Source organism: Salmo salar, chromosome ssa05, assembly GCF_905237065.1.
Source record: "Salmo salar chromosome ssa05, Ssal_v3.1, whole genome shotgun sequence".
In the NCBI taxonomy this organism is placed as follows: Eukaryota; Metazoa; Chordata; class Actinopteri; order Salmoniformes; family Salmonidae; genus Salmo; species Salmo salar.
In genome coordinates, this window is record NC_059446.1 from 62135704 (window position 1) to 62246073 (window position 110370).

General features: G+C 41.9%; 6 protein-coding genes and 2 long non-coding RNA genes across 15 annotated transcripts in view; 6 read left to right on the forward strand and 2 right to left on the reverse strand.

The window, feature by feature from the left end:
* The window catches only part of adam15 (ADAM metallopeptidase domain 15), a 39460-nt gene extending 5237 nt beyond the window's left edge, over positions 1-34223 (forward strand). Inside the window, exons 2-23 of one of the 6 annotated variants that reach the window (XR_006769932.1) lie at positions 3126-3229; positions 8745-8821; positions 9070-9148; positions 9300-9376; positions 10342-10555; positions 10701-10766; positions 10918-10989; positions 12266-12435; positions 12594-12678; positions 12800-12948; positions 13153-13330; positions 13909-14001; positions 14369-14564; positions 16584-16692; positions 16876-17071; positions 17242-17319; positions 17444-17555; positions 19580-19739; positions 20772-20886; positions 26638-26704; positions 29107-29175; positions 30973-31013. Coding sequence is in view for 5 of the 6 variants with exons in the window: in XM_014201097.2 (XP_014056572.2) it covers positions 3126-3229; positions 8745-8821; positions 9070-9148; positions 9300-9376; positions 10342-10555; positions 10701-10766; positions 10918-10989; positions 12266-12435; positions 12594-12678; positions 12800-12948; positions 13153-13330; positions 13909-14001; positions 14369-14564; positions 16584-16692; positions 16876-17071; positions 17242-17319; positions 17444-17555; positions 19580-19739; positions 20772-20886; positions 29107-29175; positions 30973-31142; positions 31301-31367 (2636 nt within the window). In the remaining variant the exon portion in view is untranslated. Of the gene's footprint in view, positions 1-3125; positions 3230-8744; positions 8822-9069; positions 9149-9299; positions 9377-10341; positions 10556-10700; positions 10767-10917; positions 10990-12265; positions 12436-12593; positions 12679-12799; positions 12949-13152; positions 13331-13908; positions 14002-14368; positions 14565-16583; positions 16693-16875; positions 17072-17241; positions 17320-17443; positions 17556-19579; positions 19740-20021; positions 20743-20771; positions 20887-26637; positions 26705-26913; positions 28041-29106; positions 29176-30972; positions 31143-31300 lie in introns of those variants that run through there. The other 5 variants (XM_014201097.2, XM_014201099.2, XM_045718504.1 and 2 more) reach the window with 5 other exon arrangements.
* Positions 34224-41419: 7196 nt separating this feature from the next.
* LOC106605438 (semaphorin-4A) lies at positions 41420-59136 on the forward strand. Its single transcript, XM_045718506.1, is given in 15 exon segments — positions 41420-41705; positions 45300-45460; positions 45568-45630; positions 45739-45837; positions 46045-46147; positions 46313-46432; positions 51757-51884; positions 55491-55672; positions 55882-56017; positions 56803-56992; positions 57167-57282; positions 57402-57476; positions 57478-57566; positions 57829-57899; positions 58039-59136. Coding segments are annotated over 15 exon segments (2391 nt in total). The 5' UTR covers positions 41420-41605; the 3' UTR covers positions 58797-59136.
* Positions 59137-65246: 6110 nt separating this feature from the next.
* Positions 65247-69047, forward strand: LOC106605437 (membrane-spanning 4-domains subfamily A member 4A). Its single transcript, XM_014201091.2, has 7 exons — positions 65247-65545; positions 66079-66320; positions 66526-66627; positions 66982-67038; positions 67311-67496; positions 67981-68118; positions 68561-69047. The coding sequence occupies exons 2-7, from the start codon at positions 66120-66122 to the stop codon at positions 68681-68683; spliced, it is 807 nt and encodes a 268-aa protein (XP_014056566.2). The 5' UTR covers positions 65247-65545; positions 66079-66119; the 3' UTR covers positions 68684-69047.
* Positions 69048-73528: 4481 nt separating this feature from the next.
* LOC106605435 (nucleoside diphosphate-linked moiety X motif 17) lies at positions 73529-79385 on the forward strand. The gene is made up of 8 exons (XM_014201089.2): positions 73529-74029; positions 77118-77234; positions 77391-77574; positions 77706-77731; positions 77896-77988; positions 78160-78258; positions 78400-78536; positions 78694-79385. The coding sequence occupies exons 1-8, from the start codon at positions 73955-73957 to the stop codon at positions 78863-78865; spliced, it is 903 nt and encodes a 300-aa protein (XP_014056564.1). The 5' UTR covers positions 73529-73954; the 3' UTR covers positions 78866-79385.
* A 2192-nt stretch (positions 79386-81577) lies between these two features.
* Positions 81578-89731, reverse strand: LOC106605436 (uncharacterized). The gene is made up of 8 exons (XR_001328848.2): positions 89597-89731; positions 87299-87495; positions 85966-86033; positions 85711-85779; positions 84830-85566; positions 84534-84659; positions 83004-83070; positions 81578-82647 (listed from the first exon to the last, which is right to left on the reverse strand). It is a non-coding gene; the product is annotated as an uncharacterized lncRNA (long non-coding RNA).
* A 359-nt stretch (positions 89732-90090) lies between these two features.
* Positions 90091-92113, forward strand: LOC106605434 (uncharacterized). 2 transcript variants are annotated; one of them, XM_014201086.2, is made up of 6 exons: positions 90098-90361; positions 90483-90779; positions 90893-91198; positions 91310-91429; positions 91553-91599; positions 91727-92113. In XM_014201086.2, the coding sequence occupies exons 1-6, from the start codon at positions 90310-90312 to the stop codon at positions 91820-91822; spliced, it is 918 nt and encodes a 305-aa protein (XP_014056561.2). In that variant the 5' UTR covers positions 90098-90309; the 3' UTR covers positions 91823-92113. The 2 variants fall into 2 exon arrangements, with proteins under 2 accessions (XP_045574464.1, XP_014056561.2); XM_045718508.1 differs by lacking the exon at positions 91310-91429 and having other exon boundaries at positions 90091-90361.
* A 74-nt stretch (positions 92114-92187) lies between these two features.
* Positions 92188-94817, reverse strand: LOC106605433 (uncharacterized). The gene is made up of 2 exons (XR_001328847.2): positions 94779-94817; positions 92188-93484 (listed from the first exon to the last, which is right to left on the reverse strand). It is a non-coding gene; the product is annotated as an uncharacterized lncRNA (long non-coding RNA).
* Positions 94208-109767, forward strand: LOC100195036 (Metaxin-1). Of its 2 annotated transcripts, none has more exons than XM_014200933.2 (8): positions 94208-94333; positions 102959-103028; positions 103492-103571; positions 104422-104514; positions 105121-105303; positions 107494-107570; positions 107688-107845; positions 107967-109749. In XM_014200933.2, exons 1-8 carry the CDS (start codon positions 94238-94240, stop codon positions 108203-108205), a joined length of 996 nt encoding a protein of 331 aa, XP_014056408.1. In that variant the 5' UTR covers positions 94208-94237; the 3' UTR covers positions 108206-109749.
* The last annotated feature ends 603 nt before the right edge of the window (positions 109768-110370 follow it).

Genomic DNA, 110370 nt, shown 5'->3' on the forward strand with positions numbered 1-110370 from the left:
CCGCTGTGTCAGATTTCATAAAAGCTTTACCGAAAAAGCACACCATGCAATAATCTGAGTATGGCGCTCAGACACAAAAACATGCCATACAATATATCCGCCATGTTGGAGTCAACAATAGTCAGAAATAGCATTATAAATATTCACTTACCTTTGATGATCTTCATCAGAATGCACTCCCAGGAATCCCAGTTCCACAATAAATATTTGTTTTGTTCGATAAAGTCCATCCTTTATGTCCAAATACCTCCTTTTTGTTCGCGCCTTCAGTTCACAAATCCAAATTCACGACGCGCAGGTCAGACGAAAACTCAAAAAATTCCATTACAGTTCGTAGAAACATGTCAAACGATGTATAGAATCAATCTTTAGGATGTTTTTATCATAAATCTGCAATAAAGTTTCAACCGGAGAAATCCTTTGTCTTCAGAAATGCAATGGAACTGAGCTACCTCTCACGTGAGCACGCATGGCTGAGGCTCATGCCCTGCTGGCAGTCCTCTCAATCAATGAGCTCTTATTCTCCCCCACTTCACAGTAGAAGCCTCAAACAAGGTTCCAAAGACTGTTGACATCTAGTGGAAGCCTTAGGAAGTGCAAAATGACCCCACAGACACTGTAGTTTGGATAGGCAATCACTTGAAAAACTACAAACCACTTCCTGTTTGGATTTTTTCTCAGGTTTTTGCCTGCCATATGAGTTCTGGTATACTCACAGACATAATTCAAACAGTTTTAGAAACTTCACAGTGTTTTCTATCCAAATGCATATTATTAGTAGATATCTTAGCTTCTGGGCGTGAGTAGCAGGCAGTTTACTCTGGGCACGTCAGTCATCCAAGCTACTCAATACTGCCACCATCCATAAGAAGTTAACAAACTACAGTTTGGGCAAGTCGGTTAGGACATCTACTTTGTGCAAGACACAAGTATTTTTTCAAACAATTGTTTACAGACAGATTATTTCATTTATATTTCACTCTATCACAATTCCAGTGGGTCAGAAGTTTACATACATTAAGTTGGCTGTGCCTTTAAACTGCTTGGAAAATTCCAGAAAATGATCTCATGGCTTTAGAAGCTTCTGATGTGCTAATTGACATCATTTGAGTCAGTTGAAGGTGTACCTGTGGATGTATTTCAAGGCCTACCTTCAAACTCATTGCCTCTGTGCTTGACATCAGGTGAAAATCAAAAGATATCAGCCAAGACCTCAGAAAAGAAATTGTAGACCTCCACAAGTCTGTTTCATCCTTGGGAGCAATTTCCAAATGCCTGAAGGTACCATGTTCATCTGTGCAACCAATAGTACACAAATATAAACACCATGGGACCACGCAGCCGTCATACCGCTCAGGCAGGAAACACGTTCTGTCTCCTAGAGATGAACGTACTTTGGTGCGAAAAGTGCAAATCAATCCCAGAACAACAGCAAAGGACCTTGTGAAGATGCTGGAGGACACAGGTACAAAAGTATCTATATCCACAGTAAAACGAATCCTATATTGACATAACCTGAAAGGCCGCTCAGCAAGGAGGAAGCCACTGTCCCAAAACCACCATAAAAAAGCCAGACTACGGTTTGTAACTGCACATGGGGACAAAGATCGTACTTTTTGGAGAAATGTCCCCTGGTCTGATGAAACAAAAATATAACTGTCTGGCCATAATGGCCATTGTTATGTTTGGAGGAAAAAGGGGGAGGCTTGCAAGCCGAAGAACACCATCCCAACTGTGAAGCATGGGGGTGGCAGCATCATGTTGTGGGGGTGTTTTGCTGAAGGAGGTACTGGTGCACTTCACAAAATAGATCGCATCATGAGGAAAGAAAATTATGTGGATATATTGAAGCAACATCTCAAGACATCAGTCAGGAAGTTAAAGCTTGGTCGCAAATGGGTCTTCCAAATGGACAAGGACCCCAAGCATACTTCCAAAGTTGTGGCAAAATGGCTTAAGACAACAAAGTCAAGGTATTGGAGTGGCCATCACAAAGCCCTGACCTCAATCCCATAGAAAATGTGTGGACAGAACTGAAAAAGCGTGTGCGAGCACGGAGGCCTACAAACCTGACTCAGTTACACCAGCTCTGTCAGGAGGCATGGGCCAAAATTCACCCAACTTATTGTGGAAAGCTTGTGGAAGGCTACCCAACACGTTTGACCAAAGTTAAATAATTTAAAGGCAATGCTACCAAATACTAATTGAGTGTATGTAAACTTCTGAGCCACTGGGAATGTGATGAATGAAATAAAAGCTGAAATAAATCATTCTCTCTACTATTATTCTGACATTTCACATTCTTAAAATAAAGTGGTGATCCTAATTGACCTAAGACAGGACATTTTTACTAGGATTAAATGTCAGGACTTGTGAAAAACTGAGTTTAAATGTATTTGGCTAAGGTGTATGTAAACTTCCGACTTCAACTGTACATGGGTAGGCTATTGTAAAATGGGCACTGGGAGGTGGTCTGCTTCTTTTTAGTCCTCGAGACACCTGCCAGCCAGCCAGTCATCTATAACTAGCCTAATACAGGCTCTGGACAACAGCTGTACTAGGAACGGACAGGGGACACAGAGCCTCTTGTACTGAATTTAAATCAGCTGTGTCTGTTTTTATGTGTGTGTGAAGAAAGGAGTCAGAAGATATGCCTGCTAAGAAACAGAGAGCATGAGCTGTTATAAGCACATCTGGCATCACTGATTGGTTTGTGCAATTAGCTTGAATTGTACATGCTTAGTTAAGATTGTGATGCTGAGCTTTTTTCCTGGCATATTGAAACCATTTAATGAAAATTGTAGGTTTCCTGCATTTCCTACCCTAAGCCTGTTTACCACATTCGTTTTCCCTTACTACTAAGGGATATCCATCTGGGATATTGCTGACTTTATCTTAGCATTAGCATTGCCCCATGGGGAAGGGGGTTCACTGACTACTAGGGCTGGGTAATAGGTTGCCATTAGCTGAGAATTTAGATTTTATGGTCACTACTAGCTTTAACAAAATAGTTTCTCCATCCCTTGATGTTATAGCATCAAACTGATATTTATTATTCTGAATATAGCGCCTTAAGGGACATAAGACAATATTTTCCTATGAATCCCATCTCTCCCTGTCCCCAGGTCCAGAGCACCACCATGGTAGTAGGCACGGCAAGCCACTGGAGAGGACCAGGCCCTTTGTGGTAGTCGACGGACACACGAGAAGTCTGAGTGAGGCCTTGCAGGTGAGACTACAGACATCAAGAGAATGTGTGTGTGAGAGTATCGTTCTACACAGGGCCATACACATACATACTATTACTCTGGTCCTACTTCCATTACCTGCTGTCTATTTCCATGCTTACATGTTACCATTCTTCATTCAGTGATCCCAGAGCACTTTTATAAAGTGGCCTTTATTTTTTTAAATAGTGTCAGAGGTTAATAACCATTCTATTTTTACAGGTCCCATAGGAACTCCTAATTTTAAACTGCAGTTTTACATCTCAAACTAACATCAAACCCACACCTGGTTATTCCAATTCCAATGTGCGGTTCACATTTTTTTCTATTCGAAGGTCGTCAGTGTTATGATGTTCTCCTCTCTGGGTGGAGTGAGTGATATGGGGGAATTCTTCAGGATATGATTTCAGACCTCCTGTCAGCTGCACAGGAAGTGTCTGTCCTCTTAAAGTGCCCCAGTCCCCCCCACCTTCTTCAGATCATAGTTTTTATTCAGGAAGCTCCATGTGAAATATGTCAAGGCGCCTACTTCCTTCCTCTGTTATATTAGCACAAAAAAGGAAGTCAGACAGCAGACCCCCCCCCCCTCCTTTCCACACACACACATAGAGGAAAGTAGAGAATAAGAGCATGACAGGGCTACATTTTTGCACATCACTTTTTAAGCCAGCTACTGGATCAGAATGTTGACTTTCAAAAGGTTGAACCCCATTGGCAAAGCAGTCTCCATCAGGCACCCAGATGTTTGTTTACTGGTTTCAAAACACACCAGGGCACTGCACTGTCATTCAAATAACACAGTTGAGTGGGCCTCATTGGCTAAGATTCAGCGGAGAGTCACTCCTAATTCCTACATTATTGTGTGGTTTATCCTCTGAATCATGGCAGTCATTGATGAATGAGTAGCCGTTTTTCACTTGTCATGAGGTTACTGCACCCACAGCCTACTGCTCATACTGACGAACATAACACCAGTGATTCTCATACTCACTCAAAATACATGCAATGTGTAACCATGGAAACCAGGATCTGTTTTTAGATTGTTTGTCAGAAATGAGAGGAAAGGTGGGGGATGGTGCCGTATGGGAGGGGTGTGACTGTGTGTGTCTGTTATACAAACTTTGTCCGTCCACCCTCATCAACGCCCACCCATCCCTTGAACAATGTAATTCCTGTAACGCTCCATTTCCCAGTCTAGGGTATTCAAGTGATAAAGATCACTCCAACCCGAGCCAAGTGTGACATTAGAAGTTAGAGCCACCACTTGTGCTCTAAATAACACTCATTAAAAGTATTTAAATTCACCACTCAAACTGAGTGCACTTACTTGAATGTAATCACCATGATAGTGTGCAACTTCATCACATTAAATGTAGATCTTTTATTTGTTTAGCAAAGCATGATTAGCTATAGATAAGACGATCCTAAATGTTCTCTCAAGGCAAAAATATCTGAGTGTATATTCTTTGCAAATCACTACCATGCTACAAATACAGATTATTATTTTAGTTAGTTCAAAAGAACTACGAGTTCCTTTTTGATTAAATGCGTGTAACTCCCAGCCCAATTAGGATCTCAGATTGATTATACGTGAGTGAGATGTTAAAGAAGAAAACATGCTAGTGACCACAGTGTTAGTTTCATTTCTTATGGTGGAGCAGGTGACTTGTGTCCTCTTGGGAGACTTGACTTGACCTGAATAGCTTCTGTCAACGTTGAACCATGAATGGATCTACTTTGTCAAACAAACTTTCAGACAGTTGCCACATTGATGTTGGAAATAAATGTTTTAAGAAAAAAATACAGACATGTATGACATGTTATCAGTTTGCAGATAACCCTTTTTTTCCCCTGCTGCTCAGTGCTCACCTCTCTGGTGCCTGCTATTATTAGCCTCCACATGAATGGATTTGTGACACCACACACACACACACACACACACACACACACACACACACACACACACACACACACACACACACAGGGAACTCTGATGTGTAAGGCATGCAGCAGGGAGCTTCACCTTAATACAGCTTAAGGAGGGGATCTCAGCTAATTCAGAGCCTGATCGCTCTGTGTTGACAGTGAGCATTTCTGCCACCCCAACAATTTACCCTACCATTAAGACGGGGGGGGGGGGCTCTTATCTACTTAAGAAAGTGTCTGTAGGGAAAGTGTTTCACTAGGGTGTGTGGTGTATTGAGCCGGGTAAAGAATGTTCTTGAGTTAATCCGCACCCGGGGTCGTGTTTATATAACCAGATCATTCATTATACCCCAAAAGTAATTCAAATCACTGAGTACTTCTCTGAGCCCAAGTGAAGGTAATGCAAGTAGGCAGGCTACTAGTTAAATGGGAATGAATCACTTGTTTCCTATTGGTGAGGTTAGTTCTGGATATCCATGCACAGCTGTAAAGAAACAGTCAGAAGCAGACATGGGTTCCAGTGAAATGGTTTTCACTCTTGCCTTCACACCACCATCTGTTGAACATTTATAAACCAGGACGTGTTGACTCTCTGGTTCATTGATATGAATCAGTCAAGTGCTAGGGAAGAGGAGAAGAGCCAGCAAACACCACATTCCCTTTGGGGCTGGATTTGAATGCGACACTCCTCTACCTCATGTTGCCCATTGTACATTTATTGACTTGGCTGTTATTGTAATGCAAAGGGGTACACAAGTCATGAACTAACCCAGAGATTTCCCCCAGATAGTGGACAGGCACACTCCATTGACATGTCCAGACTTGATCCATAAACAGAATCCAGGGCTGCTCTGGGTCAGACTAAATAACAGAGAAGCACTACAGGGACTGAGGAAGACAGACATCCCAGGAGCTGACTGATTGTATTTCCCTCCCTCACACTCTTCCATTGAGCTGAAAGAGCTGGAGAGGATTCACGCCTCGCCCTGTCCCTCCCTCTCTCCCTTCCTCCGTTACACCCCCTCCACCCCTTTTCCCCTCTCCTCCTCCCTGGTTTATTTCTTCTGCTGTGGGTCACAAGCAGCTCTGGGTCTGAATGGACCCCACCCAGCATTCATGTGGCGGTGAGCTCATCTTGTTACTAGCAGGAGGTCACGGCCTGGGACATTTACCTCACTGAGAAGGAGAGGGGGGAAATAAGAGGAGGAGAGGGTGAAGGTAGAGAGAGTGGGGGAAGGAGAGGTAATGGCAGCAGGGATGGAGTGGACATGGTTGCCGATTGGATAAAGAATGACAGAGAGGTGAAAGTGAAACGCCAATGAGAGTGAAACGAGAGACCAGTTGCGAGTGTGAGAGACGAGGATAGAAATGTAAGAGAAATTGTAATGCTCAAAGAAGAGGGAGAGGGTGAGAAAGGGAGAAGTGAGAAGTGAGGCAATGACAAACAAAGTGTGGAGAGGGTGGGTGTTTCTTGGCTGAGCTCCACATATTTGGGTGTGATCCTCCACTAGAGCCCTGAACAGATGTAGCTCTGCTCTGCTCTGGAAGGAGCCCTGTTTCTACTCTGACCTCTCACCCCAAAACGACAATCCAAGGCAGCTTGCCAAGAGATGCAGATGTTTGAGAGAGTGTGTACATGTGCTGTATGTCTTCCTATCTCTTTCTCTCCCTATCTCGTTCTCACCCTTAATCTTTCTTCTCTTTGGACGCATAACTGACATTACTGTAGTTTGTTTTTTGCCTTGTAGTTTTTAGCCAGATCTCCACCATTGTGCTTGCAGTCTTTGTTGGTTACCCATTGGACTCTTGCCCTGGCAGTACAAAAACACAGACCCACCCAACATAACTCAGTCACACTCACCTTACATACTGTGGTGAATGACCTCACCAAAGCCCTCTGATTATAATAAAGACTATTAAAAACTAGAAATAGACCAGAGTTATGTTTTCATTCAAATGTATTGGAAATCCCCCTCAATTATCAGCATCTACTTCTGGGGTTCTTCTTGGATTATGATATTCTTGGATGTGGAACCAGTTATATTTTGTACATATCCAATGACTTGGTTCCAGTGTGAATAGATATGTTATTACTAATAGCCTCTTAGAGCCTATGGTACAGGGACACAGTTGTATGTGTCATATGAACCATGATGTTGTTAAAGTATTTCTGGGACTGTGGACAGTAGAATACTTCTGAGTGAATTGGGTGTAAGTTGTTCTTGGACTTGGGTAGCCGGCAATGACATTATCCAGCATGATTTCGCCGGTCAACAGAAAATGTAGACTCTCTGGTTCCTCATAGTCACTAACCGCTACTTGGAACTGAACAGACGTCTCTGGCATACTGTCACCACCATTACCTTACTGCCTGTACTCCTAGTTCTAGTCCCATTTCCAAGCCTGATCCTTTGCCAATTCCTGTCAGTTAGCTGGAGAGGAGAAAGCGAGGAAGCAGCACTCTGCGGTGGGGAAGGATGGAAGCGCCAACAGGAAGGGTTTCACTTACTCACTGTCTTCATAGGTGGAGCCGTTAAATGCGCTAGAAAATGACTGAATGGCAGGAAGAGAGACGGTGTTAGTTCCCGCTGGGGGGAATGACTGTAATGAGATGGAAGTGCAGGGGAAACGGACATGAAAAGAGGGAGAGGACGTAATTTACCCACCGCCGCCTCTGCGTTTGATGAGAGAAATATGCAGCAGGCAAAGGAAGTCCATTTATAGCCTGATCCTTAGTGCCTACGAGGGGTAACCCTGGCTGACAGTCTGATTCAGCTCATTTGGGCTCTAGTATTGTGCTTAGGTGCCAGTGCCAATCAAGGACTGGGTGCTGCACGCATTTAGAGCCTGGGTTTATTTTAGAGAGCATGCAGGTGTAAGCGTTGATGGGTGATGCTCAGGGGCGGCTGCAGCCATAGACAAAGTATAACTTTAATCGCACCATCTCATTTCATGTCCGCTGACTGGTTTGATGGGATGAGTATTGATTGGCTGAAGGGATTCAAAGTATATAGTATTATCCAATTTGAGCGTTGCGTAATAATGGGACTTTAGTGCGGAGAAAGGATGAGCGCTCCATAGCTGTCTACTACATCTGAAATGTTGTCCATCAGCCTCTAAAGGATATAGGTCATTGTTTACATAACATGCTCTTTATGAACTATGCAGGACTTCCTAAGCCTCAATCCTTTAAACTTTGCAGGGTTAATAAGAAAGACCACATGGTGGTACTGGATATTACTGCTGTTTCACTAAGAAGATTGTCCCTTTGCCCCGTTTGCCACTTCAAGCTGCTCTTGGCTGCATTCGCTCATTAAGACACTCATCAGGTGCTAATCGTGAATACACCATGTCGAAACATTGAGTGATTACAATAACAACAACAGCAAACAAAGTAATTGCTGGAAAGATTTTGTTGGACAATGAGTTAATTTGGTCACACAAGGTCCTTATTCCCCTTTAGCACAACAGTTGTTAGGGGGAAGTGTCCAGACAAATGTTGGTAATCTAGTTAGTTCAGTTATCCACTGACTTATGAGGATAAAAATCACAGTACACATTACCAGGTGTATGTTTCTTTTCCTTTCACAGAACGGTCATCCAGACAAGCTACAGTGTGGTCTTCACTTTGGAGGCAGCATCTATCTTTTGGACCTGGAGAAAAACCAGTAAGCTCACTAACAAAATATACTCCATTTTAAAATATCAGAAGACTAAAATATATGTAATCATAAGCTTTAGCTATCTGAATGGGGAGTTGTGATGCAGAAATGCCCCAACCTTTGCCATCGTTGAGTTAAGACTTCAAAGTTTCATAAAGGGATTTATCATCAACAATAAAACATTCGGACTTCAAACAAATCTTCAGAGGAAGTAGTCTGAATGAATGTACAGTAACCCTGTCCTCTCCCTGCAGTGATCTCCTGCCCAAGCCCCCCAATGTCTTCTACTACCTCCCTAATGGCACTGGGGTTTCTTTAGAGGAGGGCACAGTGGTAAGTAATGTGTTGTAAATGTTCTGATTTGTTATAGGTAGAATTGTTAAAGGGGTTGTTATGAAAATGGCAAGTTAGTTCATATGAGCTTGGATAATAATGTTGTCATTATATTATGTTGACTACTCTCTCCCTGGTTGTTATTTCCTAGACTCACTGCTACTACCACGGCTCAGTGAGGGGCTTCCCACAGTCCAGGGTGGCTCTCAGTACCTGCTCTGGACTCAGGTAATAATATCAACTTTAACTCTCTGTCAAAACTACAAGATGGTATGCAGCCTGTCAAAATTAGGATAATTTCCCCTCTGTCACTATCCAAAGGAATGTATATTTTCACGGAACTTCACAAGCAAAGCAACAGCATGCGAACAATGTTCCCTGTAGATGAACCCAGTCAACATTCTTGATTTGAGAATGGTGTCCATGGAAGTGAGTTCATACAAATTCATACTATGTAATCATGCCTTTTAGGTTTTCCATTAAGAAATAGAGTCTAACGGCTCAATAAGTTTACCCGCATTACCTTCTGACCTTAAGCATATGCAATTCATTATCTGTTATGTAATGGTTCATGCATTTAAAACCAGTAAAGTAATATAAACAGGGGTCAGCCTTATCCCACTTAATCGCCCTCCTCAGTTACTCCCTTTGTGGTGCACTATATGGTGAAACTATTATTATCGAAAGGGGAAGTCTTTACTAAGGGCACTTCACCTTTGCCTGCAGTACGGACAACGTCATGGTTATGTGAGCGTCATGGTTCTATGAGTGGGGCAAAGTGATCGACCGTGAGGTGGCTTTAATCCAATTCAGATTAATCAGAAAGAACTCTGACCTCCTCAAGCATACTAATCAACCGATTTGAGAAAGTGCCAGTTTTAATCTGGGGTCCCTTCCGCTGACTTGGATACTTTAGGGATATCCAAATAAACTTGGTGGAAATCCATGGAAAATCCTCTTGACCTTTATTTCGAGTTGGAGTTATTTAGAGCTCTTTACTCATGTGGGCAGACCGTGTGGCCATATACTCGGTTTAGGGTCATGTTTATGTAGCAAAGGTAATCTGGTTTCTAGCAGAGCCTTGAACAATGTCCTCACCTGAAGTAACTGTATTTACTCGGAACTTGGACACCATTTTGTGCCCCTGTTGACTCCCTGTTGAGTGAGTCCCTGTTTATTCCCCTCTCCCTCAGGGGCGTGGTGGCTATCAACTCCACCCTGAGCTTTGAGCTGCAGCCTGAGGAAGACCACGAGGATGAGGAGGGGGCAGAGGAGAGTGGAGGGGAGGAGGAGGGGATGCACCTGCTTTACTCCACCAGACCTCTGGAGAGGGGTAGTGTTGGGGGCTGTGGGGTGTCCCATACACCTGTACCCCCCATCCACATCCCACCACAAGTCCCACATAGGGTGAGAGGGGCTGGAAGCACAATCAAATGTTTATCTAGGGATTGGAACTACTAATGTTTTCGCCACTGCTGGAAATACCATACTGACTTCCCTGAATTGTACATTGGCCCGAATGACTTTTGTTTACACTTTGCTTTTTTTGTAGAGTAAGAGGGACATTCTCTCAGAGACCAAGTACATAGAGCTTGTGCTTGTAGCTGATCACGAAGAGGTAATGTACGATAAGGCTAATGTACGACAATGCCCCTTAGTGTAGGCAAAGCACTGACATAGCTGCACTTTGAAGAGACCCCAGTACATTTAGACCAATCCCATCATGTTCTGTCTCTATTGTCCTAATCAATAACTGTTCTTTTTTACAGTACGTTAACTACCAGAAAATCAACAAGACTATCATCTATCGAATGCTGGATGTGGCCAACCAAGTAGACTGGGTATGTAACGTAATATTAAAGTGGTCTCCTTTTCACCTCATTTAACACCTGATTTACTTAACAAAAGCCACATCTCAATAAGTGGTCCAGGTAATTCGTGACATGGCACAAGTGGGGGGGTGGGCCTTACTTTTTCTGTCATCTACTGCTTCTCTATTGTTCCTCAAGCAAGCGGGAGGCTGACGATATCACGTATTCCCAACAAGACCAACTCCTTGAATGCCCTACTCCTTGAAGTTTGCAGGTGTCTAAAAAACATTTATTTTGCTAAAAACAACATTTTCACCGTTTAGTGTATGTACTTTACTGTATTTATACTTGGGATATTGCTTTTGAAAAGTAAAATAAATCGCTGGAGGATGTCTTTAAGTATTAACCATATACACACAGTTTTTTAGGTACAGCATCCCATTCACGAAAATGGTTTGCTCCTACAGACAGTGTGTCATGTGGCTTGCTGTATATAGCAGGCAGACTGGCATCAAGGCATTCAGTTACTGTTCGATTGAATGTTAAAATGGGCAAAACGAGTGACCTAAGCGACTTTAAGCGTGGTATGATTGTTGGTGGCAGGCGCGCTGGATCCAGTATCTCAGAACGGCTGGCCTCCTCGGCTTTTCACGCACGACAGTGTGTAAGATTTACAGAGAATAGTGCGACAAAGAAAAAAACATCCAGTCAGCGGCAGTCCTGTGGGCGAAAACAGCTCGATGAGCGGTCAAAGGAGAAGGACAAGAACCGTGCAAGCAAACAGGCAGGCCACAAACAGGCAAATAATGGCGCAGGACGGCATCTCACACAACTCGTCAGTCCTTTTTATGGATGTGCTATTACAGCAGAGGACAACACCGGGTTCCACTCCTAAAAAGCAAGAAGAAGCGTCTCCAGTGGGCACGCTATCACCAACACTGGACAATTGAGGAGTGGAAAAACATTGCCTGGTCCAACTTAACCCGATTCCTGTTGCGCCTTGCTGATGGCAGAGTCAGTATTTGGCGTAGGCAGCATGAATCCATGGCACCGTCCTGCCTGATGTCAACAGTACAGGCTGGTGGCAGTGGTGTAATGGTGTGGGGAATGTTTTCCTGGCACACATTAGATCCCTTGATACCAATTGAGCAATGTTTCCATGCCCCAAAGAATTCAGGCTGTTCTGGAGCCAAAGGGAGATCCGACCCGGTACTAGATGGGTGTACCTAATAAACTGGCCAAATGATGTATATTGTATTATATTTTCTTTGGTTTATCATGGTGGTTCTCATCTACCCCTCTCTAGTTCTACCGGCCGCTGAGTGTGCGTGTGGCTCTAACTGGGCTGGAGATCTGGAGTGACCAGGATAAGATCCAGGTTGACAAGAGTCCCTCAAACACCCTCAACCGCTTCCTGGAGTGGCGCACCAGAGAGCTGCTGCCCCGCCTGCGCCACGACAATGCTCAGCTCATTATGTGAGTAGTCAAATGGACTTGGTTGAAGGTAATCGGTGCCTTTCTCACACCTGTACATTATGGAAGCAGATCCATCCCAAATACATGAATATATCAGTGGATGACCTCTTTGTGAAAATAGACTAACTATTACTGTATGTGTTTGTGATCTGTTCCAGGGGGGAGTCATTTGATGGAACTACAGTGGGAATGGCATCTCAGTCTTCCATGTGCTCCAAGGACCGGTCAGGAGGGGTCAATGTGGTGAGTTAGTTAGCTTCAGTTAGGTTTATCAGTGGAGTAGAGGGGTAACTGCCCCACAATGACAGTATGAGTCTGGTAGTTCACTGACTCAGTGTGTCTCCTTCTCCCTCTCTGTGTGCAGGATCACCTGGTCAGTGTACTGGGGGTGGCATCCACCATTGCCCATGAGCTCGGGCACAATCTGGGCATGAATCACGACACGGCCGACCGGCACTGCCAGTGTCAGAACGAGCCACGCCTGGGAGGCTGCATCATGGAGCCGTCTACTGGGTGAGGGGCTAGGGGGCTATGGTGGGCTAGGTTTGACATGCATTACAAAAGCACTAGGCCATGCAAAGTCAATGATGCAAAACAGAAAGGGTCAGTTATGTGCAGCTCAGTTGCCTTGTATTATGTTAATTTTAATGCACTTGTAAGAAGCTCTGGATAAGAGCATCCACTAAATGGCTTGTTCTGTTTGCCCCTCTGACCCAGGTTCATGCCAGGCCAGCTGTTCAGCAGCTGCAGTGCCAGAGACCTGTCCCTCAGCCTGCTCCACGGTGGGGGGATGTGCCTCTTCAACATGCCCCAGCCTGAGAAACTGCTGGGGGGGCCACGCTGTGGAAACCTCTACGTGGAGAAGGGAGAGGAGTGTGACTGCGGCTTGCTGGATGTATGTTTTAGGGAGGACAGCATAGCTCACCATAGATGCAGGTTAACATTTATTTTGATGAATCTTGCCCTGGAGGCAGCACTGAGCGGTTTCCTCTAGATGGGCCAGCTGTTAGGTCAAAATTGGCTGTATCATACAAAATGTATGGAAACAAAAATGTGCATTTTGGTCTTAATTTAAGGTTCGGCGTAAGGTTAGCAGTGTGGTCAGGGTTAAGGTTCGGTTTAGGTTTAAAATCTGATTTTATGACCTTGTGGGTGTGCCAGCTACTGACCACCCTGCAGAGCTGCCTCCAGGACAAGATTCATCACAATGAACACCAACCTGCCACCATAGATGATAATTCAATGAACAGACTTTATGATTTAGGTCAGGGGTATTCAATCAGGGGGCCCGTGAAAATATATATAAATTACACATTTTATTTTGTTATTTCAATGTTTATATTACTAACGTATGATGGGGGTCCCTGGGTTGCAGTTTGCCTGGGAGGGGATCCCTGGGAAAGAAAAGGTTGAAGAGCCCTAACTTTCTTGTTTAGGATTAATTATTAAGTGTCTGTCTCTCTGGATGTCCAGGAGTGTAACGATCCTTGCTGCAATGCCACCACCTGTAAACTGGTTCCTGGGGCCCAGTGTTCCTCCGATGGCATCTGTTGTGACAACTGCAAGGTAGGCAAGTCTCCTTCACTGGAACCTTACTGACACACACTCACACACTCATTCAACCTCATCACTGAACACAATACTGAACACCTACATTTAAAATCAGCTCAGATTGTTAGTATCATATTTATTATAACTATAATTATATATGTTATAACTCAGATTTGTATGTTCTTGTCTAGTACTGTTCTGTATTTTGTCATGTATTTGTATGTTTTATGTGGACACCAGGAAGAGTAGCTTCTGCATGTGCAATAGCTAATAGTGATCCTAATAAACTAAACTGTTACATGATCTATCACAAGAAGCTGAACAAAGGTCCAAATCATAAACCCCTTTACTGATCTACTGTCTATTTTCTCTGTCTGACCAGCTGCGTACAGGTGGATGGATGTGTCGGCAGCCCCTGGGGGAGTGTGACCTCCCAGAGCACTGCACCGGTACCTCTCCCTACTGCCCCCCCAACGTGTTCCTGCAGAACGGCGAGCCCTGTGAGGAAGGCTCCTCCAACTGCTACAGCGGTGTCTGCGCCAGCTTCAACACACAGTGCCAGATGTTGTGGGGACCTAGTGAGTTGTTCTGGACCCGATAACCATTATGATTGATACCACTGTGGGGAGCTAGTGGCGAGTTATTTGGACTTGTTTCAGTACTTTGACCAAGTACTGTAGAACCTCGCGATCTGAACCCCAGAGTTCTGGACTGACTGGTCAGCGGAACTGGAACTTTTTAAAAGCAACAGAGAATTCTTGCCTGGACAAAGGATTCCTACAGTTTAAGTCAGAAGTTTACATACACTTAGGTTGGAGTCATTAAAACTTGTTTTTCAACCACTCCACAAATTTCTTGTTAACAAACTGTAGTTTTGGCAAGTCGGTTAGGACATCTACTTTGTGCATGATACAAGTAATTTTTCCAACAATTGTTTACAGACAGATTATTTCACTTATAATTCACTGTATCACAATTCCAGTGGGTCAGAAGTTTACATACACTCAGTTGACTGTGCCTTTAACCAGCTTGGAAAATTCCAGAAAATTCCATCATGGATTTAGAAGCTTCTGATAGGCTAATTGACATCATTTGAGTCAATTGGAGGTGTACCTGTGGATGTATTTCAAGGCCTACCTTCAAACTCAGTGCCTCTTTGCTTGACATCATGGGAAAATCAAAAGAAATCAGCAAGACCTCAGAAAAAAAATGGTAGACCTCCACAAGTCTGGTTCATTCTTGGGAGCAATTTCCAAACGCCTGAAGGTACCACGTTCATCTGTACGAACAATATTACGCAAGTATAAACACCATGGAACCATGCAGCCATCATACCGCTCAGGAAGGAGACGCGTTCTGTCTCCTAGAGATGAACGTACTTTGGTGAGAAAAGTGCAAATCAATCCCAGAACAGCAAATGACCTTGTGAAGTTGCTGGAGGACACGGGTACAAAAAAGTATCTATATCCACAGTAAAACGAGTCCTATATCGACATAACCTGAAAGGCCGCTCAGCAAAGGAGAAGCCACTGCTCCAAAACCGCCATAAAATAGCCAGACTATGGTTTGCAACTGCATATGGGGACAAAGATCATACTTTTTGGGGAAATGTCCTCTGGTCTGATGAAAGAAAAATAGAACTGTTTGGCAATAATGACCATCGTTATGTTTGGAAGAAAAAGTGTGAGGCTTGTAAACCGAAGAACACCATCCCAACTGTGAAGCACGGGGGTGGCAGCATCATGTTGTGGGGGTGCTTTGCTGCAGGAGGGACTGGTGCACTTCACAAAATAGATGGCATCATGAGGGAGGATAATGATGTGGATTTATTGAAGCAACATCTCAAGACATCAGTCAGGAAGTTAAAGCTTGGTCGCAAATGGGTTTTCCAAATGGACAATGACCCCAAGCACACTTCCAAAATTGTGGCAAAATGGCTTAAGGATAACAAAGCCAAGGTATTGGAGTGGCCATCACAAAGCCCTGACCTCAATCCTATAGAAGATTTGTGGGCAGAACTGAAAAGGCGTGTGCAAGCAAGAAGGCCTACAAACCTGACTCAGTTACACCAGCTCTGTCAGGAGGAATGGGTCAAAATTCCCCCAACTTATTGTGGGAAGCTTGTGGAAGGCTACCCGAAACAATTTAAAGGCAATGCTACCAAATACTAATTGAGTGTATGTAAACTTCTGACCCACTGGGAATGTGATGAAATAAATAAAAGCTGAAATAAATCATTCTCTCTACTTTTATTCTGACATTTCACATTCTTAAAATAAAGTGGTGATCCTAACTGACCTAAGACAGGGAATCTTTACTTGGATTAAACGTCAGGAATTGTGAAAAACTGAGTTTAAATGTATTTGGCTAAGGTGTGTGTATACTTCCGACTTCAACTGTATATATAATGTCACTACTAGTGATTGAAGAAACTGTTTTGGCGAGTTATAACATCATATTAAATCTTCATATGCCATATGTTGCAGAGTTGGAGAATTGAGATTGGCTCATAAACTCAGGAGGCAGTGTTGTTGAGACACTTTTACTGTAGGATCTTTGAGACAATTATGATTGTTTAAACTCCCTTTTCTTTTCAGATTCCACAAGGGCTCCTCCTGTCTGTTTTTCCTCCGTCAACAAACAGGGCAACAAATACGGCAACTGTGGCCAGATGCCAAACGGAACCTACATCCCCTGCTCTAACAAGTAGGTTCCATGTTCATTAGGGCACATCGTAGCAAAATCTTTTGCAACAGATAACAAAATTAGCATATTGTATTGGACAAGTTAAAATAGTCCTGCCCTGTTTTAGTCCTTATTCTTCAATTTGGTGCCTAATGAACACTTCCATATGTGTGACTGTTGCTCTGACTGTGTCTGACTTTTCAGAGATGTGCATTGTGGGAGGCTCCAGTGCCAGGGAGGCAATGACCGTCCGTTGCTAGGCACCAGCGCTGAGATCCTGACCACCAAAGTAAAATTTAACTACAGCGATTTTGTCTGCCGGGGTACCTACTTCCACCTTGGCGACGACGTCTCCGACCCTGCCATGGTGGCACAGGGCACTGCGTGTGGTCTTGACAAGGTGAGCATCTCCTCAACTATAGAAATACAATGCAAAATACTTTTGTTTTTGTGGAATGGGTAATTTGACCTTTTGGAATAGGGATATAGGAGAGGTTTTCTGTGCTGTTATCTGAGTTTACATAAATATCTTAAATGATGATTGGTATTACTGACCATGTTGTGGTTCAGGCCTGTTGGAACCAGCGGTGTCAGGATGTGTCTTTGTTCGGCGTCGACGATTGTCAGAGCAAATGCAATGGACACGGGGTGAGCAAACCAGCTGCCTGTCTCTCCTTATAGGAGTTATATTGTATAGCTCACAATGGACTGGCCCATACTGTTGATGTTAAATGAATAATATGGCTCAATATCCACTCTCTGACATTGCCAGGTGTGCAACAGCAATAAGAACTGCCACTGTGACGTGGGTTGGGCTCCTCCAGACTGTAGGTACACGGGCCATGGAGGCAGTGTGGACAGTGGCCCTGCAAGAGCACCTAGAGGTACCTCACCATTCCTCTGTTAAACCACAACTTGACTGCACTCATAGATATACACTCAAATCAAATAAAATGTATTTATAAAGCCCTTCATACATCAGCTGATATCTCAAGTGCTGTACAGAAACCCAGCCTAAAACCCAAACAGAAAGCAATGCAGGTGTAGAAGCACGGTGGCTAGGAAAAACTCCCTAGAAAGGCCAGAACCTAGGAAGAAACCTAGAGAGGAACCAGGCTATGAGGGGTGGCCAGTCCTATTCTGGCTGTGCTGGGTGGAGATTATAACAGAACATGACCAAGATGTTCAAATGTTCATAGATGACCAGCAGGGTCAAATAATAATAATCACAGTGGTTGTCGAGGGTGCAACATGTCAGTACCTAAGGAGTAAATGTCAGTTGGCTTTTCATAGCCGATCATTGAGCGTATCTCTACCGCTCCTGCTGTCTCTAGAGAGTTGAAAACAGCAGGTCTGGGACAGGTAGCACGTCCGGTGAACAGGTCAGGGTTCCATAGCTGCTGGCAGAACAGTTGAAACTGGAGCAGCAGCACGGCCTGGTGGACTGGGGACAGCAAGGAGTCATCAGGCCAGGTAGTCCTAGGGGAGGGAGAGAGTGAGACTGTGGCCCCATTCGACGATCCCCCAGACAGGGACAAACAGAGGGATATCTTCAACCACCAACTTACCATCCTGAGACAAGGCTGAGTATAGCCCACAAAGATCTCCGCCACGGCACAACCCAAGGGGGGTGCCAACCCAGACAGGAAGATCACGTCAGTGACTCAACACACTCAAGTGACGCACCCCTCCTAGGGATGGCATGGAAGAGCACCAGTAAGCCAGTGACTCAGCCCCTGTAATAGGGTTTGAGGCAAAGAATCCCAGTGGAGAGAGGGGAACCGGCCAGGCAGAGACAGCAAGGGCGGTTCGTTGCTCCAGTGCCTTTCTGTTCACTTTCACACTCCTGGGCCAGACTACACTCAATCATAAGACCTACTGAAGAGATTAGTCTTCAATAAAGACCTAAAGGTTGAGACCGAGTCTGCATCTCTCACATGGGTAGGCAGACCATTCCCTAAAAATGGAGCTCTCTAGGAGAAAACCCTGCCTCCAGCTGTTTGCTTAGAAATTTTAGGGACAGTTAGGAGGCCTGCGCCTTGTGACCGTAGCGTACGTGTAGGTATGTACTGCAGGACCAAATCGGAAAGATAGGTAGGAGCAAGCCCATGTAATGCTTTGTAGGTTAGCAGCAAAACCTTAAAATCAGCCCTTGCCTTAACAGGAAGCCAGTGTAGAGAGGCTAGCATTGGAGTAATATGATCACATTTTTTTGGTTCTAGTCAAGATTCTAGCAGCCGTGTTTAGCACTAACTGAAGTTTATTTAGTGCTTTATCCAGGTAGCCGGAAAGTAGAGCATTGCAGTAGTCTAACCTAGAAGTGACAAAAGCATGGATAAATTTTTCCGCATAATTTTTGGACAGAAGGTTTCTGATTTTCTTCAATGTTACGTAGATGGAAAAAAGCTGTCCTTGAAACAGTCTTGATATGTTCGTCAAAAGAGAGATCAGGGTCCAGAGTAACGACAAGGTCCTTCACAGTTTTATTTGAGACGACTGTACAACCATCAAGATTGATTGTCAGGTTCAACAGAATATCTCTTTGTTTCTTGGGACCTAGAACAAGCATCTCTGTTTTGTCCGAGTTTAAAAGTGGAACATTTGCAGCCATCCACTTCCTTATGTCTGAAACACAGGCTTCCGTTGAGGGCAATTTTGTGGCTTCACCATGTTTCATCGAAATGTACAGCTGTGTGTCATCCGCATAGCAGTGAAAGTTAACATTATGTTTCCGAATGACATCACCAAGAGGTAAAATATACAGTGAAAACACTCCTTATCTTAATCAAATCCTGGAGAAATTGGGACACCGTATCAATAAAACTAGGAAGAAATAAGTAACATGCACCCAGCTTTAATTCTATGTCTGCCATGATAACCAAGAACACACTGTTTTCTGTATCTCCAGGATCTGACCCGGCACGTGTGGCCTTGCTGGTCATCTTCCTCTTCGTCCTGCCAGTGGTTCTCCTCTTCCTCGCCCTGCGTTTCCCCCAGTGTCACCGCAACCTGCCCTGCCTGGGCACTACCAGCCTCTTCCACAAGGGCACCGGACGCCAACAGAGCCGGTGAGAGCCCTGACCCAGGGGACACCAGCTATGTGTTCACATATTAGTTACAGTGTTTATATAGTATGTATATGTTTGCGCAGTGCAGAAAACCGCTATCAGTATGGACAGAATTTCGGCCATAGTTTTTTTTAATAGCTATAATGGAATGAAAGGGGCTATAGCCAGCTAGAGTATGTGCAAGTTTGAATTGGACATGCACAAGGTTTATCTTGCACTTTATCAGTCAATGAAGGTCAGAGTTAACTGTGTTTTTCCCTACCCATGATTCAATGAGGTCAGTGTGGCCCATAGTGAGAATTGGGGCTTGGTGTTTGCCGCGGAACAGGCTAAAAGGTACTAAATGTTAAGGGTAGATTAAAGCCATGGAATTAGTTCTGGGCTGTGTCTTTATGACGAATTGTTACTGAAGTGCAACGTTAATACTTAGTGTTCCATATAACACCCAAGAGTCTCTCTAGTTTGCAAAAATATCTGAACTTTGGTCCATATTAAAATAACTCACTATAATCTAAAGAGAGTGACTAAATTTGATTGATCAGTTTTAGTTCAACAGGTGTTTTTTGAGGAAACAGCTCAGATACTAGCGATGCACTTTAAGTAGGATATAACGACAAACTAAATGCTACGAAGGCTTTGGGAAACTCACCCCAGTTTAGTTCCCCATTTCTTCAATGTTTTAGATAAGACTCCTTTAGAGCCGGTTTCGTGGATAGTGATGGTGACCATTCTTGAGAGTCTCAGTTCTATAAGCTTATTTTGAGCGTTACTTCTGTCAACCTCATTTTTACTTATACTGTAACACTACAATGACCTCTGACTCTTCAGAACGGATTATTCCCCTAGGTTGTAATACCAGTGTATTGTAATCAAACACCCATTCTTTGAGGGCTAGACCAGTGTTATAGATAAACATCATTTTTATCTCTTATGACAGTGCTCAGCTTACTATTTGTAACGCTTCAGCACCCCCATTATTGAAAATGAACTTTATGGTAATGTGTTAATGTGTGAGTGTGTGCTGTCTACCAGGACCCCGGCCACAGAGCGAGTGGATGCTCGTAACGGGGAGCAGGTCCAACCACTGAGGTACCACTGGAGCCGCCAGAGTGACATCCAAATGACCCCGTCTCCGCCTGCTAACAAGGTACCACGATGACCCAGCCTGGCCTTCCCTGGCTGTCACTCAAATCGTTTTTCCACCTACACTGTTCCTATGTGCCCCTTTTTACAGGTGCATGGAATCGATAACACTGACTTCGTTGTAATAATATTAGTCATTTAGCAAACGTCAATCTCTCTGTGTTGACCCACATAAAAAAATACTACCGTTTACTATAGAATACTATAATACTTACTGAAGAATTCTGTAGTAAACTGTAGGATAGGGATTAACATGGGTAACCGAGATCCCTTGACTGACCCAGGAACACACATTTCCCGAAAATATGAAATGACAAGACCCATAAAATTACAAAAATGTTCCCCAATGTCGGCACTAATGCAATTCCACAAAATACTCAACATGCGCAGCAAAATATTTAATGGCACATTATCCAAACAGGTTGTCGCATGGTAGCCTTTAGTCTAGCGTATTTACTTCACACGAAGTTGCCATAAATTCAAAGTAAATGCATAATTGCCACTACTGGACTGCACACATGACCCGAATGCAGTAAATGAACCCTACAGGAAACCCCTACAGTATAGCCTATAAAAGAACGTGTGCCTCTTTGAGCTGTCATTGTGACTCTTCAGACATTCACAAATTTGATAGGCCTATGCACAATTTATTACATAGTCATCTCTGTCACAGACATGAAGTCTGTGGGTAGGCATGAGGGAAAATTATATCTTCTCCTGTCTGAATGCCTAGGCTATTTTCTTATCCAAAATCCTGACTCCTGTCTTGCATGAAAATTCCTAACTTTATTCTGTAATCCATAGGTTGCATTATCAAAGCACGTCTCTGGCCTATGCATGTCAAAATACCGCTATAACATTTCCCCTGCTTCTCTGCTCTGTCTGACTTTCTGCCCATAGATCTCAGTAGAGAATGTGTGCTCAACTAACAATATGGGAGTAGATATGGATATTTTGAAAACAGGTGTTCTTTGTTAAGATACTTTGATATTTAAACTATTTCCACTCTTCATCTCCCTATTATTCATGAGCTGATCTGCTATCAGTATAATCATCAACTCGATTTTTGCCAAATATAGGAGATTTTCTATCATTCGTTGAAGGTTATCTAGCAAGATTAGCCACTTTAGTCATTTGACTTTTGTTTGACTGCCATTAAAGTTTGTATGATTATACATCTCAATGCTTTGGGTGCGCTCTGTGCGACCTGAGCACACTATGGGTCGAGATGGCTTACTGCTGAAATTTGCTGAATTGATTGAGGAACATAAGGCTCAGAATTTATGAATGGCCTGTTTCGCAATTCACAACAATGTCATTGGCGATCAAAGATCAAAGACCGACTCTATAATTACTAAATATCAGTTTCATTTTCTCTGAAATCTTTGCTCTCTTATTTGGGGAGAACCCTGACATAGTGACCATATCTTAGTTTAAACTCTTTAAATGGGCAAGTCAGGGCTCTCCGTTCTGCAGGAACACGTTGGGGGGGGGGTATTGAAACTTGTCTTGAAAATATTAATCCTTACTGCTGAATAGTATACTACACACTAGTATTCCCCTCGATCGTGTAGTGCTTACTATAGAATTCTGTAGTGTACTGTAGATTACTATACTACACACTGTAGTATACCTTAATCATGTGTAGTAGTTACTATAGAATTTCTACCTACTGGTTATGGAAATGTTTTAGTAGGAGAAAAGAGAAAGCAGCCAATTCTATGTCAAAGATAATAAAACAAAAATACTACTTTACTTTTTAAGTAAAGTACCTGCAGTCAACTTGTGAAATACGTTAGGAGATAAGGAAGATTGCGTTCTTCATTTCACCTGTCACATTATTTTTCATTATGAAGTTTAACGGTAGTCCCTAATCACATGGTGTTTGTCTACAAGCACACAATGACTAGAGACCGGAGCCTTGTGAGTCACTCACTGTTGCGCAGCACACGCCAGGTGATCTAGTTACAGTATGGAATTCATCACTAAATGTTTGACAGCTAGATATCTTCTAACTATTAAGTTAACTGTCTAAAATGTGCTCAATACTCTGTAGTTGTGCATTTGGTTTGCTAATTTAGTAGCTAGTTATCTAGTAGCCATCAGACCTGTGTAGATTAAAATGTACCTCAATCCAGGGATGAGAAATGTGTTGTACTCCGAATTGTCCCATTATCTTCACAGTGTAACAGTTGGGATAATGGGACCATTCAGAGTACAACGCATTTCTCATCCCTGGATTGAGGTACGTTTTCTGAGCCATATCTTGCACTGACTCCGTGGTGTATTAATATTCACAGGAATGCTGTCTGAACCTAGTGCAGCTGTAAGTCAGCAGGTAGAATTTTCTGGCTAGTTATCTAGCTTTGTGGTCAGCTTCTTGCAAAATCAGCATTGCTAACCTTTGGGTTACAGAGGCTGAATGGGGTTTGAAAATAGCACCCCTTGTGTTCAGTGCCAGTATTACAGAATATCCCAGGATGGCACAAGGTCGGTATGACAATCCGAATACCGCAAAAGCCTATAGTATACACTATAATCTTTTAACTATAGTAATACTACTGCATTTATACTATAGTAAACTGTAAATACTACAGTCATGTCCACAAAAACACTACAGTGTACAGTAAAGTCCACAAAAACACTACAGTAAATACTATAGTATATAATTATAGTAATACTACAGCATTTACAATGCCTTCGGAAAGTATTCAAACCCCTTGACCTTTTCCTCATTTTGTTAGGTTAGAGCCTTATTCTAAAATTGATTTAAATCGTTTTTTTCCCCTCATCAACCTACACACAATACCCCATAAAGACATGTTTGCTCATTTATAAAATAAACTGAAATATCATATTTACATAAGTATTCAGACCCTTTACTCAGTACTTTGTTGAAGCACATTTGGCAGCGATTACAGCCTCGAGTCTTCTTTGGTATGACGCTACAAGCTTGGCACACCTGTAATTGGGGAGTTTCTCCCATTCCTCTCTGTAGATCCTCACAAGCTCTGTCAGGTTGGATGGGGAGCGTTGCTGCACAGCTATTTTCAGGTCCCTCCAGAGATGTTTGATCAGGTTCAAGTCCGAGCTCTGGCTGGACCACTCAAGGAAATTCAGAGACTTGTCCTGAAGCCACTCCTGTATTGTCTTGGATGTGTGATTAGGGTCATTGTCCTGTTGGAAGGTGAACCTTCGCCCCAGTCTGAGGTCCTGAGCGCTCTGGAACAGGTTTTCATCAAGGATCTCTGTACTTTGTTCCATTCATCTTAGCCTCGATTCTGACTAGTCTCCCAGTCCCTACCGCTGAAAAACATCCCCACAGCATGATGCTGCCACCACCATGCTACACCATAGGGATGGTGCCAGGTTTCCTCCAGACGTGACGCTTGGCATTCAGGCCAAAGAGTTACATCTTGGTTTCATCAGACCAGAGAATCTTGTTTCTCATGGTCTGAGAGTCTTTAGGTGCTTTTTGGCAAACTCCAAGCGGGCTGTCATGTGCCTTTTTCTGCGGAGGGCTTCCGTCTGGCCACTCTACCATAAAGGCCTGATTGGTGGAGGGCTGCAGAGATGGTTGTCCTTCTGGAAGGTTCTCCCATCTCCACAGAGGAACTCTAGAGCTCTGTCAGAGTGACCATCGGGTTCTTGGTCAACCACCTGAGTCTTGGTGGTTCTAAACTTCTTCCATTTAAGAATGATGGAGGCCACTGTGTTCTTGGGGACCTTCAATGCTGCAGAAATTTTTTGGTACTCTTCCCCAGATCTGTGCCTCGACACAGTCCTGTCTCGGAGCTCTACGGACAATTCCTTCGACCTCAGGCTTGGTTTTTGCTCTGACATGCACGGTCAACTGTGGGTCCAATCAATTGAATTTACCACAGGTGGACTACAATCAAGTTGTAGAAACATCTCAAGGATGATCAATGGAAACAGGATGCACCTGAGCTCAATTTTGAGTCTCATGGCAACGGGTCTGAATACTTATGTAAATGAGGTATTTCTGTTTTTTGATGTAATAAATGTGCTAATATAAAAAATTTAAAAATTAATTGCTTTGTCATTATGGAGTATTGTGTGTAGATTGCTGAGGATTTTTTTTCTTAATACATTTTAGAATAAGGCTAATGTAACAAAATATGTAAAAAGTCAGTGGGTCTGAATACTTTTCGAAGGCACTGTATACTATAGTCTTTTTTTAAATGTGGGGAGCTATTTCTGAAAAAGCATCTAACACATTAACAAGGTCTACAGTAACTACACTGAACAAAAATATAAACGCAACATGCAACAATTTCAAAGATTTTACTGAGTTACAGTTTATAAAAAAACATATGGAAATCAGTAAATTCAAATACATTCATTAGGCCCTAATCTATGGATTTCATATGATGGTCACAGATACCTTAAAAAAAAGGTAGGGGCGTGGTTCAGAAAATCAGTCAGTATCTGGTGTGACCACCATTTGCCTCATGCTGAGCATCACATCTCCTTCGCATAGAGTTGATCAGGCTATTGATTGTGGCCTGTTGTTCCACTCCTCTTCAATGGCTGTGCGATGTTTCTGGATATTGGCTGGAACACACTGTCGTACACGTCGATCCAGAGCAACCCAAACGTGCTCAATGGGTGACATGTCTGGTGAGTATGCAGGCCATGGAAGAACTGGGACATTTTCAGCTTCCAGGAATTGTGTACAGATCCTTGTGACATTGGGCCGTGCATTATCATGCTGAAACATGAGGTGATGGCGGCGGATGAATGGCATGACAATGGGCCTCAAGATCTCGTCACGGTATCTCTGTGCATTCAAATAGCCATTGATAAAATGCAATTGTGTTCGTTATCCGTAGCTTATGCCTGCCCATACCATAACCCCACCGCCACCATGGGGCACTCTGTTCACAACGTTGACGTCAGCAAACTGCTCTCCCATGCGACGCCATACATGCTGTCTGCCATCTGCCTAGTACAGTTGAAACTCGGGATTCATCCATGAAGAGCACACTTCTCCAGTGTGCCAGTGGCCATCAAAGGTGAGCATTCGTCTACTGAAGTTAGTTACGACTCCAAACTACTGTAAGCTTCCCTGATACAGTTTGTGCAGAAATTCTTCAGTTGTGCAAACCCACAGTTTCCTCAGCTGTCTGGGTGGCTGGTCTCAGACAATTCCGCAGGTGAAGAAGTCGGATGTGGAGGTCATGTGCTGGCGTGGTTACACGTGGTCTGCGGTTGTGAGAAATGAAAATGTAATTCTCTGGCAACAGCTCTGGTGGACATTCCTGCAGTCAGCATGCAAATTGTACGCTCCCTCAACTTGAGACATCTGTGGCGTTGTGTGACAAAACTGCACATTTTAGAGGGGCCTTTTATTGTCCGCAGCACTAGGTGCACCTGTGTAATGATAATGCTTTTTAATCAGCTTCTTGATATGCCACACTTTTCAGGTGGATGATTTATTTGAGCAAAGGAGAAATGCTCACTAACAGGGATGTAAACAAATTTGTACACAACATTTTAGAGAAACAAGCTTTTTGTGTGTGTTGAACATTTCTGGGATCTTTTATTTCGGCTCATGAAACACGGGACCAACACTTAACCTGAACGAAAATATGTAATGTAATGTTCTCAAGTGACCAATTCATATTTTCTCAATCTGAGAGTTGAATGTGTAATGCTTAATTCTAATAACTAACTTACCCTCCAATGCATGTTTCCATTGGCTGTCAAAACCCTTTGACTCCTGTTTTCTCAGGTTCAGGACAGACCTGCTCCGCCTACTAAGCCACTCCCCCCCTGACCCTGTCTTAAAACAAGCCCAGGTAACCTGGCCTAGGCCTGTGAGGTGATGGGTAGCTTGAAAAATGCTTGTGTGTGCAATGCAATGAGATGAAATCTCTACATAATAATTAGTAATCTATAGGAATCCTCATGTTTTCTAGAACTAACATTCTGTCTTATGTATGTGTAGTTGCAGTATTATAGCGAAGTCCTGTTTGTTCCTCTACTTTTTCCATATATCCATCATTAGATAAGAAAGAAACGGCCAGCCCCCACCAAGCCCCTGCCCCCCGACCCCAGCCCCCTTAACAACCAGGTACAGTCAAAGGTTGCCATTTAATGAGGTCTTCGTCCATATGTAGCAGCAGTAGCTGTAGCTGTAGCCGTAGCCGTAGCTGTAGCAGTAGCAGCACCACCAACACAGTTGATTCTCAAGCAATCACCCTTTTTCTATCTATGTTTAGAGGGCCATGCCATCACACTTTCTTTAAAAGGATTCTATGAAGGGGCCTCCCGAGTGGCGCAGCGGTCTAAGGCACTGCATCACTACAGACCCGGGTTCGATCCCAGGCTGTGTCGCGTTGTTAGGGGAGGGTTTGGCCGGCCGGGATGTCCTTGTCCCATCACGCTCTAGCGACTCCTTGTGGCACGCTGACTTCGGTCGCCAGTTGTACTGTGTTTCCTCCGACACAGTGGTGTGGCTGGCTTCCGGGTTAAGCGAGTAGTGTGTCAAGAAGCAGTGCGGCTCGTCAGGGTCGTGTTTCGGAGGACGCATGGCTCTCAACCTTCGCCTCTCCCGAGTCCGTACGGGAGTTGCAGCAATGGGACAAGACTCTAACTACCAATTGGATATCACGAAATTGGGGTAAAAATATTTTTTTAAATAAACATTTTTTAAATATGACATCAAGTCAGTCTGAATGGAAACCTGCATGTACAGGGTGACTTAAATTATGTTGAAAACTAACCACAGCATTACTTTGATTACTTAGCATTATTTACTGGCATGGGGGGGGAGCATGTTCTTCCTTTTAGTGCCAACACTAGCCACAGTGTCTAATGCTTAACAAAGGTTTGGACACGATTAACTCTCCTGTTTAGACATATAAATCTGTCACTTAGCGAAAGAACCCTCCACATGAGCGAACTCTCTATCCCCAGCTTAGATCTGGAAGAGTAGCCTATGTGCTGAGACATAATGATTGAACTAGTTGACAAAGACCATGGCTCCACACACCAGAGTTGTTTATCTCTTTATTTCCAATCACTTTCGTAAATTGTAATACTTGAATATTATGTGATGATGCCTACAAAACACTGTTGGCATTATTACATAACATTCAAATCTAGAGCTACATAGTTAATTAGCTGACGCTCTAGAATCAATGTACACTGAGTGTACAAAACATTAGGAACAACTTCCTAATTTTGAGTTGCAACCCTTTTTGCCCTCAGAACAGCCTTGAATCGTCGAGGCAGGGACTCTCCAAGGTGTCAAGCATTCCACAGGGATGCTGACCCATGTTGACTCCAATGCTTCCAATAGTTGTGTCAAGTTGGCTTGATGTCCTTTGTGTGGTGGACCATTCTTGATACTCTCGGGAAACTGTTGAGCGTGAAAAATCCAGCAGTGTTGCAGTTCTCGACCCACTCAAACCGGTGCGCCTGGCACCTACTACCATACCCTGTTCAAAGGGACTTACATCTTTTGTCTTGCCCATTCACCCTCAGAATGGCACACATACACAGTTAATTTCTCAATCGTCTCAAGGCTTAAAAATTCTTCTTTAACCTGTTGCCTCCCCTTCATTTACTGTACACTGATTGAAGTGGATTTAACAGGTGACATCAATAAGGGATCATAGTTTTCACCTGGTCAGTCTGTCATGGAAAGAGCATGTGTTCCTAATGTTTGTACACTCAGTGTATATTCCATACCACTGTTCCTCAAAAAGTATCTTATGGTCTTTGGTCAAGTTGCTGATTTCTACGTTTTGTTCAGTGTGGGTAAATTCATCTCATCTGTATGGCTTTGAGGAGCACCGGTGTCAATCATCTTTCCCTCTTATCATCTACTTCCATGATTGGAATCTGTCTTGTCAATAGTAGCGTAATGGATTCTATTTCATTACTTTAGAGTGCATTTGTTACCTGCATGGAACTGAGCATGATGGCGAATGGAGGTAGCTGTCTCGTCTGTGGTTTGCTAATATAAATGATTTGTCTTTGATGTCTCATTACATGAGAATTGGTCTGAAGTTTGTTGTTTTCATCGTACAAATAGTGAACATTTTGGAGTATTGTGACACTACTCTGGAGTCTCATTCAGTATTCTGTTAGAATACCTGAATAGTCCCTTTTCTTTGGTTGGTCTCTTCCACCCCTCACTCTCATTCTCTCCATCTATTCCTCCTGTTCTTCTGTTTTCCGTCCATTATTCTAGCCATCGTTGAGTCGGCCGGCTCCTCCCACCAAGCCTCTACCCCCTGACCCTGTGCTAACAGGCAGCCAGGTACCAGAGTAGCATGGAGACATGGCTGCATGTGGGCATTGGGTCTGATTGGTTGATTTATGTGAAGAGTGTGGTTGGTTGGTTAATTGATTGTGGAGGGATTTAATGGTTGATTGGTGGGATTGTGTGGTTAATTGATGTGTATGTAGTTGATTGGTTGATTCAATGGATTGAATGATATGAGACAATTAATCTAATCATACTAATCAAGCTTCAGTTCAGAATTGTATTGTATTGCTGAATTTACAGTTATGTGCAAATGCAGATCAAAGTACTTCATATTCACTCACTTGGAAGTGGCTCTAAAAAGTTGGTTACAAAAGAATGCACCGCTAATCTATGGCTATAGGTAATGGCAATGATGGTAACTAATTGAAAATAAAAAATTATTTAGGTGAAATTAGCATTTTAAAGTTAAAGTACAAACTGCATTGTATTAATGTGTGATACTGCATTTGCATATTAAACCATGCTTAATATATTGGTGTAGTGTAAATACACACACCGGCCATTTTATTAGGTACAGCACCCCGTTCACGAAAATGGATCGCTCCTACAGACAGTGAGTCACGTGGCCGTGTCATCGAGACATTAAGTTACTGTTTGATTGAAGGTTAGAATGGACAAAACAAGTGGCCCAAGCAACTTTGAGCGTGGTATGATTGTCGATACCAGGCGCGCTGGATCCAGTATCTCAGAAACAGATGCCTTCCTGGGCTTTTCACACACGACAGTGTCTAAGATTTACAGAGAATAGTGCGACAAACAAAAAACATCCAGTCAGTGGCAGTCTTGTGGGTGAAAAAGGCACGTTGATGAGAGAGGTCGAAAGAGAGTTGCAAGAATCGTGCAAGCTAACAGGCGGGCCACAAACAGACAAATGGCACAGTACAACAGTGGTGTGTAGAATAGCATCTCGGAATGCACAACTCGTCAGTCCTTGTCACGGATGGGCAGCAGACGACCACACCGGGTTCCACGCCTATCAGCTAAAAATAACAAGAATCGGCTCCAGTGGGCACGGGATCACCAACACTGGACAATCGAGGAGTGGAAAACCATTGCCTGGAGTGGCCTGCACAGTCCCCTGACCTCAACCCAATAGAGCATCTTGGGGACGAGATGGAACGGGCTGTTCACAGCATGGATGTACCGCCGTCCAATCTGCAGCAACTGCATGATGCCATCGAGTCAGCATGGACCAACATCCCTGTGGAACGTTTCTGACACCTTGTAGAATGCCTCAAAGAATTCAGGCTGTTCTAGAGGCAAACGGGGGTGTCCGACCCCGTACTAGGGTGTACCTAATAAACCCCGTATGGGTGTACCTAATAAACTGGCCCGTGAGTAGTTTGCATCGTCCACGTACAAGCAGGCAACCTTCAACACGTCAATATCAGCAAGTTGTATAAATTATTTCTAGTACTATTAGCAGAACAGTTAACTAAACCAAAAGTTGATTAATTAAATCTACGTTTGGTCTAGAGCCCATCCCTGCAACTCCAGTCCTTGGGGCCGTAGTGGTCACACTAGTTCCTTATCCCTAGCAAACACAGCTGATTTTAAACTAATTGCGTTTTTTAACTGAAGATCATTAGTTGATTATTGGAGTCGTGTGTTAGCTGGGGCAAAAGTGACACCAATTAGGCCCCCAAGGATTGGAGTTGGTCTAGAGCCCTCAATTTTCAATTGTCTTGTCACTGTTACCTAAACTCTATGTGACGATCGGCTATAATCAACGAAAATCATTGTATCACACCTGGATTGTATTATATGTTTATTTTGTATTTTCTTCAGGCCCTTGTACCACACAAAAAACCACCAGCACCCAGGAAGTCCTTGCCTTCAGAGCCCCTGTCACATCCCACCCACCCTGGGTACATTGCATCTGGTGCCCCCCTGCAACATGGAGCGAATATAACTTCAGTTCCACCTGTTGGCCCTCCTGTTGCAGCCGTCCCTTCCAGGTACTTCAATGACTGTATTGTTTGGCTAATTTGATGAATGTATAGATGTCAAATGAATGGGCAGGTAGACACATACAGTTGGCGTTGTACAGTATTGTAACAAAAGCTGGAGGTGACCTTCTTTTCTATCTTTCTATATTCCTCTCTATCTCACATAGACGTGCCCCTTTACCTCCAGTACGGACATCACAACCCAGAAAACCCAACTCGACACCTCCGGTTTAACTGCCAAAGATCCACAAAACCTCTAAGATTCTCTTAAACCGGACCTGACAGCATGAATTGCACTGATTCAGCCAAGAGTTTTATTATGGAGAACCTTATAGGAAGGCTCAGAACCCAGAAGTCTCCAAATGAAGGCTGCTTTTCAATCTCCCTGCCCCCCTAAACTATTTCCTGTTGTCTTCTTCCTGAGAGACTGACAGGTGCCTTGGGTGGTTACCTGCCATGTTGGGACAGACTGGGGCTCCGAGCAAAGCAGAGAAGGTCTGGAATGTTCAGTTGGGTTGATGCGTTGGCCGTTAAGAAACTGGATGGATGTAGTTAAGTATCCGTCAAAGATGTAACACTTCATGAAAACTGTGTGGCTTTTGACATTAACTGACAATTACAAAAACGGATGTCTACACAGAGGCTAAGCTCAATTGAGATTAAAGGCCCAGTACTGGTTTTATGGCACTTGCACGTTTGAATGTGCCCTGTGATGCTTCAGAACAACTTATTACTCTTCTACTTATAGGTTGAAGCCCAAGTCATCCTCCTAATCCGACTATGGCCACCACTTTTGCACCATTTTGCAGTATTTTATTTTAAGTGGCTTGGCTAATGCAGGCCTTAGGAAACCAGCCCTGACCACCCCTTGCTCTGTTTCTGGAATAAAGAAGCATGTCAACACTTTCATTCACCGCAATGATTTCTTTGATCTCCATCACAATGGTGTCATTGAGGGGGAGGACCTTGCATGCAACCCTCTCTGACTAACCCTTGAGATTAAATGAGAATAGTGTCACAAACTTTAGTTCTTAATTGCAGAGCTGTACAACTAACTGCACAACTGTAAATACCAGAGAATTCTAACTTGCCTACTAGTTTTAATTCTACAATAAGGACTATTTAAAAGCCAAAGAGATGGATCTCTGGAGAAGTGAGGGGGGAAGTAGATTGAACTTTGTGAAATGATAGGCCACTTCTCGAAGACTGACCTACGCTGTGACAGAAGATCGGTTGCCTTTTTTGTACCTTTGGTGGTCAGTTGTGCCGCAACAGTGTAAGCCAGAATGAGTTAAGTGCACTCTTAGAATGAGGAGCTCTTTTAAATGAGTCTTCACATATTCAGATGAATTAAAACCAAGCCATGGGATTCACTTCTTTAGGATTGGTGGGTCCCCTGCGGGACTGTTGAGCGAACTTAGGCTAATGCGATTAGCATGAGGTTGTAAGTAACAAGAACATTTCCCAGGACATAGACATATCTGATATTGGCAGAATTCTTGTTAATCTAACTCCACTGTCCAATTTACAGTAGATATAATAGTAAAGAATACCATGCTGTTGTTTGAGGAGAGTGCACAGTTTTGAACATGAAAAGTTATTAAATGAACAAATTAGGCACATTTGGGCAGTCTTGATACAACATTTTGAACAGAAATGCAATGGTTCATTGGATCAGGCTAAAACTTTGCACATACACTGCTGCCATCTAGTAGCCAATATCTAAATTGCACCTGGGCTGGAATAATACATTATGGCCTTTCTCTTGCATTTCAAAGATGATGGTACAAAAAAAATTCCCCAAAAAGTTTTTCCTTTATTATATTTTACCAGATCTAATGTGTTATATTCTCCTACATTCCTTTCACATTTCCACAAACTTCAAAGTCTTTCCTTTCAAATGGTACTAAGAAAATGCATATCCTTGCTTCAGGGCCTGAGCTACAGGCAGTTAGATTTGGGTGTCATTTTAGGCGAAAATTGAAAAAGAGGGGCCGATCCTTAAGAGTTAAACTGGGGAAACGCTGACTGAATGTACGAAAAAAGAACTATAGGCTCACACTTTAAATTAAGTCACAGCAATGCCATGTAGTTACACCAAATATAATTTTTATAACTAGATTGGTCATTAATGTAAAACATATTGTCACTTATCCTTTTACTGCAATTCAAGCATTGTTATGTTCCTTCTCTGCAGTGTTAGTTACCAAAGTAGTTTGAGTAACTTCATGTTATAAGGGCAATTTAATATAAAGTGTTATGATGGTCTGGAATAAACCACAATATAAGTATTACTATTCCTGACGTGGTGAGCCACCAGTACAGGGGCTGTACGTCGACAGGCAACAGTATTGACTTTGCCTGCATGTCATGAAAGTGTATTTCATTTCTAGTGAAAGATTGTTTTCCATGTCAAAATGTCTATGTTTGTCTTCTATTTAATATTGTCTAAAGTGATGAATTACCAGCCTTATGAGTTTTAAGTTGAGCACTCCACGGCAACATGGCTAACTGTGTTTATACAGCAAATAGATGATTTTGTGTATCAATGGTGGCTTATTTAGTCAAAGAGAATTTGGCTAGCAGGTATGATAATTGGTAACTGATAAACTGCCAATACTTCTTGGTCATTTGGATAAATGAGTACTGGTATGCAATATGCATTCAAGCATTTCAGATCATTTGACTGTTCATTATTTTGATTAATTACTAAAGTTGTCAACTTTGATTATGACAACCTCTAAATGGCGCAGGCATGCATATGTGATTATGCCTTCCATCGGTCCATTTGATTTAGAATTTGTAAATGTCCTTTTTTTACCTTCTACTGACAATGATCTGTTCCAATGTTCTGAACACACTCTCCCTTTGGATCTATTCATATGTCTTACATTTCTAATACGTCTGATTATCAGTATGAGAACACTCAGATGTAACATGAATTGTTATGAATTTTGCTCAATGTAATTATGGGAGTGTCTTTTCATGAGACTGTTCTACTTTGACCTCTGTCTGTCTACATTTTTCCTACTGTCTCAATTGAGACGTTCACTGCTGCTGAGGGAAATAAAACAGACTGTGGAAAAGTGACTTTCTTTGGCTGCTTAATTTTCCTCTTTTGTATTAACCTTTTGGGCTGACTTACCCTTTCACACAGTGATATCACAGCACTGGGTGTGCAACTAAGTTGAAACAACACTGGGTGCTTGGGAAGGAGGAAGGGGTTAACTAGCTTGCATGCCAATTTGATCAAATACATTCTCATACATGGTGTAAGTGTGCATGCAGCCCGGATTTGCAGTGACTGGTTTCAGGGGATGCAGATGTCGCTCTCACGTTTAACACAGAAGGAAACGTAACATAAATAGAAGGCTTAATTCTGAGAAGTCAGACTTCCTCTGAACATTTGCTATGAATTGTGAAGTTGTCTTATGGGGAAATATTTCTTTGTCTATCTCCAAGTAATGGAAGATGAGTTGGTTTATTTTGTAACATTTCTTGAAATACTTACCTACAGTATTCTTCATCTCCGTTGTTGCTCGTGTCAACCCTTTTGGATCCATAAGAGTAGGTTTTGATGAAATGGCACAACTGCACTACGCACCATTCACTCTTCCTTGCACACAGTTGTAGAACGTGTGTTGTTCAAAATGTTGTATTTCAAAACTTATGCTTGTGTACTTAACACTAGAAAAGAAGGCCAGCATCCCGGAGTCGCCTCTTCACTGGTGACATTGAGACTGGTGTTTTGTGGGTACTATTTAATGAAGCTGCCAGTTGAGGACTTGTGAGGTGTCTGTTTCTCAAACTAGACACACTAATGTACTTGTCCTCTTGCTCAACTGTGCACCGGGGCCTCACACTCCTCTTTCTATTCTGGTTAGAGCTAGCTTGCGCTGTTCTGTGAAGAGAATTTCTCGCATGGAATAACCTTCATTTCTCAGAACAAGAATAGACTGACGAGTTTTAGAAGAAAGTCCTTTGTTTATGGCCATTTTGAGCCTGTAATCGAACCCACAAATGCTGATGCTCCAGATACTCAACTAGTCTAAAGAAGGCCAGTTATATTGGTTCTGTAATCAGCATAACAGTTTTCAGCTGTGCTAACATCATTGCTAGAGGGTTTTCTAATGATCAAATTGCCTTTTAAAATGATAAACTTGGATTAGCTAACACAACGTGCCATTGGAACACAGGAGTGATGGTTGCTGATAATGGGCCTCTACGCCTATGTAGATATTCCATAAAAAATTGTCAGTTTCCAGCTACAATAGTCATTTACAACATTAACGTCTACACTGTATTTCTGATCAATTTGATGTTATTTTAATGGACAAAAAATCAGCTTTTCTTTCAAAAACAAGGACATTTCTAAGTGACCCCAAACTTTTGAACGGTAGTGTAGGTCTGCCAACCTCTGCCCAATGCACTTCCTCCCACAGAGGTGAGGTGATTGGTTGTTTTGGTCCACGTCTCTGCCCACTCCATCCTTCCCCCGTACCCACTCCTACTTCCCAATGACGATGACAGTAACCACAAGTGGGTGATTTGTGTAACTTGGTAAAAAAAAAACGTCATAAAGAGCACATGTTAAGATGGCTCCGAAGAGGATGGCTGACATTTTACATGCTCCTAACCAATTGTGCTATTTTGTTAGTTTTTCTGCGTTGTTTTGTAACTTACTTGTTTTACTTTATTTTTACGTAATGTTGCTGCTACTGTCTCTTATGACCGAAAATAACTTTTGAACATCAGAACAGCGATTACTCACCAGAAACTGGAAGAAGCTTTTTCCTTTAACGAGTCCGACGAGAAGGATATACTGCTCTCCCAGGAACAGGCCCAAATCCCCATCATTTGTGTGAAGAAAAGACAGTGGAAAAGTGGACGCAGATCGGGCTGCCTTCTGAGAATCCGTAGGCGAGCCAATAAACTCCCACTGCCATCCATTCCACTTGCTAACATGCAATCATTGGAAAATAAAATTGATGACCTACGATTATGATTATCCTATCAACAGGGCATTAAGAACTGTAATATCTTAAGTTTCACCAAGTCGTGGCTGAACGGCGATATGGATAAGAGAGCTGGCGGGATTTTCCATGCACCGGCAGAACAGAAAAGCTACATATGGTAAGACGAGGGGTGGGGGTGTATGTCTTTTTGTCAATAACAGCTGGTGCGCGATGTCTAATATTAAAGAAGTCTTGAGGTATTGCTCGCCTGAGGTAGAGTACCTTATGATTAGCTGTAGACCACACTATCTACCAAGAGAGTTATCTATATTATTCGTAGTCATCTATTTACCACCACAGACTGATGCTGGCACTAAGGCCACACTCAACCAACTCTATAAGGCCATACGCAAACAAGGAAATGCTCACCCAGAAGCGGCCCTCCTAGTGGCAGACACTTGGCAAATCTGACCATAATTCTATCCTCCTGATTCCTGCTTACAAGCAAAAACTAAAGCAGGAAGTAGCAGTCACTCGATCAATACGGAAGTGGTCAGATGACATGGATGCTACGCTACAGGACCGTTTTGCTAGCATAGACTGGAAAATGTTTCGGGATTCATCCAATGGCATTGAAGAGTATACCATCTCAGTCATCGGCTTCATCAATAAGTGCATTGATGACATCGTCCCCACAGTGACCGTACGTACATATCCCAACCAGAAGCCATGGATTACAGGCAACATCCGCATCAAGCTAAAGGCTAGAGCTGCCACATTCAAGGAGCGGGACACTAATCCGGACGCTTATAAGAAATCCCGCTATGCCCTCAGACGAACCATCAAACAAGCAAAGCGTCAATACAGGATTAAGATTGAATCCTACTACACCGGCTCTGACGCTAGTCGGACGTGGCATTGTTTGAAAACTATTACGGACTACAAAGGGAAACCCAGACGCAAGCTGCACAGTGACGCGAGCCTACCTGACGAGCTAAATGCCTTTTATGCTCGCTTTGAGGCAAGCAACACTGAAGCATGCACGAGAGCACCAGCTGTTCTGGATGACTGTGTGATAACGCTCTCGGTAGCCAATGTGAGCAACACCTTTAAACAGGTCAACATTTACAAAGCCGCATGGCCAGATGGATTACCAGGACGTGTACTCAAAGCATGTGCAGACCAACTGGCAAGTGTCTTCACTGACATTTTCAACCTCTCCCTGACTGAGTCTGTTATACCTACATGTTTCAAGCAGACCACCATAGTCCCTGTGCCCAAGGAAGCGAAGGTAACCTGCCTAAATTACCGCCCCGTAGCACCCACGTCGGTAGCCATGAAGTGCTTTGAAAGGCTGGTCATGGCTCACATCAACAGCATCCTCCCGGATACCCTAGACCCACTCCAATTCGCATACCACCTCAACAGATCCACAGATGACGCAATCTCAATCGCACTCCACACTGCCCTTTCCCACATGGACAAAATTAACACCTATGTGATAATGCTGTTCATTGACTACATCTCAGCGTTCAACACCATAGTGCCCACAAAGCTCATCACTAAGCTAAGGACCCTGGGACTAAACACCTCCCTCTCCAACTGGATCCTGGACTTCTTGACGGGCCAGCCCACAGGTGGTAAGGGTTGGCAACAACACATCTGCCACGCTGATCCTCAACACTGGGGCCCCTCAGGTGTGTACTTAGTCCCCTCCTGTACTCCCTGTTCACCCACAACTGTGTGGCCAAACACAACTCCAACACCATCATTAAGTTTTCTGACAACACAACAGTTGTAGGCTTGATCACCGACAAGGGAGGTCAGAGAACTAGCAGTGTGGTACCAGGACAACAACCTATCCCTCAATGTGAGCAAGACAAAGGAGCTGATCGTGGACCACAGGAAAAGGTGGGCCGAACAGACCCCCATTAACATCAACTGGGCTATAGTGGAGCGGGTCGAGAGTTTCAAGTTCCTTGGTGTCCACATCACCAACAAACTATCATGGTCCAAACATACCAAGACAGTCATGAAGAGGGTACGACAACACCTTTTTCCCCTCAGAAGACTGAAAAGATTTGGCATGGGACCCCAGATGCTCAAAGTTCTACAGCTGCACCATCGAGAGCATCCTGACCTACAAAGCTAATATATGGAATTTTTTAAAGAAGGTCATACCAAGGATCCTTTAGATATTTGATTTTGAATTTTAAGACCCCTTGAAGTATCCCAAAAAAAGAATAAACAACTTATTTGATGTTTTCAGACCCTTTACTCAGTACTGAGGTCCTGAGCACTCTGGAGGATGTTTTCATCAAGGATCTTTCTGAGACTTGTCATCTTTCCCTCAATCTTGTCTAGTCTCTTGCCATGCCGCTGAAAAACATCCCCACAGCATGATGCTGCCCCCACCGTGCTTCACTGTAGGGATGGTGCCAGGTTTCCTCCAGAGGTGATGCTTGGCATTCAGGCCAAGGAGTTCAACCTCCAGAGGAACTCTGTGGCGCTGTCAGAGGGACCATCGGTTTCTTGGTCACGTCCCTGACCAAGGCCCTTCTCCCCCGATTGCTCAGTTTGGCCGGGAGGCCAGCTCTATGAAGAGTCTTGGTGGTTCCAAACTTAAGAATGATGGAGGCTACTGTGTTCTTGGGGACTTTTCAATGCTGCAGAAATGTTTTGGTACCCTTCCCCAGATCTGTGCCTCCACAAAATCCTGCCTCGGAGCTCTACGAACAATTCCTTCGACCTCATGTGTTGGTTTTTGCTCTGACATGCACTGTCAACTGTGAAACCTTATATAGACAGGTGTGTGCCTTTCCAAATGATGTCCAATTAATAGCTTTTTACAACGGGGGACTCTAATCAGGTTGTAGAAACATCTCAAGGATAGTCAATGGAAACAGGATGCACCTGAGTTAAATTTAGAGTCTCAAAGCAAAGGATCTGAATACTTATTTAAATAAGGTATGTTTTTTGTTTAGAATCAATTAGCTACAATTTCTAAAAAACTGTTTTTTTTATGGGGTATTGTGTGTAGATTTATGAGGAAAAACATCTATTTAATACATTTTAGAATAAGGCTGTAACATAAAATGTGGAAAAAGTCAAGGGGTCTGAATACTTTCCAAATGCACTGTATATACTGTACTTCCATAAATGTTTGAACTGGTACCGGGGGACTTTCAGATGAGTCTTGTGAAGCCTATGGGCGTCCTGGAGCAAAATGTGTTCGTGAGACTCTCACCGTTCCACATAGGGGTTACATTAGTGTGTAGCCCAAACTGTTTGGACGCTACAGAAAGATGGTGTCAGATCGGCTGTACCGACTTCAGACGATTCCCAAGATGCTTGTGGGGGTCGTAGAGCAAAGCGGAGAACACCACTGTGAGAATCTCATCTTTCCATAGAGGGGTCATAGTAGGCCAAACCATTCGGACACTACAGACGATTTTGTGTAAAGACCGATGTTTCATGGCCTGACAAACACCGCTCTAGCCCTGTCACCTTTCACCGCAGGTGCGGAAGTGTGAATGGCAGTTGCGGTGGATTGAGACGCATCCAAAACAACAGAAAAAACTGTTCTCTAGCTTAAATTGACAGATTTTGAGAGAGTGGTCCAGCTGCAACATCATCTCTCAGAGCAGTCATCCCTCAGGGTCTCTGCTGTATGCTTCCACTTACTGATATGTCATCTCTCAGGAAAATTGGGGGTTTCGAAAGAAGTGGACGTTTCGAAAGGAACCATATAAGGAGAAGTGGGGGTTTCGAAAGGTGCCACTCAAGATGTCGTTTGGGTTATCGGACGTTAGTCAAGGTCTGCAGAGATGACAGTAAGGAATTTCAGTTATGCAAAAAAAAAAAAATGTCTTCACTGTCTTTGAATGTTACCTACCAGTAGCCATGTATGTAACATTAACTTTTTTGTAAATTGTAAATTCATTTTACTATTTATTATTTTATATTTGAAATAATAATAATAATTTAAATATCAAGTCATGGCGGTTCTAGTAGTTATGGAATTCCAGCACTTGTAGTGTTAACTTGCTGACTAGACCGGGCAATCTCACGCATGCTGATTTTGTCCATCCACACCTGACGCGATCAGGACAAGCAGGTTAAAATATCAATAGAACTCTGAACCAACTATTAATTTGTGGACAGGTCGAAACACATTAAACATTCATGGACATTTAGCTAGCTAGCTTTCTGTTGCTAGCTAATTTGTCCTGGGATATAGACATTAGGTTGTTATTTTACCTGAAATGCACAAGGTCCTTTTTTCTGCATCTTTGTAGAATTTTGACCCATTTTGAGTCACACAAATCGTCTGTTCTCTACTCCGACAATTAATCCACAGATAAAAGGGGAAACCTAGTTAGTTCCTAGTAATCTCTCCTCCTTCAGACTTCTTCTTCTTTGTGTTATATGTCGGTTGGCAACCAACTTTAAGGTGCATTACCACCACCAACTGGACTGAAGTGTCGATCTCAGTTCTTCTTTCATTCACCCACATGGGTATATGCTCCCAAAAACCAATGAGATGGGAGAGATGGGACTTGCAGTGTGTCAAAAGTAGAACCAAGCATGCGAGCAGTTTGGATGAAATTATTGAATTATTTATTTTGCAACGCTCCTGCACATAATGCGGCCGGTGTGGTCAGCATGTAAGACTCCTTTCGAAGCCCCACTTCTTCTATTATGGTTCATTTCGAAACGCCCACTCCTTTCGATACCCCTACTTTTCCTGAGAGGTGCACTGCACGGAGAGATGACATATCAGTAGGTAGGCAGCATAGACCCTGAGGGGTGACTGCTCTGAGAGATGAAGTCGCAGTTGGACCCTATGGGATATTATGCTAATTTGATTTCCACGGGGCTACAGAAATCGACTAGGTTAAATGTTCAAAGTTTCTTTTGAAAAAAATATTTATAACAGAATAATGTTACCATATTACATTGAGAGTTAGTTTCATGTAACAAAGTTGACCTTAAAATGAGGGACAGAGGTAAATTAATCACTAATCACAGGAAATTAATAATAATATTCAGAAATGAATTTGTCAATGCAACAAAATAACTATGGCTTTACGATGATGGTGAAAACTTGGAGAAATGTTGGAGTTAAGTGGGTTAAAATCAGAGGTTGCAAGTCTTTATTCATATTAAAAATCTGATTTATTGAATTCTCCATATTGTCAATATTAACGGGGCACTTATTTATTATAACAGTCTTTAAAAAATTCAATATTGGTGCACAATTTCTACTTAAAATATCAAAGGGGCGCAAAAGGCACTCTTTTCGAGTTATGGTGATGACGAGAGGAAATCAGACGATGCAGGCCACAACATTGCAACACCTTTTTCAAGTGTGTAACAAAGCTCTCAGCACAGCATGCTCTCAGCACATTGTGCTCATATGAGGAAGTCCTCTTCAACAACAGATCCTTTCACATCCTCTGCCTCAATCTCCATCCAGGTATTCCAGCCGGTCCTGTTGAGAGGAGCACCCCCATCATGGAATATGGGAGCCTGGCTTGGCGTCTCTCTGCTCTACTGGGGCTTCTCCTGACCCCTTCACTAGGGTTGGAACCTCCACGGATCTCCTTCCCCCTCGGTTAGTAAAACATTTGATTCATTATTGTTTTTTCATGTCCATTTACTGGGTTTTTATGTATTTGCATGTGTGTGTGAATCTTGCAAAGATGCAGCATTCAGGCAAGTCAGATATTATTTCAAGTTTATTTCATGTAAATATATAATTTGTCAGGATATAATATGAAAAACACTTTCTCATGTTGAACTGCTGAGACTGCGCATAGCAATGTGGCTGTATGCACGTCACTTGAGTTTCAGTTTGTGCCTCTTCCTCTAAACCTTAAGAAATCACAGTGGTATGAAACACGATGGCACGATAGACACCAAGTCACATAACCCAGGCCAGGTGTTCCCAGACCTTTTCACTCAGGCCCCACTTCCAGCATTGGGGAACATCCCTCGCCCCCCCATACGCTCTTGCGCCACGTCTATTTCTATGGGCACAAGCACTGTTTTTGACACAAGCTGTTCATGACACACACCTCTTTTATTGGCGGAGAGAATATTTAGCAGGTTTAAAGCTTATTTCCTGCAATTTTAACCCTTTTGTCATGGGGTGAAGAGAAAATGTTGCAGTTTTAAAGCTAATTATCTTGCAATTCTATAGATTTTGCCATGTCTAATGTGTATTCATGTGACATTTGAGTGACGCATACGTTCCAACAGAATCTCTGGGCTAAAAAACCTAGCTAAAATACTTTAGCTGACATGGGCTAGTTGACCTGGACATTTCTGACAAGTTATAAATAGCTCTCTAAGGTATGCAATGACAGACATAATGAGGGAAACGGATGATGCACTACCCAATTTCCAAATGGCTCCTCGTGCATTCTACTATTACAACTTTCAAGAGTAAGTTGAAAGCTGGACCCCCACGCCCTGCCTGCACCCCACAGTTTGGGAACTACTGACCAAGGCCACAGACAGACTGTATGGACAGACACACTTAAATACACTATAAGCACAGACTGCCTGATAATACATGTTTAGGTCAGGTGACAGTTGTGGTTGGTTTATGCTACATGGGGCATCCAATATTGTATTTTTTTTTTCATACTTCATTTACTTTTCCCCTCAAGCTGTTACCCAATCAAAACAATGGTCCATTATATCCCCTATTTCTCCAAATCAAATCAGATCAGAGATTATTTGTCACGTGCGCCAAATACAACAGATGTAACCTTACAGTGAAATGCTTACTTACAGGCTCTAACCAATAGTGCAAAAAAGGTGTTAGGTGAACAATAGGTAAGTAAAGAAATAAAACAACAGTAAAAAGACAGGCTATATACAGTAGCGAGGCTATAAAAGTAGCGAGGCTACATACAGACACCGGTTAGTCAGGCTAATTGAGGTAGTATGTACATGTAGACATGGTTAAAGTGACTATGCATATATGATGAACAGAGAGTAGCAGTAGCGTAAAAGAGGGGTTGGCGGGTGGCGGGACACAACGCAGATAGCCCGGTTAGCCAATGTGCGGGAGCACTGGTTGGTCGGCCCAATTGAGGTAGTATGTACATGAATGTATGGTTAAAGTGACTATGCATATATGATAAACCAAGTGTAGCAGCAGCGTAAAAAGAGTGTTTGGGGGGAGGTATTTGGGGGGGGGGGCACAATGCAAATAGTCCGGGTAGCCATTTGATTACCTGTTCAGGAGTCTTATGGCTGGGGGTAAAAACTGTTGAGAAGCCTTTTTGTCCTAGACTTGGCACTCTGGTACTGCTCTAGACTTGGCACTCTGGTACCGCTTGCCATGCGGTAGTAGAGAGAACAGTCTATGACTGGGGTGGCTGGGGTCTTTGACAATTTTTAGGGTCTTCCTCTGACACAGCCTGGTGTAGAGATCCTGGATGGCAGGCAGCTTAGCCCCAGTGATGTACTGGGCCATACGTAATACCCTCTGTAGTGCCTTGCGGTCAGAGGCCCGAGCAATTGCCATACCAGGCAGTGATGCAACCAGTCAGGATGCTCTCGATGTTGCAGCTGTAAAACCTTTTGAGGATCTCAGAATCCATGCCAAATCTTTTTCGTTTCCTGAGGGGGAATAGGCTTTGTCGTGCCCTCTTCACGACTGTCTTGGTGTGTTTGGACCATTCTAGTTTATTGTTGAGGTGTACACCGAGGAACTTGAAGCTCTCAACCTGCTCCACTACAGCCCAGTCGATGAGAATGGGGGCGTGCTCGGTCCTCCTTTTCCTGTAGTCCACAATCATCTCCTTAGTCTTGGTTACGTTGAGGGATAGGTTGTTATTCTGGCACCACACAGCCAGGTCTCTGACCTCCTCCCTATAGGCTGTCTCGTCGTTGTCTGTGATCAGGCCTACCACTGTTGTGTCATCTGCAAACTTAATGCTGGTGTTGGAGTCGTGCCTGGCCATGCAGTCGTGGGTGAACAGGGAGTACAGGAGAGGACTGAGCACGCACCCCTGTGGAGCTCCAGTGTTGAGGATCAGCGTGGCAGATGTGTTGCTATCTACCCTCACCAGCTGGGGGCGGCCCGTCAGGAAGTCCAGGATCCAGTTGCAGAGGGAGGTGTTTAGTCCCAGGATCCTTAGCTTAGTGATGAGCTTTGATGGTACTATGGTGTTGAACGCTGAGCTGTAGTCAATGAATAGCATTCTCACATAAGTGTTCCTTTTGTCCAGGTGGGAAAGGGCAGTGTGGAGTGCAGTAGAGATTGCATCATCTGTGGATCTGTTTGGGCGGTATGCAAATTGGAGTGGGTCTAGGGTTTCTGGGATAATGGTGTTGATGTGAGCCATTACCAGCCTTTCAAAGCACTTTATGGCTACGGACGTGAGTGGTACGGGTCTGTAGTCATTTAGGCAGGTTGCCTTTGTGTTCTTGGGCACAGGGACTATGGTGGTCTGCTTTAAACATGCTGGTATTACAGACTCAATCAGGGACATGTTGAAAATATCAGTGAAGACACCTGCTAGTTGGTCAGCACATGCCCGGAGCACACGTCCTGGTAATCCGTCTGGCCCCGCAGCCTTGTGAATGTTGACCTGTTTAAAGGTCTTACTCACGTCGGCTACGGAGAGCGTGATCACACAGTCGTCAGCTACAGTACAGTATTTTGACAGTTTCTTTTTTTGCTCTTTTTGACTCATTTGCTTGCATACAGTTTTACAAGAAAGTCAATGACCACAATCAGAGATGTCAAGATGATAGATTCAAAGGCCAAGCCACTCAAAATCTAAAATTAAACTGTGCACAGTTCTACATGTTCAAAAGTGAGACCACATAGAGTCTGAGTTTTTGTTTGGATACATATATATACACAGTACGTATGCCGTTTTACAATGGTTGTGGTAAAAAGTTGTGGTAAAAAGAGATGAGAATATGAGCTAACTCTCACAGTCTAAAAGTGAGCACTAGCTACTACATTATGGAACCCCATTATAACTTTTTAGCTGTGTCTGTGTGTGTGTGTGTGGGGGGGGGCTTATTGAAGGAAAGGCTTATTGAATAAATGGAATAAATGGAAGGGTATCAAACACAATTTACGAAGAATGCATCAATACCCATGGTCCGGTGTTAACTGCTGGTCCACACAATAAGCATACATCATAATCATACCATTTTTATTTGCCTTTCCTTTCAGAAAGCCCAGAGAGACCTCTTCCCTTATTCAGGCGACCAGACAGTAAAAACACCACCACACTGTTGCTAAGTGACGACGGCTTCACTCTGTTTGTAGGGGCACAAGATGCTGTGCTATCATTGGATGTCAGCAAGCCTGATGTCATAACCATGAAGACTAAGGTAGGCACATTCGAGCGGAAGAGGGAGCTATCTTATTTCATCAGAGATAAGTTTATAAAAGTTTCCTACACTCTTACAAATATTCTCTCTGTCTGTTTCTCCTATAGATGGATTGGAAGCCCCCTCCAGATGTTCTTCATATGTGTACCACTAAGGGCAAGAAAGAAACGGTATTCATTGAGTCATCTTGCACTTCAATGCATGCACTTGCCTTCACAAGAAACCATGAGAACCACTCTCACCTCTTTGATATCTGCCTATGTACTTATTTTCCTCAGACGGACTGTCCCAACTTTGTGCGAGTGCTGCAACCCATCAATGCCACCCACTTGTATGCCTGTGGAACATTTGCATACAACCCTCATGATACCTATATGGTAAGACTCAGCAGATCTCCTAGACTCTCCTAATGCCTTCTGTTCTTCTCCTTTACATCATATTTGGATAGACAGAGTATTTATATGATAATGAAACTATAACACACTTTCAATGACCCTTCTCTCTTTTTCCCACGTATGGTCCTATAATTCCTCCCCTCTCCCCCTTTCTCAATGTGTCTGTCCCTTTCTCTCTCATTCTCTCAGGACACAGACACTCTCACCATGGCCAAGGTCCCCAGGAAGTACAATGACGCAAAAGGTTGCTGCCCGTTCAACCCATATCAAAGAAACACAGCCATCTCTGTTGGTGAGATTGATAATGAGCCAATTGTAGCTGAATTAGTGGACTGCCTTGGTGACAATGCCACATGACAATTTCCAAGAAGACACCAACACTTCCCAAAAAAATGCTGTACTTTGTATTTTGTTCTTGTCACTCGGATACCTCAATTTTGAACATGTTTCTCTATAGATGGTGAGCTTTTCACAGCCACTACAAATGACTTCCTGGGTAAGACACCAATGGTCTCCCGCCATCTCAGTAAAGATGGTCGCCCAGATGTTAGCCAGGATACCTCAGTGACCTTGAATGGTGAGTGGTCTTCAACAAATAGAGCGCAATAGTAATGACATATTTTTTTGGCCACTTACTCCGCCATTGCTCGTTGGCCAAAGCCTATGGGGAAATGAATGGGAGTTTTAGAGGGTTTTTGGATAAACGCTGAAGATAAGGTCTGATATCCCACATTAAAAAATCATATAGTATACTATGGTATATGTACATACTATAGTATTCACTGTAGTGTTTTTGCGGACTTAAATGTAGTATTCACTGTAGTATACTGTAGTAGTCAGCAAACACACTACAGTGAATATTGTAGTATTCTGTTGGAGAGTTTTGTCCGCGTTCTCGCTCTCTCTCTCTCGGTTAGAATGGATCTTTCAAAGTGACATTCATTAATGTCGTTATAGAATGGATGTTTCGTCGGTCTTCGCGTTCAATTATATAATTTCTAGCTGCAGACTATTAATTAATATCAAAGACTTGTTCTTATTCTGTCGGTATCAATAGTCTAAAAGTTAACCACGTGGTATGGTTCACTTTCAGTAGATGGATTGGATGGTCAAACCTATTGGCCAACTCGCAATGGAGTGGAGGCCTGGTCCGAAGAAAGTAAATCAGGGTGGGGTTTTATAGTGAACATGTCACATGACGCCTGGTCCTGTCTGTGTCTTTGGGGGCGTGCCGATGACTGAGTTAAGCTTGGTACAGAAATACAATTCTATCACATTAACATCAGTACATAGCATCTCAATGTATTACAAATAGCTTTATCCTTATTAATACATTCTATACAACCATTTGGATGCAAGTCCCATCACTGAGGCTATTATATAAACAGTTTTATGGTAATATGGCTATATTGTCTCTTCTGAGTATCACAAAATTGTACCAAGCGGACCAGTTCGTAGCTGGATTCTTCACCAGTCTTCCATACCTTCTCCAGAACACAAATGTCGCTTGGCTCCCCAATTCTGTGAGTTGGAAGAATTTCCTGTGTCTCTCTATGGGCCATGTGGCAAGAGATTCTCCTCTTAGAGTTTTACAACCCTTTCACACAGGGCCTGGGTGGGGGGAGGTAGGTTGGGGGATGGTGCAAGGGGGAGGGGGTCAACTGTCCTCCCTGTACTCAAAGAGGCCAACGTCATGACACCTCATTGCAGTATGCCTAAGGCACGTTCATGTAGATGAGAAGGAACTCTGGGCATCTTTCGTTTGGTGTATTTCAGAGTCAGTAGAAAGGCCTCTTTAGTGTCCTAAGTTTTCATAACTGTGACCTTAATTGCCTATTGTCTGTAAGCTGTTAGTGTCAACTTCTTTGGGATAGGGGGCAGTATTTTCACGGCCGGATAAAAAACTTACACGATTTAATCTGGTTACTACTCCTAGAATATGCATATAATTAGTAGATTTGGATAGAAAACACTCTAAAGTTTCTAAAACTGTTTGAATGGTGTCTGTGAGTATAACAGAACTCATATGGCAGGCAAAAACCTGAGAAACAATCCAAGTAGGAAGTGGAAAGTCTGAGAATTGAAGTTCTTCTTTTGATTCTCTATCGAAACTACATTGTCTGTGGGGTGATGTTGCACTTCCTAAGGCTTCCATTGGCTGTCAACAGCCTTCAGAAAGTGGTTTGAGCGTTCTCCTGTTACTGGGCAGATAATAGAAGCTCAGTTTCTGAGTGGACTGCCTGGCAACAAAGGGATTGGATATGCTCGGTCACGCGAGCGCGCCATTCCTTCTTTTTCTTCTTGAATTAATATGCTATTGTCCGGTTGGAATATTATCGCAATTCTACGTTAAAAATACCATAAAGATTGATTTTAAACAGCGTTTGACATGCTTCTAAGTACGGTAATGGAACATTTGGACTTTTCGTCTCTGGTTCCGCGCTCGCGCGTTATGCCTTTGGATAAGTTATCTGTACGCACGAACAAAACAGAGGTATTTGTACATAAATATGGATTATTTTGAACAAAAACAACATTTCTTGTGGAAGTAGCAGTCCTGGGAGTGCGTTCTGACAAAGATCAGCAAAGGTAAGAGAATATTTTTAATACTAATTCTGAGTTTAGGTTGCCCGAACTTGGCGGGTGTCTGAATAGCTCGCTGTGATGGCTGAGCTATGTACTCAGAATATTGAAAAATGTGCTTTCTCCGTAAAGCTATTTTAAAATCTGACACAGCGGTTGCATCCAGGAGTAGTCTATCTATAATTCTTTAAATAATTGTTATATATTTTGTCAACGTTTATGATGAGTATTTTTGTAAATTGATGTGCACATTCACCGGACGTTTTGGTGGGAATACATTTTCTGAACATCACGCGCCAATGTAAAATGCTGTTTTTGGATATAAATATGAACTTTATCGAACAAAACATACATGTATTGTGTAACATAATGTCCTAGGAGTGTCATCTGATGAAGATCGTCAAAGGTTAGTGCTTCATTTAGCTGTGTTTTGGATTTTATTGACACATGTCCTTGCTTGGAAAATGGCTGTGTGATTATTTTTGTCTATGTACTCTCCTAACATAATCTAATGTTTTGCTTTTGCTGTAAAGCCTTTTTGAAATCGGACAATGGGGTTACTTCAAGGAGAAGTGTATCTTTAAAATGGTGTAAAATAGTTGTATGTTTGAGAAAGTTGAATTATGACATTTTGTTGTTTTTGAATTTGCCACCCTGATATTTCACTGGCTATGTCCCGCAGGTGGGCGTCCCACGTAGCCCATAGAAGTTAAACCCTTTATAATGAAGATCTGTGAAGTTATTTGGATTTTTACGAATTATCTTTGAAAGACAGGGTCCTGAAAAAGGGATGTTAATTTTTTGCTGAGTTTGTCTATAAACTTTTTTTTATTTATATTTATTTGTTCTTTTTTCTACAAATATATATATATATATATATATATATTTTTACAAACCCCATTTTCTCCCCAATTTCATGGTATCCAATTGGTAGTTAGTCTTGTCTCATTGTGTACAGACTCGGGAGAGGCGAAGGTCGAGAGCCATGCATCTTCTTTACACAATGCCCACTTAACCCGGAAGCCAGTCACACCACTGTGTTGGAGGAAACACCGTGCACCTGGCGACCGTGTCAGCGTGCACTGCGCCTGGCCCGCCACAGGAGTCGCTAGTGTGCGATGGGACAAACCCTCTCCTAACCCAGATGATGCTGGGTCTCCCGGTCGCAGCCGGCTGCAACAGAGCCTGGACTCGAACCCAGAATCTCTAGTGGCACAGCTAGCACTGCGATGCAGTGCCTTAGACCATTGCGCCACTCGGGAGGCCTGTTGGAGATATGCAAAAATGAATACTGTAGTATTTACTATAATTAAAGTGTAGTGTTTTTCCTGATACTACTGTAGTATTCGACAGTATACTACAACATTCTATAGTAAACACTACACGATCGTGGGATACTACAGTGTGTAGTATAGTATTCTACATAATATTATAGTTTACTATAGATTTCTATAGTAAGTTCTGTAGTACTTTTTTCATGGGATTAAACACAGGTTTAGGAGATCTTATATGTTTTGTTCTATGAGATAATCTTCATCAGCTAATGTAATTTTTTTGTGAATTTTGAATCAGTTATGTATTCAAAACAAGCACATGGTCTTCATAATTCATAAAGGTCATGTTAACTGACTGATATTATCTCATAGAACAAAAGTTATAAGATCTCCTAAGCGTGTGTTAACCTCAGACCTAATTTCTACGTTTATCCCAAAACCCCATTCTTTCCACATTAATTTCCCCTATAGGAATGGCCAAACATACCAGAGGTAACTTATTTCCAATTTTTAGGACTACAAGCCGGCAAGCTCTATACCAATTCAATATACACCTTTGTGTTAGCTTCAGCTCAAGTAACAGAACATAACCAACTGGTGTCCCCCCAGGGCTCTGTGCTGGATACCCTGTTGTTCTCCCTATTCTGCACACAACAAAACCGATTCTTCACATTTAATTGTGTATTAAGAATGACTAAATATATCAACATGTCAAACTTTGATTGTTATTTGAACTCTTCTACATTCACTGATTTTGCAACTGTTGAATTGGCAAGAAAATAGTTACACTACATATCCAAAGGTAAGTGGACACCTGCTCTTTGAACATCTCATTACAAAATCATGGGCATTAATATGGAGGTGGTCCCCCCTTTGCTGCTAGAACAGCCTCCACGCTTCTGGGAAGGCTTTCCACTAGATGTTGGAACAGTGCTGCAGGGATTTGCTTCCATTCAACCACGAGCATTAGTGAGGTCGGACACTGATATTGGGCAATTAGGCCTGGTTTGCAGTCAGCGTTCCAATTCATCCCAAAGGTGTTCGATGGGGTTGAGGTCAGGGCTCTGTGCAGGGCAGTCAAGTTCTTCCACACCGGTCTAGAAAAAAAACGTGTTTTGTGCACGTGGGCATTGTCATGCTGAAAGAAAAAAAGGGCCTTCCCCAACTGTTGCCACAAAGTTGGAAGCACAGAAATGTCTAGAATGTCATTGTATGCCATAGCGTTAAGATTTCCTTTCATTGGAACTAAGAGGCCTAGCCCAAGCCATGAAAAACAGCCCCAGTCCATTATTCCTCGTCCATCAAACTTTACATTTGGCACTATTCATTTGGGGAGGCAGCGTTTTCCTGGCATCCGCCAAACCCAGATTCGTCCTTTGGACTGCCAGATGGTGAAGAGTGATTCATCACTCCAGAGAACGCGTTTCCACTGCTCCAGTCCAATGGCGGCAAGATTTACACCACTCCAGCCAATGCTTGGTATTGCGCAAGGTGATCTTAGGTTTGTGTGCGGCTTCTGGGCCATTGAAACCCATTTCATGAAGCTCCCAACGAACAGTTATTTTACTGATGTTGCTTCCATAGGCAGTTTGGAACTCGGTGGTGAGTGTTGCAACCGAGGGCAGACGATTTATACGAGCTACGCGCTTCAGCACTCCCATTCTGTGAGCTTGTGTGGCCTACCACTTTGTGGCTGAGCCGTTGTTGCTCCTAAACGTGTCCACTTCACAGTAACAGCACTGACCGGGGCAGGCCTAGCAGGGCAGAAATTTGACAAACTGACTTGTTGGCATCCTGTGACAGTGCCACTTTGAAAGTCACTGAGCTCTTCAGTATGGGCCATTCTACTGCCAATGTTTGTCTATGGAGATTGCATGGCTGTGTGCTCGATTTTACACACCTGTCAGCAACGGGTGTGGCTAAAATAGCCAAATCCACTAATTCGAAGGGGTGTCCACATACAATGTTGTGTATTACCTGTCTGTGCTTGAATAGATGTTTGTGTAATTGTCTGAGATGTTTGTGTAATTTCCTTTTATTTCAGAGCCCACTTTCGTCAGTTCCGCATCTGACACCAGCGAGGGGAAGGTGTACTTCTTCTTCAGTGAAGTTGGAAATGAGTACAGCTTCCTGGATGAGTTCAAAGTAGCGCGAGTAGCCCAGGTCTGCAAGGTAAGTAACAGGATGGGGCTTCGATTCCATTTAATATAGGAGAAATTAACATTAATCCAGTTAATGAATTGGGAAACAAATCCTCATTGAATATAACATGTTAACTTCTCCAATTAATTAATTCAAATTCAAATCATTACCTGAATTGAGTAGGAATTGCCCCCTAAGCCTGGTAGAATGGTAGGCCAGTGTCCCTCCCCATTCTCCTATGCACAGATTTACTCAGAAGGATATGAGAACCCTCTTGAGATGCAACTTATCTTTTTCACAAGGCAGAAATGTGACTGCTTCATCTGTGATTACTGACAGGAGAGTATTTACAGTGCCTTCAGAAAGTATTCATACACCTTGACTTAGTCCACATTTTGTTGTGTTACAGCCTGAATTCAAAATGGATTGAAATTATATTTCTTCTCACCAATCTACCGACAATACTCCATAATGACAAAGTGAAAACATGTTTTTAGACATTTCTGCAAATGTATTGATAATAAAATACAGACATATCTAATTTACGTAAGTATTCACACCCGAGTCAATACATGTTAGAATGACCTTTGGAAGTGATTACAGCTGTGAATCTTTCTGGGTAAGTCTCTAAGAGCTTTGCACACCTGGATTTTACAACATTTGCACATTATTCTTTTTGTAATTCTTCAAACTCTGTCAAGTTGGTTGTTGATCATTGCTAGACAGTCATTTTAAGTCAAAACTGTAACTAGGCCACTCGGGAACATTCAATGTCATCTTGGTAAGCAACTCCAGTGTATATTTGGCCTTCTGTTTTAGGTTATTGCTCTGCTGAAAGGGGAATTTGTCTCCCAGTGTTGGAAAGCAGGCTGAACCAGGTTTTCCTCTGGGATGTTGCCTGTGCTTAGCTCTATTCCGTTTATTTTGATCCAACAAAAAAAAACTCCCTAATTCTTCCCAATGACAAGCATACCCATAACATGATGCAGCCACCACCATGCTTGAAAATATGAAGAGTGGTACTCAGTGATGTGTTGTTGGATATGCCCCAAACCTAACTCTTATTGTATTCAAGACATAAAGCTAATTTCTTTGCCACATTTTTTGCAGTTTTACATTAGTGCCTTAATCCAAACAGGACGCATGTTTTGGAATATTTGTATTCTGTACAGGCTTCCTTCTTTTCACTCTGTCATTTAGGTTAGTATTGGAGTAACTACAATGTTGTTGATCCATCCTCAGTTTTCTCCTATCACAGCCATTAAACTCAGTCACCATTGGCTTTATGGTGAAATCCCTGAGCGGTTTCCTTCCTCTCCGACAACTGAGTTAGGAAGGATGCATGTGTCTTTGTAGTGACTGTGTGTATTGATACACCATCCAAAGTGTAATTAATAACTTCACCGTGTTCAAAGGGATATTCAATGTCTGCTTGTTTTATTTGTTACCCATCTACAGTTGAAGTCGGAAGTTTACATACACTTAGGTTGGAGACATTAAAACTTGTTTTTCAACCACTACACAAATTTATTGTAAACAAACTATAGTTTTGGCAAAGCGGTTAGGACATCTACTTTGTGCATGACACAAGTCATTTTTCCAACAATTGTTTACAGACAGATTATTTCACTTTTAATTCACAGTATCACAATTCCAGTGGGTCAGAAGTTTACATACACTAAGTTGACTGTGCCTTTAAACAGCTTGGAAAATTCCATAAAATGATGTAATGGCTTTAGAAGCTTCTGATAGGCTAATTGACATCATTTGAGTCAATTGGAGGTGTACCTGTGGATGTATTTCAAGGCCTACCTTCAAACTCAGTGCCTCTTTGCTTGACATAATCAGAAAATCAAAAGAAACAGCCAAGACCGCAGAAAAGAAATGGTAGACCTCCACAAGTCTGGTTCATCCTAGGGAGAAATTTCCAAACGCCTGAAGGTACCACGTTCATCTGTACACACAATAGGCCGCAAGTATAAACACCATGGGACCATGCAGCCGTCATACCGCTCAGGAAGGAGACGCGTTCTGTCTCCTAGAGACTAATGTACTTTGGTGCGAAAAGTGCAAATCAATCCCAGAACAACAGCAAAGGACCTTGTGAAGATGCTGGAGGACACAGGTACAAAAGTATCTATATCGATATAACCTGAAAGGCCGCTCAGCAAGGAAGAAGCCACTGCTCCAAAACCACCATAAAAAAGCCAGACTACAGTTTGCAACTGCACATGGGGACAACGATCGTACTTTTTGGAGAAATGTCCTCTGGTCTGATGAAACAAAAATAGAACTGTTAGGCCATAATGACCATTATTATATTTGGAGGAAAAAGGGGGAGGCTTGTAAGCCGGAGAACACCATCCCAACTGTGAAGCACGGGGGTGGCAGCATCATGTTGTGGGGGTGCTTTGCTGCAGGAGGGTGTATGTAAACTTCCAACTTCAACTGTACCAATAGGTACCCTTCATTGTGAGGCATTGGAAAACCTCCCTGGTCTTTGTGGTAGAATCTGTGTTTGAAAATCAGTGCTCGACTGAGGGACCTAACAGATAATTGTATGTGTGGGGTACAGAATCATGAATAATGAGTGAGTGAGAGTTACAAATGCACAAATATCATACCTGCCAAAAAATGCTAACCTCCCCTAACGCAACTATCAAGACAATTGGAGTACTGGGTCAGCCACCCTTAAATAGCACATGGGCCAGCTCAGTTGAAACACCTTCCGACTAACAAAATGGACAAGCCAGCACAGGTGTAAAACATACTGACACCAATCAGTACGCCCTATGTGCTGACCAGCAAAAGTCCAACCTCAAAACATAAATGGAAAAACCAAACCTTGTAACATCTTCCCCCTTAAGACAACAAATAGAGAAGTTAGCATGTCTTGGGGTAATGATATTTGTGCATCTAACTTTCTCACCAATCATTATACACTATTCATTCAGGGCTACTGTAATCATGGTAGCATCCACATTAATGTAGAAGTGTTTAGAAACATTCTATTCTTATGTACAATAAAAGTGACTCAAATGGCACAATACATTATTTACCATTTCCATTGGGCACAAAATAATCGTAAACATAACCAAAACGAACAGCAAATGCATCCAACAAGTTTGTAAAGTCACAAGCTTGATGTAATCATTGTGTGCTATGAATTTGGGACCAAATACTACATTTGACTACTTTAATACACAAGTGAATTTGTCCCAATACCTTTGGTCCCCTAAAACGGGAAGACTAGGTAATTACGTGCTGTAATTTCTAAACGGTTGACGTGTGAAGATACCCTCAAATTAAATCTAACAGTCTGCACTTTAACCTCATAGTCATTGTATAATTTCAAATCCAAAGTGCTGGAGTACAGAGCCAAAACAACAAAAAATGTGTCAATGTCCCAATACTTTTGGAGCTCACTGTAATTCCACTTTGATATGATGGGGTATTGTGGCAGTATTTTCAGGCAGTAACACAACAAAATGTGGAAAAAGTCCAGGGGTGTGGATATTTTCTGAAGGCACTGTAAAAGGCCAGAGGTGTATTCAGAACACTCAAAACAAAGTGCCCCAAAAAGTGAACCATGTCATGATTATTACTAAACAAATATGTTGTCCGTGGGTGTGTCAGGATGACATTGGGGGAGAGCGCATCCTGCAGAAACGCTGGACTTCCTTTGCTAAAGCCGAACTTCTCTGTCGGCCTCCCAAAGAGCTGCCTTTCAATATCATCCAGGATGTGTTCACCCTCACTCCATCGGAGGGCTACTCCACACAAGATATTATTTTCTATGGTGTCTTCACATCCCAATGGTGAGCGAGAGCATGCCAAAGTCTAACTGCATATGTAAGATGAGATGTCTGGAGGTCTAATGACATGACCAAACAATTGTGCCAATATTTGGGTTAACTTTCTCACAAAATAGTTTTTTCTATATTGTTCTGCCCCCTCTTTCACATCCCTCTTTCCTGCTGGCCTCCTACCCTCTGTCTATATCTCCTCTCTCCTCTTCCACTCCCAGGTCAGTGGCTTCAGGGCAGTCTGCTGTGTGTGCCTTTCGGCTTGGGGACATCAAAGATGTGTTTGCTGGGAATTACAAGATATTCCAAAACCACCAATGGAGTCCTCGCATGGACAAGAGTAGCAACCTGGGCAAGGTGTGGATGGGCCAATCCTATACTGTAGAAGTATACACTGAGTTTACCAAACATTAAGAACACCTTCCTAATCTTGAGTTGCACTCCCCCACTTTTGCCCTCAGAACAGCCTCAATTCGTTGCGGCAAGGACTCTACAAGGTTTCAAAAAGCGTTCCACAGGGATGCTGGCCCATCTTTGCTCCAGTGCTTTCCAAAGTTGGGTCAAGTTGGCTGGATGTCCTTTGAGTGGTGGAACATTCTTGATACACATGGGAAACTGTTGAGCGTGAAAAACCCAGCAGCGTTGCAGATCTTGACACAAACCGGTGCGCCTGGGACCTACTACCATGCCCTGTTCAAAGGCACTTAAATCCTTTGTCTTGCCCATTCACCCTCTGAGTGGCACACATACACCATCCATATCACAATTGTCTCAAGGCTTAAAAATCCTTCTTTAACCTTTCTCCTCCCCTTCATCTACACTGATTGAAATGGATTTGACAAGTGACATCAATAAGGGATCATAGCTTTCACCTGGTCAGTCTATGTCATGGAAAGAGCAGGTGCTCTTAATGTTTGTATACTCAGGGTAGATTAGGGTATATGGGCAGGGTTGAGAACAATATCCTTTATAAGGATCCATTCTCATGGCTTACCTATTTTTTTTTGCAGTGGCTATAATAGATTTATATAGTTGTTAATTTATGGACTTGTGCAATTAGCCTAATGACCAAATCCTCTTTACCCCCTGTGTTTCCCTCGTGGCAATTGTAATGACTGAGTTTATGGCCTTTTTGTTGACAGTGTGGGTTGGACAATGCCTCAGACACCACTCTAATGGCAGTCAAGGAAAGTTTCCTAGCCAGTGGAAGTGTGCGTCCGATAGGCAATGCACCAGTTCTCAACTCCCCTGACCAGCGCTACAGTCGGATTGCTGCACTACGGACAAAAGCGGCCAATGGACAGGACTACACCATACTCTTCCTGCTCAGTGGTGTGTCATAGTTATTTTCAATCTGGACATTGCTCTTCAATCTTGGTCTGTAAACCTCTGTCCGATTGCTCATGTGGTGATACAACTCCCATCCCAAATTTGATGGCAGATAATTTTGTCACAGCACATTTTCTTTTGTTTGCAACTTTTGTCTTTCACTCTTTTCTTGGTCAGAGTCTGGGTTTCTCCACAAAGCTGTGCTGTTGAACAAGGATACCCACATCATAGAGGAGATCCAAGTGTTCAGACAAACACAGCTGGTGAAAAACATACTTCTCTCCACCTCCAAGGTACACATTTGTTCAATCTTAACTTTTGTCAATGTATGTTTTCAATGGGCATCTCTCTGTATACTGTCTGTGGCCTTTCATCCACTAAAGCCATTTGATGCCTGTTCCTCCTATTGCAGGGTGTGCTTTATGTGGGAACCTCTGAAGGGGTGACCCAGGTGCCTGTATCCCAGTGCTCGTCCTATAAGAGCTGTGTCCCAGTGTGTTTTGGCACGAGACCCCCTCTGTGGCTGGGACCCTGCCAGTGGACACTGTGCCAGTGTGTCTGCCATTCCAGCCAATGCGTGAGTCCAACTTTAGATCTTTAGATTAATCACTGGCCTCCACATACTGATGGTTCCACGTGGCATTTCCATTCATAATTTTTCTTTTTATAAAAAATTGTAAAATCGATGACATCTCAGCCTAGCACTCATGCATGCATTTGTGCAATGAAGAGAACACAGTCAGGGCACCAATGTGAATGGACATCCCTCTCTCTCACCTACCTTTCCATCTCTCTTTCTCTCACTCCATCTTTGCATTTGTATGTGTTGTTGCTGTCAGACGGCAGGATGTGGAGCATGGCAACGTGATGAAGGAGTGTCAAGGTTCCCTCACAGCTAAACCTCTGCCAGGTGATCACTACAATTAGACACAAGTGTATTGGGGTTATAAAGTAATAAAACCAGTAATAAACCATTATATTTAAGCATTGAGCGCTCTGTAGTATGTATAACTCATTAATTTGTCTGTGCTCACATTCTATCCCCCGTGTTGAGGTGTACGCACAGCTAAATGAAGTAGTGAGGTTGAAGTGTTCCAGATCCTCCAATCTGGCAACCCTGAGTTGGAAGTCCGCCAAAGCCAGCGTTCTGCCCCACCACCTCTTCTTTCACTCTAGAGATGAGAATCTGGTCTTCATGGCCACACCTGACACCTTCGGAATCTACCACTGCATCTCTGTGGAGAGGGGTTATGAGGAGACAGCAGCTATCTACACTGTGAGACAGAGTGTCTCTCCTCGGGTCATTGATACTCCAGCCGTTCAAATTCGGATCACCACCACAGAGACTAAAGACCAGATGACCACCATGATGGAAATCCCAAGCGACACTGACAAGCTAGACCTCATCAACTTTGGGGAGGATCCAGTCATCACCACAGACGTAACCACAACCAACAAGACTCCAGAAACACAGTCCACGACTGAGAATCTAGAGGACAAGACTCCAGACACCAATTCCAGTACTGAGAAGCCAGAGGATATGACCCCAGACCCCCAGTCCAGCAGTGAGAAACCAGAAGACATTGTCAACCACAATGAACCCTTAACAGCCAAGAATTACCATAGTGAATTGGTGGCAGTATCATTTCTCCTGGCTGTGTGTGTTTGTGTGCTAGTGCTAGGAGGGCTCTATGGGTGGCACCTGCAGGGCAGATATAAATTGGGGCCCTCGGATACTGCAGAGGGGGGATACAAGGAAGAGAATGACCCCCTGGAAGTCTCACCTCCCTCTATAAAGGCAGAATGAATGGACTCTGAGTCGAGAGTCCATTTTTTTCAACAGGCATTTGATGACATCACATCAGGTGGATTCGATCTTGTTTAAGATTTATAAATAAGTAAATTAAAAAGTGTGTTTGGGAGGGGGGGTGAAGGTTATGTTTATTAACATGTGGAGCCTATTTGTCTTCAATTTAAACAGACAGATAATGCATATTTTTATTAATTTCAAATTAATACAATTTTTGTAATCCTACATTTCCTCAGCAGACATCTTTTTCTATAGGCTACAGAACAAGTGTCTTTATTTCTGTAGGAATGTTCATTCTCTTTTACTAAGCCTACTATAATAAAAAGGAGAAATTACATTTCTGAATCTTTCATATCCCTTGGCTGTCACCAAATAATAGTGGACATGCAGAAAGATGGCTGCCCCAAGTACTTACCAAAAATGACTAATTTGCTAAGATCACCATATTATGCAGTGCTCTCCATTACTGCTTTTTAAAAAATCTGCATTAGCACAGTTAAAGATTCCAATTCTAGCTCATAGGCGGCGGTAATTTCAAAAAGTACAGTTGAAGTCAGAAGTTTACATACACTTAGGTTGAAGTCATTAAAACTCGTTTTTCAACCACCAAATTTCTTGTTAACAAACTGTAGTTTTGGCAAGTCGCTTAGGATATCTACTTTGTGCATGACACAAGTCATTTTTCCAACAATTGTTTCCAGACAGATTTCACTTATAATTCACTGTATCACAATTCCAGTGGGTCAGAAGTTTACATACACTCAGTTGACTGTGCCTTTAACCAGCTTGGAAAATTCCAGGAAATTACATCATGGCTTTAGAAGCATTTGATAGGCTAATTGCCATCATTTGAGTCAATTGGAGGTGTACCTGTGGATGTATTTCAAGGCCTACCTTCAAACTCAGTGCCTCTGTGCTTGGCATCACGGAAAAATCTAAAGAAATCAGCCAAGACCTCAGAAAAAAGATTGTAGACCTCCACAAGTCTGGTTCATCCTTGGGAGCAATTTCCAAACGAATGAAGGTACCACGTTCATCTGTACAAACACTAGTACACAAGTATAAACACCATGGGACCCCGCAGCCATCATACCGTTCAGGAAGGAGACGCGTTCTGTCTCCTAGAGATGAATGTACTTTGGTGCGAGAAGTGCAAATCAATCCCAGAACAACAGCAAAGGACCTTGTGAAGATGCTGGAGGAAACGGGTACAAAAGTATCTATATCCACAGTAAAACGAGTCCTATATTGACATAACCTGAAAGGCCGCTCAGCAAGGAAGAAGCCACTGCTCCAAAACTGCCATAAAAAAGCCAGACTGCACATGGGGAAAAACTGCACATGGGGGAAAAGATCATACTTTTTAAAACTTTTTTCATACTTTTTGGAGAAATGTCCTCTGGTCTGATGAAACAAAAATAGAACTGTTTGACCATAATGACAATTGTTATGTTTGGAGGAAAAGGGGGGACGCTTGCAAGCCAAAGAACACCATCCAAACCGTGAAGCATGGGGATGGCAGCAACATGTTGTGGGGGTGCTTTGCTGCAGGAGGTACAGGTGCACTTCACAAAATAGATGGCTTCATGAGGAAAGAAAATTATGTGGATATATTGAAGCAACATCTCAAGACATTAGTCAGGAAGTTAAAGCTTGGTCGCAAATGGGTCTTCCAAATGGACAATGACCCCAAGCATACTTCCAAAGTTGTGGCAAAATGGCTTAAGGACAACAAAGTCAAGTTATTGCAGTAGCCATCACAAAGCTCCGACCTCAATCCTATAGAAAATGTGTGGGCAGACCTGAAAAAGCGTGTGTGAGCAAGGAGGCCTACAAACCTGACTCAGTTACACCAGCTCTGTCAGGAGGAATGGGCCAAAATTCACCCAACTTATTGTGGGAAGCTTGTGGAAGGCTACCCGAAACAATTTAAAGGCAATGCTACCAAATACTAATTGAGTGTATGTAAACTTCTGACCCACTAGGAATGTGATGAAATAAATAAAAGCTGAAATAAATCTCTATCTACTATTATTCTGACATTTCACATTCTTAAAATAAAGTGGTGATCCTAACTGACCTAAAACAGGGATTTTTTACTAGGATTAAATGTCAGGAATTGTGAAAAACTGAGTTTAAATGTATTTGGCTAAGGTGTACAGTGAGGGGGAAAAGTATTTGATCCCCTGCTGATTTTGTACATTTGCCCACTGACAAAGAAATGATAAGTCTATAATTTTAATGGTATGTTTATTTGAACAGTGAGAGACAATAACAACAAAAAAATCCAGAAAAACACATGTCAAAAATGTTATAAAATGATTTGCATTTTAATGAGGGAAATAAGTATTTGACCCCTCTGTAAAACATGATTTAATACTTGGTGGCAAAACCCTTGTTGGCAATCACAGAGGTCAGACATTTCTTGTAGTTGGCCACCAGGTTTGCAAACATCTCAGGAGGGATTTTGTCCTACTCCTCTTTGCAGATCTTCTCCAAGTCATTACGGTTTCGAGGCTGACGTTTGGAAACTCGAACCTTCAGCTCCCTCCACAGATTTTCTATGGAATTAAGGTCTGGAGACTGGCTAGGCCTTAATGTGCTTCTTCTTGAGCCACTCCTTTGTTGCCTTGGCCGTGTGTTTTGGGTCATTGTCATGCTGGAATACCCATCCACGACCCATTTTCAATGCCCTGGCTGAGGGAAGGAGGTTCTCACCCAAGATTTGACGGTACATGGCCCCGCCATCGTCCCTTTGATGCGGTGAAGTTGTCCTGTCCCCTTAGCAGAAAAACACCCCCAAAGCATAATGTTTCCACCTCCATGTTTGACGGTGGGGATGGTGTTCTTGGGGTCATAGGCAGCATTTCTCCTCCTCCAAACACGGCGAGTTGAGTTGATGCCAAAGAGCTCCATTTTGGTCTCATCTGACCACAACACTTTCACCCAGTTGTCCTCTGAATCATTCAGATGTTCATTGGCAAACTTCAGATGGGCATGTATATGTGCTTTCTTGAGCAGGGGGACCTTGCGGGCGCTGCAGGATTTCAGTCCTTCACGGCGTAGTGTGTTACCAATTGTTTTCTTGGTGACTATGGTCCCAGCTGCGTTGAGATCATTGACAAGATCCTCCCGTGTAGTTCTGGGCTGATTCCTCACCGTTCTCATGATCATTGCAACTCCACGAGGTGAGATCTTGCATGGAGCCCCAGGCCAAGGGAGATTGACAGTTCTTTTGTGTTTCTTCCATTTGCGAATAATCGCACCAACTGTTGTCACCTTCTCACCAAGCTGCTTGCCGATGGTCTTGTAGCCCATTCCAGCCTTGTGTAGGTCTACAATCTTGTCCCTGACATCCTTGGAGAGCTCTTTGGTCTTGGCCATGGTAGAGAGTTTGGAATCTGATTGATTAATTCTGTGGATAGGTGTCTTTTATACAAGTAACAAACTGAGATTAGGAGCACTCCCTTTAAGAGTGTGCTCCTAATCTCAGCTCGTTACCTGTATAAAAGACACCTGGGAGCCAGAAATCTTTATGATTGAGAGGGGGTCAAATACTTATTTCCCTCATAAATTGATTTGCATTTTAATACATTTTTTTACATGCATTTTTCTGGATTTTTTTGTTATTCTGTCTCTCACCGTTCAAATAAACCTACCAATAAAATTATAGACTGATCATTTCTTTGTCAGTGGGCAAACGCACAAAATCAGCAGGGGATCAAATATTTTTTCCCTCACTGTATGTAAACTTCCAACTTCAACTGTAGATTGAATGATGTCTTGTGCTGTAGTTAACAACTCTGTGGCCGTGTTCGAGAGCATCAAAAACGACTACAGGTGACTACCTGACTGATCTACAAATCACATTGCATCATAAATAACAACTCATTATTTGTAGATCAGTCCGACACAATTTACCAATGATACTTTGCAGTTTTGATTTTCTCTAACACGGCCAATGGGTAGTGCCAGAGATACTGTAAATAATGATGAGATCGTCTTGTCTCTGCCCTAACAATGCGAGTCGTTCCAAAGGCGGAAAGGCAAGCAGTTTGTGGTTATCGCTGTATTCCCACATGGACAGATGTTGAATGGAGTGGACCCTCTCGCTTCACCTCTTCTTCTCTGGTAGTGCGAAAACAATGTCATTTCTGAATTCCTCCATCTTTATGCACCTATGACAGGTTAATAATTGGTTACTTTTATCCGGGATCCTTGGGACGTCCCTACCCTAAACCATACTCTTAATTAACTAACCCTTATCTTAACCGTTGGGGCTCCCGAGTGGCGCAGTAGTATAAGGCACTGCATCTCAGTGCTAGAGGCATCACTTCAGACACCCTGGTTTGATTCCAGGCTATATCACAACCGGCTGTGATTGGGAGTCCAATAGGGCGGCGCACAATTGGCCCAACGTCGTCCGGGTTTTGCCGGTGTAGGCTGTCATTGTAAATAAGAATTTGTTCTTAACTGACTTGCCTAGTTAAATCAACAACAAAAAAATGGTAACAGAGTTGGGATGTCCCAAGGATACTATTTAGACTTCAGACTTACACAATTAACAGAACTTTGAGGAGGTAGGTGGGTTTTCTAGTAAATTACCTGGGGAATGGGACGGCAGGAAGCCTAGTGGTTATAGCGTTGGGCCAGTAACTGAAAGGTTGCTGGATTCAATCCCCGAGCTGACAAGGTAAAAATCTGTTGTTCTGAACAAGGCAGTTAACCCACTGTTCCCCGGTAGTGTCACGGCTGTTCAAAGGAGCGGACCAAGGTGCAGCGTGTTTGTAGTTCCACATTTTTATTTATTTGTGAAACATAATGCAATACACTAAATATACCAAAACAACAAACCGTGACGCAGAGAGAAACAAACACTACTCAAAAGATAATAACCCACAAAACAGGAAGAGAAAAACCCCTACTTAAATATGATCTCCAATCAGAGGCAACGAGGATCAGCTGCCTCCAATTGGAGATCAACCCAAACAACCCCAACATAGAAATAGAAAAACTAGAACTTAAACATAGAAATAGAAAACCCCCAAAACAGCCCCTGTCACGCCCTGACCTACTCTACTATAGAAAATGACATCTTACTAGAGTCAGGACGTGACAGGTAGGCTGTCATTGTAAATAAGAATTTGTTCTTAACTGACTTGCCTAGTTAAATGAGTAAAATAAATAAATAAATGGTGACAGAGTTGGGATATCCCAAGGATACGATTTAGACAAAGAATTAGGTTAAATCATTTTTTATTTTTTTTATTCAATGGGGATATTGACAAAGCCAGTACATGAAGATGGGCAGAAACTGCGAAATCACGCTTGTAGGCGATGACATGGCGATGTTGGGTAGCTAATGCCGCATTCAAAACAACTGGTTACTCAGAAAAATATGATATAAAATCATGATGTCAGTGATTTTATGGTCGGAAAGTCGCAGCTCCTGAAAGAGGCCTGAGTTTCCGAGTTGGATGACCGTTCAAATTTTTGTTTTGTTTTTCGAGTTCCCAGTTATTTTGAATGCATTGAAGTCAGAAATTCGGATAACGCCCCATAATTCAATTTGCGATGATTGTACATCCGCTAAGAACAATATGGAGACAACATACAAGTGTAAGTAAAAACAAATGTAAATAAGTTAGAAATTGTGCTACTAATGCACAAACACATCACGTAAAAGTCATTGTTTTTGTTTGGTTAGCTTTAGGAAATTGTAGAATAAAACATTTTCCTTCTTCAGAAGTAGCTAGGCGGGCTAACGTTAGTTAGCTAATTAATTTGTTAGCTATCATACAGTAGGCAAATATATTTAAGCAATAAGGCATGAGGGATATGGCCAATATACCACGACTAAGGGCTGTTCTTATGTATGACGCATCGCGGAGTGCCTGGACACAGCCCTTAGCTGTGGTATATTGGCCATATACCACAAACCCCAGAGGTGCCTTATTGCTATTACAAACTGGTTACCAACATAACTAGAGCGGTAAAAAATAAATGTTTTGTCATACCCGTGGTATACAGTCTGATATACAACAGCTGTCATCCAATCAGCATTCAGGGCTCGTACCACCCAGTTTATAATAATAATTACATAGTTAATATAAGTAGACATGCAATCATAATTGACTGCTGCAGCGCCCACAAACTACCAGTGGCTGAAAATACAACCGTCGCGGGACGAACGAGTAACGAATTTCCGGGCAAGGGCGGTCCATTTAAAATGAATTATTCCTCCCTCACCCCTTGCCCTGCAAGTGTAAACTCGTCAGACGTCATGAAACGTTATCAGAAGTGTCGACTTAATTTGAGGGCTGAGGGGAATGTTTGGAATGCAACCTGGTCTGTTTAGCAAGCCTTCCCAGAAGTCTCGCGATGTTGCGTCTCTGAGTTTATAAACTTTGATATTGGTGCTTTCAGGACAACTGGGAACTCGGAAAAAACTAAGTCAAATCATGTCAGTGATCTTCAGGTCGGAAAGTTGCAGCTCTAGAAAGATGCTCCAGCTTCCGACTTTGAATTCCGATGACAGTTCAAAAGTGTTCTCCCCGAAGTCCCAGTTGTCATGAACGGACTGAAGTCGGATATTCCCGAGTTCCCAATTGTTATGAATGCGTTATAAATGAAAATAGCAGACGCAACAGGGATCTGTAAACGTTGAAGAAGTATCTTAGATTATATCCTTGTATTTCCGTGTTTGTACATTAGCTGTTCCCGCACCTGGAAAAAGTGGAGAAGTGGTAAATTGTCCGATTTGAATTGTTACAAATGTTGTCTAAATTAATGTTTATTAGGCGATTTGTGTTAACAGCAGTAGGCCTAATATATGTAATCATTTGCAAGCTTCCATAGATTTACTTTCAATTTCCATTGAAATACAAAACACAGATTTACAAGGGCAACTCAAATGTGGCTTGAAAAAAGGCGAACATATATTGTAATCATTGAATGTTGTCAATATTGTATTGATTTGTTTAACCTTTCAATGATGTTAGTCTAACTGAGATCAAATCTACTTTGCGGGACATAAGAAAGGCTCATTTTGTGCTAGTTACCGTTGTTTTTGGTCATTTGAAATACACCTACATTTTACTCTTCAAACCACAATTTTGTTTTCAAAATTCTAAAAGGATAATGTTGAAATTGTATTTCTAAACCAAGGACAACCTAAAGAAGACTTAGGCTATCTGTAATGCCATAATAAACACTAACACAATGTCTGCAGCTGTATTAAAGTATCAATCTTTCAGTGTGTAATTAGTTTTCTTCTCAGGTGTTTGTTGTCGTCAACCACCCAAATAAAGATCATCAACCATGTCCACCTCTATCACAACTGCAAATGGAGTTGTGGTAGTGACACAAGTGTTCCCCTTGGTGGAGAGTGGCAAGGCTTCAGTGCCACTTCTGAATGTCACTCCCCAAATCCAGAGTGCGCCCCCCGCTGTGCCACTGCCTACCACTAAAGTGTCAGAGATGACAAGGGTGTTCCTGCAGGTTCAGCCACAATCTCTTGGGGTGAGAAGATAATATTACTGTCCTTTGTTTTTAGTGCTCATTCCATCCATTTGCCATTGGATTCAATCATCGGCTGTGATATTGTAGAGATCTATATTTAACATCCTTTGAGGGCAATTTGATTTAGAAGGCTAAACTGTTAACCACTATTAGTTACCATTTCCACTATTGTTACTTAATGTTCCCTGAATTACTGTTGTCTCAGATTGTGCAGATCGTCCTTGGATTGGTGTGCATGGTGGTGAGCCTGTCTGCTCTTCTCTCCCCTATCCTGTATGACCAGTTCCCACTCTTCATGGCAGTTGCTGTAAGTTCTGGGTCCCAAGGGGGCAAGTAATATCCAACAGACTTAATGCTACACGGACACATGCAATTTTAGAGATGTTTTCTCAGAGTGAATCTGGCATCATCTATCTTACAGTAGTCCTATTGTAACCTAGAAAAGTAGGTGAACAAGCAGGATAACTGTCTTCAGGTCAGCATTCATGACCAAAGGGCATCCCACACCCACAGGAGACAGCAGAACTTGTGTTTATCTATAAAGTGTAGGCCTCTACAGTAGATGACATTGGATGTGGCAGTTGATTGGACAGCATCACCTTAGCGTCATATGTCAATGGTCTAAAGTGTCTTTCTCTCCTGTGTTGCTCACTCTCTCCAGTTTGTCCTCTCTGGATCTCTCACTGTGGCTGCCCAGAAAGGAACACGTTTGAGTCTGGTTAGTCATTCACTGTGATTGTGGTTAATAGCAGTGTGCACTTCAAGTTTACTTTATTAGATTTATAAGTTGAGATGTATATTAGAAATTAAATATTTTCTAAAGGAAGTAAAACAGGAGATATTTTCTAGACCAAAACTCACAAACCAAAAATCTAACCAATTGGAAGAGTTAATGGATTTCCTATGTCCATATATTTTAAACAAAACAAACTAACATTGTCACGCAATGGTTGTTCAGTTTCCCCTCCTCTCCATTTCCCACCCTGTCAGATTAAAGGGACTCTGGCTGTGAATGTTGTCAGTGTTCTTGTGGCTCTGGCTGGGGTTGCCTATATTTGCATGCTGCTGACTGTAAAACATGAAGATGGTTTCTGCACCGAAACTGCCGACAACTATACTTCCAATTCCAACCAGAACAGGATAAAGGAATGCACAGGCATGGTTCGGACAATATATGTAAGTATTTATGGAAGTGACCTGGTTCATGTAATTTTGCTGTATTTATTTCTTATACGAACTTCAGAGAACTCAGTAACCTTCCAAACACATGAGGTTGGTGGCACCTTAATTGGGGAGGACGGCTCGTAGTAATGGCTGGAGCAGAATAAGTGGAATGGTATCAAATACTACATCACACACATTGTTTCTATGCGTTTTATGCCATTCCATTTGCACTGTTCTGGAAATGATTATGATCCGTTCTCCCCTCAACAGCCTCCTGTGCTTCCAAACAGTCCGTTTATTAAACGTTGGAAGGAGCTAGAGAAATACATCTTTGCAGGCTTATTAAATGTTTTATATATTTACGAGATACGGTTGATATTGTTTTACCAGGATGAGAAACCTGAACAAAACTTGTAAATCCTTCTGAAGTTACAATGCAAATCATTAGCCCAACCATTGACACATATTCCTCTTGTTTTACCCCTGTGTGCATCAGACAGTCTTGAATGGGGTGAAGGGCCTACTGCTGGTCCTGACGGTGATGGAGCTCTGTGTGGCTCTCACTGTCTGCGTCTTCTCTGGGAAAGCCCTTCACCTCCGTGGGTACTACAGCCTGAGCCGTGGCCGGGGGATGGTAAGCTTGAGAACGCTGCAGTCATCGCTTACATCAACAGGCTAACAGTCTGTTGAACAGGCAGAGAGTGCAGCAGCTGTACATAAAAAAAAAATACAGTCTTACAGTAGCTCAAACCTGTAATGCTGTGGGGCATGAACCATTTTGCCTCTTTAACAGAACATTGCTACAATCCCTAACTTTCCCATAACAGTTGTTGCTTCTTGACTCCCCCTCTTGTAAACACCTAGGTATCAGCAATAACTGAATAGCTTCACCTAGTCCTCTGGTAGTCTAGGTGGAGTTTACACCATATTGCTTAGACACACCAATCCAGTCCTTTCAAATCCCCAGAATCGTGAAGGGTATATGGGTTATGTTGAATGGCCAGTTTGAGATGATGCCAGTCTGTGCTAGTTCCTCACTTCATCTTCCTTCTCCTGCACCTTGTCATTGGGTCTAGGTGGTGGTAGAGACTGGTACTGACCCCACCGGAGCCAGCCAGGCCTCCCTGAGCGACAGTGACGTGGCCTTACTGGGCAGTGTTGAAGACTCTGACACCCCGGCTCCACCATACTCTCCTTGAGGCATAACCATGCCATACACCTCACCCTACTTCTTACAACACATATTGCATTGTAGTATACCCAATGTACTCATGTGTTTCTCTTGTTTGAATTCGTTATTTCACAATTGCTTACCTAAACTGTACATGAAGATTATCATTAGGAAGTGTGACACCATTGCGAATGTGTCCGATTGTTTTGTCATCAACGTGAACAGTCGTGTCCTGGTGAAGGTTCTGTCCTGATGAATGTATTGCTCTGTAGTGCTTCCTAATATATCAAGTAGGACTGTTATTCTCTTTGCTATTTCATATTACTGTAGAGTTAATATCTTGATTTCTGACAGTGTATCATTCTTTCATTCAATAAATGGAATATTTCCTCTTCAAGTGTTATAGTGTCTACATTGGTAGAAGTTTACACAGATCACTGTAACCTTATTTCCATCTGGTTCCAACTGTTTAATGCTTTTCTGGAGGTGAAATGCCAACCTGATGCCAATGTCACATGCACTCAAATCACCCATTCATCTTTTGCATTATTGATTTGAAGTGCAACTGAGAATGCATGTTGTTGAGTGGCGCTCTACTAAAAGCCGGGGCTCTGTCGGCTAAATATAATTCATGACATGAGGGCAATTTCATCCATCCCTGATTTAATAGCCTCACCCCCAACAGATCAGTAGGAGGAATCGACTAGTGGTCTTGCATTGAGCGAGTTTGTTTTGCATGGCCCGGTGCCCTGGTGGATGGAGATTTGTCTTTAGGACCAATGGAATGGTTGAAAATGAGCAAACCCCGCTCACCTGGGGGACCGGGCCACACAAAACAAATTTGCCCATTGTTTCTCCAGTGATGTGCAGAAAAGGTAGGCAGTGCATTCTCCAAACCACTACCCTTTGCTGGGTGTGTTACTGGAAGAAGAAAAACTGCTTATCCCATTCATTTTAACAGAAGGCAAAGGTAAGTGATCTGAAATTGTATCATTATTTAAAAATATTGCTTGAGAGTAGATCAATATAGCAGCACATTACTACATTAGAGGTGATTTTTGTTTTCCTTATGAGTAACTAACTAATACAAAGACAAATCAAATGACTGTGCTTGCTGAATCGGTAACATTCACAATCACACCCTTTGAAGTATCCTGTAACGACTATGAAGGAGAAAAATGAAAAATTGTATTTGCCCCATACAAATGCATTGAATAACAAATTCACTACATGGAACAACAGATAGTCCCCCCCCAAAAAAATCAAAAGGAAGTTTGTTCTTAACTGTCTGTCCTATATCTGAGAGCTATAACAAATATCAGGAACATTTATTTGTATTATTATTTGTATTTATTTGTACATGTATTTAACTCCTTATTTTTGGCACTAAACAGTGTTTTATTATGCTGACATAATTTGTTTAAACTGCTACTGGCGACCTTCAGACGAGTCTTGTGAGGCCTGTGGGTATCCTAAAGCAAAATAACACATGTACGCGTTTGTGAGTCTCACCTTTCCACAGAGGGGCCATATTAGTGTGTAGCCCAAACCGTTCGGACACTTGAGACAAAAGTTGTCAGATCGGCAGTAAGATTATGGGGGTCATAGAACAAAACGGAGAATATCATCGTGAGAGTCTTAATTAATTTTTTTAATCGGACGCTACAGACGATTTTGTGAGAAGACCGATTTTCGGGATGTCTCATGATCTCACAAACACTTCTCTAGCTAGCTCTGTCACTTTTCATCGCAGATGCGGAAGTGCGACATAGGCGGATATGGTGGATTGAGAAACATTACGCTAAAACTGTGCGGTTTACATGATGAATGTATAATTTTTATTTAACCTTTATTTAACAAGGCAAGTCCGTTATGAACTAATTATTATTTACAATGACGGCCTACCCCTGCCAAACCCGGACGGCGCTGGGCCAATTACGGCCGGATGTGATACAGCCTGGATTCGAACCAGGGACTGTAGTGATGCCTCTTGCACTGAGATGCAGTGCCTTAGACCGCTGCGCCTCTCGGGAGCTAAAACATAAATAAAATAAAATCCATCTCATTCTCCAATACATTAGATCTTACATAGATATACCTTACATTATTGGTATCAGTAGATTTGAACTGTTTAGTTGTGTTTTTCAAAATTGTTATTTTAGGCAGTTTTATTTTACTGAAGCATCTTCAAAATAATATTGGTCTTTGGCGCCACCTACTGGGTCAATACTACACTGAATGGGGCGGCACATGGGTGCAACCACAGTCATAGAGGAAGAGGCAAAGCTAGAGGTTTCACTCTCGCCAAAATCTGTCCAAAATAAGGCCAACGCGTTTCTATTGGTTAATTTTTGACATAAACTTGTCGCCTGCCTTCCTGCCTTTGGGACAACGACTCCCATTGTTAGGGCGGAGACATGAGCATCTCGTCATTATATACAGAACTCTGCCACAGTGCCACGTGTTTGGTAGATGGGGAGCTCAGTGTCAGAAAGTTATGAGGTAGATAATGCTACCCCCCAGGGAAGTGTCATTAGTTGTTTGTTGTTCTCCATTATAATTGATTATGTATTCTCTCACTGAGAACAGATATTGGGAGGTCTTTGTTTGCGGGTGACAGGGCACTGTGAAAGAGAGGGAGAAATATTCCCCATAAAGTCAGGAGAGTTCAAGAAGGATCAGAGAATTTGAACAGTAGTCCCACAGGTGGGGCTTCAAGTTCTCAGTTGAGAAAACCAGAGGTGTGGACTTGAGTCACATGACTTGGACTCGAGTCAGACTCGATTCACAAATATGTTGACTTGCAACTCGACTTTGACTTTAACACCCATGACTCGTGACTTAACTTGGACTTGAGCCTTTTGACTCAAACTGACTTGATACCCTCCCCAAGCCCAAATATTAAAAATGATGCTATTAAAAAAACTCTTCATTTAACGGATAACAATTTGAATCGGACAGCAGCCAATCAAATTGTGCCAGCTGAGAAAAAGTTGTGCGTGGCAGTGCAGAGGAACATCGGTGGGTGAATTCAGATGGAGCCCTTGGAAAGATGATACCCCAAATTATTATGTTCGGATATAAAGACTACGCTGTAGTCAACAAAAAACAGATTCCAACTTGCAAAACATGCAGGAAGAAAATTACAGACGGAGGCACAACTTCCAACTTTGTTCGATATTTGAAGCTGCACAAAGAGCGATAAGTCGTGGCGAATATAGCCGACAGCTATATATAACTTAACGTAAAATAAATCAATGAGCCTCCACACAGTCAGTCAGTGCGGGAACATGATCATTGCACCCAAGATTGAGCTACAACTGGCTAGGCAGTTGGTGGCCTAAATCCTGCCTGATGTTACTGCTGTTCCTAAAACATTGACATATGTTAGCCTACTGTAGCCACACACAGAGAGAGTGTGTGTGTGTGTGTGTGTGTGTGTGTGTGTGTGTGTGTGTGTGTGTGTGTGTGTGTGTGTGTGTGTGTGTGTGTGTGTGTGTGTGTGTGTGTGTGTGCGTGTGTTAAGGTTGGGCGATTGTGTACAAGCTTACATCGCCCGATTGCGCCCCATAGCGATCCTCGATAGTCGATCGAAATACATGGCTACCCATGTATTTCCATTGAAATAAAGTTTATTTGGAAAGTAATAAATATATATATTTTTAAAAGCATTCATGACTTGCATAAATGTATTGTACTAACTATTACTCTTGTTAAAAATATGAAATGGTATTACATTTGGTGAAGAGCACATTATGACTTGTTTAGGACTCGAAACTCAAAGTTTAGGACTTGAGACTTGACTCGGACTTGCCTGTCTTGACTTGGGACTTAAGTGCTAAGACTTGAGACTTACTTGTAACTTGTAAAACAATGACTTGGGGGGATAGAATGGCATTCAAAACAAATGACAAGAGTTGTGGAATAGGGAGGGAAAGGGAAGACTCCTGTGTAAGATCCAGGAAAATGTGAGGGCAGGGAGGTCCTCAGGTCGAGAGAGAAGGGAGGAATGTGGAATCACAAGGCTCTGGGACACACAAAGCTCAACAGTACAAAACATCTGACTGGGTGTGATCACTGTCAGGAGAAGATGGAGACAGTGGAAAACGTGTTATTTCAGTGCCAGCACAATGGGAGGGATTGTTATCAGATTTAAGGGCAAATATATAATATATGCCATTTAGCAGATGCTTTTATCTAAAGCAACTTTGTCATTCGTGCATACATTTTATGTATGGGTGGTCCAGGGAATTAAACCCACTACCATAGCATTACTAGCACCATGCTCTACCAACTGAGCTACAATGGTATAGAAGGGTCAAGCTTAAGTTAATAGCTGAGAAAATCTTCAGGGGATGTAGTATTTAATTATGTTAGTTTCCTTAAAGGAAAACTACACCCAAAACCTATCTTTCGGTATAGGTTTCATTTGTATTTTTTGTTGTTGACATTGTCAGCATTCTTTCAAAATACAGAAATACAGAAGGTATGATGCATTTTGCATCACATGATGCTGTCTTTTCCATCATATGATTCATAATGCATCATATCAGCTGTATTTCTGTATTGTGAAAGTTATACTGTCTTTAAAACCGTATTGATGACATGCAACACATTTTGATATCAACAATGGACTAAGGAAAAAAAAAAAAATATATATATATATATATGTGTGTTTTTGGGGTGGAATTTTCACGAGATGAGAATAGTGGGTAGGATTTAGAGTTTTTAGACTTTCCTTTTCTCTGGTCCACACTCCAGTCCAGTTTGTTGCGGTAAAGAACATTAAAGTTGGTTGCGAACCGCCATATATAAACCGAAGAAGAAGAGCCACATGTGATTTCGATGTAGCCAATGAATGTAGGTAGCTAGCTACGTGTACATTTGTGTTTATATTCCTTGGACATGACAGCCAGCCATAGAAGCTAAGATCAGTGGGCAGGAAACGATTTTGTAAAATTAACGGTCCACCTAGCTAACAAGGCAGGAGCCCACTGGATAGTTGGCTAATACAGCTTGGGTATTGATCAGATTAACGGCTAGCTATAGAGTTAACTTGGTTGTCAATACTTCAGTGAATTGCAGTGGGATGTCAATTGCGCTACTCATTTAAACAAATGTGGAATGTGGAAATATTAGCTAGCTAGCTAACGTGCATTGCCATTCTTCTATTGCTATCAGAAATCTGATTTGTTATCGCTCGCGGGATTATTTTACAAACTGTTTTGTAAATCAGGCTAGCCAACTGTCACCTGCATTAAACTACTGTATCTATCAATAAGGAGAATAATTGACAACCATGGAAAAAGTCACGAAAATACTGGTTCATCTGTCGAAGAATAATGTCGCACCGCAATGTGCCCGTTTTGTACAGGTCAGTTGTGCATGTGCTATGTTTTTGCTTTGTTGTCACTTCAACACTAGCCAAATGCCAATGTCACGTGGAATTTATGAAAAGGATGTGCAATGGCAGTGTTTGGTTTTACTGTAGTACCATTTTAACGGGGCAGGTCACCCAAATTACATAACGTTAAATACAAAAATAAAACAATAATACTGTACATATACACTACATGACCAAAAGTATGTGGACAACTTCACGTCAAAAATCTAATTGCAAAATCATGGGCATTACTATGGAGTTTGTGCCCCCCCCCCCTCTGCTCCACTGCAATAACAGCCTCCACTCTTCTAGGAAGGCTTTCCACTAGCTGTTGGAACATTGCTGCAGGGACTTGCTTCCATTCAGCCACGAGCATTAGTGAGGTCGGGCACTGATGTTGGGCTCGCAGTCGGCGTTCCAATTCATCCCAAAGCTGTTCGATGGGGTTTAGGTCAGGGCTCTGCCGGCCAGTCAAGTTCTTCCACACCGATCTCAAACTATTTCTGTATGGACCTCCCTTTATACACGGGGGCATTGTCATGCTGAAACAGGAAAGGGCCTTCCCCAAACTGTTGCCACAAAGTTGGAAGCACAGAATCATCTGGAATGTCATTGTATGCTTTAGCGTTAAGATTTCCCTTCACTGGAATTAAGGGGCCTAGCCCAAGAAAAACAGCCCCAGACCATTATTCATCCTCCAAACTTTGTAGTTGGCATTATGCTTTGGGGCAGGTAGCTTTCTTCTGGCATCCGCCAAACCCAGATTTGTCTGTCGGACTGCCAGATGGTGAAGTGTGATTCATCACTCCAGAGAATGGATTTCCACTGCTCCCGAGTCAAATGGTGGCAAGCTTTACACCACTCCAGCCGACGCTTGATGATTTTAGGCTTATGTGCGGCTGCTCGGCCATGGAAACCCATTTCATGAAGCTCCCCGCGAACAGTTCTGACTTTGCTTTCGGAGGCAGTTTGGTACGTGGTAGTGAGTGTTGCAACTTAGGACAGACGATTTTTTACGCACTACGTGCTTCAGCACTCGGCAGTCCTGTTCTATGAGCTTGTGTGGCCTACCACTTCGCAGCTGAGCCGTTGTTGCTCCTAGACGTTTCCACTTCACAATAACAGCACTTACAATGGCAAGAAATAGTATGTGAACCCTTTGGAAATACCTGGATTTCTGCATAAATTGGTCATAAAATTTGATCTGATCTTCATCTAGGTCACAACAATAGACTGCTTAAACTAATAACACACAAACAATTATACATTTTCATGTCTTTATTGAACACACAGTGTAAACACTCACAGTGCAGGGTGGAAAAAGTATGTGAAACCTTGGATTCAGTAACTGGTTGACCCTCCTTTGGCAGCAATAACCTCAACCAAACGTTTTCTGTACTTGCGGATCAGACCTGCACAACGGTCAGGAGGAATTTTGGACCATTCCTTTTACAAAACTGTTTTAGTTAAGCAATATTCTTGGGATGTCTGGTGTGAACTGCTCTCTTGAGGTCATTCCACAGCATCTCAATCGGGTTGAGGTCAGAACTCTGACTGGGCCACTCCAGAAGGCGTATTTTTTTCTGTTGAAGCCATTCTGTTGATTTACTTCTGTGTTTTGGGTCGTTGTCATGTTGCATCACCCGACTTCTGTTGAGCTTCAATTGGCAGACAGATAGCCTAAAGTTCTCCTGCAAAATGTCCTGATAAGCTTATGAATTCATTTTTCCGTCAATGATGGCAAGCTGTCCAGGCCCTGAGGCAGCAAAGCAGCCCCAAACAGTGATGCTCCCTCCACCATACTTTTTGGTGGAGGGTTTTGATGTTGGTGTGCTGTGCCTTTTTTCCTCCACACATAGTGTTGTATGTTCCTTCCAAACAACGCAACTGTAGTTTCACCTGTCCACAGAATATTTTGCCAGTTGCACTTTTGCAACTTCAGACTTGCAGCAATGGTTTTTTTGGGACAGCAGTGGCTTCTTCTGTGGTGTCCTCCCATGAACACCATTCTTGTTTAGTGTTTTACATATCGTAGACTTGTCAGAGATGTTAGCATGTTCCAGAGATTTCTGTAAGTCTTCAGCTGACACTCTAGGATTCTTCTTAAACCTCATTGAGCATTCTGCGCTGTGCTTTTGCAGTCAACTTTGCAGGACGGCCACTCCTCGGGAAATCAGCAACAGTGCTGAACTTTCTGAATTTATAGACAATTTGACTTACCGTGGACTGATGAACATCAAGGCTTTTAGAGATACTTTTTTTAACCCTTTCCAGCTTTATGCAAGTCAACAATTCTTAATCGTAGGTATTCTAACATCTCTTTTGTTCAAGGCATGGTTCACATCAGGCAATGCTTCTTGTGAATAGCAAACTCAAATTTTGTGAGTGTTTTTTATAGGGCAAGGCAGCTCTAACCAACATCTCCAATCTTGTCTCATTGATGACTCCAGTTAGCTTTTGGAGAAGTCATTAGCCAAGGGGTTCACATACTTTTTCCAACCTACACTGAATGTTTAAATGATGTATTCAATATAGACAAGAAATCCAGGTAATTCCAAAGGGTTCACATACTTTTTCTTGCCACTGTAGAGTTGCCCGGGGCAGCTCTAGCAGGGCAGAAATTTGACGAACTGAGTTGTGGAAAGGTGGCGTCCTATGACGGTGCCTTACTGAGCTCTTCAGTAAGGCCATTCTACTGACAATGTTTATCTATGGAGATTAAATGACTGTGTGCTCGATTTTATACACCTGTCAGCAACAAGTGCGGCTGAAATAGCCGAATCCACTAATTTGAAGGGGCGTCCACATACTTTTGTATATATAGTGTATATTTCCTTAATCTATGGGCCAAAGATTGCCATCCATAATCAGGATTTGTATATTGATAACCAAAAAACAATGACTGAATTGATCCATACCAGGCCCAGTACTTTCCCCTCCAAATTACATTGAAATCAAGGATTTTAGATAAATGGTTAGCCTTTATTCTTGTAGTTGCCAATTCTTCAAAGGTTGTTATATGAGGTGAATTATGTAACAGTTAAAAAAACCTTTTTTTTACCACTTAATTTTCTGTTAGAGCATAACAGGTCATTTTACAGAGACTCTTGATGATGAGGTGGAGGTGAAGTGTTCTTTGGAGAACAATCGCTTTATACTGTGTGACTGCGAGAAAGGGAGAGGAATTCCTCTAAAGGTAATGGCTCAACGGAATACATTCAATTTAATAAAATAAAAGGTTTAATTGTTTTATCAGTTGTGGCCACATCCCATATAAATAATTGTTGGTTGACTGAAAAAAGTGTAATGGAAAATGTTTGAGTTTATCTGGTTGCTATTTGTTTTTTCTCAGAGGGCAACCTTTTGCCCTTTCAAGTATCTGTCTGTCGCAGAGGCAGCTGCAATCCCATTGGATGTTCAGAGCCGCGGAGTGGACGTGGGGGTTGCTATTCTTCTGCAGTCAGCCAATCAGAAGGTGTTGTTAACTCGACGGGCGTCCAGTCTCCGCATTTTCCCCAATGTGTGGGTTCCACCAGGTATGGCATCATTCTGCGGAAGTAACCTTTCAAAATGAAATAGCATTCCATAGGATGACACTTTGGGTAACCCAATTAACCTAAGTGTTGTTTCCTGATATTGAAAGGGTGGTTTGTTTTCTTTTTTTCAGGTGGCCATGTGGAACTGGATGAGAGGGTAACGTTTCTAGTTGCTATAGCTATTAAACAGTGGAAGATAAAATTGATTATTCCCCATAAGTGTCTTTGCCTGTGGTTTCAACACCCTCATGGTCTCTGGGGTCAATTCCCTTCAATCAAGCTTGGTGTGTGTGTTTGCCTCATATCTCTCTTGTTTGTCAGCTCCTGGACGCAGGGCTGAGGGAGCTGAGGGAGGAGACAGGACTGAAGCTGGACCCTGGAGACGTCTCAGCTCAGCTGCTGGGGCTCTGGGAGGTGGGAAATCACTGCCTCTACACATCACATTTCTAGGTCCAGGGAATAGTTTGTTAAATAATAATAATATGTAAATGCTTAGAAAAAATCTACTGGCCACAATTCCAGACATTTGATACATTCTGATTTGTCTGACAGTCCTGTTTGCTCATGTTCTGTTTCTCTTCACAGTCGGTTTTCCCACCCATGCTGAGCAGAGGGATGCCACAGAGGCACCATGTGGTCACTTACATGCTCCTAAACACCTCCCTCACACACCAGCAGCTCCAAGTATCTGCCTGACTATCTGCCTGCCCTGTATCTATCTGTCTGTCTGTCCGTCCATATTCCTGCCTGGTGTTATCATTAAAGGCACACAAAGCCAAATCAAAGAGAAGGCCTCTGACTCAATAAAGACTATCTTTGTTCTAGGCCTCTCTGCACCCCGAGCCTGCTGAGGTCAGTGGCTGTCTGTGGGTGGACGCCTCGCTGGTCAAGGCCATTGTGTCCGCCGTGGACGGAGAGGAGGGTTCTGTGACACCGTTGGAGGGCCTGGCTCCAACCATAAGGTACATCACATCCACAAAGTAATGCACTCAAAACATAAACAGAAAAATGTATTTGTGAAAAAAAGTTTTACTGGGCTAATTTCCTCTGACATTAATTATTTCATTGGGTTCCTCTTAACAATGTTGGCATTTTGTTTCTGTGGTGTTGGTTCTGCAGTGTATCGGAGGTCTCTCCGGAAGGTGGGCTCAGTGAGTCAATTTTGCCATTGTCTGTTTTGTGTAACCGGGCCCCGAATAGCGGAGAGGATGTGGAGCGGGTCAGCACTGGTACCAAATACGCCCTGGAGCTCTGGCTTAAGAACCTGGAGGGACAGGGGACCCGATGTTAACTGTCTTCACTAAACCTGGACGTCTAGCCCTGTGATGAAGTGACTTCCTGGAGGATGACATCACTTCCTGGAGTTTGCCTTAACCGGTGAAGGTCACCTAAAGTGAACTATCATCTTTCAAAAAATCTTGTACGTATTAACCAATAATGAACTTTGGGTGAACTATCCCTTTAATATCTACAGCAACACCTACAAGTCTTATATGGCTGTTTGAGGGCTTTGCATGAGCTATCAATGTTGTGCGTAAGAACAGTTTTTATTGCAAGGGTGTTGTTGTTAGTGATGAAATGTTATGAACAAAGTGGATTTATACTGCAGATGCTTTTATGATCATTATATTCCATTTGCGCCTTCAAGCCACAAAATGGCAATGCATAGCCTACACAGTGATTTCACATTTGGAAACAAGCGCAAAACAATCAGAATTCTTATTTAAGTTTACATAATTATCTTGACTTGTAAATAATAATGTGTTCTTAACTGACTCGCCTGGTTAAATAAAAATGAATACAAATATTTACATTTTTCTAAATGTAATTATTTTCCTCAAACAGCATATTTACTTTTTTTTTTTACTATACTCACACAGAAGTTAAGTCTCATGTTAGTTAGATTAGGTCTTCATTGTAAAGATAAACACATAAATATGGTATTGTACTTTCAACTGAAGATATCCAATATTTATTGTTTGCAGTGATTCAGTAATTATCATTTAAAGACTACATTTTTATATGTCATAAGTGGAAGGTGTGTGTGTCATATAACGAAACCTCTTTTCACCCACACCCAGATTAATATACTGTACATTATGGCAACCTCACCCATGGATAAGCTACTGGGAAATATGCTTACTTTGTTCTTTGGCTGCATTTAGACATGCAGCCCAATTCTGATCTTTTTCCCATCAATTGGTCTTTGACCAATCACATCAGATATTTTTCAGAGCTGATTGTTCCAAAGACCAATTAGTGGAAAAAATAATAATCAAAATTGGGCTGCCTTTGTAAAGCAGCCTTGGTGTGTCAGCTGTTTATGTAGGATTTAACAGCTACTGTTACTGCGTTGCATTCTCATGGTTGATCTGAAGCAACGTGTGACATTTGAACGCAAATCGGCCAATTTCTACAGTAACTAATTAACTAAGTGACTACAATTGGTGCGTTAAATTAGGGACACAACATCAACAAGTCAGAATCCACAGTAAAAAATTGGAAGGGTGTTTGTTTTCTCTAATTCATCATAAGTCATTACATTTTAATGTCACTAGGAATAACATTCAGATGGAAAGAGTTGGGAGCATAATCGTCATCAGATCCTGAACTATCCCATTATCCCGAACTGTCCTGGCTTTTACCATGCAGAGGTAATCGGACCTGTTGTCAGTATTAGGAGCACCACACCCTTTGTGCCAATAGCAGTGGGCAAGTATGTGGCAGGGCATTCAAGGTATAATCAAGTCTTGATGCCACGTTTCCTTGCCAGCGTATTGTCTGTATTGGTGATGTCATGATATTACTGTATGTTATATTTTCTAGATTTGTCTTATCGTCATAGTGTGTCACTTGTCTGATTTTGTTTCAAAGTTACGTTAGAGTGACTCAGTGACTTATTCATTACCACTAATGTATTTGTGTCTGCATATCTTCATATGTAGATTTTACCTTTTGCCATTGACAACTGACAGACAACTTTTGTCATATTGGCCCAAATGCAAAGACATTGACTTATCCTCATTATTGTATTATTAGAATAGGTTGGCTAAAGAAGCCTTGCACGGATGCATGGGTGTATGGTTCTATCAGTATGTACATCTACATGCTTGAATAATGTTTTGTTACACCGTTATCAAATGACTTAAGGTTGCATTCTGTCTTTGCCCTTTTTGATTGATTGATTTTAAGCCCAGCCAACCAATAAATCATATTGTCTCTGAGGTCAGAATCAAACAATGACCTCAATGTGTCAGAAACAATAAGACGTGATCTTGTTTGTTTTGGTTGAAAGTTCCTCTCTGATTGATTGATCTTCCTGCTGGACAGTATTAGTAACAGCAACCACTGTGATGTTTTCCTGGAAAAATACACAATGCAACTGTAGAAAGACATATCTAATACAGACTATACAGTTAGGGGATATGGAGAGGAAGGGACATACACCTTATGCATTTTGGATAAGAATACGGTTTGTACTGCACACCTTGAAAAATGTAAGTCTTCAATTCTCAATGTCACTTGGTAGCTGGTTATCATGAATGTTATGTATCTATTACCAGGACATCCATATGTCAACTTTTTATGTTAAACCTAGCCCATTGGCCAAAATAGCAGAAAGAGGTGTTGCCTTTTTAATACACACTGACTTGCATATAATGGACAAAGTTTGAGTAATTCTCAATTTTATGGAGTCTGACTAATTTCGTAATTTAATACAATACCTTATTCTTTATCACACCGCCACACCCAGCCTAACTGTAAAGCACGTTATCTAGATACCTATTTACTTGTTCCTTTCACACAAACAATAAAAAAGAAAAGCCAGGGGATGAGGGCAGGCTTAGATACAAACAGAGGCGTCTCTGTTCTGCCCTAGCTTCAGTTCTCCTGATGAACAGAATCATCCAACTCTTTTACAAACCATGAATGCATCCAAACCACTTCTGCCCATAAAAATCTAACAAACTTTATTTATTATTTACAATATTTAATCCCAAAATGATTTCGATTTTTTTAATGCAAAGTTTAAAGCTCCAATGCACAGTCACTTCAAATGTTTACAGATAGTTACATCTCACAGATTTGATTAGTAATGGTGGATTTATTTAATCAGATTGTCAAATATACATAACATTGGTGTTTTACTCACTGGGTTGGGTTTGTGGAATAGTTAACTTCTTGGCATGCTAGTATCCTATCTCAAAACATGTCTTATCCAGTAGTAGGGAATTAGATCGGGATCTCTCAGCCCAAATCAAAAGGTTTGATTTACAGTCTTTGAAAACAATTAACTTCTTGTTAACTGTACCTGATTGGGTATTGTCCTTAGGGGCTCCCCTACTCATTCTTCTTAAATGTTAATTGCAGAATACATATGTTGACCCCATTTACTGAACTAGGATCAGCTTTCTTTTTTACAAAGGTTAAGCTTGCCTTCAGTAAAGACTGAAAATACAACTCAACCCATAACCACAAGGAAGCCAAAATGGCTAGCCTGGCCTCAGAGCCATTAGAAACATAATTGATGTATTTCTGAGCACGTCAAGACATATGATACCTTTCAATGGCCTGGTTACTTTAGACAGAAACTAAAGTAGGGAGGTTGGTCGGGGAGGAGTAACATATACTAAATGGAGTGTCTCTGATTTACGTACAGAATAATACGAAATACAAATGGAGTCAATGGAATGGTAACAACCACATGGAAACCACGTGTTTGATACCATTCCATTGACTCCATTCCGGCTATTATTATGAGCCGTCCTCCCCTCAGCAGCCTCCACTGGTAAAAACATTAGGAATAAAATAACAGGACATCTGCATTGCTTGCTGTTTGGGGTTTTAGACTGGGTTTCTGTATAGCACTTTGTGACATCAGCTGATGTAAAAAGGGCTTTATAAATCAATGTGATTTGATTTGAATAAATACAGGTTGAAATTACAATCAGTGAGCCAACGCCATGATCTTCAGAGATAATTGGACCATTTGTACAGAATTGTCATTGCTCCCATGCATATTACTTCATAAGGTCATTTCAGATGGTCTTCTTACCCAATTGACTGGAGCTTCTGGAGGAAAGAGAAGTAGGGAAGGGACAAAAAAACAACCAATCGTAAAAACAGTCAATTACTTCAATTAAATATATACAGTATCTTCAACATTACATGAGTGATGTGTTTTCTTAGGAAGTTACTTCAATGTGTTTAATCAATATGTATGTTGACACATCTCTACACACCTATATCTACAATAATCAGTAGTCTACCTATTCAAACCTCACATTGAACCCCATCCCCCTGAAGGAAAGAAAGCATTCAGGGGAGATTGTCTCCTGGAATTTAAAACATGAAACTACACTTCCTCTGTCTACCTGACAGTACCACTGAAGTACATAAGCATACAGAAAGTGTGTCACCTACTGTACCTATGTGTCAGTACTCGTTCACCACATACATCCCTGTTCGGTTTTTCGATGGTCCCCCCATTTCACCCTTTATCAGAGAAAGTATCAACTCATCAAAGGTTTAAAACAGTCTGTAAAGATAATACTGCACACAAAATAATTTACAGGCAAAACTGAATTTTGCAGTCTGTTTTTGACCTGTTGTATAGAACTGCAATGTTAGCTTATCTTACAGATGTTCGTCTGTTCTAAAGCCTTAGTTAACGAAGCCTGAAAGACATCCATTCTGCTTAATTGTAACAATAAATCAAACCGGTGATTCATCAATTAAAAGGGCTTTGGGAGGAGAAGGTCATGTAAAGAGAACAGAGTGGTTGTGGATTACAATGTGTCTGTCTGCTGTCCATTGCCATAGAGACAGGTGACAGAGGGGGCACTCTTCTCATTATATGCTAGTCAGTCTCGGAGCAAATGTTGGCAGACTAGTACGGAACGACCATGCTCAATAAATTGATCAAGGAGAGTTGGAGGCTGTGAACAAATAGTCCTCCAATGTCTTCCACTGTCCCCTTTCCAAAACAACATGACAAACATGTTCATACCACCGCTAGCAGCAACACAGAATTAAAAAATATATCTACGTAAATGTAACACAATTATATGAAGTGCATAAACACATATACGTAACAATATCCTTATACAGTAGATTGAATATAAGCAATATACAGTGTAAGCTAACTCAAACTGTACATTTCCAAAACTAAACAAATATCTATGATGCATACATATCAACGCTAGAAAAAACCTGAGTAGATTTCCTCCTCACTTCACAACCTCTCATGTGTGTGTGTGTGCTTGAGGTGTGCACTGCAGTGTGATGAACATGCAAGTCTCATTAGTACAGTCAATGGTCTTTTTGTTTGGTGTTAAGGGAGAGATCTCACTCTCCCTGACGTTGGTAGATCCCATGGCATTTGTATTTAGCATCCCTTTCATAGCTCAATCGAGAATACATATTTTTTATGTCCACAATAAACACTACCTTTTTTCAGTCAAATCATGGTGTTGCCAGTCATTCAAAGTGATATTGATGAGTAACATGCCCCATACAGGAAGGTCCTTGGATGATAACTCTGGTATCATCCCTCATACGTACCCAAGGCAGGATTAAAGCTATAAACTCACAGCTCACAGATGATTGTGTTTAATTGGTTGTCTGGTCTACCAAGAATATCTGCTTTATGTGGGGGTTTGATTTCGGAGATAAGCAACTTGGTGCATCAATGAAAATAGGTGGCTTGGGGGGAGGAGTAAGGCTTGGGACCCTCTCTGGAAGCTACAGGGGTAGTTCAGCTGAGAGGGTAGAGGGGAAGGCTAGTGTTTCCCACGCCTCAGGTTTCCCTGGTCAAAACCAGAAGGGCACAAAGAGACATCTATCTAACACTGAGGCAGAGCGGCCAGTCTTAGTAACCATAGCCAACCTGCTGAATGCAGAATCTGAGCCTGTGTGTGTGTGTCTATCTGGCCTCTCTGCCAAGACATAGGACTTACATTAGGCTTGCCGTTGGGCACGTCGAAGCGGCTGTGTGTGGAGTACATTTGGATGTCTGCCCTGTGGTTGATCTGGTTATATGGTCTGAAGCTTCCATCTCTCTGCCTACAGCACAACCACACTAGCTGAAGGTCAAGAAAAGACAAGAATCATAGTACTTTTAAAATGGCCTCCTTAGCATGACATACTGTAACTGTTAGAGCAGGGTTGTGGCTGTTTCTGAGAAATTGGAGGTCTACAATGCATTTAAGGATAAACAGTGTGCATCTGTGTGTCTGTTTGTTTTTGTACTCACCAGCAGTATTAGGAGAATAAGGAGGATTAACAAGATCAGGGCAGCCAGTACCAATAGAGCGATCCCCCATCCTGGGACTCCCTCTCTGCCCCCAGCAACTACAGCTGCAGCATTCTCTGTAGTCTTATGGGTCACCTCCGTATTCTCTGTGTTCTTTAGTGTTATGGTCTCCAGGAATATGAGTGGTAATTTTGCTAATTGTAGTGTTATGTTCTTCAGGAATATGAGTGGTAATGTTGCTAATTGTAGTGTTTTGTTCTTCAGGAATATGAGTGGTAATGTTGCTAATTGTAGTGTTATGTTCTTCAGGAATATGAGTGGTAATGCTGCTAATTGTAGTGTTATGTTCTTCAGGAATATGAGTGGTAATGCTGCTAATTGTAGTGTTATGTTCTTCAGGAATATGAGTGGTAATGCTGCTAATTGTACTGTTATGGTCTTCAGGAATATGAGTGGTAATGCTGCTAATTGTACTGTTTTGGTCAGGACTAGTGGTGGTGGTTGTGAGGGTATGACTACTTGTGATACTAACTGTTGCAAGACTGGTGATGTTGCCAGATGAAATCATTGCTGTAGATGCAGTTGCATCCCGACCCTTCCTGAACTGCTAGCCGTACTAACTAAGGCAGCTGTAGAAGTCGTCGCTGCAGGGGTATTTGTGGTAGATGGTGGTGAGGAAGTTACGGTTGCTGTGGTACGTGCTACAAGAGGTACTGTGGCTTTTATTGGAAGTTGACCTAAGGAATAAAGAACATATTTGTGATTCCTGCTTTATTTGACTAATAACAGTTTCTTAAGCTATTTACAAAACAGTTTTTTTAACATACAAATGAATCAGGCTTCTACACAACAGAAGTAGATAAGGTTGCCATCTTCTTTACCTTCAGTATAGGCGAGGTCCAGATCAAGGGTTTTGGATTTATTTGATTGGATATGAGTGGAAAGTAGACCTTTAATCAAAGTTGGAATGATCATGAATGTAGTCATAAACATTAATGTCAAGTTTGCAATGACTGATCCATTACTGCAAGAGTGAGACCAGTAGTCAAAAATAATTATAACGTACAATTGTCAATGTCCTTAAGAATGATATTTTTTTTCAATGGCAGAATTTTAAATTCAACATTAGAGCTTACCTGAAGATTATATCAAATACACCCAGATATTTGTCAGACTCTGGCAAATGGCTGTGGACGTCATCCATCTGAAAAAGAAAACGACACAGCAATCAGAGGAGCACTTTAGTATTATCCTCCAAGCCTACAAGGCATGTCTTCACACCTTTACTAGTTTGAATATTGATAATATTGTAACAGGTTGTAAGGGAGGTATCTATAGTATCCTTGTCTATGGTGTAGTGGAGTGGGTCAACTGGAGTGTGAGCTAGTAGTGATGGCTCGTTTTTGCGGTTTACTGTTAAAATAGTGCTCACTGCTAGGTGTTGGAGAGCTGATGATGTTGGTGACATAGAAATACAATGAATAGAACAGCCTTGGGAACATCTAACCCTGGCAATTTTACAAGTCAACTCATGGGTACACTCGCAATGGTTGCTTGGTATAAATGCAGTAAAGAAGTCAATGGAACTTGACCAAAACAATGGAAATGCCGTGGAAATGTGTGGGGGGAAAATGCCGTGGGGGAAAGATCCCGAAGCTCACCAGCAAAATGTTCCTACATATATATATAGGCTATTGTTTATGTGTGTATTGTGCTTGTATAGATGTCAACCCCAATACATTTTCATGTCATCATCACCAATCAACTGCATTACAGTTAAAAGCGATTGACTTCTACCACTGATTGTATGCTAGCTATGCTACCGGCTTATACGAACAAGAGTTAGCACTTAGAAGTCACTTCTAAGCCTGAAAGGGACTACTTCTAAATGTTATGCAGCGAAAACAGTCAAATATATAAAAATCAGACTTTAGTAACCACATTGTGGGCCTGTTAATATACATCAATCATGACGTATTTGACGAATATCCATTTTGTTAGATCATATCTGTTGAATGTGCGCCAATCCAGCGTCATTCTTCTATACCCCACGGTCTGTGTTCCCTTGACCTTTTTACCGCATATATTGTGATGCAATAATTTCCATAGAAATGTAGAATGTTCATTCAAATGATGTTAACTGATGGGGCTCATGCAATATAATGTATTTTTTTAATGTCAGTTGAGTTAAATTAACAAATCACAGCATATATTGATGGGTGCACTTCCTGCTTTTACTTCCTGCTTTTCTCCAATGGGTACACTTGCAATGGCCGCCAGTCCACCCATTATGCCACAATTGACTTGAATGGGGACGCCCGTTCTATTAATTATATTTCTATGGTGGGTGACTTGTCTTGGCAAGCATGAAGTATCTCCACGACAAAGAGTTATTTTGTGAGTATAGACTGAGTGATGAGTTGAGGCTCTATGGACTGACTTGAGCAGTAAAAAAACACAGACTCTTACCATCTGTTCCACCTGTTTCCTCAGCTGTTTGTACTCCTTAGAGCTTTGATTATTGAGTGACTCAGTGTAAATCTGGTTGGTGATTCTGACGCATAAGTAGTAGGCGGACAGCGTAGCTGGGGTGGTCTTGTCACTGCTGCTGGGTGTTGCTCTCCGTAAACGGGAAACAGGCACAACATCAGCAAAGAAAAGGAGTGCTGTACAGGAGAATGGGAAACAAGCCGAAATTTAGCAGAAATACTGTTTCACAGCCATCGAATAAATTACTGCCATTACCCTTAGAGACTGACTGATTGAAGTGCCAATTACAGCCAATAAAGGTAGCCTTGTACTGTGGAGGGGGGGGGGGTCACCATCTGTGATCTCAATCACTGCAATAATGCATTATTTATACTAATGTAATCCAAAACAAAGTTTGCAAATGTGTTTTCTCAGTGCGGGAAATAAGTTGTTTTGTCTTATCCCAGGGTTTTGTCTTATCCCAATATTTGATTGAGTGGGGTCGATTGTAAATCCATAATACTATTCTGTTACTGCATAACCCTGAAGACATTTTATACATTATGACAGATGACAGATGTTTTGCTAAGATTTAAAAATCTTCTCAGTGTGGGTTTTAACTCCAGTATATTGGCATCACTCGAGGCACCTGAGGAAGCAATTCAAAGTAAAAAAAATAAACAATTGGCCAAAATGTCATCAAGAAGGCTCCAGAGCAGCCGGGGACAAGAGAATCATGAAAAAGTGGTATTCTTTTTGTGTGCTGATAAGGTTTGACTCTCCGTAAACCACAAAGCATGATTTACTTAGATACAGGTAACTGACAAAATAAAGGAAACACCAACATAAAGTGTCTTAATTGGGTGTTGGGCCACCACGAGCCAGAACAAGTGTAGGTGTTTAAGAAGTGTAGGTTATAGTACAACACAGTCCAATGCTTCCCATGCAACAGTGGTTCCCAACCTTTTTCATTTACTGTTTCACCAACAGAATTTTGCTCTGCCCAGAGTACCCCTGAAGTTCCCCCTCATGTGCATTTTACCAATAGGCCTATGGTCTCATGAGTCTTCTCAAGTACCCTCTGTGGATAGGCCGAGTACCTCCAGGGGTCTTAGTACCCCTGGTTGGGAATCACTGCCCTACAACAGAATTCTTTAAAGAAATGTAATGGGTAAATGTGTTATAGGCTACATATTTAGTATAATCAATAAATTAAGATGCATGGAAGAGTAGATAGATAGATGTTTTCTGCCATACCTGAAACAGCCAAAGTAAGAATAATCCCAAATTTGAGTGGTCTTTTCTCCATGATGTATCAAACAGGTTGACAGACTAACATTTTTAAAAGAAAAGCCAAATACGCAGTGAACGTTGGGAATTAACCTGGTTGCTTACTTGTGAGAAACTATTTCTGTCTGAAAGAAACGGTTATTTTATCATCCAGATAATTGTGCAGGTAGGACAGGTGTATGGCGCGGGGCAGACCCTAGAATATGAGTGTGCGCGTTGGAAGAGAACGTAAATATAGATATTCGTGGTGTATGACGCCAACCAGTGGCCAGAAGGATTTGCTATCGGAGTATCAGTTTCACCTTGATGCTGTAAACCTTTGAGAAGCAAGGCACAAAAAAGGCATGAGGCAAAATCAACAGCCTGACACAGCCACTATTTAGTAAACTGAGGGAAACTACTCTCAAATCCATAAATGGAGCAATGGCAAGGACTGAGGTCGACATGATGTTTGCAAAGACTAAAATAACAACAAAAACATAAACCACCATTTTGAATTTGATAAATGATAGGATTAGTCTTGTACTAAAAGTTGTACTAAAATCATTTATATCTTTCCAGAATAAATGGGTGTGTATCATTCATTGAAATTGATATTGAACAACAGGAAACCCTTACAAAAAATATTTCCGTTTTGAAACTGCAGTCGACTGTGGTATTTTGGACGTAGTGATTGCAAAATACCTACACAGCAAAATTACTGCAGTAAAAAAAGGTTTTATTTTGGACCCAGTATTTGGAGCATACTACAGTTATACTGCAGTCTGACTCCAATCTTTTTTCGTAAGGAAGATTGTGCACGTCATTCACAATTTCCCTCATCCGTATGTGGAACCCTTGTCTTCTACTCGGAAAACTGATGACTGCGGTATCTGAATTAAGGACATGCAGTGGTTAGCCTACTTACTGTTTTATTTTTCCAGAAACACAAGCGAGAATGCAATTGAAACAACTACGCAAAGGAAACTAGCTAGTTAAGCTTGCCAAAAGTGCACGATTGTTACTTACCTACAACAATGAGACCTTTTCTCCCTGATAACAGTAATCAAATACACATTGTGACAACTTTCTTTCTCCCTATCCCCCTCAATCCCACCCTACGCCCCAAATTCGCCCTCTCTCGCGCACACCCTCTCGCCTATAGATGGGACATATATAAAGGTCAGGGAACAAGATGTGACGTAGTTGGGGACATGTAGGCTACAATTTTGTGTACTGGGATGTCAGGGTATAGAACAATTGAGGACAGGGAGGTGAATTATAATACAAACCCTGTCAAATGGATTAACCTTCTTTGTACTTCTTGGCACATTCGCCACACGTTGTTCTGCCACCCTATTTCACAACAACATTGATGTAAAAAGTTTAATCCCGCTTGCAATCCTGAGGCTTTGAAAGTAAACCTGGATTCTTGAACAGAAAAATGGGGTAATATATTACAACTGTTTTCACTTGTGTGAAGGAAATTCCGTTGATTTCAAAAAAATAAAAGTGTCTGTTTTTATGATACCCCAGGCTGTAGAACAGCGACATTATTCATGCATCACTTTGAAGCACATTTTAAGCCATGTGATGATTTGAGTAAGTGCTGCTCTGTTGTCTGCAATGATGGAGGAGTGGTGTGAGTTGGTGACCTATTTCAGTACATAGATATTCCGCACTCCTTGGCAATCTCAGCAGTTTGGCACTTGATATGTGTGCTACAACACCTCATCCTAAAGATGTGTTCAAGTTGGATGCAGGTGACATTTCTCCTTGCACACTTGGTTGTTGGTAAGATTATTGAAATGCACAACATCTACTATTGTTGTATATGACTGTACATTAAATACCAAGTTGCAGATGATTTATTCTCTATAGTCAGACTTTTAACTATGTTTATGCTCTCCCACAGCAGGAGCAGTGGTATACCAGTACCCAGGGTCACTAACAGTGGCAGAGGGTACCAATGTGACATTTCACTGTGACATCAGTGAAATGGGAGGGGAATGCTCTTATATCGTATGGGTGCATGTGGGACCTATGAGAAAGCTCACACTCTGGCCTCGAAAAACCTACAGTGTCCACACCAACACGGCTTGCCTCCTGAACATCATCAATGCCAACAGGACAAGTGTGGGCATCTTCTACTGTGCCCTGCTTAACGGTGCCATGCTGAACATGGGCAATGGGAGTGTGCTGGAAATCTCTGGTAAGATCAGATGCTTCTCCATTGTTTATATTAGTGTTCATATTTTCTAGTCCTGGGAGGTATAGATTTGGTAGTTATGACATGTCATGTATGTAATGTTCTCTCTCTTCCAGACCCTATCACCTCTGACGTTACTCTGGAGGTCCTGGTGCCTGTGGACTGGCAGGAGGCCCCCTCATCCCCAGTCCCACTCCTGTGCCTGGTGTCTGGACTGGATCCCAGTCAGGCCAGGGTGTACTGGGAGGTGGAGGGGAAGGTTCAGTCCTCAGAGCGTTTACCTGAGGTTCAGTCAGAGAAGCCAGCCAGTGTCAGAGTCCAGCTCTCTGTACCTGGCCATACCTGGGCTGAAGGTGAAGAGATCACCTGTGTTATGGAGAGTACCAGTGGGGTGAAGATGAACAAGACAGTCAGCAGGATGGGTAAGAGAGATCGCCCCAGGGCTATGGGTTGCATTTGTTTAGAGTGTCTCTCTGTATAAGTTTAAAATGATGTAGAACTCTTATGTGTCAAAACAAATTGTATATTTTTAGGAATGGAGAGGTCTAGACAGGGAATGTTTCTGGCCATCTCTTTGGGCAGCATGTGTATCCTTCTTTCTATTGTGGTTATTATCATCACCTTGTATGTCTGCAGACTGAGACACGACCCTCGTAAGTACTGTTTGTATTTGATTAGTTATTCATGATTGATGACTTTTCTACATCTATAGCAGCAGTATATTATATAGGCTATCAATAGTATCTTTAACATATTGTATCATAATATTTCCAAAGGAAAGAAAATATTTCAACCCTACAAGCACAACCAGGACGGAGCACAGGTAAAATAACTTTTTTTAATAAATGTTTGTGTATTATACTATTCTTTTTCTGAGATTATACTATTACTATGTTTTCTACTATTACAATTTGTAATGATGATAATGATTGTGTTTTCTTGTCATTCAGGGTCTGACTGAGGTGCAATATGCCAGTTTAAAGTTTGGAGCTGTTAGTGGCAGACCCTTACCTACAGCCGCAGCTAAAAACAGACAATATAAGTAGGCTAAAGCTGCCCTAGTAAGACCTTACATGTGAATTAAATTTTCTACAAAAACATAAAAGAAGTGCTTATTCATTCAGGGTCATCGGTTTGTCAAAATGCTCCTGTGCTTTCTTGCTTATGTTTTCTGACCTACTTATTTGAGTCAATGATGTAAGGATTTTTGCCTTTAGAATAAGGAACTTATGTAGTCAGATTGTGTAGTCATTTTACAAGCTTTGTGATTAGAAATCATTTGTCTTGTTGAAATAATAGCCAAATGTAAATTACATTAAAGACAAATACAAGTTTAATTTATGGAGTGAACTAATTTCTCTAGTCATATGCTGATGAGATTTTTGTGATAATAGTCAGCAATAAAAATGGGTCACAGATGGAATCTTTTTCATCTCCAACATAAATCGTACATCCTGTTTGTTTCACATAATGCTCAGCAAGTACAACAGCACAGCTCCATTTGATGGTAAGCAATTTTGTCCTCTTAGTATTTCAAAATATCTCACAAGTTAGGTGCGTTCTATAACTTAAATGATGGAGCATCTTTCATCTCTGTGATGTTGCAACACAAACCCACAGATTTACATAATTTTTACCCAAACACAGATGGTGTTTGACCTTAAGCTATTTGAAAGTGGAAATAATTGATGTATTATCTATTTATTTAACCTTTATTTAACTAGGCAAGTCAGTTAAGAACAAATTCTTATTTACAATTACAGCCTAGGAACAGTGGGTTAATTGCCTTGTTCAGGGGCAGAACGACAGATTTTTACCTTGTCAGTTTGGGGATTTGATCTAGCAACCTTTCGGTTATTGGCCCAACGCTCTAACCACGAGGCTACCTGCCGCCCCAATCTATACAGTATTCATATTCTGTATTATTAGTTTATAGTTCCCATACACACTAGCTGTAAATCAATAATTTTTATTGTAGGCTGTGCCGGTTTCCTTCACTTGACACATCATTATGTTGCAGTCACTGTCCACCAGAAGGTAGTAAAGAGGTGTAACTTAGTTTCTGTTTAAATGCTCCCTGAGTAAGCAGAGGCCATTCAACCCTCCAGGTGCCATAGCAGTCCATAAACCAGAAACCTGGACATTTTGACTGCCATTGTAAAACATTGGAGTTTTAGAAACTGACCAGTATATAGACTGCTCTAAAATACTTTATCTAAGTCCCCCTTTTCTCTTCAAAAGATCAACCAGCTGCTTTCACATTAGACTTTCTTAAAGTAATTCATGTCAGATTGAGGGGTAAGTGTTGACACTGAGCATATATGTAGACTGATAATCAGTGTATAGGATCATGGGAGGAAAATTGAGGGGAATTGGGGAGAGGGGTTAACATTTCTCAATGTATGCAGGGACTAGATGTGGAACCATTGTAAGGAAGGAAGGAATGGTGATATTTGGCTCCTGCCCCCTTCCCCCCGTCTTGATAGGAATGCGTGAACTCCTTTCCTCCTGCTCGGTTTGATGATGTCATGGCTTGTGCATGTCCCTTTGGCACGGACTCTGCCAGCTGCTGAGCTGAGTTTGTTGCAAAACAGACACAGCATTATTTCCATGTTTAAGAGCTCCGTCGGGTGGGTTAAAACATTGCCTTTAGGTGGATCATTCTTCTCTGTCTTCTCCTTCTTTCAATGCTTACATTGTAGGTAGACCTGTTGACATTAATCTTTAGTGAGTGAAAGAAAGTAAAACAGAAGCATTTGATATAGATTATACAGTAGTTTCATTCATATTTTATATTCTGCCCTATGGATAGACAGGTTGAGTTCAAAGTTCTTGTTACACTACCACTTGTAAGAACATATAGAGGTATGAATTATCCCTTGCGTGAGTTTCTTTCATTTTCCACAGATATCAAAAGTACAAAATATTGCACTTTAACGGTTAAAGTGCAATATTCCAGCATTAATCTTCCTCAAACATATATTAAAAAGCCATGTATTGGTTTAGAAGAAAAAATACACTATCCTTATTCAGAACATCTGCTAAATCTATTCTGACATAGACACTGGAAACATTTTCCAGGTCAAAGTCCTGCTCCAAATATTTGGAAAAGACAGTCCGGAGAGTTGACCACAGTTTGTTGGACCAATTTGACCACTGTTTATAGAATAATTACAACATTCTGGTAAATATTGCACCACAAAAACATAGGGGGAGCACATATGTTGAATTCTATTTCTAATGGCAAATGTTGTTCAAAGTTCCATTGTAAGAGACAGAATATTGTTAATCATACATGATTTTGATATCAAAGGACTCTATCAATGGGCCGGGGTGGCTAATTTCAAAAACGTCTAGACAGAACGTTCTTGAAGTCTTTAGTCTAGACAATAAATGTAAACGTTGTCAGTGGCAACGAGAGGTATCACTTCCCGAGTGAAAGGTCGTTCAATTATTTCAAGATGGCTGTCCCCTCGCAGATGGCAACTTCTGAGCTGTACTGCTGGGAAGGCGATTGGGGTTTACCGTCTGTCGACACTGAGTGTTTAATTATATTGGTAAGATATCTATTATGATGTAATTCCAGAAATATCAATATTGCAAGATAGCACAGCTTGGCTGCCTTCATATTCAGTTGCAAGCTAATGTCAATGTTCATAACGTTGGCTTGGACATCACATCCCTTACTGACATGGCTATCTACTAGTTGTCTAGCTATTTGTCATAAACATTTCACCGTAACTAACGGTAACAGTAAGTACATTTACATGATAGTTAACGTTATATGGGCTGCTACCATGTAGTTACACTGCAAGGTGAACATTGTTACATTAGTATCTACGGCTGGCTATCTGGCTAAGTTATACCCCTTTCAGCATGCACTGGCAATTTGCAAATAAATCTCACAAGAATGTAGATAATCGAATTTACCTAGCTAACGAAATCAATGAAAACAAGCAGGTGTAGGTAAACAGCTGTAAGTACAGTAAACCTTCACTCTACCTGCCTGCGTGTGTGTGTCTCAGTGAAGGCTCCTCAGAGGAGGAAGGGGAGGGCCATCCTACTCAGTGAATTTCAGAAAAATACAAATAGTGAAACATATATAAAGTTATCCTTTTTAAATGATAAAACTATACTAAATATGTCACCAAATGACTGATTAAAACAGTGTTTTGCAATGAAGTTCTACAGTAGCCTTAACGGCACCATATAGAGTAGCACCATGGTGTAGCCAGAGGACAGCTATTTTCCGTCCTCCTTTGGGTACATTGACTTCAATTTAAACCTTGGAGGCTCATGGTTTTCACTCACTTTCATAGACTTACACAGTAATTATAATGACTTCCGGAGGATGTTCTCCAACCTATCAGACCTCTTGCAGCATGAACTGACATGTTGTCCATCCAATCAAAGGATCAGAGAATTAATCTAGTACCGTAAGCATATGCTACAGCTAGCTAGCACTGCAGTGTATAACATTTGGTGAGTAGTTGACTTGGAGAGAAAGACAATAGTTTAACAGTTAAAAAAAAATGTATTTATTCAAAAATTAAGAAGTAGCAGAGAGAGCGAGGGGGAGCTAGCTATATATTTTTTGTTAGTTTACCTTTCACTTACTTAGCTAGCTAGCTAATGCAGCTAATTTAGCCTACTCAACAACCTGACTCAAACAGAGAATAATGCTATTTTTATGTTAGCGAGCTAGCTAAGGCAATCCTAGTCAAGGTAAGCTTTCGGTTGTATTAATTTATTGCCACTGGAGCCCGTCGGTGTAACTGCTAAACTGCTTGCTGTTCACTGGACTGTGTGATTGTACACATGGATTGTGGGTTTACTAACGTGTTAGTTCTAGTACCTATGTTGACTATGACGTTAACTGATATGGTGACAACGATGTAGGCTGTGTAGCGGTTAGCGATTATGGTATGACGGTTTGGCTTGTAGAGTTTAAAATATATATATATATTTTTTATAATTTTTTGCCTGGTCACAGACAGATGTTGTGTTGTGTACTGAAGTCCACAAGTGAAGGGAAAAGGAGAAAGGAGGAGACCGCGTAGATGCGAAAAGGATTTATTCAATGAGCATTGTGATGATGCTGTATGGGGCTGCTATGAAAATGAACTGTGTGTGCGGGTGATCAGGGGTGTAGTCATTCCGCCGATTTCTGTTGCAAAATGTTTCTTAAACGGAACGAAACGGGGATGGACCTACCGGGATTTGTCAAATAGAAACTGTTTGGACTAATGATTAAACCCCAGATCAGCTAGATACAGGCAAGATTGTTCCAGGCGGTATTGAATGTGTCACTGTCTGTCACCTCGAGTACTCCGATTTGTCTCACAGCCTGCACCTACATTATACACTTTCATTTGTAGTCTAGGTTGTAGCAACGATGGGTATAGGGCACATTTTTGTATCATGTAGTAGCCTAAACCTATCAATGTTACATTGAGCTGGGTGAATGGAATGGTAATGACAGTCATCCAATACGCTGTAATAGAAATGGCCATGCTCATAAAAAAAGTCCTTCCTAAACTGCACTGACCACCACTGGTGTGAGTGTTTTTGGTTTTACTATCCTTGTGGGGACATTTTGTCAGTCCCCACAAGGAAAATGGCTATTTTAGTCTTAGTGGTTAGGGTTACAATTAGGGTTGAGGTTAGGGAGTTCGGGAAAATAGGATTTTGAATGGGAATCAATTGTTTAGAAAGGAAAGGATCTAGTCAGTTGTACAACTGAATGCATTCAACTGACCCCACAAGGAGAGTAGAACAAACGTGTGTGTGTGTGTGTGTGTGTGTGTGTGTGTGTGTGTGTGTGTGTGTGTGTGTGTGTGTGTGTGTGTGTGTGTGTGTGTGTGTGTGTGTGTGTGTGTGTGTGTGTGTGTGTGTGTGTGTGTGTGTGTGGCCATACAATATTCTGCAACACAGCTATAATAATAGGCCTAGATTCAGAAACAATGGCATTAGCAACTAGCTACATGTTGTGACACCCAAAGAATCCTAATAATTATTGGGGACTGGACAGTTTATGACCTGTCATCTTGTAGGCTATCCCTAACTACTGGTGCCAAATGTTTGAACATGTGATTGATTACCTGTCAATTATGAACATTACAATCATAATCCATAAATTCAACATAGGAATGTAGCATAGCCTAACACATGATTAACCACACAGATCATGCAGGTGTTCGGCTACCCTCCCAAAGTTATAGCCCTAAAGTTGACAAATGAGGAGGAATCTGTGCAATCTTGGAAGACATCTGGAGCGAAGATAAGGCTATTCTTAAGGCTATTGTCTGCTGCCCTTTGTCTTACATGCACCACTCTATACACAGCTTTTAGCGGATATGGCTTTATTAGCTAACTCCCAAGCCTCATGCTACAATGCAGCAGAGGCAACTGTAACTGGCTTTAGCTCCCCACTCAGTTTCATACAGGAAATCCCAGGTATGTCCATCATGGTACAGTTCTCATGGTACCCATGTATACAGTCGTGGCCAAAAGTTTTGAGAATGACACAAATATTAATTTCCAAAAAGTTTGCTGCTTCAGTGTCTTTAGATATTTTTGTCAGATGTTACTATGGAATACTGAAGTATAATTACAAGCATTTCATAACTGTCAAAGGCTTTTATTGACAATTACATGAAGTTGATGCAAAGAGTCAATATTTGCAGTGTTGACCCTTCTTTTTCAATACCTCTGCAATCCGCCCTGGCATGCTGTCAATTAACTTCTGGGCCACATCCTGACTGATGGCAGCCCATTCTTGCATAATCAATGCTTGGAGTTTGTCAGAATTTGTGGGTTTTTGTTTGTCCACCCGCCTCTTGAGGATTGACCACAAGTTCTCAATGGGATTAAGGTCTGGGGAGTTTCCTGGCCATGGATCCAAAATATCTATGTTTTGTTCCCCGAGCCACTTAGCTATCACTTTTGCCTTATAGCAAGGTGCTCCATCATGCTGGAAAAGGCATTGTTCGTCACCAAACTGTTCCTGGATGGTTGGAAGAAGTTGCTCTCGGAGGATGTGTTGGTACCATTCTTTATTCATGGCTGTGTTCTTAGGCAAAATTGTGAGTGAGCCCACTCCCTTGTTTGAGAAGCAACCCCACACATGAATGGTCTCAGGATGCTTTACTGTTGGCATGACACAGGACTGATGGTAGCGCTCACCTTGTCTTCTGCAGACAAGCTTTTTTCAGTACATTTGCATGGCAAAGAGGGACTTTGCAATTAATTGCAATTCATCTGATCACTCTTCATAACATTCTGGAGTATATGCAAATTGACATCATCCAAACTGAGGCAGCAGACTTTGTGAAAATTAATATTTGTGTCATTCTCAAAACTTTTTGCCACGACTGTACAAATCCCAAAGAGTGTGTGGTATGTGTCTGACTGTAAGCAGTGTTTTTTATTTAGCTGAACATTCTTCCAATGTAAAACCTAATAATGTTCCATTTGGTTTTCTTTTCAAATAAAGCCACCCAAAACATCTAATGTATTACTGTAAACCATAATATTTCCATTGTGCATGTACAGTTAAATGACTGATGTGGTCACAAGCCATATATGGCAGCTTATATTACCTTGCAGGCTTGACTAAACCAAATTTGAGCATCATAAACTACATTTTCCTCCCTGGCAAATTTTCAGACATTAAACCATTTTTTTTTATGTGTGTATTTTGGACCCACATCTTACTGGAGGGAACAAGATGTCAAATGTGGGTCTGGAAAGTGACTTTCCTCCCCAGATACTTTTTTGGTGGTTGGAAAATGCACATCTTGCTTGCTTTTAGTTTGTGTCTCAGTGTGGTCTCTGAAACCACAAAGTGGCTACTGAACTGGAGCCATGTTAGTGACACATCATACTCTTGTCTGGAAATTAGCAATTTCATTCAGAGTTTTCCAGGATGCCCCCCGGGTTTTCACTGCAACTGGGTAGATTTGTGTCTGGTGATGTGTCACATTCACAGACCTCATTCTTTCCATTAGTGAACTGGCAAAAAGTCACTGCATTTAGGCTGGAGGTCTGTACATTCCACCTATTAGGAAATTGCAAAAGTGAATAAGAGAACCTTCCAGATTTTTCTTTAAAAATGTTTATTTTTTTAGTTATTTAAAAATTACAGCATTAGCATATCTACTTGATGGTTACTGCTGGATTAGTCTATGTTTATAGCGTATGTAATTGCCAATGCCTAGTCTAATTATCATAGTAAGCATAGTTAATTAGAACGTCATGTAAGAGATTGATGTTTAGTTAGTAAGACTGATCCTGAGACTCAGAGTTTTCACTTTAAAATATAGGTCAAACAAAAACAATGATTGCAAAGTTAAACAAACCATACAACTCTATGCATAGGGTCTACTTTTAACAATACAAAAACACATTCACTTGAAGAACAGTGCAGATGCAAAGTTTGGCATACATTTTAAAGTGAAAAATCTGAATCTCAGCATCACTCTTTTACTGTGAAATTGCCCTTAGCCTAACCCTAGTCTAGTGATACCCTTCCACTGGTAGTCTCTTATTTGTAAAAAAAAATTCAGTAGTAGCCTACCATGTCTTTCTACTACAGGCAAGTGGCATTCATACATATCCAGAAAAGCAGTGTCTCTCTTTACATTCCTCAGCTGAGAAGTGTGTTGCTCTGTTTTATTAAGCAATGATGGAGAAAAAAAAAGATTGGCAGTGCAATGTAGGCTAGCACTCAATTACGTGTGCCTGTTTGTAGTCTCTCAGGCAGCGGAGAGGACGGTGGGGTCTGAATACTTATGTAAATAAGGTATTTCTCTTTTTTTATTTTTAATACATTTGCAAACATTTCTAAAGACCTGTATTCACTTTGTCATTATTGGGCGTTGTGTGTAGATGTATTTAATCCAGTTTTGAATAAGGCTGTAACGTAACAAAATGTGGGAAAAGTGAAGGGGTTTGAATACTTTCCCGAATGCACTGTATAGTGTATATACACTGAGTTTACAAAACATTAAAAATGCCTTCCTAATATTGAGTTTCAGCCCTTTTGCCCTCAGAACAGTCTCAATTTGTCAGGGCAAGGTGTCAAGTGTTCCACAGGGATGCTGGCATATGTTCACTCCAATGCTTCCTACAGTTGTCAAGTTGGCTGGATGTCCTTTGGGTTGGGGACCATGATACATGGTATCTTGATACATTGGAAACTGTTGTGTGAAAAACCCAGCAGTGTTGCAGTTCATGACACTCTCAAACCAGTGAGCCTGGCACCTACTACCATACCCCATTCAAAGGCACTTAAATATTTTGTCTTGCCCATTCACCCACTGAATGGCACACATACACAATTCATGTCTCAAGGCTTAAAAATCATTATTTCACTTATCTCCTCCCCTTCACTGATTTTTAAATTGGATTTAACAGGTGACATCAATAAGGGCTCTTAGCTTTCACCTGGATTCAGCTGGTCAGTCTGTCATGGAAAGAGCAGGTGTTCCTTATGTTTTGAGTGTGTGTTATGGTATGCAGTATGCACAATAATTCATTCTAGATAGGCTTTCACCTAGGCTACATATCTGTATAGGCCTACCAATATATTAGTTATGTCTTTTAGACCTGTAGGGTAGGTATGAATTTTATTTTCATTCTAGCTAGTCTTCGGGTTTACAACCAAAGATAAAAAGTTGAGGAAGAATTTCCTAATAAAGTCGTAGCCATGATGTCAGCCTTTGATGTTTTTAATGACATTTTGGTTGGGTGACTTTGGCCAACTGCAGAGAGAACCTCAGCTTTTCTCCATTCTGCTCTCTTAACTTTCACTGGCTATTCCATTATTGAAGATCTAGTTCAGCCTTCTTGAATGAGTTTTTCTTTCAATCTGAAGTGATATCTGTCCTTCACAGTGGAGCACCAGGCCCAATGATGATACTATTGCTGTACATTGTGCAATCTAAATAATCCACAGTTGTGTACTGTACTTGACTTAATACAAATGTCTGCTTGTGATTGTGATATGATCAGTTTGTCATTATTGTGGGCAGACCCTAAATTACATGATTATATTTCTTCTCTGAGGTAAAAGGTATTGAATGACTGTATCTAAATTATTTGATGTGTTATCGGTTTTGATGATTATAGGATACATTAAAGCATTAAGGCCATTCTTAATGCCCTGGAGCCAGCCGACAGTGGGGTTTGTAAGTACTTGCGGACACTGAAGAAATTACCTCTTCTTTTCCATGAGATTACGTCCCGTCACGCCTGTCTGCAAGCACAGTCAGGTCGATCTGTTCAACTCTGCCAAACCACATTTATAGGAATGTCATTTTATGTATGGCTATCTATCAGCCAGATACAATCATAAATGTTGCTGTGCGCATTTGCCTTGTCAATCTATAGTGCATTGTGTCTTTAGGCTACTTTGTATCAAGTCTGCTGCAATACAACAATTGCTTTGAGATCCATTGAGAGGCATATTAATGCAGTCGATTACTGTTTGCTTATTTCATTCTGGAATATGATTTTCCTTGTAAGTGCAGGACACAGTAAGCGGAAATGAAGGACCTGGGCCCAGATTGACACAACCTTAAGAAGAAATTTCTTCTTAACTGCCATTTTTTCCATAACTAGATTTATGAAGAAAGTCAAGCAAAGTTGCTATTCCTCAAAAATGTTATTGGAAATGTTTTTTCTCTATTTATTATGTTTCTTCCTTAAGCAAAAAGTTAAGAAGAAATTAGATTCTTGAAAAGAAAGTTATTGGATTTGTTCTTAATTCCAAGATAGCTAAACCCTTGTCCTAAACTCTGGGCAGTCAGAATAAGCTCATGAAAGCGATTGAACATGTTTAATTCACTCACAAATGTTGTCTGAAAGTTTCTGTATGGATTATTTTAAACCCAAGAACATGTTTTAGTAACAGTAATCTCAGTACGAATTATGCTAACATGATTGCCATTGCTAGCTAGATAGCTAGCTAAATTGGTTGCCTAGCAACAAACATCTTAAGAAGATTCATAAGAAGATATTTGAGAAGTTTGTAAGAAAATCATTACATCTTAAGATATTGTTGAGGAATTGCACTTACGAACTATCTTATGAATGTATTTATTTTCTTAAAAAGCTTCTTAAGTTTTTGTGTAAGAAGTGTTTTGTGAATCTGGGCCTTGATCTTAGTTTGAGAATGTAGGCTGTGTTTAGACACCTATTCTGTTTCTATTAGGCCTATTGAAGTTTCTCCTTCGCAAGCCTTTTTACTCTGGTCATGTACTGCTTTCCTTCTACTTTTTCAATCTCCTTATAGGCTACTTATCTCTTCAGGAACAGTTTGTTCCATCACAACTTGCTCAGCTACCTGCCACTCCCTTCCCTTGCCTACGCACACTGCATGCTCCAGGGCTCTTTCAGGCAGGGCAGGTTCCACATCCTTTCTTCCATAATCTCCATCCGAACAGTCTAAAGCAAGAAATTCCCCTCTCCCATTGATAAAAATCAGTATTGTGTAATCTACATTGTTACATCTACAGGTGTTTATGTCCGTCCACAGTGATTAGGGACAGGCTTTTACAAATAATTAATTTGCTATTTTGCACCTGCGCAAAGTTTTATTTATTTTTCATCATTTTCAGAAGGCTCAATGTCTCATTCCTAGTGTCAGCCTTTAATTTGATCCTTTTTGTTGTTTTGGGTATTTTATTTTTGGGGCTCCCGAGTGGCGCAGCGGTCTAAGGCACTGCATCTCAGTGCTAGAGGCGTCACTACAGATCCTGGTTTGATTCCAGGCTGTATCACAACCGGACGTAATTGGGAGTCCCATAGGGTGGCACACAATTGTCCCAGCGTCGCCCAGGTTAGGGTTTGGCCCAGGTAGGCCAGACTTTGCTGTGGTGCTAAAGGTTATGGAGTATAGCCTGGTGTCTGTGGTGTCTAGAGTTAGGCAGCCTATCCCACAATCATGTTGTTTATATGCTTGCTGTTTGTTTTTACATGTTGCGTATTGGGTCCTAAGGGTCTGCCTTAATTGAGGTGTTCATGCCTCCCTCCCCCTCCCTTTATGTCAGTGGAATTATTTTGGGCCCAGCTTGGATGCTTCCTGGATGCTTTTTTTTCATACAAGGCTGTGGAAACTAAGGTATGTCTGGCTCAACATGTTTTAGCTCAGCGTTAATCTGTTAATCATCTCCCTTCAGGCTTATGCAAAGTTTGCAGGCGCACCCCTCAAACTTCACAAGATCGGCAACCCCTGGAGAAGTCCCACTGGTAAGATGTCTTGTCTTTAGTTTTTAGGTCCTTTTTATATTGTTTTGTCTCAACTCGAGAAACATGGCTGCATTAATTTACTTCAGAACTAGGCATATTCTCCTATAATCAAAGGGAACACAGGGAGACTAAGAAATGGAATGGAAGGAAAATGTGCTATCTATAAAATGGGCAGAAAATATCTCCTTTTTACTTTGTTCTTGTTTGTTATTCCTTTCTCTTACTATATTATTTCTCCATCTGTATAGTATGTTTTTCTTGATTCTTACTTTCCAGAATTGTCTTCCCTCTCTTCACCAATGGCATTCATCTGCCTTTTCTCTCTCTTCTTCATCTCTAGATTTTCTCTCTATCCCACTCCCCTGTTCTCTCTCCATCGGTCTGTAATGGTCACATTAACAGTGGCTGTTAATGAGTGGTGTTGTGAGGTGCCCGTCTTTGATGCATTTTTCTCCTTTGCTAGGCTCCCTGCCTGCCCTGAAGACCAGCGAGAATGGGAGCCTCTCTCGGCCCAGTGACATCATCATCCACCTCAGGAAACAGGTGACAGAGAGACCGCCTGCTCATGTACAGCACAGTCCTCTGCTTTGTCTGAAAGAGCTGCTCCATGCTCTGTTCCACACTTGCTTAAAGTGAATTATGATCCCATTGAAAAATGCAATGTCTCCTATGATCTTTCCTCCCATCCCCCAAGCTCAATTAAATGCACACTTCAGCTAATGCCCAGATGGAACCCATTAGCCAAGATACTAACTGCCCCCTGACTGGTAGGGGGGTTGTGAGCTACTGCAGTAGGGATGTTAGAAACCACAATGCAAAGCAGATTGATAAGTGCTGTTGTGGTGTCAATGTGAGCGAACAGGGAGGAAACCCTGGTGAGATCATCCCAAAGGATTAGACAGTAAAGGGGTAAGGATGGTGGGGTTTCCAGACAAACCTCCCAAAGTCAGTAAAAAACTGCTTATTTTACCCTCCAGAGCAAGGGAGGGAGAGGGAGGTAGAGGGAGAATCTCTCTAAGATGTCCAGTCATGTTGAGTTCTTCTTGACCCCAGCAGGCGCCATTTCAGACTGACTGCCCTGCAGTCATGAGGTTAGATAGAAAACACTTGACCCAGAACACCTAGACTGTCTGGAGTCCCATAAAGGCCTCCACATAGAGGTAGCTTTTCAGTTTTTTGAATGGGTTTCTGGAGAACATAGAAAGTGCTAACGGTGTAATCACGCCAAGGCGGCTCATGGTATTGTTCCAGAAGGGCTTTAAAAACTATTTAGAATACCTGACAACAGCAAGACTGGTTTAATAAGATGTTGTGGTCCGTGAATCCTGTCGGTGATGTTCGTGAAAGGTGATGAAACGCCTGAAGTGTGTTGTGATATCAACCTATCTTTCAGAAATACAATGCTGACTTCGACCTGTCTGCCAAAGAGGGAGCAGACACTCTGGCCTTCATCTCACTCCTAGAGGAAAAACTGATGCCAGCTCTGGTGAGGATCATAGTTACTCAGAGTGAACAAGACAGACAGGGAGGGGGCTGAAGGGAGTGATAGAGAGTGTGTGTGTGTGTGGATAGAATGAGTGACGAGGTTGTAGAAGACATTTATGCAAGAATGAGATGACGTGGAAGATGTCACTAGTTGTGCACTAGTGACTGGGTTGTGCCACATCACTCCGATTATGGCAAAAAGTTATTATAATTTTGTCATTTTATTTTGTCACATAACCGCTTACTGCGTTTTTGTCCTACTTAATCTCGCTTCTCTCTGTCTCGCTAGAAAGATTGTAGGTAATTATACCTGGTGCTTCATTGTGTCCTATAAAGAAATACCTCAAACATTGTTTCCTGTGCCAGCAGAACCGTGTCAACATGGAACAACATGTGGCTTCCTGCAGCACTTTGAACTGGGATAAACAGCCACTGTGCTCTCAATGCCAAAATGTGTAGCTCAACTGCTGTATTTTGTGTCTGTTTGAAAAATCTGAATATCCTAAGGATTCTAATTCATAGTGACTACTATGTCATTACCTCTAGCTTGTAGAAGGCCTTTTGCATCTCTTTCACACTTTTGTGCTTCTCTCTCTTTCTGGACTAGGTCTATACTCGGTGGATTGACCCTAAGAACTATGTGGAGGTGACTCGGCGTTGGCACGCGGAGCACGCCCCATTCCCCCTGAACTTCTTCCTGCCCGGCAGCATTCAGCGCCAGCAGCTGCAGAGGCTGAGGCTGGTCAGGGGAGACGAAGAGTTGACGGCAGGGGAGGAGGTGGAGAAAGAGGTGAGTTGAGGGGGAGATGGAGGAGGTAGGGTAGGTACACCCAAAGGCAATTGTTGTTTTAATAGTCTTTCTAATCTTTCCAAAGAACATTTTATTATGGGGCCCTTTGCAATCAGTCAAGTATGGGGGGGGCATACTGTATTGGTACCATATCATTTATATTGTTTATACAGAATTCTTAATGTAAAAAATGTGGTGATTTTTTTATTAATTGGTTTGAAGGAAAAACCTTAGATGCATATATTGTTGAGAAAGCATCACTGCAAAAATATCACCTGATACCAAAATATGCGGTTGGCACTCATGCATTGAGGAAGAAATCCATGCTGAAACACCTGTGAACAGTAAAAAGCAATAAACCATTTTTTTTTTATGAAAAAAGAGGTTCAAGACTATTTCCTGAGTGCCAACCACATGTTTTGAGTTCTTGTCCAGTTCGGCCTTGTACAACACATATTTTACATATACCACTGCTGTTAGCATACTACTTTTAGAATACTACTTAGAATACTACTTTTCATTAAAAACACCTAAAAATTCCAGGTGTGTGAATTGGGATAGGTTATCAACAAAAAGAATGTGTGAATAGGGCCATTGGGGGTGTTACGTTGTGATTAAACCATGTGCTGAGAGAGGTGTGAACATCGCACTTGCCTCTGTAGCTGAGCTGATGCATGCTTCAGACATCATTGCTCCCTGTGATGATGTAATGGTTTATAGGCTTGCCATGGGAACTCGACTTGTTTCCCAAAGCGCTGGTCCAGGGCAAAGCTTTATCTACATGCACGGCTCAGGCCCAGGGTACCTTTTTTCAGTCTTATAATGGTTAAAGATCTGAATATGGATGCGGAAAGCTGACCCTAGACCAGTGTTTTGGTATAACCTCTTGCAGAAGTTCATTTAAGCAATAAGGCACAGGGGGGTGTGGTATATGGCCGATATACCACGGCTATGGGCTGTTCTTATCAGTGGCGGTTCTAGCTTGTATGGCTCCCTGGGTAAACCCCCCCCTTCAGCACCGTTCTGCAATTTTTATTCAGACATTTGGAACAACAAATAAATAATCGTAGCATTTAACGACGAGATATACATATATACATACAAAAATAAGACTTAAATATCAAGAAGAAGTAACAAAGACAAATAGAAACAAATTATAGTATATAAATACAAATAAAAAATAATTCAATTATTACACTATTACCTTATTCCTAACAAAAAACACACAAATAAAACTAGAATCAGGGCGCCCACTCCGACAAGGTTAATTGACCCACAGTCCCACACGGTGACATGATATCATTGACGTGATTTGCAAATGAGCGATAGAAAACCGATCGCACAAATGTCACCATTCGGAATATTTTATTTTGCCCCCGGCAAGATGCCGCCATGTGCGGCTGCCCATTTCGCCTATGCCTAAATCCGCTACTGGTTCTTATGCACGACGCTACGCGGAGTGCCTGGACACAGCCCTTAGCCGTGGTATATTGGCCATATAGCACAAACCCCCGAGGTGCCTTATTGCTATTATAAACTGGTTACCAATGTAATTAGAGCAGTAAAAAGAAATGTTTTGTCATACCTGTGGTATATGGTCTCATATACCACAGCTGTCAGCCAATCAGGTGTTTTTACGCTACTGCTACTCTCTGTTTATCATATATGCTTAGTCACTTTAACTATACACTTATGTACATACTACCTCAATTGGGCCGACCAACCAGTGCTCCCGCACATTGGCTAACCGGGCTATCTGCGTTGTGTCCCGCCACCCGCCAACCCCTCTTTTACGCTACTGCTACTCTCTGTTCATCATATATGCATAGTCACTTTAACCATATCTACATGTACATACTACCTCAATTAGCCTGACTAACCAGTGTCTATATGTAGCCTCGCTACTTTTATAACCTCGCTACTGTATATAGCCTGTCTTTTTACTGTTGTTTTTATTTCTTTACCTACCTATTGTTCACCTAATACCTTTTTTGCACTATTGGTTAGAGCCTGTAAGTAAGCATTTCACTGTAAGGTCTACACCTGTTGTATTCGGCGCATGTGACAAACTTTGATTTGATCAGAATTCAGGACTCGAACCACCCAGTTTATAATAAGGAATATATCATGATTCAAAATGATGTGAGAATTTGGCCTGAGGTCGGTTTGTCAACACCTTTCTCTCTCCAGCTGTACCGCGATGCTATGGAGTGTATGAACCTTATCTCGCAGAGGCTGGGCTCAAACAAGTTCTTCTTCGGAGACTCGTAAGTCCACACAGAGAGGTTCTACCTCGACATTAAACTGGGAATTCAGCACCTCAACTTAATTCACTTGCATGGCATCCATATGTATCTCTAACTACATGACGCTGTTCCCTCCAGACCTTCATCTCTGGATGCTTTTGTCTTTGGCTACTTGGTGCCCATCCTGAAGATGAAACTGCCCAATGGAAGACTCCAGCAGCACCTCAAGTCACTGGACAACCTGAGCCACTTCTGCTCCAACATCCTGGCGCTCTACTTCCCCAGCGAGGGACGAGGTGTGGGACCACATACTGTACATGCAGTATGACAGTCTTCAATGATATCTATTATATAACTTGCTATTGTTGTTAACTTTTGAATTCCATGTCTCACACTTTTTCATTTTTTGTGCAGAAGGTATCAGTCGCAAGGTGTCCTCCCAGCCTGAAGGGGGTGACGCTGACAACGAGCCTGGTAAGAGGCGCAAGCAGCTGCTGTCGGTCCTGGTGGCCCTGGGCGCCATGTTGAGCTACGCCTTCCTCACCGGCATTGTGGCTATTCAACACGTCCAGCAGGAGGCACTAGACCACCGTTCCCCAGGTCTCAGGTCACTCTCCTCCCACGGGGAAGAGGAGGATGGGGAGGAGGAGGGCTGAGGATGGGGAGGAGGAGACGGCCGCAATTCAAAACTGATCTCCTGTCTCTATTCCTAATTCTTCGTTGACGCTCCCTCAGCAATCTGGAATGACTGGAAAGGTGTTAACCAATATGGCAGAAACTCCAGTTAGCCTTCTAGACTAGGTGGAACGTTTACTCTACTGCTGATGCCTCAACAATCCCTTCAGATCCTGGAGGAGGAGTCAATAGGAAGAAGGGGCAAGGGGTTGGTGTTTGATTGGGCCAAAGCCATAGAGTACGATGAAGAGGAGGAGCAGCACTGTGGGAATATACATTAAGATGCTTCAACATGCACCAAGAGTGCTTCAATGTCTTACTTGGAGAATGTTTGGATGTTTTCTCTGCTTTATTTTGACTGCCATTGCACGATAATCATAGATCCAAATCATGACGTTGCTTTGCTTTTCTCAATCTCCTGGTGCTTTATCTTATCCAACTGATTATACTTTTGTGTGTAAATTATATTATTGAGGGAACAAATCCCAGGTAGCATTCGTGAAAATTGAATTGTTACTGAATTCTTAGTAGCATTAGCACATTCTTTCTGAACACTTGCCAAAATAACCACAATCTCCACCACAGTAAACAGTGTGAGGTCTCTAGATGTTTAATAATAATACTTTCAACAGAGGAAATAAAGGGGTGACTTCCTGGTTTATATCCTTTTCATATTATTGCTTGTCAGGCTGAGAACTCTTTTATAATTTTTTTCACCTACCATGAATTTGAGGGCCAAGCCTGAAGTTTGGGGCATTTAAATGTTTCCGGGCCGATTCAAAATCTTGTGGAAATTGCCCTCCCCAGTGCAATTTGTGCTCAAACAATGTATGCATAATGTGTGCTATAGTGAAGACTGTGCTTGCCCTATTCCTGCATTGCAGCAAGTCAAAGCATCATTCAATAAAAGAAACAGGGAAGTTCAATAAATCACTTTAATGTTCCAATACAATCGCTCGCTGTGTAAAAGGCTTCCCTGCTTTAGCATGCTAGGCTACTGTTGACCTCTTCAGCCATACAAGGTTACATTATTGTCTAATTCAGAGTTGCAAGATGCTCATTGACTTTGTATTTTTCAATTTCTTAAAGGTAGCCTGTTGGAGATAATTTATGGTATGTAAATTTGTAATGCAATCGTTAGTGGAGTTAACCTTATTCAATCTTGTTTTGAGGGCAGAACTGTTACACACAGGTTGCCATAGACCTTAACCCTAAACTTAACCAATCACATTTCTTGCCTAAACTTTATCTAACCCCTGAACCTGCCTAACCTTAACCAATTGGGATTGCTTGCCTAAATTTAACCAAACACATTCAAAGCTGCCCTCAGAACCAGATACAATAAATATGCCAAAAGGAGGATGTGGGGTGTAAAGATGATGGTCCCATATTGAGGGGGAACACCTGTAGCATGAATATATAGCATACATTTTTTATAGTGTGAAATAGTTGAAAAACAAAACTGTAAATATATACATGTGGGTTTTATTTTCATGGTTGAATAAATGGGTCACATACATACATACATACATACATACTTTAATATTGTGTGGAGGAGATATGTTATTTTGTGTAGTAACTATTGTGATAGGCCTATCAAAAGTTCAAGGTATCTGGAACAGGGGTGCTTGGAAAAATGAAAGAGCATGCTGCACCTCATCTAACATATTACAACATCTAACATAATCCTTCTAACCCCCCCCCCTAAAAGATTTAGATGCACTATTGTAAAGTGGTTGTTCCACTGGATATCATAAGGTGAATCCACCAATTTGTAAGTCGCTCTGGATAAGAGCGTCTGCTAAATGACTTAAATGTAAAATGTAAATGTAGTCTCAACCACTTTACAATAGTGCATCTAAATCTTTTAAGGGGGGGTTAGAAGGATTACTTTATCCTATCCTAGGTATTCCTTAAAGAGGTCGGGTTTCAGGTGTCTCCGGAAGGTGGTGATTGACTCCGCTGTCCTGGCGTCGTGAGGGAGCTTGTTCCACCATTGGGGTGTCAGAGCAGCGAACAGTTTTGACTACACTGAACAAAAATATAAATGCAACATGGAAGATTTTACTGACTTACAGTTCGTATAAGGAAATTAGTTTGTTGAAATAAATTCAGTAGGCCCTAATCAATGGATTTCACATGACTG

Bases quoted from the DNA above. Each gene is read 5' to 3' on its own strand.
- LOC106605437 (XM_014201091.2), top strand. From the start codon at position 66,120: ATGTCCACCTCTATCACAACTGCAAATGGAGTTGTGGTAGTGACACAA. The intron at 66,628-66,981 runs GTAAGTTCTGGG...CACTCTCTCCAG, and splicing joins CACTCTTCATGGCAGTTGCT to TTTGTCCTCTCTGGATCTCT. The intron at 67,497-67,980 runs GTAAGTATTTAT...TGTGTGCATCAG, and splicing joins GCATGGTTCGGACAATATAT to ACAGTCTTGAATGGGGTGAA.
- LOC106605435 (XM_014201089.2), top strand. From the start codon at position 73,955: ATGGAAAAAGTCACGAAAATACTGGTTCATCTGTCGAAGAATAATGTC. The intron at 74,030-77,117 runs GTCAGTTGTGCA...ATTTTCTGTTAG, and splicing joins AATGTGCCCGTTTTGTACAG to AGCATAACAGGTCATTTTAC. The intron at 77,235-77,390 runs GTAATGGCTCAA...GTTTTTTCTCAG, and splicing joins GGAGAGGAATTCCTCTAAAG to AGGGCAACCTTTTGCCCTTT.
- LOC106605434 (XM_014201086.2), top strand. From the start codon at position 90,310: ATGTGTTCAAGTTGGATGCAGGTGACATTTCTCCTTGCACACTTGGTT. The intron at 91,430-91,552 runs GTAAGTACTGTT...ATATTTCCAAAG, and splicing joins CAGACTGAGACACGACCCTC to GAAAGAAAATATTTCAACCC. The intron at 91,600-91,726 runs GTAAAATAACTT...CTTGTCATTCAG, and splicing joins ACAACCAGGACGGAGCACAG to GGTCTGACTGAGGTGCAATA.
- LOC100195036 (XM_014200933.2), top strand. From the start codon at position 94,238: ATGGCTGTCCCCTCGCAGATGGCAACTTCTGAGCTGTACTGCTGGGAA. The intron at 103,029-103,491 runs GTAAGATGTCTT...CTCCTTTGCTAG, and splicing joins CCCCTGGAGAAGTCCCACTG to GCTCCCTGCCTGCCCTGAAG. The intron at 107,846-107,966 runs GTGTGGGACCAC...TTTGTGCAGAAG, and splicing joins CTTCCCCAGCGAGGGACGAG to GTATCAGTCGCAAGGTGTCC.